Below are 128,225 nucleotides of genomic sequence, written 5' to 3'. Positions count from 1 at the left end.
CCATAGAGCTAGGAGTACAGGCGTGAGCCACCATTAAAATGAACATTAAAAGACAAAATAATTATAAGTGAACAAAAATCAAAATTTTAAATCAAAATTATTTACAGCTGAGATTGTATTCAATATCTTAAAATTTTAATACAATAATAGTAAATATTTTTATATTGAAAAACTATGTGTAGTTTTAATGTTCAATATCCACATAGTTACCAATGTAAAGAATGGGAATTGTGTTTCATATATGTTGTGTCTTGTCTGTACATATGTACACATTTAAGAATAATACATAATATGAGTTGTTATATTGCAAAATGCTCCTCGAATGCCATACATAACAGTTGTTAATAATGCTCTAATTTTTTAGTATCTTCAAAACCAATAAATTAGACACAAAATGAAATGAGAGTATGAAGGCTTGGCCTACTGGGAAATGATACTGTGTTGGGCAAGAATCTATTGGATTCATGCTATCCGAGACTAAGTATTTGACAAGTTAATGAATTGGCCTATTACCTTTTCTAAACTCATCAATTCAAATCCTTCTCATCCTCCTGAGCAGTGTCCACCTCTGATGTTAGCAGAGGTGAACAAACCCCTCACAGCATTTGGCATTCTTCAATGCCTTTAAAGAAACAATTCCTTGGGGCCTGAGAGGTGTTAATTATGAGGGCAGAGTTTAGGGTTATGGGTTTTGCTGTGCCAATACAGAACACTGGAGAGGCCTGTGTGTTCTTTAACAAGTTTATTTTCATGGTCTCTGTAACATCCCCGCTCCTTTAAAGAACAGGAATCAGGGCACGGATCTCTTTTGTCTCTGTGTAAGGGTTTATATAAGAAACAGAATTTATTAGTTATGGTCAATATTCTTTTGATCTTTAATCTGTTTACTTGGAATTATAGTTTTCTCTATTCCTATCATTGCTTTGTATTTCATCTTATCCTTGAGTTCCTATTTTATAGAGTTCACGTTTTTCTTGAGTTGCTTTATAGAGAAGCCATTATAGAGAATTTCTTTCTCTTCTTTGAGATATATTTTTTCCAACATTGGGTTCTATATCTTTTTTTCTTAATCTTTGGTTTATTTCTTTCTCCTGCTTTTAAAAAATAATATATTTGCTTAATCCAGACAGTATTTTTTCATCTTCTTAATGCTTAATAGAGGCAGCTCTATTCAGGCTTTTCATTCGCTGGGGTGTAGATGATTTCTCCTGAAATCCTTTCTCAGTTTCATGTGAGACCCATTTGTCTTGTCGTTTTGAATGGCAGCTTGAAGACATAGTTCTCAGTGCTTTGTCCACTTTTCTGTCTCCTGAGGCTATGCGTTGATCGGGAGAGGAGCTAGAATTGCCTGTAGCGTTTCTTAGAGAGAGTGGACTGTAATAACTTTTTAAGGTTTTATTAAATGTCTTGTATCAGACTTTGCTTCACAATGATGGGTTGGAGGGGGAGGGGAGGTGGTGAAGGAGTAATTAGATTCCCATTGGAAAGACATATTTCCCTGGAGTGTGTATTTCTGCTAGAAAGAGTCAAAGCTGGCTGCTCAATATCCCATTTCACCCGTCTTTCCCCCTACCAACAGCTGGAAAATGACATTTCGGAAGATTAGCCTTATGTCAATAGCCAAGATGGTTTGAAATGGAAGAAATTGGACTCAGGGAAACCAAAGAGGCAATTCTTATGCAGGTGAGAAATGCATTAGGTGAAAACATTGTGTATTAAAGGAAAAAGATAAACTCTCATCATTTAGAGAAGAAAAAACCCCATGAACTTACAGTGATGAAAGAGACATAGATAACAAAGGATTGGGAATAGATGACATTTATTTAACCTTGGGGACTGGAAGATTGATAATACTGTCTGCTGCATGCTGAAAACTATTGATTTTTCTGAATGTGTAGAAAAAGATGACCTCAGTTTGGACATTATACAACTTTTTCAAAAATGAAAAAGGAAGCAAAAATACTATATATATCATATAAGCTTAATTTGAGATTATATATTTAAATCTAGAAGCACACACAAAAATTTTTACAGCGGTTATTTCTGAAAGGTGGTTTATGGATATGTTAAATTTTTTCTTTGTACTTTTCTGTGTTTTTCAACTTTTCTACAATGAACATAACAGAAAATAGAAAAAGGAGTTGGAGAAAAGGGAGAAGAAGTTTTGTAATAGAGAAAAAGTTGCAAAACAGGGGGGGGCATCAAAGTTTATAGTACTACAGGCAAATTGTGTGAAAAATCGTTAAAACATATTTTTTTTAAAAACCCAACCTTGAAGAGGTAAGATTTAGTGTTACTGAGCATTTCAAATGTGGCTAGTTCAAATTGAGATGAGCTGTAAATGTAAATTACAAAGTGGATTTCAAAGGTTTAGTGCAAAAAAAAAAGTATAAAATATGCATTTCTAAACATTGGTCACATGTTAAAATGATAATTTTGGACATATTTGGTTAAATAAAATATAATATTGTCTAAGTCCATTTTGTGCTGCTATAACAGAAGACCTGAGACCGGGTGATTTATAAAGAACAGATTTACCTCTTACAGTTCAGGAAGCCGGAGTCCAAGGTCTAGGGGCCGCATCTGGTAAGGGCCTTCTTGCTGCATCATCACACGGTGGAAGGCAGGAGGGCAGGAGCGTGTAGGGGAGAGGAAGAGAAGGCCAAACTTGCTTTCTTAACAGACCCGCCCCCTACAATGACATTAATCCATTCAGGAGGGCAAAGCCCTCATGACCTAATCACCTTCCATTAGCTACACCTCCCAACACCATTGCACTGGGGCTTAAGCTTTCAACACACGAGCTCCGGGGGATACATTCAAACCATAGCAATTATTAAAAGTAATTTTGTGTATTTATTTTTATTTTTTAATATACCTACCAGAAAATTTAAAATGAAATGTATAGCCGACATTTGCGCCTATATTTCTATTGAAGAGTGCTTGTCTAGAATATCATGCAATTTTTAGTAAAACGGTGAAACCCAAAGGACTTCAAGTCTTTCCTCTAAAAGCTTCTTCTGTACTATACAATAAAAAAACTTTATCCTCTGTCCCAAGTCCTAAGGTTCTACTGACTTTGGTGTATTTGGGAAAAATGCAGAATTAATCAATCCATAGTGGGGGGGGGGGTTGCTGCTGAAATCTGTCCTCTCCTCCCTGGGACCTGTGTTCATTTTGCTGTTGGTCACTAGGTACAGATTTCTGAAACCACTTCCCCTTTTCACTCTTTCTCCAAAACGATGCTTATACAAGGTTATTTTGATTAACAGATGTTTCTGAAGTTTCAGAGGATAATTATAGCATAAGCAGAAAACTACTTCAGATTCACTTTCCCTGTCGGCTTTCCTGCCATGTTCTCCACTAGAGGGAACTTCTCGCCCCCTCAGGAGGCCCGGCCCCTACTGCTTACCGTGTTGCTGTACCCTCCTCCTCTCCCTTCTTCCTTCCAGAGTCCAGGTCCCTCCTCCTAGCACCAGCCCACAACTCCAAAATGTCTTGAGACATGTCATGTAGAGCATTTTGCCTAAACATTTACCATATAGCCTCTGCCTAGCCAACCTTGCATTTCAAAGCCAAAGAGGCCCCTCTTGTTGTTTTCCAAAAGTCTGCTCTGCTCAAATTCCCATGAGTTCTTTACGGTAACACTATTTCATTTGATCACCCTAGTTTTGTTTATGGACAGGTGGTGTAAGTCTCGTTATGAGCCAAGCTCTGATATATTGACAGTTCTCAGGTAACAGAAAGGCTTTAGGCATGGAATGTTGTCTGTCTTCCAGAAATTAAGATCCAACGGCTAGTGTTATTTACAGAATAATACAGTGGTTATGAGCATGAGCACCTGCTCTGACACTTACTGCCTGACGTAGGTGAGTTTCTTCTTTATCACGCTGAATTATCTCATTCTTAAAGAGAACGCAGTCATAATAATGCCGTCTTCCTCTTAGATGAGGAGTAAAATGAGACCATGAATCATCAAAACTTATTACCCTGTGCGTGGTCTATAGTATGAGCTCAATAAATAGTACCTATTATGGTTATTAATATTGTATATGAATTCAAGGAGTATAGTAAGAGTAATAAGGGATTTATGTCTCTACAGGATAATGTATCTTTTAGAAATGCTTTTGGTTGCAAATAAGAAAACTGGACCTATGGTGGCTGAAACAATTAGGGATTTATTTACTCTTATGGGACACAATTGGATGCTATTGGCAATCAGGGCTGCTTCGGTGCTCTGCAATGTCACGAAAGACTCTGAGTCCTTCTGTCATTCTGCTCTGTCCTGCTCGGTGTGCGGTTTGCATTCTCGGGTCATGCCTGTTGGCGTCATGGTCACAGGCATTTTTGGCCTCACAACCACATTCCAGGCGGGAAGAAAAGAGAAAAGTGAAGGGGCCAAATCCTCATACTAAGCCTTTGCCCTTTATTTCAGCAGGGGGGGGGCCTCCCCAGGGCCTTCTGCTCACATCTCTTTGGTCACACCTGTGTCATGGCTGGACCTGTGTCACCTAGCCAGCCTTAGCTGTGAGGAAGGTGGGAAAGCCAAGTGTTTAGCTTCTCTGCCTCAATGGAAAAGAAAAGTAAGGGAAAGGTAGGGAAGTGGATATTGATCTAACCTGTATCATTGGCCACCGGGTAGTATAATTTGGAGTGTAAAAAGAACCAGCTTCTAAGGAGGCAGCATTATTTCCTTACCGCAGAGACCCAGGGAAACTAGGTCACAGCCCATGGTAACTAAGTGTTTTACTACAGCCAGGCCCCTGGGAGGGGAAGGCCCTCTGCTCCCCTCCCCCTCTTTTTTTACTAACCCGTGTCAAGTGACTGTTACGTAACTGGGACTACACAGTTGGGTAACATTGACGTAGTCATTGTCTTCAGTGGTGGAGGGCTTGTCAACCTATATGCTATAGGGAAAACACAGAGGAGGGAGTATTTGCTCAGATTGGGAAATCAGGAAAGGCTGCCCAAAGAAGGTGACACTGGAGCTAGGTTTGGAAAGATGACAAAGATTTGGGAAGGTAAACGAGGTGGAAAGGTATTACAGGTAGAAGCAACCTGTGCAAAGGCCCAGAGGTAAGGAGACCACACAGGTGATTCAAAGAACCCTGAGGAGTTTGTTAAGACCGGAGCTTAGGGTTTACGCTGGGGCCTGATGAGAAATAGGACGGGACGGGGGCAGGGGTAGGCTCAAGGGTGCCTCGTTTGCCAAACCAAGAAAATAACATGGCGCCATTGCAGTACTTCAAGGCAGGGGATATGATTAATATTACATTCAAAATTGCTTTAGCAGGCCATGTAAAAGACAGACCAGAGGAAGGGGAGATGAAATCAGGTGCAGGATAATTAGAAGGTAATTGGAAGAATCCGGGAGAAACAGTGAGGATCTGAACCAGTGTGGTGTTGGAGGACGTCACATCTAGAGATTTCGGGAACACTGAGGAGGCCGAAACGACTGATTGGATCTACATGTTAATGCAAATTTAGGGGTGTCCTGGCTTGGGCAACTGGGTAGATGTGATGCCTCAGGATGACAGAGTGAGTGCTGACGAAAATCAAGGTAATTTTTGAGGAAAGATGATGGGTTTGACTTTGGACAAGTTGAGTCTGAGGTACCCGCAGGACACTTAGATGAATGTGTCTGGTAGGCATTTTTGAGACACAAGTCCAGAGTGCGGTCCAGGCAGAGATACTGATTTATCATCTGCAAATAGATAATGGTGAAGTCTCTGAAATGGGTATGCACATCCCACCCCCAAGGGGAATGTGTCAGCGTCACCACGGCCCCAAAGTCACCTTTTTGGGGCTATCTCTTATCAAGAAAAAAATTTAAAATTGGTGTATTAATTATGTGTCAATAAAACAATCATAAAGTTAGTCCATATAAACTGTACAAATCAAATTAAAAGAAAATTTACATTTTGAATGGGAGTAATTAGGAACTCAAAGTCATTAGATGTCTTGTGCAGTGTTTTCCTACCTTTCAAGAGGGCTGCCTGTGTGACTAATGGAATATACCAGAAGTGGTGGCATGTCGCTTGGGTCATTTCCTCGGGGGCGGGGGGAGACAGCTGCCATGTGGAGAGGACCACACAGTGAGGAACTGAGGCCTTCGGCCGACGGCCCTGTGTCACCCCACTTTGAAAGCAGACCCTCCAGCCCGGGCAAGCCTTCAGATGACAGCAGCCCCTGCCCACATCCGACTGCAGCCTGGTTAGAGACTCCGGGCCAAAGCCACCAGTTAAGGTGCTCCCCAATTCCTGACACTCCACACTGTGTGAGGTAATTAATGTTTACTTCTTTTAAGCCACCAAATTTGGGGATAATTCACTACACAACTAAAGATAATTAATAAAATGGGACATAATAATTTGTATAAAAGAATTATCTATCTTGTTTCCATAGAAACAAATTTTTTTATGACTATTTCCATGCTTACTTGCTTTAATATTTTATTTTCTATAGAAATGATTCTAGATTTTACAACTTTTTTTGACATATTAGACCTTAAGTAGATTTTAAATAAATTTTAATTTTGAGAAGCTATATTCTCCAACAAAAAGAACTAATTTAATAGCTCAACATTTTATATTAGCATTTATAGCATTTTAAAGTAATATCAATATATAGTAATAAGCTGCTGAATTTTAATAACAGTTAAAATTTTGTACTTATGACAATTTCATAACTCAAATGATTGCTATATGATAATTAGCCTATAATTACTTAGCAATTTCTAATGTATTTTTATATAATAATTACTTCTTTGGATTATTCATGGTAAATAACTATTACTTGTTACATCGTGATTATGGATTTAAAATGTGAACTCAGGGATGCCATTCTGATACAATAAAATGACAAATGAAATAAACTACAATATAAAATACCACATGTAACCAATATGCTAATATCAAAAAGAGTTTTGCCGTTAATTTTGTGATAATAACTGGTTAGCACATCACTCATGAAAGGAGCAACTCATTTATAAACTCAGGTTATTTTAGGTATTATTGGATCAGCAAGGTCTTCATCCTTAATAGGTTAAAGTGGCATTATTTATATCTGTCCCATTAGAACAAAAAACTTTACTTCCATTTGCTGGAAGAATTTTCTACTGAGTGTACACATTCCTATCTTTGGAGGAAAAAATGTTAAAAAACATTCAAAGAAGAATATTAAAGGCATGAGATGTCTCTGGTGTGAAGAGTGTGTGGTGATCTCACGAAGTATTAATACACGAGCTATAAAGCATGTGCATGGCAGCCCGGAGTGTGCAGGCTGAGAGGAGGTGACAGACTAGGACCCACTGCCTTTTGATCTGATAGAGAAATAAGAAAGACCAGCAGAGCGCTGAACAGTCCTCCTGAGTTGGGGTTTGGAGAATAACTCTGGGGGTTATTTTCCCTCCCTCCCTCCCTAAGGCAGCTACAAAGTTAGAAGGACCTGTTAGTTTTACTTTAACCACATTCTTTAAAGGGGCTTGAGTGACTCCAGTGTAGGCATCTGTGCGGCTCAGGGTGCACCCAGTGAGAAACAGTGCTTTGAGGGGCCCAGCAGAGCACTTTGCAGGGAGCAGGCTTGCATAAATACCACGTGTAGCCCACTCTACAGGGAAGGGTCCTGGTGCAAGACACTTGTGTGGGTAGGTGAGAGCATCCCATTGGGCCCTAATATAGCCCTGCCAAAGGAGTGATTTGGGAAAGTCACCTCTGGGGATTAGTTCAGAGGTTGAAAAGGGGAAGGAGATATTCTGAAGTACAAAGAACAGGCCTTCCTATCTCCTTTTTGTCTTTTTTCCTTGGGGCATTTTCTTGAAAGAAAATCTTCCGGGAAATGGAAATTTAGGTTGCAGATTTTGTGCAGTCTAAAGTGGAAACATCTAAAACAGAAGCCCCACAGAAAAAAATTGAAATTTTTTTCTCTCTCCCATGTAATAGCACAGGGTTGATACGTTGCACCATGGTGTTAGCAAACCCATTGACTCACCAGTCCCAGACTGTTGCCATTATCTACCAACATAGTTGGCATCCTACCAACATGCTGGTATCCTACCCAGTCAGAAAAAGGAGGAGGAGAGGATATGTGTCTTCCCTTTAAGAGCATGACCAAGATGTTGAACACATCACTTCCCTTTACATCCTATTGGCCAGAACATAGTTATATGGCCAAATCTAGCTGCAAAAGAGTCTGGGAAATGTAGTCTTTATTTTGGGTGGCCATAGCCCAGCTAAATGGGGATTTTATTACTATGGGAGAGAAAGAGAGAGTAAATGCTGGAGGGAAACTGTTTCCAATACAAAGTGTGTTCCATTGTTTGCAGCTGAGAACTTTTACCAATTAAAGACCATTTGAGGGTGGGTGTGGTGGCTCACGCCTGTAATCCTCGCACTCTGGGAGGCCGAGGCAGGAGGATTGCTCGAGGTCAGGAGTTCGAGACCAGCCTGAGCAAGAGTGAGACCCCCCCCCCCATCTCTACTAAAAATAGAAAGAAATTATATGGACAACTAAAAATATACAGAAAAAATTAGCCAGGCATGGTGGCTTATGCCTGTAGTCCCAGCTACTGGGGAGGCTGAGGCAGGAGGATCACTTGAACCCAGGAGTTTGAGGTTGCTGTGAGCCAAGCTGATGCCGTGGCACTCTATCTAGCCTGGGCAAGAGTGAGATTCTGTCTCAAAAAAAACATAAAATTAAAATAAAAAAATAAAGACCATTCGGGGATGTTGTTAAATCATAGAACTCATCTAAACTCTTAGACTTATTTTTTTCTCTCTTTTTATTCTTATTTTTAGTGATTTGTCATAATCAGAGAAGAAGCAGGCCAAACCAAAATAATTTATTTAGGACTTTAGTTCAGTTACTCTTGTTTTCAACCACCCTACATATTTGTCTTATTAATTGTCTTGAATTGTAACTCTGATGCCTTGCTACCTTCAATGCTCACAAATCTTCATTGGCTTTTGAATCCTTCCAGAAACAGCATATACAAAGGATCTAAGGTAGAGAAGAACATGAAAGCAGTGGGTAATGGCAAATAGTTTGGCATGACTGCATCTTATGGTGGGATGGGAGTCTCACTGGTGGAAGATGAGCTAGACAGGTAGCAGAATCTGTATGCCAAGATAAGGAGTTTGGACTTTATCATGGTGACATTTTAAGCAAGGCAAGACATGGTTAATATGCATTTTATAAAGGTCGTTGTACTTGCATTTGTCTAGGTTTTTGCAAGAAATAGAAGCTGGCTCTAGCTGATTAGGTAGAAAAAAATTTAATTAAAATAATATTGGATCACAGAATTATTAGGAAGGAACCTGATATGAAGTTCAATCTCATGAACAGTGTCCCAAACTACTTGGCAGAACTGCCTAGATAAGGAAATTGTCCTTCCACTGTCACTGTCATCATGGAGCACTAGCTGCTACAGTTTGTCCTGCTGTAAGTCAACACAATTGAAATTTCCACAGACTCTAGCATTGAAGCCATTTCTGCACCCAGGAATCCAAGCTTGCAGACACTGCCATTCCTGAAGGCTGGATACCTTTGCCACCAGCAAGGAGATTCTACATGGAGCCAGTGTCCTCCAGCTGTCTGCTGCTGAGTCAGAGTCTCACTTAGGTATGTAATTGGTGGAGTGTAGGTTGCAACATGCCTGCAAAGAAGCCCAGGAGACAAGATTTTTGAGTTAACTCTCCAAACACAGAAAGGACATTCCAAAGGTACTGGCCAGCCAGAAAGCATGATAAATGTCCCCATCAGTAACTTTTTCAGCTGGTCTGGCTTTCTGAAAATATACTACCTGGACCCAGACATTTATCTTGGACTTAGACAAGAGGGAGAAGGTAGTAATCCTTTTTGCCAGATACAAGTAGAACTTGTCTTTCCAGTTCTACATTTGAATAACAATCACGTTTTTAACTCTAATTTTCTTGCCAGGCATGATGCCAGATACTTTTATCATCCCCCTCCTTAACTCGTACATCAGCTCCCACTATTATACAGATGAGCAAACTGAGATTCAGAAAGATTGAATGACTTAAGAAGGCCAGGGGACTTGCAAGTCATGGAACCAGGATTCTAACCCAAGTTTCCTGACTCCACGTCTTTCCCAAGACTTGCGTATGAAACCTTTTTCTAATTTTAGAGAAAGGTTTTAATAAGTCGTATGAACTTATTTATTTCCTTACTGTTGATAGTGGGGCACTCATGTATTTGGCTTGTAAGAAAACAATGCCTTTCTGTTTTAAGTGAGCACATGGAGTCTTATACTCACTCATTCTATGAGTTTTTTAGTTATTCAGAGCACCTAGGAACTCTAGGTACCATCTTTTCTTAGAGCAGATGTAAACTCACCCAGCACCCCTACGGCTGACTTAGCAGTGACTCTTAGGAGTGCTGTGGGTGACAGGCATGACTCAAGAGTTGGCAGTAACTGAGCTCTTTGGGAGGCAAAATTGTGAAGGCAAAATGTGGATCTAGTGCCACGCACTCTCCCACCTCCAAATACTTACTCAGGTTTGCTTTGCATCCATATACTTATGAAAAATAAGTATGATGTAGTAAGTTTTTTAATGATAAAATCCACTTATTCATTGTTTATCTTACATTTTGTCCTTCCTAATATTTTACTCTTTTTGTATTTTTTATTTTATTTTATTTTTTTGGAGACAGTGTCTTGCTCTGTTGCCCGGGCAAGAGTGCCATGGCATCAGCCTAGCTCACAGCAACCTCAAACTCCTGGGCTCAAGCAATCCTTCTGCCTCAGCCTCCCGAGTAGCTGGGACTACAGCATGCACCACCATGCCCAGCTAATTTTTTTTTTATATGTACTTTTAGTTGTCCAGATAATTTATTTCTATTTTTAGTAGAGACAGGGTCTCACTCTTGCTCAGGCTGGTCTCGAACTCCTGACCTTGAGTGATCCTCCCGCCTTGGCCTCCCAGAGTGCTAGGATTACCGGCGTGAGCCACCACACCCGGACTTATTCTTTTTTTTTTTTTTTTTTAAAGCAAATCATAGTTATAGCACATGACATGTCCCTTTACTTTATTTTTAAAATAATTTTGCCTGATCTGTGAAATCTGAAAGACTATTTTGCCTAAAGGAAGGCCTATTCTGCTTGGAAATATTTGTAAGTTTGCATTATGAGAGAGGTTTTTATATTGCCTAACAAAGAAACACACACACACACACACACACACACACACACACTGTTCCTTAGTAAACAACGCTACAATCTGTTTCTTTTAATCCTGATAATCTCACTGAAGCCGAAATCTCGTTGCTGCCTCCAAGCGCTGATGTGTTCCATCTCCAGGCACCTGCCCATGGCTTCACCCCAGATCCGGCCCATTCCAAGCAGGAGCCCACCCAGATCCTGACTTCCCCAATGTTACTGACTTTGGGGTTTGAAGCCTGGAGAAAATGAGCATCCAACAATGCATCTTATAAATGTTAGGGTTAATGTGACAAGCTCAAAATACATGCTTTTAGCAAAGAGTGCAGATGACATCAGGCTGGAATATATTTCACGAGCAAGGCTTCTCCAGTCCCTAGCGTCCTCATGGGATGTGTGCGAGGCTGAGTCATGCAATCCTGCCAAACCAGGGCTGGGCCTTCAAGTCGTGGGAAGCTCTGGTGGGGATTTACCAAGTCCTCTAACGCCCCAACCAAGTCATCCTCAAAGTCTGGCACAGTCACCTTTTAGGATAGCAAACCACATCATTTGGTTCTAAAATTTAGGTCTTGGGTACTATTTGGTGCCATTTTGCTATGTTGTCTCAAAGATTAAATATTGTGAAAATGACTCGTCATCGCAAACCTACAACTATACTTGATTTACTTCACGATGACCTCTCTGAGCCACGTGCAATAATTACCAGGCCCAGGAGGGACCCGGCACAGCTGGCTTGCCAGGGCACATCCCAGCCACACACCCACTCCCTTTTGCAGCTTGACTCATCAGCTCCTCTGATACTGGGCCAGGATCAGAACAAGAAATCTGTTCGCTGTCTGTCTACCCCATATTGTCATTCATTTTACTGCTGCTCTCTCTGGGTAAGAACAAAGGTATCTGCCAGGGGAGAAGGTGACTGTATAGTGGAAGAGATGTGGCTCCGGGAGAATGAAATCTAGAACCCCATCAACTGTAGCATCTTGGTCTTTGGAGAGCTTCGCCGACCCTGTATACAATCTACTGAGTCTAAGGGTATGCAGGAAAGAGTTAACAAAGTAGGCTTAAACTGCTATCCTTGAAAAGGCCTTCTTGCTAGGCTGGCCCTTGGCTGGTATCTGGGCACTTAGATTTCAGGAGGGTTCCCACTATTAATGGATAAGTGTGTCCCAATGTGCCTAAGCTGTTTGTACAAACAATATGCTTTATGCCAAATACCTGCTTTCCTTCTTTGGTGTCTAGGGGAGTCTGCCTACATGACCAGGCCCCAATAAAAATCCTGAGCACTGAGTCTCTAATGAGTTTCCTAGGTATGTGACATTTCACACCTGTGGTCACAACTCATTGCTGAGGGAACTAAGCACATCCTGTGTGAGTCTAATGGGAGACGATACTTGGAGCTCGTGCCTGGCTTCCTCCAGACCCCTCTCCATGCACTTTCTTCCTTTGCTGACTGTGCTTGATAGCTTTTTCCTCTAGTAAGTCATAGCCATGAGTCACCACTATATACTGAGTCCTGTGAGACCTCTGAATGAATTACCGGAACTGAGGGTGGTCTTGGGGACTTGGAAGGTAATAAAAACTCTTCAACAGTATTATAACATCCACCCCATATGCAGTGATCTAAAATCCATCTTTCCCATTGAATGCAAGCTCCACAAGGCTGGGGCTATGTTCTGTTCATCACTGTCTTTAGCACCTGGTATAGTGTCTGTCACATAGGTGGTGATTGTCTACCTTTTCTGAAAAATTGACTGACCAAATAGGATAGAAGAGAAGGTTCTTAGCAGGTGAACGGTGGGAAACTGGATGCGATGGATTTGAGCCCAAATTTGACTTCATTTGAGATCATATAGATGAGCGACCCAGACTGTGGGACAGTATTTTAGACTGAGTACCAGATCACACGCTGTGCAGTATCGCTGGCATAGACCTACGTCAAATTCATATCTTATGAAATGCGATTCCATGCATTTTCATTCACCTGTATTTCTGCCTTATGCTGATTTGAATAGTATCTCCCCTAAATTAGTGTCCTCCTGGAACCTCAGAATGTGATCTTATTTGAAAATAGGGTCTTTACAGATACAGTTGGTTAAAATGAGGCTAAACTGGAACAGATTCTCCCTCAAGGCCTCCAGAAGGAACCAACCCTGTGGATACCTCGATTTTAGACTTCTGGCCTCCCAAGCTGTGAATCCGTTTCTGTGGTTTTAAGTCGCCCAGTTTGTGGTACTTTGTTAAGGCAGCACTGAGAAATTAATACACCCCTTAAATTCTGAGCCTTTTATACAGTGAAAATACTTTTTTTCTTCTCCATGTGTGGGAAACAGGCAAGTATTTCTGAATCACACTGGTACAACTTTTACATTTTGTCTGTCTGACTTAACATAGTATTTGTATCTGTAAACATAGGCCTTTATTCTTACACATAAGCTCTTATCTCTAAATGAACATTCTAAATGGTTTTCTTCAGCCAGCTGAAGAGTTTGGAGATAAAAAGAAATTACTCTACCAAAACCAATTATCTTGTATGAATTTATCTGTATGGCTATTTGAAACTCAACTATTCCTTTTTTTTTAAATTTCTTCTTTGGAAGAAATGGCATGATACAAATCCAATAAGTATGTGCTCACCAAAGTACATTATAAATATTTTCTCTTTTGGAAAATCTGTGAGGCCATTTGTAGAGGGTGGGAGAAGAATCCCACAAATGCCACAGCAACAAGTACATCAGAATAAATTTCAATTTGTTAAAAATACTCAGGGGCACCTGACCAGGGGCTGGGGAAGGAGAAAATAAAAGCTTACTTATTTTTATCCATTAATAAAGGTTTACTCAAGTTACATAATCAACAAAACTGGTTAAATCAACAATATTTATTAAGTGCTTATTGTGTGCTTATGACAAGATAAAGACCATCATTATCATCATGATGAGATCAAATCGTGTTTCATCAAGCCCCTACCGACTCTCCATCTTCCTCACCATTGGATTGTTTTGAAACAAATCCCAGATGTCACCATTTCATCCATAACTATTTCACTATTCTCTAAAAGAAAAGGACTCTTTCAAAAAACAAAAACAAAAACAAAAACAACAAAACAAACCCCCACACAACACTATTATCATACATTAAAATTAACAAGAATTCTTTTTACTATCATCAAATATTCAACCAGCATCACATTTCCTTAGTTGCCTCATAATATTTTTCAAAGTTTGTTTGAAACTTTGGAAACTGTGGGAGGTGATTAGGTCATGAGGGTGGAGCCTCATTTAAAAGAGGCCCCAGAGAGATCCCTCCCCCACCCCATGTGGGACACAGAAAGAAGGCGCCATCTATGAGCCACGGAGGGAGTTTTCACCAGACATCAGATCTGCTGGAGCCTTCATCTCAGACTTCTCAGCCTCCAGAATGGTGAGAAACACATTTCTGTTGGTTTATAAGCCACCCAGTTTGCAGTATTTTGTTAGAGCAGCCCGAATGGGCTAAGACAGAAGGTTTACAATTTTCATTTAAAGACGAATGAAGTGAAATTCAGAGCAGTTTATTAATAGTATTTGCTAAGCCAGTGAATTGTGGAATTGGAATCAAAATCCAGATGCTTTTCCAACCTCCACTCAGGGGCCTCTACCACGTTTTTCACAGGTGCAGGCACTTCCATTACTCTAATTCTCAAAGCTTTGGAGAAGGCCCTGTCCTCTTGGCCCAGCGAGAGCTGCAGTCAGAGGTGGGGTGGCAGCTATGAGACATGATGTGTGAGGTCCCCCGCACATTCCTATCTCCCTACGTCCTCAGGTGCCTTCCTCTACACCAAGGAATTTCTGGCTTCTCAACTTCATTTGGTGGAGACCTCCACTGGGTCCAGCTTTTTTATATCCAGTGAGCAAACAGTGAGAATCCCTCCTAGGGCACAGATTATTAGAGCCCCGTGTATCCCGAATCTCACCAAACGGATGACGCCAACCGCATCTCATTATATTCTTCCCTTTCAGGACGCATTCCCACACCCATTAGCTGGGGTTTTAGAACATCCACAAACCAAGCATTGCTTTGGATGTGAAACTAACTTTGTCCTGGAACTGTCCTTTAAGTTGGCTCCCTAGGTGCATAGTGGGACCTGACTCTACTACCTAGGTTTGGGGAATAAAGGACGGCGGGGTGGGGCATGAGGACAGTTTCCAGCTGAGTTTCTCAAAAGCCGGTCTCTAGGCAAGCCAGGGCCAGCCTCGTGAGACAGGGGAAGAAATCTGCTTCTTCTGGACGGAGAGTCAGAGTTTTTGGAGGTTCAAGTACTCAGAATCATCTAAATTTTCAACATCCACATTTATTTAAATAATTTTTCAGTAATTCTGATTTTAGGGGGCTGTTTTTTCTTGTCAGCTCTGGTTAGGTTATTGTTGTTTTTACCTTGTGTTGTGGCTCCTGAAGAGCTTGTCTGGGAAAGCCACAGCTCTGCCATTTTCTTGTTATTCCTTTGTGCTAATGTCATAAATATTATCCTTCCATCTGAAGTTTATTCATGGGTGTTTTAGTTTGTTAATGCTCTGTAACAAAGTACCACTAACTGGGCAGCTTAAACAATAGAAATTTGTTGTCTCACAGTTCCAAGGCTGGGAGTCTGAGACCAAGGTGTCTTCACATCGTTGTCCCTCTGTGTCTTTCTGTGTCCACATTTCCCCCGTCTTACATGGCCACCAATCGTATTGGATTAGGGCTCACCCTAATGGCCTTACTTTGACTCGATGACCTCAGTAAAGATCCTTTCTCCAAATAAAATCACATTATTAGGTACTGGGAATTAGGATTTCAACACATAAATTTTGAGAGATCCAATTCAGAACAATGGATATCTTCTTAAGACACTTGCGTATTTAGTGAGGGTTAGCTTAAGTAACATAAGGTAACATAACTCTTACACTGATTTAACTAACACTGGTAAACTGTAATTCACAGCAATTCTCTAGAAATGAATAATAGTGTGAGATGCTACCACGGATTCTTGCTGTGGTGGAATTCCTACTTTTCCCTCATGGCCCCTCACCTATTTACTATTTATGGCATGTACCTTGGTACTTATGGACCATGTTGGGCCAGAGTCAAGCCATATACTCAACATGAGTAAGGTTTTATTAACTATTCTTTAAGGTAAAAATAAATGTTTGTTTAAGTTCTAGTATTTTTTTTCCAACTTTGGAGATCACTACCTTACTGAAGTGGCTTTCTGTCCAAAGAGAGGTATGTTTTAGAGAGAATGAAAGAGACCGGGTTACACTTGGTCATTAAAAAAGCTGTCATAGGCCAGGCGTGGTGGCTCACGCCTGTAATCCTAGCACTCTGGGAGGCTGAGATGGGAGGATCACTCAAGGTCAGGAGTTCGAGACCAGCCTGAGCAAGAGTGAGACCTCGTCTCCACTAAAAATAGAAAGAAATTAGCCAGACAACTAAAAATATATAGAAAAAATTAGCCACGCATGGTGGCACATGCCTGTAGTCCCAGCTACTCGGGAGGCTGAAGCAGGAGGATCGCTTGAGCCCAGGATTTTAAGGTTATTGTGAGCTAGGCTGACACCAAGGCACTCTAGCCCACGCAACAGAGCAAGACTGTCTCAAAAAAAAAAAAAAATAAAATAAAATAAAAAATAAAGCTGTGTGTCCCTCTACATAGGGTGGAAGAGCCGTAATCACTGATTTGAAGGAGACATACTAAGTCAAAGGGGCGCCAAGGAAGAATTTCAGCCAGTGGCATAATTAGCAAGGTGGACCCCAAGGAACTCCCAATTCAAAAGTGATATTCTCCCACAATACCTTGCACAGCTGAATCAGCTAAGGTTGACTTATATTTGTACATTGCTTTATTGATAACCAAATAGCACTCTTTTGGATGAAATAAAACATTTAGTACATGACCAAACTTTGAAACTTCAAACCTGAAATCAACAAGAAAAAGACAATATTCTGCCAAGGCAACAATGGTTTTTGATATTATTTGGCATTAAGAAAATTTCAGTAATTTCTTCAATTTCCTTTTTCCCTCCAGCTATTTGAGGTTCTCTGTGCCATGAGGTGCTAACTCTGTTTTTTGGCTATTGTTCTATGAAATGGGTTTATGAAATAGTTTGGAGTTGTTTTTATTTAATCCAGTGCTTCTCAAACTGTAGTGTGCATTGGAATCACCGGAGAGCTTGTTAAAACACAGATTACTGGGCCCCACTCCCTTCTGATTCAACAGATTGTGGGGTGGCGTGGGGTGAGAACTTGCATTTGTGATAAGTTCCCAGGTGATGCTGCTATCTGGGGACCACATTGGAGCACCCCTGTTCTAAGGCACTTGTCTGTTTTTCTTTATTTCTAAGGGATTTTTGGTACCTTTTAATCTAAATCTGAAGCAACTGGCAAAGTCTAAATGCATGCTATTTTATACTCTTTTGTAGAATATTACTTTTGATTGACTTTACATAAACCTATGATTTTATTGGTGCAACTCTGACAAGTTATAAGATGTTTTCTTCTGTATTGCTCTAAATTTCTTACAGTGGACTTTTTACCCATTTGTGCTGAGTAAGAAATATATCTATATAAGTCAGTAGCTGTGTCTTGTGTATGGTTTAGGGAGTTATGGATAATATTAAGTTTAATATACATTTATGTATTGTCAGTTTGTCAAAGGGGAGGCTTATAATTTTTCTCTGTTTATTTGAAAACTGACATTTTAGGTTCCATTTCTGTGCAGTAGATGTTGCTTCCTTAATGGTTATGTTAAAAATAATTTCTTATTCTTAAAATTTGATTATACAACGTTTCCAGGTAGTGTGAACCTTATTAACCATCTGTTATAATTTTTCTTGGTAAAAATCATTGCTTTTGCATTAATATTCAATAAGATTTTTCCATTGGTATTGTGAATAATTTAAAAAATCAAAATTTTGAGTGTTACTGTTAATCCAAGCAGCCCAAGTACTTTTATTAACTTTCATTAATACAAAGATTTTCACAGTGCGTTTATGAGTCTGGAAAACTCAGGTTTTTATTCTTGAGACAGAGTCTTGCTCTGTTGCTGGGGTTAGAGTACAGTGGCATCATCATAGCTCACTGCAACCTCAAACTCCTGGGCTCAAGCCATGCTCCTGCCTCAGCCTCCCAAGTAGCTGGGACTATAGGCGTGCACCACGTCACCTGGCTAATTTTTCTATTAATATTTTTAGTAGAGACGGGGGGGGGGGTGTCTCACTCTTGCTCATGCTGGTCTCGAACTCCTGAGCTCAAGCAATCCTCTCGCCTCAGCCTCCCAGAGTGCTAGGATTACAGGTGTGAGCTACCATGCCCAGCCACAGATCAGTAAAATTAGTAGAGTCCCCCAAATTAATATAATTCCAGCAGTTGAACCATCCTTTATAATAAAGAAATCAAGAAATGGTTCCTTGATATCTGTTTATTTCTTTCCTCAAAAAATTGGATATTTTGCAATTGGATGTATTTGCATACTAAGCATAGTTGAACTATTTTGGAAATATTTTAAGTTACATAAGCAATGAAAGCAAAACACGAAAGTTCTTTAATGTCTCCAGTTAATTATTTTCTTAAGGTTGACTCATATATTTCATAATTTAATTTTCCAGTTTAAGACTTAAATATGTCATAAATCTAAAAGCTGCTCAGTGCCTATATCATATTCCATTAAAAGTGTTTGACATTTTATCAAAAAAGACACCTGCACTCGAATGTTTATAGCAGCACAATTCACAATTTCAAAGATGTGGAATCTACCCAAGTGCCAACAATCCATGAGTGGATTAATAAAACGTGGTACATTTATACCATGGAGTACTACTCAGCCATAAAAATGTGGTCATCTAGTATCTTTTGTAACAACCTAGATGGAATTGGAGACCATTCTTCTAAGTGAAGTATCACAAGAATGGAAAAACAAGCACAACATGTACTCAATCCTAATTAGAACTAATTGATCAACACTTATGTGCACATATGGAAGTATTAATAAAACTCAACAGAAATCAAGCAGATGGGAGGCGGGAGGAGAGGACGGGTAAATTCATACCTAATGGGTACAACTCGCACTATCTGGGTGATGCTCACGCTTATAACTTTGACTCAAACTGTTCAAAAGCAATTTATGTAACTAAAACGTTTGTACCCCAGTAATATTCTGAAATTTAAAAAAAGCTTTGTGTTCAATAAATACTTTTATACACTAAAACTTTCTAAAAGCCATATTGGATTATAAGAGTTATGAAAATAATAAATGTTTATTTCAATAAGCTAAGCAATACAGGGCTTTACAATTCAAGTTCAAGATCTCCTACTTTAATTTTACCCTTGTGAATTATGTTCTTTACGCTCAAAAACCATATTTATAGACAATAGTTATTAAAACTTTTAAAAAATGGAATCATGCTAATCCCATTATTTTGTATTTTGATTTGTTTACGTAGCATATCGTGGACAGATCTTCAGGTTGATATATATTGTTCTAATTCATCATTTTTCAATGCTGTGTATTTTATTTTACTATTATTATAGCCAGTGAACTTCTGGCCAACTTTATTTATTTATTTATTTATTTTGAGACAGAGTCTCACTCTGTTGCCCAGGCTAGAGTGCTGTGGCATCAGCCTAGCTCACAGCAACTTCAAACTCCTGGGCTCAAGCAATCCTCCTGCCTCAGCCTCCCGAGTAGCTAGGACTACAGGGATGTGCCACCATGCCTGGCTAATTTTTTGTATGTATTTTAGTTGTCCAGCTAATTTCTTTCTGTTTTTAGTAGAGACGGGGTCTCGCTCTTGCTCAGGCTGGTCTCGAATTCCTGAGCTCAAACGATCCACCCATCTGGCCAACTTTAGAATGGCTTTAACTAGTTTCTTAAAAAAATTTCTCTAAAAATTGCATTTTTGCTATGATCGCTCCACTGCACATTAGAATGGGTAACAGAGCAAGAACCTGTCTCAATAAATAAATAAATAAAAACTAGTATGAAGCTTCATTTGCTATTTTGTGTCCTTAACTGATACAACATTGTACTTTTCAAACTAAGGAAACCTCTTTGATTAGTATAGTGATTTTTTTTTTTCTGTACTGAATTGGGAAATGGTCCCCTTGAAGATAAATGAAATTTTGCTTTTTATATATATTCAAAGGCTTTTTTCCTGATTACTGTTACCATTTCTATTATGAGTAGTATAATTGTGTTCTTTTAGTGGCTTGTGATATGGTTTAACAAAGAATAGATTATAATTTGCTTGTGCTTTTTTCCTTTCGACATATGTTTATAATAGACTTCAGAGATATATAATTTAAAGGAACTATATGGAATATGAAATAATTATCGTGCTTTGAGAATATAATCCATGTGGTTGTAGAGTAGTCATATAAGTGTAATTATTTGATACTGGTGAACCTGGAAAACACATTTCTTTTCAAATCAGACTACGTTTTGTCTTGACAACATGCCATTTTTGGCAATTGTTCACCATTGGAGGTCTCTGTGAAGTAGCCACTGTAGGCATCAGACACGAAGTAGGTATTAAATGAGGCATCTCTTCTAACGAACTTCAGGAAAGTTTGGGGTCTGTGGGAAGATGAAGGAAGAAGAAAGGGTACCAGCCCCTTTCCCAGATGGAGGATGTGAGTGGCCAGAACTGCCGTCACAAAGCTGGCGGTGAGACGCGGGACCATCTGCCACGGCGGTCCAGCTCTGGCCTCTTCCCAGAAAGTGACATCAATGCCATAGTTCCCTGTGAAATTGGAGAGGATAATTACACTTCAAAACTTTTCTCTGTTCTCTCAAAGATGATGGCTTTAGTTATGTAGGTAAGAATATACATTTATAAAACTGAGGAGTTAGGTGATGAATTTTCACTTGAGTATGAGGATTAAAACTGTAAGTTCTAGAGCCATATTGGTTGAGTTTGAGGCGTAGTTCAGCCACTTACCAGTCCTATGACAGGGTTGGTTATCTTAATCTTTCTGTGCCTCAGTATCCCCATCTGCAAAATGGGAGTAGTAACAGTACCTACTGTACAATGTTGAGAACTAAATAAAATTATGTGGGTAAAGCACTTAGGGCACACAGTAGGCATTCAATAAATGCTATTATTATCATTAATATCTCTATAAGTCATTTAAATAATAGGCTCCTTTATTATGTTTGAAATATTTTACTGTGTGGTATAATGGAAAGATCACTGGACTTGAGTCAGAATCAATGGATTTTGGTCCCAATTGTGCTATTATTCCTCTGTGATGCCTTGAGCACATTGCTTAACCTCTCTGGGCCTGACCTTCCTCACTTGTAAAATGAGATGAGATAATGTCTAAGTCCTCTTTTAATATATGTATTATTTGCTTCTTTTTATGACTTCTGTTAAAACTTACAGAAGTTTTAAAAAAAACCTCTGTCCTAATACTGAACCTACACCAGTAGTATTTACACATACACTCACACACACACACATGCACACCCCTCATTGTGGGATTTACTTTGCACTTCCCCAGGCTGATGCAGAATCATTGAGCAGAGTAAAAATTATATGAACTTTGTGTTAAGGTCACAATGATACTTCAATGCAGAAAATGACTAGTGTGATTTAGCTTAAAACACGCTTACACACACAACCCAAAAAATTCTAACATCTTGCAAATAAAAACTTTCCATATGAGTCCATAACATTTTGACAAGACCATTTAGCCCAGCCATTTTTAACATAGATTAGTTTTAACTCAGCCCTTAAAGCTAACACCATTCAACAATCAAATGACTAATGGTAAATGTGTAGGTTTTGAAAAAAATTACAGTTATAAACTGGGTTCTCCTGAAAATTGAGTCTGAATCCAAGATTTGAAGAAGGGGTAATCCCAGGAAATAAAGAAGTGAGGAGTGGGCCAGGCAAAAGAGGGAAAGATGATATATGGGTGGGTTATCCAGGTGATAGGGGTACGATACCACCTGGACATCTGAGTAGGTGGCCCCTCTAGAATTGTCTCTCTGCAGGGTAAACCCTGGGACATTATCCACCAATAGCTCTGTCCATTCTCCATTGGTTGGGGGTTGTCCTAGGGGAGTTAATTGCCCTGGGGGTCCAGGCTGTGTTTTTTAATGAGCCTCGTGGGCTCCTGAGAGTTCAGGGAAGGATTTGAGGCAGGATGTGGAGGCTGAGGTGAGGGCTTGCAGTGGGCGCCAGAGGTGTGAGTCTGAACTAGCAGAAGCTGTCTACTGCACCTGTGACCAACATCCCAGGTGAGTCAAGGGGATGGGACACTGGGCACCAAAAGAGGCTGCTACAATTCTGTTAATATGGCCAACTGTTGCTTTGCCCTTTGGGACAGCCAATCTTTCCTTGAGCCCGTTGCTGTCATCGTGGTGGTGGGAGTGGCAAGGGCCCTTGGGCTCTCTCCGTAATAGAAATTAACAAGAGGCAGAACGGGAGTCACACTCAGGGCTTTATTGGGGCTTATGCTCAAGCACAAGGGACACAGCACAAAGGAAAAGTCCTCAGGCTCCCCAAAGGGAGGTTGGGGAGAGTTTTAAAGAGGCTTAGGTGGGAAAAGGGTGAAGCGTAAGCACGCAGAGGTGGAGATTTGCTTGCACCTGCGTAGTTCCATTACGTGCTTCCTCATGGGATGTATGTCTCATTAGCATGTTAAATCTCCATCCCTGGGTGTGATTTTTGGCATTAAAATTAGATTATAATAAGGAAAAAGTCAGGATAAGGTCAGTATGGGGGTCCATTCTGGCTTGAGAAGGTAAGATCCGGATAGATCTTGTTTTTCTACAGCCAGATATCTTATCAGCTTACACCAATATCTTGTTCCAATGATCCTGAGAAACATTACTCATAAGATAGATGGCTTAGCTTTCTGCTTACATGGGCTGAATTCTGGCGATTAGGAAACTATTTGTTTTAGCTTTCCTGCTGCCAATTAGGCCGGGGTATGTGGACTTCCATGGTCAGAGGCGAGGGGCCTGAGTCATGTCCCTGTGCTGTCTCAGGAGGAGTGAGTACGAGGAATGAGACGTGGTGCCGCTGGGGTGAAGGGCAGGGATATCCATTCGTCTGTGGTGAAAATTGTCTGATAATGAAAAAGAAACAGTGTTTTTACCATTTGGATGTTGTTATTTGGATGTTGGTGCAGGGGTGAGGGAATGGGAAAGGCTCAGAGACAAGGTAAGGCTCAGGGTGGGGGGGAAATGTCAGGGATATTTGTTTGAAATTTTACTAGGCAATAAAAATAGCGTTTCTTTATTTTGATGCAGTGTTTTGGCAGAATTGACAAATGGCAGGTCAAAATATCCCTTCACCCTCCATGTCAAAATGGTCTGTTCTGACCAGTGGTGGAAGCAAACACATTCCATCTTGCTGGATCTAAAAGAATTGAAATGTAAATGGCTTTTGATAAGGCAATATTTATGCTAATTTTTGTTGTATATATTTAAGGCGTACAACATGGTGTTTTGATGTACTTATCTGGATATACACATACCTGCAGTCGAGCAAATTAACACATTCATCATCTCATATAGGTACCTTTCTTTGTGTGTGTGTGTGTGTGTGTGTGTGTGTGTGGTAACAGTACCTAAAACCTACTCTCTTGGCAAATTACCCATATACAATACGGTATTGTTAACTCTAGTTGCCAACAATCTAGTTGTACATTAGATCTCTAGACTTAATTCATCCTATGTAACTGCTTTATTCAAATGTTTGTACTAAAAAGACAAAGATACTAGGAGAAACATATTTGGGTGACATATTATTCATTCCATAACTATAAAAGGGGTGATCAATATTTTGACACAATCTTTTCGACAACAATAATTCACTGCAGGCTAAAAAAGCCATTTGACCTTCAACTTTTTAAAATTACCAAATAACAAGCCTAATAGATACTGCCGCCTCTCAGGGCCCCATCCCATCCTTGACTCTCATCATTTCCTTCATTCTTTCTCTCTTTTTCTAAAAATTATTTTTTAAATTTGTATCTTCATTCATTGATTTTCCCCCAATTTTTATAATTATGATAAAACACATAAAATTTACCATTTTAGCCCTTTTTAAGCGTACAGTTTAGTGCTGTTAAGTATATTCACACTACTGGTTGTGCAAACATCACTACCATCCATCCACAGAACTATTTTCATCTGGCAAAACTGAAACTCTGTATCCATTAAAGTAACTACTCCTCCTCCATTCTCCCAGCCCTGGCACCACAATTTTACTTTTTGTCCCTATGAATTTGACCACTCTATGTACCTCATGTAAGTGGAATCATACACTATTTGTGTTTTTGTGACTGGCTTATTTCACATAGCATAATGCCCTCGAGGTTCAGGTATGTTGTGGCATGTGTCAGAATTTCCTTCCTTTTTACAGCCAGATAATATTCCTTTGCAGGTATATACCACATTTTGTTTACCCATTCATTTGTCGATGGACACTTGGGTTGCTTCCAGCTTTTGGCTGTTGTGCATAATGCTGCTATGAACAAGGATGTACGAATATCCCTTTGAGACCCTCCTTTCAATTCTTTTAGCTACATATCCACGAGGAGAATTGCTGGATAATATGGTAATTGCATGTTTAATATTTTGAGGAACCATCATATCACTGTTTTCAAACCAAAATCACTGTTTTCCATGGTGGTTACTCCATTTTACATTCCCATTCACAGTGCATAAGGGTCTAAATTTCACATCTTCCCAATCCTTATTATTTTCTGTTTTTTTTGGCAGTAGCCATTCTAATGAGCATGAGACACTCCGTCTCCTTTAACTGTGCAAGGATGTGAGAATTCCAATTACTTTGATCAGTTGCCTGGGAGAACCTCTGTGTAAAGGAAGCCACTAACTCCTGGCAGTGGTTACAGAAATAGGACACAAGATATATTGAGCTAGAAAGCACATCACTATGCAAAAGTTCCTTGGGATCACATAAAATAGGCTCATCACAGCCATTTATTGTGCTTTAATAGACTCAGTCAGGATAATGGGAAAACAAAACCTCTTTGGTTATGCTGCTGAGATAGGTATGAAGAAAAGCTGCATACTTCTGTTTTGCTCTAGAAGTTCCACAAGAAGTAAAAAGTAGCAAAGAGATACTCTGGAGGGATGACTGGAGTGTGTGCAGGGGGAAGTGGGAGGTGGGGAGCAGTTAAAGTTGCCACGAGTTATACCTGGTGAAACGCTTCCTTGGAACAACTCATCTATAATTCTCATTAATGCTATCAGGGAGTTTTAAGGCAGTCAAGGAAAACTGTCCAATATGGTGGCACCATCCAAGGTGAGGTCTTGGGGCTCAGCCACCTCCAGCAACATTGGCTCCAGCTTTCATTTTTTCTTTGCTTCTGATGGGGGTGATTCGAGGGACTTTTTAACCTTGTGCCTATTCTTGCTGCTCACTGTCTTTGCACAAGTCAAAGCAATTTCTACCATACAGGTAAAGTTCATTTCTCCACAAGCCCCCACATTTTGTTTTACTAGTGCTCAACAACTGGGAACAAGTTTATTGTCACCCAGTTGAGACAGTTAAACTGGAACTTCACACCATTGTTTGTGAGGGAGGGGGCTTAAATGTGTGTAACAGAGGGATGTGATATGTTAACTCCAGCAACAACCAAAGATTCAAACTTCCTTTCCTCCTCATCACCAGTGGTTAGGCCCCAGGGTAACTGTTAGGGGCCGAATTGTGTCTGCCTCCTGATTCATATGTTGAAGTCCCAACCCCCAGGACCTCAGAATGTAACCATATTTGGAGATGAGGTCTTGACAGAGGTGATTGGGGTTAAATATGGCCATTAGAGTGGGCCCTATTCCAACATGATTGGTGTCCTTAGAAGAAGAGACAGAGACACCAGGGGTGCTGGGGCACAGAGAAAAGACCTTGTGAGGACACAGCAAGAAGGTGGCTATCTGCAAGCAAAGCAAAGAAGTCTTAGAAGAAAGCAACCGTGCCAACACCTTGATCTTGGACTTCCAAACTCCAGAGCTGTGGAAAATATATTTGTGTTGTTTAAGCCCTCTAGTGTGTGGTAATTTTGTTACAGCGGCCCTAGCAGACAAATACAGTGGCCTTGTCCAGTATTTGTCCAGACAAGGTTGAAAACCGGTTTGCTCTCTTTTTCTAGGGTGGGTGGGCGGGAGTAGAGAGAGAGGGAGCACGAGTGAGAGTGAGGTGGAGGAGAGAGCAGGTGGATTTTCTTTTGCAGGAGAACAGAGTTAATGAGGGGACAACTATTGTTTCCTTGTGTTTTTCTGGTGAATAGGGGTTTTCACCTGTCCCTCCCATCCCATGCAAGGGGTTAATGATTCCCACCACAGAAGTCGGGAGTCCCTAGGCGGATCCCCCAGATCCCGGAGAGCCTGGCCTGAGGTCCAGCTGGCTGTTCCCCAGTCTGCCCGGTACCACGCAGCGAGATGGGGCGGGACTTGGCAAGAGGCAGAGGGACGTCGGAGGGCAGGGAGGGCCCGGATTGCTCCACTGCGGTTTCGGCGGCGAATTCCCACTCCGTGCGTGGGTCAGGGTCTCCGCCAGAGGCTCTGGGCGCCCGCTCTGCCGAGCAAGGCGGAAGCGGGTCACGTTCATGCGGAGCGAGGACGTGGGTCAAATGCCACTGCGCACACGACAAAGCTGGAGGCGCCACCGCCAGAGGTCACCAGCGGCTCCCGCAAGGAAGGGACATAAACCCAGGTGAGGCGGAGGGCGAGGGCAAGAGCGGGTGGCCCGTGCCCCACACCCCGCGCTGCTTTGGGGAGAGGCTTCTACCTGGACGGCGACAGAAGCCAATGCGACTCATCATGACAAATACTCACGGCTGGATGAGACTACAACATACTCACCTGAGCTGAAATTACTTGAGGGGACTGCCACACTAGTTACTAGCGTTCAGTTTTCTTCCCCACCTTGCTCCTACGGCACCGAGGGCGAGAGTGGGCGGAGTTGCACAAAGCAAAGTAATTAGTAATTACCAAGAAGAGGAAAACCGCTCCACATTTGTTCTGATTGAACTGAGGATCCTGAATCCTGCGAATACTGAAATAGAATTAATTGGTTCAGGGACCACCGTTGGACAACGACTATCGTGTACACGATATTTGTCACACAAATGAAAAGTCTTCCAATTTGTGTCCCCATCAGTAGAGGCTGGCTTCCAGGACTAACACAAGGATAGGTATGTTGTAGCTATGTTAACGCTAGAAATACCCGGCCTTAGGGCAGAAAGCACTACTAGACGTAAAAAGGGTCACTTCATAATGATAAAACATTGAATTTACCGGAAAGAAATAATACTTGTGTGCACTTAATAACAGAGACTTGAGATAGATCAAGGCAAATTGGACAGAACCGTTAGGAAAAATAGACAAATCCACCCTCATAGTGAAATATTTTTAACACACTTTTCTCAATTATTGAAGATTAAAAGATAGTAAATCAATAAGGACATGGAAGATTTCAACAATGCTAACAATACTATAATATGCAATATTATAAAACCTTGCATCCAAAGTTGGAGAATGTATACTTTTTACCAGTATACATGGAACATGTACAAAAAGAGACCATGAATGAGCCACAAAACCCATCTCAAAAATTTAAAATATCATATATTTGTCCATAGTGCAATTAAGGTAGAAAGCAAGATGAAAAAGGTAACAATTCCACATGTTTGGAAATTAAAAAACACATTTCTAAATACCCAGTGGATTAAAAGGAGAAAACATAATGAAAATTCAAAAATATTAAAAATAGAATGATAATTATACTACACACCAAAACTTATAGGATACAACCAAAGAAGTATTTCATGAGAAATTTTTAGTCTTAAAAGGAAAAGCTAAAAATTCAGGAAGGAAATAATAAAGAGCAAAAAAGTAAAGAAATAGAAAACAAAAAAAACAACAGTGAGCATCAGCAAAGTTAAAAGCTGGTTCGTTGGAAAGACAGATTTCTGGCAATGTTAAATAAAAGGAAATATGCAGTTAGACATATGGTAATAAAACTGCAAGGCATCAGAGACAAAGCAAAATTCTTAAAAATGTATTACTCAACAAAGAAGAAAATTATACTGTCAGTGGAGGTATTGAAGAACAAAAATAGAAATCAGAAGAGAAAGAAACAATATATTTGAAGTGCTGAAAGAAAATAATTGTCAACCTAGAATTGTATGCCCAGCAAAATGGTTTCAATAAAAGGCTGAAATATAGATAATTCTGATAAATAAAAGTTGAGAATTTATCACCAACAGATCCTCACTAAAGGAATTTCTAAAAGACATACCTCAAGCAGATGGAAAACAACTTCAGAAGGAATAGGTGAGGTGCAATGAGAAGTGGTGAATAAAAAACATTGTAAAAATGTGGAGCCATCTTAATATTGATTTTTTAAGTAAATAATAGTAATTTCTGTGATTTAAAACAAAATAGAGAGGCCGGGCATCGTGGCTCATGTCTGTAATCCCAGCACTCTGGGAGGCTGAGGCGGGAGGATTGCTTGAGGATAGAAGTTCAAGACCAATCTGAGGAAGAGTGAGACCCCATCTCTACTAAAAATAGAAAAATTTAGCCAGACGTGGTGGCACGTGCTTATAATCCCACCTACTCGGGAAGCTGAGGCAGGAAGATCATTTGAGCCCAGGAATTTGAGGTTGCTGTGAGCTGGGCTGACACCACGGCACTCTAGCCTGGGCAACAGAGTGAGACTCCGTCTAAAAAAACAAAAACAAAAAACAAATTAGAGAGAAATGGCTGAACACCAATTACATGGCATGTAGAAGGAAGGTGAGTAGAGTAAAAGCATGCTGAGGTTTGTATATTGGAGAAGAATAAAGATACTGAATTTAACTGTAAGTATGCATATTACTACCTCAAGGTTCGCCACCAAAGAAGAGAAATAGTCACATGTCACTTAATGACAGGGATAAATTCTGAGAAATGTTATCAGTAGGCAATTTCGTCATTGTGCCAACATCACAAAGTATATTTACACAAGCCTAGACGGCATAGCCTATTACACATCTATCTTTCTGGTACAGCCTATTGTTCCTAGGGTACAAACCTGTACAGCATGTGGCTGTACTGAATACTGTAGGCCATTGTAACACAATGGTAAGCATTTGTGTATCTAAACATAGAAAAGCTACAGTAAAAATACAGTATAAAAGATAAAAAATGGTATACCTGTATATGGGATTATACAATAACAGATATTTCCTTGGCCTTTTGCTTGACTATTCAAAGTAGTTACAGAAAAGCAGTGCTAAAAATGGTTTTAAGGCTCTGAGAAGTCCAGCTAGTGGAGTTGCCAGCAACACCTTAAAATTCCTCCTTCTAGCTGAATGTGTATGTGAGAGTGTGTGTGCGGGTGTGTGACTGTGTTTGAGCATGTGTGTGTGTGTGTGTGTGTATGGGTGAGTGTGTGTATGGGTGTGCACGGTGTGTGGTGCGTGTGGGCTGTGCATGTGTATGAGGGGGAGTGCCGCATGACTGCCTGTCCTCCCTGGGACCCCATGGCCCCTTAGCACTCAGGTCACCGTGGAGTTGGACCCTGACTGCCTCCCTGTCTCCCTGTAGTCTCTGCTGCCCAGTGCTGTGTGCAACATTGCTTGGGAGGCTTTCTCCTTCTGTTAACTCCATGTGACTCTGTACTGCCACCCACCACTGTCCCTTCCTTTTAACTCTACTACTCTCACTATTGCCATTGACTTCATTGTCCAGGGAGCTGCTAGCTGGAGTCACTCTGGTCCAACCTGGCTGATGCGTAGGAAGCAGCCTTGCATTTATCTACCTTAGGGCCACTTCTTCCTCATCCTCCGCCTGCCTGTCCCGTCCATGTTGGCCTCACTGGGAGATTCCCCACTCCCTCGATCCCAGTCACTTCCTCTCTGTTTTGGAGTCTGATACAATCATGTCTTTTCAAAAACACACTATTCCACAAAATAATGTATGAGTAGTCTCCTTAACACAACAGTTATGTTTCTATTTCAAAAATCATATCTTAATGGCTGATATAATTGTTTCCCTCTATTGTAACTTCACATTTTAGCTGCTTAAACAGGAAGCTTATACTTAGGAAATGAAAACACTTTTCTCCCCTAGAGATTTCTTTTTGGCATTTATAAACCTCCCTTTGGACACTTCATTTTTCTCCCCATCCTTATGGAGCAGAGTATGTTCAGCTTTTGGAAACAATACTTACCAGTTTTATAATTTTGCTAGTTCTTTTCTCCTCTTAATTGCTCTTTGGATTTTCTCCAAAATGTTAGCATTTATCTCCAATTAAAAGGTGCCAAAAACATGGCCACATTTCTTCCCCTATCTTGGAGCTCAGCTAACTTGCTTCCTAATTGAGCAAGGCCTCATCTAACTCTGAATACAGCCAGTTAAGCTATGAAGGAGACAAAGAATTGAATTTTGAACCCCCGGAAGGATATTTTATAAGAAATACAGTACGTTTTAAAACTGAGACTCACAGTCCTATCTATAACACAATGGTTCTCAAACTTTAGAATCATCTGGAAAGCTTATTTAAAAGGTACAAATCTAGGCCCACCACATGCTAAAAAGAATCTTCAAGGAGTAGGGTCCACTTTATTGTTACAGAGTGGTAATCTTGAGATTGAGTTTGTAGGCATTTGAATTATTTTATTCATTTCAATAAGAGAAAGAAAGTAAGAAGAGGACTAACAATTAGTGAGTGCAAACCTCAGGGCCTTTGCACCTGCTGTTTTCTCTACCCTTGATGACAATTTTATGTCTCCAGCTCATCAGTCAGTGTCAATTAAAATATGCCCTGGTCAGAGAAGCCTTCCATGATAATCTTATTTAAAGAAGCAACTCCTCCTGGCCGGGCGCGGTGGCTCATGCCTGTAATCCTAGCACTCTGGGAGGCCGAGGCGGGTGGATTGCTCGAGGTCAGGAGTTCGAGACCAGCCTGAGCAAGAGCGAGACCCCGTCTCTACTAAAAGAAAAAAAAATGAAATCATCTGGCCAACTAAAAAATATATATAGAAAAAATTAGCCGGGCATGGTGGCGCATGCCTATAGTCCCAGCTACTTGGGAGGCTGAGGCAGTAGGATCGCTTAAGCCCAGGAGTTTGAGGTTGCTGTGAGCTAGGCTGACGCCCTGGCACTCACTCTAGCCCGGGCAACAAAGCAAGACTCTGTCTCAAAAAAAAAAAAAAAAAGAAGAAGCAACTCCTCCTCTCACTCCCACTTTCTAGTATCTTACCCTGTGCTGTTGCCTTCGTAGTACTAATTACTGTCTTAAATCATCGTGTATACAGGTTTATGGTTTATTGTCTGTCTCCTCCTATTGGAACATACTTCCTAAATCCTAAAGCCTAGGACAGTACCTGGCACATAATAGGTGCTTAAAAGTGAATGAATAAATAAATATGTTAGGTTTATCATATATATGATTTCACATAACCCTCACAGCAACCTGGTAAGGTAGTTGTTATCCTCTCCATTTCCAAGATGAGGAAGCTGAAGCTCAGATAAATGAAATAATTTGTCCCAAAGTCACTTGGTTAGTGGGTCATGGTATTGGAATTTGAAACCAGGTCTACTTGACCCCACAATCTATGTTTCTTCTAGTAGCATATATCAAGCCATAGGAGGTGCTGTGCCCGGTGAACAGAGATGCAAATTATTTCCCTGTCCTCAAGGTGCTTATATCTCAGTGGGATGACAGATTTGCAAACACTTACCTATGATAACAAGCCAGGTCTGAATGTGATGACAGCTAATGGGGTAATGGTTACTCGGTGAGTTACCCCTTCTCTGGGAATGGCACCCCCATTCACCCAGTTTTCCAGATAACTCTTCCCTTTGTCTCACCATGGATGGTCAGCCAATCACAATGTCTTCTTAATTCCTACCTCCTAGTTAAGGCTCAGATTGCAAGGAGTGTGGAAATATATCCTCACAGCCATTTTCTTCAGAGAGGCTACCATCCTCCCTCAACTGATCTACCGCAATGGCCCATTGCCTCCTCACTTGTCCTCTCTAATCCATTCTCCGTGCAATCCACCTTCCATCTAATCCATTCTGCAGCCGGACAGTGCTCTGCAAAACAAATTTGCTTAAGACTCCTCAAATGTTCCTCATAGCTCTTAATGTAAGGTCTAAACCTCTTGGTGGCCCAGTCACTCTACTCCCTGAGCCTCTTCCCTAACCATTTTGTCACTTCTCACTTGACGTTCCAGCCTCTGCTGCTTAATATACCATCAACACTTATGTCCTCACCTTTGCACATGCTGCTCTTTATTCCTGGATTATTCCATCCCTCGCTCAGGCTAAATATCTCCTACTCATCCAGGAAGCCCTCCCTGACCACCCAAGTCTAATTAAGTGCCCCTCATCTGCACTCCACCATATACTCTCTATCCTGTGTCGTCACACTTGTCACATTATTGTAATTACTTGTCTGTAACCTTCAAAGAGGGCATGTTCATCATTGTACTGTCAGTACATAGCATTGTGCCTGACATAGAGAAGGTAATTAATATATTTTCTTTGTTTTGTTTCGGTGGATGAAGGGAGTAGGTTGCTGGTGATGTAAAGGAATTTATGATAGAATTTCAGGCAGGCGTAGGAGACCTATTTTTACAGATAGAAGCCTGGTTCTCTGTATTTGTTTGTTAGGGCTGCCATAACAAAATACTGCAGACTGGGTGGCTTAAGCAACAGAAATTAATTTTCTCACAGTTCTAGAGCCTGGAAGTCCAAGATCAAGGTGTTGGCAGAGTTGGTTTCTCCTGAGGCCTCTTTCCTTGGCTTGCAGATGAGCATCTTTTCCCTGTGTCCTCACGTGGCCTTTTCTCTGTGTACACACCTCCCCTGTGTGTTTTCATCTTTCTGTAAGGACACCAGTCATATTGGATTAAGCATATTAAGCCTCATTTTAACTTAAGTGCCTCTTCAAAGGCCCCATCCCCAAGTAGAGTCACATTCAGAGGTACTGGGGATTTGGACTTCAATGTAAGAATTTGGGGGCAGGGACACAATTCAGTCCATAACACTCTCTTTTATCCATCTGGGAATATCTGATGGGCCATGCCAGCTCCGGAGCTCCTTGAAGGATGGGCTAAGGTCTCTGGTGTGATTGTGTTACACAACAGCTTCTCCTCTGCCCAATCTTGCCTTCATTTTCTTCCAGGTGGATCTCCCGGGAGCACTTGCAAATAAATCAACTTCATGCTACTCTGTCTTTGAATCTGTTTCCAGAGAGCCTGTCTATGACCTTAAGTTACAGGGCACAGTAATTCATCTGCAAATACTGCAAATTCTCATCTCTGTTTAGGCAATACTCAAACTAAGTGTGATAAGAACTTATGCTCTGAGGAGCAGCACCGTTTATAAAGAAAGATGTGACAATATTACCAGTCTGAGGAGTAATATTTGTATAATATTTGTATAATCTTTAGTAGTTGAAAAACTGCAGAACAAATAATATCGGATGGAAGTTTCAACCACTGCAACCCATTTTATAAACCTGTTTTCTGTTTTTTTAGCTTCATTTTTGGAGTCATTATATTGCTACAAATATAGAGAGTCCATTTTAACTTTACAGCTTCCTTTCCAACAGGCTGCCTACTTTGTTAACTACTAATTAACTATAGGCCTATTCACCAAATGGAAACCCACGTGCTCACCATTGCACATGTACATTTCTGTTGGTAGGTTTTTAGGTCTTGGGTTTTGAAATCTCATGTTATTTGGCAACTCTTTCAAGACAGGAAGGATGATGTCTGACTTGTGCTTGCATTATAGATGGCAGAATGGCTCAGGGTACTTTGGAATTCAAAACTTGCATTTTTTCCCCTTCTTGAGGGTTTTCCTGAGAAGTATGGGAAGAATGTAGTGATCAAGAAGTTTGAAAAAAAAATTCTTACCATGTTTCTAGGTGGACTTTGGATAGGAGGTGGACTTTGGGCATCCAGGGAAGATTTGTTAAGGTAGTCACAGAAGGTCTAGTTTCTCTAGCATTTACCCTTCCTTGCTTTCCCTCCAGGTGATTACTTGATTCTTGGAGGACTGTCAGCACTATTCTGTGATGAGGCATTGGTTAATATTAATAGTAGTTGGTCCTGTATACATCATGCCAGAACTTTGTATAGCCCTGCAGTCATTTAAATTATGAATTAAATTTTGCATCGATAGATTGCCAAATAGGACCTTATCCAAAGTAAATTATTGAGGTAAAATCTTGTGAAAACTCAGAAATTACCAGTTAAACTACTCTGAATCATAGTCCTGGAACTAGAGCTGTCCTGAAGCACAATGTGTGTTTTCTTCATTAAACCTGTATTGGATTTATTAAGTCACTTTTTACTCATCAAACATGTACTGAGTCCTATGTCAGGCACCCATCCTGATCCTGGGACCAAAGACCAATAAGACAAAGTCTTCATCTTTTAGAATAGGAGTTGGCAAACTTTTTCTGTAAAGGACCAGAGAGAAACTATTATAGGCTCTGTGGGCCATACAGCTGGTCAATGTTGAAACCGTTCAATTCTGCCATTGTCGTGCTGGGCAGCCAAAGACCGTACTAAATGAATAAGAATAGCTACATTTCAATAAAACATTATTAAGGATGCTGAAATTTGAATTTCATATAATTTTTACATGTCATAAAAATTTATTTTTATTTTTAAAAACTATTTGAAAATGTAAAAATTGTTTTAATCTTGTAGACTGTACAAAATCACATGGTAGGCTGGATTTAGCTCATGAGCATAGTTTGCAGAGCCCAGCTCTAGGAATTAATCATTGATCTTTTTGTGGAGATGAACATGAAAATAGATAATTCCCATATGACTTGGAAATGCTCCAATCAACTAAGATTATGCTATGGACATACAAGCAGGAACCCGTAAATTCTACTCCAGGGTTATCAAAGGAGTTTCCCAAGGAGGTGATGTTAGATCTAGATTTTGGAGGAAAGTAGATTTTCGAAGGAAAGCAGGGAGAGGACCTTTCAAACAATCAAGTTATACAGTGGAATAAAGGCACTGATTTTGAGGCATATTGAGTAGCTCAGAATTGCTGGGGTGTGGAATATAGTATGATGGAGGTGGTGAGGAAGGGCGCAGGGTAGAGGAGTTTGTGTGGGATGACAGATGAAGCTAGAAAGACGATGGATCGGATTCTGTATCAAGCCATCGAGCCTGACTTTACATACAACGTGAACCAACGGGAATTTAGGCAGGGAAAAGTAAGAGGTCAAAATTTTTTTATGATAAAATTTTTAGACATGAAAAGATTAAAGAATAATATAATATCCTTATCAAGCAACTTAAGAAATAACATTACACATACAGCCGAAGGCCACTCCTACCTGTCTCTGATCCTATTTGGTAACCACCTTTCCCAAAGTTAGCTGCTGTCCTGCATTTGGATTTATCATTCTCATCACGTTTTGTTTTTTTTTTTTTTTTTTGAGACAGAGTCTCACTCTGTTGCCTGGGCTAGAGTGAGTGCCGTGGCAACAGCCTAGCTCACAGCAACCTCAAACTCCTGGGCTTAAGCGATCCTTCTGCCTCAGCCTCCTGAGTAGCTGGGACTACAGGCATGTGCCACGATGCCCAGCTAATTTTTTCTATATATTTTTAGTTGTCCAGCTAATTTCTTTCTATCTTTAGTAGAGACGGGGTCTTGCTCTTGCTCAGGGTGGTCTCGAACTCCTGGCCTCGAGCTATCCTCCCACCTCAGCCTCCCAGAGTGCTAGGATTACAGGCATGAGCCACTGCGCCCGGCCTCTCATCAAGTTTTTATTTTTACTTTTACCATATGTGTATATCTATAATACATATACATGGATATGTATGCACACAGATTTTATATGTGTAATATGTATACATATTACACATATGTAATATAGCATGCTTTTTATTGCTCTGCAACTTGCTTATTTCATCCAATATCATGATTTTGCAATTTATCCATGTTGATGTAATACTAGTTTGTTCATTTAGTTGCTGTATAAGATTCCATTGTATGAATGGACTATAATTTATTTATTCCTGTAGATAGACATTTAGTCTGTTTGATTGAATTGTTCACGTTTCACTTTGTTCTAGTGTCTTTTGGTGCACAGACATTTTGCTTTTAATGCAGTTTTTTCTTTTTCAAGAAATCTTTTCTATCTGGAGGTCATAAAAGATATCCCACTATCTTTTCTTCTGAACTTAAAGATTTGCTTTGTTCTTGCTATTGTGAGGTAGGAATCTGATTTTATTTCCCCTCCAATATGGATGGACAGTTGCTCCAGCACCATTTAATAAGTAGTCCAAGTTTCCCCATGTTACAGGCTGAACTGTGTCTCCCTAAAATTCATAGGTTGAACCTCTAACCCCCAGTACCTTAGAATGTGATTGTATTTGTAGATAGGGACTTTAAAGAGGAAATTTAGGTTAAATGAGGTCATAAGGGTGAAGCCCTAATCCAATAGGACTGGTGTTTTTATAGAAGAGCAGAGATGAGGACATGGACATGTGCACACAGAAAAAAGGCCATTTGAGGACACAGGGAGAGATGCCCATTTGCAAGCCAAGGAGAGAGGCTTTAGGAGGAACCAAACCTACTGACACCTTCATCTTGGACTTCTGGCCTCCAAAACTTAGAGAAATACATTTCTGTTGTTTAAGCTACCCAATCTGTGGCATTTTGTTATAGTAGCCAAAGCAGACTGATACCCCCCACCCACACACACCATTTGCCATGACATCTCTGATATATATCGCATGCACATGAGCACAGGGCTATTTCTATTCTGTTTCATCAGTCTTTTTGCCTATATCTGCATGCATACCACACTGTCTCAATTGCCAAAGGTATGAAACTAGTCTTGACGTCTGGTATGGCTAATCTTCCAACTTTGCTTTTCTTCTTCACAATTATCTTGGCTGCTCTTCTCCCTTTTGTCTTCTACATGCATTGGGGGATCAGGTTGTCAGGTCTCACCAAAAGTATCATGGAATTTTTATTGAAATGGTATGTACTTAGAAATTACATTGCAGAATATTATATTGACGGTAATCCCATCCATGAGCTTGGCACATCTCTCCATTTATTTAGGTCTTCTGCCAAGTCGTTCAATAAAGTTGTATAATTATCTACCTGAAGATCTTACACACATTTGTTAGATAGATTTCTTTGTGCCTTATGTTTTTTGTTGTCATTATTTATTTTTTACGAAGACAAATAAGGTGACATACAGGATGGGAATTGACTTGGAAGCAGAGCAGCTAGATGACAACTTCAGTTTAAGTTCAATGAAAACATAAGAGTTTGAACTGTAATAAGATAGTGGTAGTAAGTTTAGAAGAAAGGGGTCTTACTAGAGTGATTTCTGCCATATAGGCTTAATACTGATCGTATGTGGGAGATGGAGTTGTCCAATTGGAATCTGAGAATATTTTTGTTACAGAGCTTAGATCAATGTTCTGGCTGGAGGTGTGTTTGGGAGTCATTAGCATATTCTTTTGATTTATTTCTCATTTGAGTTAGAACTTAAGTGAAGAACTGGGATGCTCGTTATTGGATCACCTTGAAGACCCTAACAGTATGGTTCGGCGGTGATAAAGTATAGCTCCAGCATATTACACATGGGTGAAGAGTATATTTGCTTCCTGCCATGACAAACTACCACAAACTGGATGGCTTAAAATAATAGAAATTTATTCTCTCATGGTTCTGAAGGCCAGAAGTCCCAAATTAAAGTGTTCAGGGCTGTGTTCCTGGACCTGCTTTTGAGGGGCTCCCTCCTTGCCTATTCCAGCTTCTAGAATGAACTCCAGGTAGTCATTGGTTTGTGGCCACATAAAGCCAGTCTCTGTTTCCATTTTCACATGGCCATCACCTCCCAGTGTGTCTGGGTGTTCACATGACATTCTCTTCTCTGTGTCTCTCTGTTTCCTCTACTTTAAAAAAAATTTTTTTTTGAGACAGAGTGTCACTCTGTCACCCGTGGTAGAGTGCCGTGGCGTCAGCCTAGCTCACGGCAACCTCAGACTCCTGGGCTCCAGCGATCGCTGGGCTCCAGTGATCCCCCTGCCTTAGGCTCCCGAGTAGCTGGGACTACAGGCACATGCACCATGCCCGGCTAATTTTTCTATTTTTACTAAAGATAGGGTCTCACTCTTGCTCAGGCTGGTCTTGATCTCCTGAGCTCAAGCAATCCTCCCACCTCGGCCTCCCAGAGTGCTAGGATTACAGGAGTGAGCCACTGTGCCCAGCCTATTTCCTCTACTTTTAAGGACACCAGTCATATTAGGCTAAAGGCCCATTTCAGTCCAGTATGACTTCATTTTTAACTTAGCTAATTATATCTGCAATGACCCTATTTCTAAATGAGATCACATTCAGAGGCACCAGGGGTTAGAACTTCAACATATCCTTTTGGAGGACACAAGTCAACTTATAACAAAGAACAACATCTGCCTTTTAGAAACAGATGTTAAATGACTTAGTCATAGAATTTACATATGTAGACAGATCAGAGGTATAAGAATAAAGAAAAATTTCTGCTTTTTGGTACATATGATACAGCTGCACATTTGAAGATTATCATACTTAAAGTCAATATTTCTTTGAGGAAAATTATTCTTTCCATGAAAACTGATGACTTTTATGATAAGGAGCCTATTCACTGATAGAAGTATGGTTAAGGATTCTCTTCTACCTTTATAAGTCCTGGAAAATGTCTCAGATGTCTCTGAGTACTCACTGTAGTTCACTCACTAAATGAAAATGGCGGTTTTGTTATAGCAATTAGTGGATATTAATAAGGAAAAGGAAAAAATTTAAGTGCCTTACACTGAAAGGTACCACTGGATTGACTTATCTACCCCTTAGCACCCTCCCCCGCCGTCTCAGGATGCACGTGGTGGGGTGAAGGTCCTCTGTCATTGGGCTCCCATGGCCTCTCCGAAATCTCCTGTGAGAAGCAGAGCCAGGCAGCGGCTGTGGCCTGGCAGCGCCATGCAGTCTCTGGGGGGAGAAGCCACCAACCTAAGGGAGACTTAAGAAGAGGCTCCGCAGTGACGGCTGCCCTCTGTGCAGCTGCTGCCACCCACTTGCAGACGGACTTAATATTCCGGTTGACAGTGTGGGGACAGAGAGAGCAGGGCAGAGTAGGGCAGAGCAGGGCAAAAGACAGGACGTGAGTAAAGCAGGCAGCTTTGTGGCGCTCCTGCCTCGGCTTAGACCCCAGTGATTGCACCCTCCGGGAGGACAGTCCGAAAAGTGGGGACACAAGCCTGCAGCTTGAGTATTCCCCGCCTCCTTGACTATTCCCCAGGACTCCTACCTGCCATTCACCGAACACTCACTATCTGCTAGCCAATGTGCTAAGCACTCAACAGACATTATCTTGTTTAATCTTTAGGACGAAATAAGGATCGTTACTTCCGTTTCTGTGATGGGGAAACTGAGGTGCAGAGAAGTAAGTAGCTTGCCCAAAGGCACACTGCTGATAATAGCAGAAAGTGGGATTTCGACTCGTGCTTGTGCCAGTTTATTGAACAGTCCAAATGTGGGTTAGTGTGAACACGGTATGGTTTTATCTTTATCCAGTCCTTGTCTCCAGACTGTACTATGTTGATGCTCCCTTTATTGTTGGCAGGCAGATTCCTTACAGGACTTATGGGCAGATCTCAGAATTCCTGGGCAGGTTTCATATCTTAGAGTAGGAATCAGTTAGGGGTACTCTTGGCTGCAAGTAGCAGACTAACAGTGGCTTACGCAATAAAGAATTCAATGATCTCACAGGTAACTTGAAGGAAGGACGGACGGGGCATGGTTTACTGTACAGCTCTCTCTGACTTTGGAGTCCAAGAGCATGGCCTTCCTTTGGAACACCTTCTCTCCCTCCCACTTCTGGGCTCAGCTCCTTTGCAGTGAAGGGTTGGAGAGGACAACTATCTCTTACTCGATGACCCCTGGGTGCAGTCCCCCTTTTTGTTGGTTGTCTCTACTTTTCTTGCTTCCGTGGACTGCCCTTTGAGGTCAGCTGAGTGGCAGCATTGAAATGTTGCTCTCCTGGGCTGCATGTTTGGTTTTTTGTTTAGTTTTTGAGAGCTCGGGGTGCCTTTTCACAGAACAACTCTCTGATATTGGAGAGTGGGCTCAGCTTGGCTGTTTGCATTCTTCCTTAGCACCCGCCGCCACATATACACCCGGGCTTCTCGCTGCTTGGGTTCTTTTGCCTGGTGGACGGCGGTGGGAAAATGGCTCAAGGCTGACTCCCTTCCACGGAGTCCGCTGGCCTACAGGGCACTCCTGTGCTCTTGCTGTGCCACAGGGCAGAAGGCAAGCTGATCCACTGCTGTTTCCTACTCTACTTTGCCTTCTCACTCCCGTCGTTGTTGTAATTATTTTAATTTAAGGACATTCAACTGGAGCTTTCTTTAGATTATTTCAGAATTGCAAATGGATCAAATCTCAATGATAGGGAGATAGTTCAATAAAGTGTGATTCAATTTTATAGTGAAATACTTTGCAATCATTAAAAGTTATGTTTTTAAAGAATAATTAATTGTATGGGAATATGTTCACAGCAGAACAGTAACAAGAAAATGGTTAGCAGTTTAAGTATAATCCCAACTTACTTAATACTTTATTATTTTTTATTTTTATATGTGTGTGCACACACACACATGCACTAAAAAAACCTAGAAGAAATACAGCACAATGTTAATAGTGATCTTACCTGGGTGGCAGGATTATAGGTGACTTTAATTTTCTTTATTACAGTGGGGTTTTTATTTTTTGTTTTCTTTCCTCCAATTTTATGCAACCAATATATATTGCTTTTATAAGCAAGGAAAAAAAAGGTTTTAATTCTGTCTGAATTTGCAGCAATGTTACCAGGAGTCTGATAATTTTCTGCCACTTGTAATAAAGGCCAGAATCTAAGACTTTCCCCTTAGAAATAGTGTGGAGATCACTGGGAAAATGAAAAATGATGATGATAAGCAAAGAAATGCCTATCTAAGCATTTCCCCAACTGCTAAAGGGGTCTGTGGTTAAGATCAAATATTGCTTTATATTATTTATAATTGAGCTATATAATAATAATCAAATTAACTGTACAGGAAATTGAATATAGCTCTCATTCCATAGTGTCACTCCAGCTATTCCCAATGAATCCTCTTGCTGTCTTAAAAGGTTTGAGATGTTAAAAAGTCTTTTCTGCTGTCCCTATAGATTCCAATTATTTTTTAATCAGCAAGCTTCCTAAGTGGATGTGGGACCCAGGAATGAGATGCTGATGCCCTTTCTTCCAGATACCTGCAATCTCAGTGATTGATTCTCTTGGGAGCCTCTCGGTTTGCTTGGGGGTGGAGAGGAAAACTTCCTCCCCATGAAACTGCTCTCCCTACTACAACAATTCTCCCTGTCCTTTTGGGAGGGAGGCTGGAGTGGTAGCAGGGCTAGTTCTATATTTCTGAATAGATGAGAGAGACGTCTCGATTGTTGGCGGCTGTCTTTAGAAACTGGAGGTTTTAGCACCTCTTTGTACCACCTTTGGGTCTTACCTGTCAATTCAGGGTCTGCAAGAAAAGGCCTAACCATCCTGTTACGCTCTTAGTCACTATACAACATGCACTCTTGGTTGTTCTCCTCACCTCACATATTTTACCAGAGGCACTATTAAAATGTATTGCTTCCCAGAGCAAATTTCCCCTTCCTGAGATTTTGTGGCTCTCTCAATCAGGTTCCTCAATGTGGCTGTATGAGCAACCAAAGAAAATTGTAGGCTAGATAATATGAAGCATCTAGGACAGTGCTGGTTTACAGTTGGCAGTGTAAAACTGTTAATCATTTATTACTTTGTATTTCTAAGTCAAAAGGATTTAAGCCCAGTTCCTGCCTATTGAACTCTTTTTATCAATTTGCAGAGGTTCAGTATTGCTCCTCTTGATAATGATAGCTCACTTTGGGGCACATATTTTGGCTGCAAGTAATATAATACCAAGAAAGAGTAGTCAAGCTATGAACTATTTAATTATCTTACTTTTTCTTTTTTTGAGACAGAGTCTTACTCTATTGTATGGTCTGTAGTACAGTGTAGTACAGATCATAGCTCACCGCAACCTCAAACTCCTGGACGCAAGTGTTTCTCCTGGCTCAGACACCTGAGTAGCTGGGACTACAGGTACGCACCACAACGCCTGGCTGGGTCTCACTGTGTTGCCTAGCCTGTCCTTGACCTCCTAGCCTCAAGCAATCCTCCTGTCCCAAAGTGCTGGGATTACAGGCATGAGCCACCATGCCTGGCCTAATTATCTCAACAAGAAGTTTGGGGGCAGGCATTTTCAAGTTTGGTGCAGCAGCTCAACATTGTTTTCAAGGACACTTCAAGGACACTCCCTACTAGTGTTCTGCTCTGCTATTCTAAGCATGTTGTTTTTTCATGCTAAGCTGTGTTGCATCATGCCAGACAATATAACAACTCCAGGTATTGTGACTAAATATGAAGGTAGAAAACAAGTGACTTGGGAAAGGAAAGGGTGGCAAAGAACTTCTTATCAGTGGTCTATTATTAGGGAAATAAAATATGTTTCCTAGAATCCTTGCTCCCCAAGGGTATAGCTACCCTGTCTGCAAGGTAATTTGCAAGAGAAGTTTTTGAGGTTTTCTTCCTTTATAGTGTGAGGCACGTAAGGGACAAACAAGCAGGAAATGTTTTGAACTAGGAAACTAACAGCATATATTACAGTGGGGATGTTGGGCAGAATGAAATAAAAAGTAATTTTTGCCTTTCCACTTTCATGAGTATATGTTTTGATTCAATTAAGTGGTTGGAGAAATAAGGATTTCTTTTTAACTATGGTTTAGGTTTATAATTTTAGGACTGAAATGTTTATATTTATAATATTTTAGGCATATACCATAAACAAGTCATATATACTTTCCCCTAATAACAAAAAATACTGACAACAATGTCTCACTTGTTTGCTTCCTGGTGTTTAATTGTGCATATAAAAGTCAGAAAATCTAGCCATCCCATGAACTTCGCACCCCACCTCTTCTCCCCTTCTCCTAAGTGCTGTCCAGATCTGAACAACTCCTTGAGAGAAGAGGGAGTGTTGAGTTGAGGATGATCATAAACTATGAATTGAGGACTGCAAGTAACTCAAATCTGTGCGCCCTGAGTTTTAAAAAAATAGAAAAAAAGAAAAAGTCAAGTAAATATATAACTGGCCTCAAGAGATCTGGTTCTGGCCCTGACTCTGATGCAAACTTGCTGTGTCCCTTGGAAGAATCATTCAGCCCTTTGAAACCTCATGTTCCTAAACTACAAACTCTTAAGGAGAAGGAATGTTTGGTGAAGAGTCAGACTGCCTGGGACTGAATCTTAACTCAGTCACTACCTTGGTCAACTTCTGATTCTTGTAGAATATTAGTTTCTTTATACATCAAATAAAGCTTAATAGTACCCATCTAATATGTTCCTGGCATAAAATAGGTACTTCCTTATACTTCCTGTTCCCTTCACTTGAAGAAAATTCTAAGTCTAAAATCAAGATTCTAATTCAACACAGCTCTCTTACAAGTGAAGAAACTGAAAAATAGAGAAATTAAATAACTGACAAAAAGAATATTCACCAATATCTGAATCATGACAGGTATTCAATTCTTTTGACATTGAGATTGTTGATGCCCCAAAGATCTATCATTTGTTTCTCTTTTGTGAAGCTAAACTTAATCATAAGAAGAATATATCTCCTTCTGAGGAAATGTTATTTTTTGTAAATTATTCAGTTTCTCATTCAGCCTAATGAAGTAGCTGAATTTCACAGGAATTGAGTGGGATATGAGTGATTTGCTCCAGAGCACCAGAAAAGTTAGTAACCATAGGTTAGAACTCATTTTTCCTTAAAATGAAGGCAAAGGCCGAGTGGGGAAAAAATGTGAATAATTTTATGTTAGTCCAGTGATAAAGAACGTTGCTTTCTTTAATATCTCACCAACAACAGTGATTGCTTTCTGTTACCAATGTGGTAAGTGGATAATTGGACAATCTAAAAGTGTATGAAGAAGAAAAATACCCAGGAGTGACACCATCCAATCATTACTCTTAGCTTTGGTAAATTTCTTTCTATTTTCTTTTCTATTGAGATATTTTATGGAACATTTGTTTGAATATTTAATTTTATATTTTGACATTTATCCTTAACATTTTAACATACGTTAAACATATTATTTAATGGTCTTCTTAACACAATATTAAATGGTTATATAATATTTATTGAGAATGGCAGTTTATTTAACTGTACTTCTGTTAATCACTTAGATTGTTTCCAACTTTTTGATATTACATGTGCAATGTAGCAAATATCTTTATGAATAGAGATTTTTTGTATTAAAGATTACTAGGCTAAAGAATATAAACATTTATAATTCTTCTGATACACAGTAATTCTCCAAAAGGATCATATGCATTTTATACATAAACTGTCATTTTAAACTTTCAGGTTATTTACTAATTTTAAATTTAAATTTATTTATTATGTTTATTTATACTTAAAACGAAATAAAACAAGCATTTTAAAAATTACAAATGTAATAGATGATCATTGCAAACATTTTACGTGATGCAGAGATATATAAAATTAAAAGTGAAATTACTCCATAATGTTATCTCCCAAAGTAATTACTGTTTATAGTTTCTTGTATATTCTTCCAGATTTTTTGATATGCATATATTGACATTTATTGCAGTCATTGTCAGCATTAAAAACATGCATAGTGTTTTGCATCTTGTTTTTTTTCATTTATTGTGATATCTTTGACATCTTGTCACACTGGCACATGCAGACCTACCTCATTCTTTTTAATAGCTGCATGGTATGAACATAACACAATTTCTTTATCCATTTCCTTTGATGGACGTTTGGGTTAGTTCCAAGTTTTTTTTCCTGTTACAAACAATATTGCAATGAGAGTTCTTGTATATATGGTTTATGTTTAATGAGCATTTACTGCTGTGAAAATGTGACTTTGAAAATAATTTTTGGCAAGATGATTCTCTCTCAGCGTGCTGAAACATACAATATTTAAACACCATTTAAAATTTTAAATTTGAATTGAGTCATTTCCATTAAAACCAGGTTAAAATCACAATGATCTTTTCCTCTTATATAGGAATGAATCCTCTTGCTCCAGATGGGACATAAAGCTCCTTAAATTGAAATTCATTGCATGGGGGCTCTGATGGCCCTTAACAGATGGAAGAACAATCTCATTTGGTTGGTTATGTAATTCAGTGATTATCATGGAACCCTTCAGATAGCATGAGACAGAAGGTGGACAGAGTAAGGCTCCGTGGCAAAGGCAGGTGATGAGGCTGTGGATTCACTATACTTGCTTCTTTGTATTTATTTGCTGGCATCGTTAAGAGCAGAATCTGAGATCTGAGCACTGTAGCATGATCTGGTCTAATGGCTAATCTTGGACTCTTGGAAATGAAACATTGGGATGCCAGTTGGAATTCAAATAGTTTCTCGTTAAATGACCTTGAGAGGGTTGTTCCATTTCTCTGAAAGTCTCATTTTTACAAGGATAAAACAATGCCTCTAGTAGGAGGGTTATGATATTAATATTTATTCAGTAGATATTTATTGAGTGTTATGTGCTAAGAACTATTCTAAGTGCTAGACATATAGGTGTAAATAAAACAGATGAGAATCTATTTTCATTTTCCTCAAAGGTGACATTGTTACCTTTCTCAGCTGAAAGTAATCAACTGATCTGCTTAAATTTAGTCAACATACTCCACAAAATTTAGCCTTTATACATTGCATGTTCTAGGTAACAGAGCCTTTCACTACGGCAAACTCATTAGCCAAATCAAAAGATCCTTCTCTGGGCTTATCCATTCAACAAGGCACTATTTCTCCAGCCTTATATTACGGGGGCAGTGCTAAAATTAGAAGTCATCATTTCAACACACACTGAAATCCTCCCTACCTTTTTTCCTCCCTTCCTTTTACCTACAACAGTGCCCAGAATAAGCATCTAGAACAGCAACGGGCACATAGTAGGTACAAAATAAATTTTGATTGATTAAATTTCTACAAATATTTGTTGTTTAAATTTTAGGCACTAGAATAGCTTTTGGGTATACAAGGATAAATAAAATGTGATTTCTATTTTCTAAGATGTCATATCTAGTTAAGACATTGGCATATCAACCAGGAATATGACGAATGCTATGACAATTATGTGCACAGGGCGTCTACCTCCATCTCCCCAACTAATATTGCTGTTCCTCCTTTTCCATCTTCTATTCAACCTACCCCAGACTTCTAAATTTATCTAAAATTGGCGGACCAGATAAGTCAAAATGAATTTGTGCGTGTATTTGTTTTTTGGGTGAATCAGAGATTACATTTTCTATCCTTTCAAGAGTGTGTTTGGAGGCAGCATTGGTAAATGTTTTATACTTGTTTGCAAAGCCGGTATAAATATTTCAGGAGACGATTGAGCTTTTCTCATTAAAGCCCATTTTCCTGTCTCTGCATGCAGAAGTTTCTAGCTGTAGAGAAAAAGTACTATTTAAAATAATTGTGAGGATCCTAATTCCATGGCAACCGTGACAAATGGACTTTTTCTGCTCTAATAGGTTTTCATGAGCTTATTTTTAGTTAAAACAATGATAATTTTTGTTATTAAAATCCCTTATAACCCAATTTGATCTCTATTTTTAAATTTGTTCCCAGTTAAAGGCTAGAGTGGGTTAGACAAATCAGAATCAATTTATTTTTCAAACCAATAGCATAATCTGAATCACTGTTCTCAGACAGATTTGATATTTATAGCAAGGTTGCTAGATATCCTAAATCTTCCTTCTTATATTTCTGCGTATCAGGAAAAACAGTGAGTAAACAAAAAGCTTCTTTAGTACTTTCCATAGAATTACATTTAAGTGTGCCGTAATGCATGTGTGAAATTTTCATTTCCCCTTAGGTCACTTTTAATGTTCTACCCATAGATGGCAGCAAGTGACCAGGCTGCTAAACTACCAGGCCTTGTCAGTCCTTACCGGGTGATTTGTTGCAAAACCTTAGTAAAGGGAAAAATGGGAAAAAGAACAGATCACCTCATTCTGTTGTTTGAGATGTGGCTCTTCTCTTCAGATCTGGAAAACTTTGTTCTGTTTTGATTCTTTTTTCTGAAGCTTAAGAGAGGAATCCCAGTAGCATCCAAGGAATGCCCAACGCTGTCCAGGAAGGGCATGAAGATTAGTGGTTTGCCCAGTGCCGTCTGCCTTGGTTCCTTCACCTCTGAGCATCATGAACTGGAAGTTCTCCTGAAAATTCAGCCTTTTCTATTTGGTCCCTGTGGGTCTGGAATTCCTCTCTCTTTATTTTTCAACCTCCCAGCAAATTGTGTTCTTGGGCAGCCCTTATCTTGAGTCCTGCTATGCCCCTTTGGGCCTCATGAAGTTGGAGGGTCAACCTGCAGATGACTTTCAACAGAATAACTTAAGGCAGGCATCAACTGGTTAATAGGTATATAGACATTCATTCTGTGCTTATTATTTGTCTAGTGCTATGCCATACGTCATCTCATTTGTTCCTCACAAGTGCTTTACAAATTAGATTTTATGAATCTCATTTGACCAAGGAAGAAATGGAAGTAACTTAATTTGTTCACAGTCATAAACCCTGTTTAAACTGCTTTGGCTACTTTAAGGAGGCTCTTTCTTAGGATAAGGTATGACTTTGACCTTCTCAACTAGTTTGACAGATTACTGCCATGTGTATCATGAAAGATATGAATGTTCCTTACCCTTGACTTTTCAGTGGGAGGGCCTGTGCACATGAAATAGCCATCAAGGCAGCAGAATTTGAAAAAGCCCAAATTACGATAATTGGAGCCTTTGGAAGATACTGGAATAAAAGGGTTGTGATACAGTTTCTAGGTTTTCATAGGAATCAAAGAAGCCTGGGTAGAAATGGAAGCTAATCAGGGTCTTGTTTGACTTCAAGATGTAACATCCTACTCTTCCAGCTTCCCTCGATTGGTATAATATCACGAACTTGGCTAGTGTCCTCACATTGCAAAGGCCAAGATGTAGTGAACTGGATCCTCAAACTCTCCAGGAAAGCTGGGATCTGGATCTACTCTCAGCGTGTCTCTGGCTGCGTAAGGTCTCCTGAAGCACCAGCAACAGATATTTTATAAGAATCCATAGTTTACAAATTGCCTACAGACACACGCAAAGATGCTCAACAGCATTAGTCATTAGGGAAATGCAAATCAAAACCACAATGAGATACTACTTCACACCAACTAGGAGGGCTAGAATAAAAAAATCAGATAACAACAAATACTGGTAAAGATATGCAAAAACTGGAACCCTCATACACTGCTGGTGAGAATGAAAAGTGATGCAGCCACTTTGGAAAACAGGTTCCTCAAATGATTAAACATAGAGTTACCATAGATGGCTGCAATTCCACTCCTACCTTTATACTCAAGGGAAAAGAAAAAGTATGTCCACACAAAAATTTGTACTTGAATGTTTATAGCCGCATTGTTCATAATAGCCAAAATGTGGAAACAACCTGAATGCCCACTGACTGACGAATGGGTCTGTCCATACAATGGAATACTGTTCAGCAGTAAAAATGAATGAAGTAGTGACTCATGCTACACATAGATGAACCTTGAAAACGTTACGCTAAGTGAAAGAAGCCAGCCACAAGAGACCACATAGTGTATGATTCTGTTGATATGACATCTCCAGAGTAGGCAAATCTGTAGGGATAGAAGGTAGATAAGTGGTTGCCTAGAGCTGGCAGTGGGATTAGAGGGACAGGAAGGCGATAGCTTAAAGACATGGGGTTTCTTTTTGAGATGATAAAAAAGTTCTAAAATTGATTGTGGTGATGGTGGCCCAATTCTGTAAATACACTCAAAACCATTGAGTTACACTCTTAAAAGAGTGAATTATATGACATGTGAATTATATCTCAACATAGCTGTTCAATAAAAAAGAATCCATAATCTGCTACAGGTACTTATGTAGAACTTATTTGCCAGGTACTGTTCTAAGCACTTTGCATATGTTAACTCTTTAAATCTCCCCCACAATCTCACCAGGTAGGCAGTTTAATCTTGCCTGTTTTACGGACAGTGAAGCCAAGACACTGGGGCATGAAGGATCTTGCCCAGGGTTACTTAGCTTACAAGAGAGGCTGCATGAGAATCTCTCGTGTAGAACTGGGAGGCCTCTAGAATTCCTGCTCTTAATTATAGGCCATACTGCCTGTGAGAGAAGCGTTCTTTGTGTGTGATCACCTCGTTAAACCCTCCCTCATTTTATATATGGGAAAATGAGGCCCACTTAGGGGGGAGCTGGCGTAGAGCCAAGCCTACCGCTCCTGATCTGGAACTCTCTCCATGTCACCACATCACCTCGGTGCTAAAGGGTTAGCCAGGACAAACTCGGAGCCATCCATGTGCACAGGAGACAGTTTTTCCTTAGAATTAATTATTATTTTTGAATCTGAGAGATGAGTCAAGTCAAAATACGTAGATGGTAGTGGAGGGGTGTTAAAAAGAAGAAAATGAAGGAGCAGATGATAACATTGGTTGGGGATTTGGGAGTTTATAGAGGTAAAGAGAAATATGCAACCATGCCCATGAAATATTGCCTATTTCATTCTTCATTATGTACCATCAGAAGATTTCAAGGGAACTAAATCTGCAGAAAAATCTTGCTTGAAGTTAGAGTGGTTCTTTTTATATGAGCAGCTCTTAGGTATTCCATATTCCACTTCTATTTCATTGTTAAGTCTCGTGAGAAAGGGAGTGGGATGGCAGGCTATGGAGAAAGGTGGGGAAGCAGAGACAAACCTGGACATTCTATTAAAGCGACTTAAGGTCACAGAGTATCAAAGCAAGCCTTCAGAATTAAGCATACGATCAAGTTCTCCACCATTGTTCTTACTTACCTAAATCTGCCTTCTTCAGCAGACCTCGTCAACTTTTGGGCTCCTCCTGTCTCTTTACAGCATTGACAGTTAATTTGCCCTAAGGTCCGCTGAGTTTTCTTTTTCTGTTCCCTGGCATTTCAGTCATCCTTCTTGAATTGCTCAATTGCTCTGTTCATTCCCACTGCTATCTCTTAAATGGCTCAAAACGGAGCACAGCTTCAAAGAGCACTCTGATATTTGTAGTCTTACATGTGATTTGTAACCTTGAAGGTTTCCCTCAGAGGAATTCATATGTCTGTGGGCAACGTTAGATTGCAATATGTACAAAAGAACATTGCAGTGAACGTGTGAATGCAAGACGTGGGGGAAAAGCAAACCCATGCAAAAGGAAATAAAATAAATTTCAGGCGAGAAAGAACAACAACAATAAAAACTAAGGATACAAGGAGGCTTACTGTGAAGCGGTGATAAAAGATAAATGACAGCTGTAGTCGGGCTAGCAGGAAGTGATAAAGGTTGGGTGACTCAGTTTGAATGAATGAAAGCTCATGGTGATGGGTGGATTGAGAGGAATTTTCCCACAAACCAGGACGAGGCTCCAGGTCCCATAAGCATACATCAGCCCCTATTTCATTTAGCGATCAGTATGACAACAAGGAATAGGGATAGCCTTTCAGCTTAATTGAGGTGAATGTAAGACAAGTGTTTTCAGTCATCGTGTATAAAAATATCCAGGACAATAAAACAAGCTACAGCTTAAATCAGGTGGACAATCCTGATGTTTTAGATTCAGCCTTGCATCATCATCCCTTTTAATGAAAATAATAATAAAGACAATAGTGGGTTATTATTGTTATGTGACTACGTTTGGATTAATCTATGTAGAAAGTCTTTCATTTATTCCTACTGATTTACTGCCTATAAGTAACTTGTCAGTATTGAACTAGACGGAGAGTAGTAGATAGCACTGTGCAGAAAGTGGGTCGCCTGCCCAACAACCATTCCCCCTTTTCTTACTCTCAGAACTCCATTTTTTTTTCAGCCTGGCAGTGTGCCCAGCCCCAGGAGTGATGTGATTGGCTTATGCCAGTCATCAGTTCAGAACTTCCCTTTGACACGGATTGGCTCAGGGATGAGCATGTGACTTAACTCAGTGTATGGAGACTTTAGCCACTGAGGGATTCTGGGGAAAATGTTGCTCCTTGATTAAACAGAGGTCCTGCCAACTGACCGAGAAAGCAGAGCAGAGAGACAGCAAGAGCCCAGCCTTTGCTGATACCACGAGCTGCTGGACTTGCCTCCAGACGTCATTGTGTGAAATAAACACCTATTATTACAGCTGTTTTTAGTCAGTTATTTCCTTCCTCGTAGTTAAAAGTATCCTACCTGATATGAGTGCTTTAATTATTAGGTCATTAAATATGAGATATCCGATTCTGAATTAAAAGTATAGTTTATTATATCTCAAACAAGAAGCAGTAGAGTGAATCAAAGTATGTGCCTAAACTATCTATCCACACAGTTTTGCCATCTTACGGTAGCTTGTTTAGGCCAGGAGAGCGAGTGGTGGTGAAATTGAGAAAGGTGGTTTCCACAGCTTATTGAAAATTGAATATTTTTCCTTGCAAGAAGTGGTCCAAAGCCTGGAAGAAGTGGTAGTCAGTTGGTGCAAGGTCTGGTGAATACGGTGGATGACAGAGAGTTTCCAAGTCCAGCCACTGTAGTTGAGCAGCATTGTTTGTGCAACATGTGGTTGAGCGTTGTCTTGCAAGAGGATTGGCTTGTCTTTATTGAGCAATCTTGGCTACTTAATCACAAGCATCCTCATCATTTCATCCCGTTGGTTGCAGTAGACATCTGCTATAATTGACTGACCAGGTTTCGTGAAGCTGTAGTGGATAATACCAGCGCTGGACCACCAAACAGACACCATTAGCTTTTTTTTGATGAATATTCAGTTTTGGACTGTGTTTCAGCACTTCATCTTTATCCAACCATTGTGCCAAATGCTTGCAATTGTCAAAAAGAATCCATTTTTCATGACACATAACAATACGGTGTAGAAATGGTTCGCCTTTATGTCACGACAGCAAAGAAAGGCAAACTTCGAGACGATTTCTCTTCTGACGCTCTTTGAATTCATTCAGAACCCATCTATCCAGCTTCTTTACCTTGCCCATTTGTTTCAAATGGTCTAATATTGTTGGAATAATAATGTCAAACCTTGCTGTTAAGCCACGCATAGGTCAAGATGGATTCACTTCTACTACAGCTTTTAGCTCATCATTATCCACCTTGGTCTCAGGTTGCCCACATGGCTCATTTTCAAGATTAAAATCATCAGAATGGAACTTCTCAAACCATCAGTGTACTGTGCGTTCATTAGCCACACCCTTCCTGAACACTTCGTTGATATTTTGAGCTATCTGAATTGTATTGGTTCCATGACAGAGCTCATATTTGAAGATAACACCAATTTTTGACTTACCCATGGTTTCACAAAAATTGCTCTTAAAAAATTTGAATGATAATCACAAGCCAAACCATGCATTTGAGAGACTGAAGATGTACCTTCACAATAAAAATAAAACAAGAAATGTCAAAGTGAAATGTCAGAGGTATCAACTGTCAAACTACTTAGTGCTTAAGGAAATCAGACATTTCATACTTAACAACCTAATACTTTAACATTTGCTGCCACGAATGTGAAAACAGCCAATACGTCCATCTGGGGTGTATGCAGTGAGTTTGTCCCAACGTCCCCTGAGGCTGAGCTGGCTGGCTTTCTGCTCCTTGGCATTTCAATCATTTTAATCATCTGATTTTGTGCACATGCATTACAGTTTTACAAATAAAGTCCCTGAAGAGAAAAACAAAACCAAATTAAAAGTTTGCTTAAACAAATTGATCCTGTAAAATCCTTTTGGAGTAAAAGCTGATGAAACAAATGTTTCTCTAGTGCTAGGGTGTTCAGGACTGTTAAACAGGGCAAAAGTCCAAGAAAGGAAAAAAACTTCCAACAAAAGCAGCACACATGAGGGATTAGAGACTCGGGAAAGGAAGCTCAGAGTGCAACTCCAAAGCTGTGCTTTTGTGCCAATAACAGTGCCTTCAGAGCAAAGAGGCAAGTTAATTTCCAGGCCACATTTTACAAATTGGCACCTCTTCAGTTTGCCTTCACCCAAAACCCCAAACAACCAACCACCACCTCCTACACAAAATAGAAAGACAAAACAAACCTTTGATACACACTCTCACTTAGCTAAACATAACGCCACAGCAGTGACCCTGATGGAAGCTACATTGGGATGGGAGTTCTCTGTGGGACGAAATACTTGACGAATTAATTCACCAAACTAACTGCCAAGGGAGGCAAGGTACCAAGCTAGGGACTGCATGGGATTCAAATATAAGGCACCAAACTTTGTGGTGTAGAAATTTTTATTCTTGAGCTATGCAAATTCCACTCGGGCACAAATTGTAAGGTTATCAGCGCTACAAGAGAGATACAAGATTATGTGCTGTGGGAAATACCAGATGAGAGACATTCTGTCTCACCAAAAGAATGAGAAATTGTTTCGTGAAAATGTGGGCTTTTGAAGTGAGCTTTGAAGAGTGGGTAGTACTTGAACCTGAGCAAGTCAGAGAAAAAGGATGCTCCAAGCAGAATAAACATGTTGCTACTGAAGAATACTGTATTTTTAATTTAGCCAGGGCATGAAGACAATGTAGTGGATGTTACCATGGGAAAAACATAAAGAGCAAAAGAGTTGGGTAAGGTTGTCATTCTATAGGCAGTGGGGAGTCATGGAGTGTTTAAGAGCAGGGCATGACATGTTCAAAGCTGTGCTTTAGGAAGATCAAACAGCAACAGTGAGAGGTATGTCCAAAAGTGGGGAGAGACTGAAAACCACATGACCAGTTGAGAAACTGTTATGATAGTTCAGATAAAATAAAGTGCTTACTAGGATTATGGAAATGAAAGCAAGTAGGAGAGTGGATCTGAAACCTAAAAATAGAGTTAATAGGATACAGCAAATGGCCAGAACAGGGAGAAAAAAATTCACCCAGCCTTTTGTCTCTAATGTGAGTTTCTGAAAGGATAGAGTACCCTCCCAGTCTAAAGGTTTTGTTTTCGTTAAAATCAAACTGTTCTAGTGAATATCTTTCCCATTAAATAAAGTTAACTGAAGCCCCTTTGTGAGTCTAAGATCTTCGTCAGCCAACTCAACAGGCAGCTTTGGGGGATTCCTGGCCCACTGCCTCTCCCTAGCAAGCTGTCATTGATGAGGCTAACAGTGGAGCTGGTCTTGGCGACACTGTATATCCGTCCGTGGGAACCAGGCCTGGGACCAGCAGTCCTCTTAACTTCCAATACACTTCATTATTAATCACATTTAGCTTTAATATTTGCTAAGCTTCTTCGAAGGCAGTCTCATAAAGAATGTCAAAGAGCATTTGAGAAAAGGAGGGTGCATGTGTGTGGTCACCTAGGGAATAAAGTCCCAGCTCCTCAGCTCAGAGGACAAGAGGTCCCTGAGGCCAGCTCAGGAATGGCAGCTTAAGCATTGAGAACTTCCAAGGGAAGTAAAATCTAGGAGGAAGCAGAGTCATGTTCTGGTTGCCAGTGAAGTATTTTTCCAGGGCTAGATTTTTCTATCCTGGGTTTTAATCCTACTGAGGGAAATGACCTTTCCTCACACAGGTCCATACAATCTGGGTCCTTGCTACCGGCCTGATATCATTTCCTTCCATCAGCCCCTGGGCTCCCTGGACTCTGGCCCTGCGGAATTGAGCCTCTGAACCTGATATGCTGGCTTGGCATCTCCACGCTTAGCATCTGTTGAGTCCTTTACCTGGAATGACCTTCTCCCTCCCTTTGTTGCCTCAAAAGCCAGTTTGAACATTACCTCCTCAATGCCCTGTAGGGCCCCAAGAGTGATCTGCCACTGCCTCAGAGCACTTACCACCTGCCATTAACTGTTACCCTTACCTTCTCTGCAGACTGTCTTCCCTCGGGACCGGGGCTGCTCCTTATTCATCTCTGGATCTCTGGCCCAGCCCAGAGATTATATACAGAAGGGAGGCAACACTGACAGCATGAAGGAATACAATCTTTGAATTGGCTAATGATTATCAACAGGTAGTAGGCCAGTAACTTATATGGTGGATTTTCCTTCTCCTGACATATCTGTTCTAACATTTACAAACCTGTGGCTCTTCTTATTAGAGGCTGACCTAGTTGATATATTCCCTGGCCTTCGTCCAGCCCTTCTGCTGACTTAGATTCCTACGTGTGTTCTGGTTCAGCCCTTTTGTTGGTAAGGAAAAGAAACCACTCAAAAAAGATCAAGGAAAATAAAAAATTATTTTAGGACATGGCTATTTTATAGCATCCAAGGGCAGGAACAATAGATAGCTGCCTCTCTATGAACTAGAACTAGAAACTGGGAAGCCATCCGTGTACCCCCTCACCAGGTGTTTACTGAGTGCCCATTGCACCTGGTGCTGCTCTAGAGGCTGAGGAGTCAGCACAAAAACGCCATGCAAGTCCCCAAATCTGGGAGCTCATGTTTTAGATGGTGTGGTTGTGGACAAGGACAACATACATGTAAGTGAATGACAATGTCAGAAGATGCTAAGTATTGTGAAAACCACAAAAGAGGGTAATGTGATCATGAGAAACTGTGTGCTGTTACAGACTGGGTGGTCAGAAAAGTTCTCTTTGAGTTGGTGACATTTGAGTGCTGAGCTGAGAGGCCCAAGAGAGACAGTCTTGTGAAGATCTTCGGGGAAGACCATATTAGGTTAGGGAGTGGAAGGGCAGGAGACTCAGAAGGGAATGTATCTGATGTGTTCCAAGAACAGAAAGCCCGTGAGGCCACCCTTGCAGACTCTGAGCGGCCATAGAGCTCGGGTGTCTGTTTCTCTCTTTGTAGTTGCTTATCTTCCCCCAGCCCAGGCATCAGCGGGCAGTCAGCCTTCGCTGCATATCGTGACATCTCAGCCATATCCACTTCTACCAACCGACAGTCTCGCCTTCTAGGAACGATCATTGATCATCAAATCTGCTCAGCTTTTTCCCTTCACACGCAGTCCTTCGGCAGGCCAGAAACCCGAGAGGGATTCTTGCTACTTTCCTTGCCGTATGTCCTGGAGGAAGCCCCTTATCACGACCTCTCCATTCTTCCTCCAAAATGCTGCTTCTGTCTTCCTATTTCTCTCCACCTTCACTGTCCCCCACCCCCACCCCCAGCCAACCCATTATTATCTCTCGCCTGATCTATTGAATTTGTCTGTTCATGGGTCTCCCTGTTTTCATCTTGCTCCCCATGAATACCCTCTCCATAAAATAAAATGGTCAAATTGCTAATTGAAAGGATGGCCGTGGTGGTGGTGCATATTTGGGGTGGATTTTTAGATTCTACCTCCTTTTTGGGAAATTTGATACACCTCTGGGGACATATAAAGTGTTATGTTACTGATTGGAGAGTTTGCATCTGTGAATAGCGTGGAGGCAGAAACCTCCCCTCTAGCCCATTGCTTTGGGACTCATTGTCCATTTGCTCCTGCTAGCATGGCCTTGATCTTGTGCCAGTTCTAGAGCGGGAGACAAAGAGTACAGTTACTAGACCTTTGCTGACCACTTATCTGCCCTACTATTATTAGCCACCGACTATTGTGTTGATCTTGTTCTGCTCACTAGGACAGGTACTTCCTGGGATCTGCATCTACATCTGTTGAAATCCGCACCAAGCTCCATGTCAAGCGTTGCTCGATTTAGCAAATAACACAGGATGCCCCAGTTAAATTTGAATTTCAGATAACCACAAAAAATAAGTGTTTTAGTATTCATATGTCCCAAATATTGCATGTTCTGTATTTTATCTGGCAACTCTACCCTACCCCTGGCTAGAGTCCCCCCACCCCACTGAGCAGAGCTTATTCTGGATCTTCACTCTGGCCTAGTTTGCCATGTCTGGCTGCAGTTCACGAGCCCATGTCTGGGTATTTCCTGTGATCTACGCCTATCTAGCAAAGCAAGGTACACTCTCAACCGTAAGGGAGGTGTCAGTGGAAAATGCTGCCGCACATCTTTCCCTTGACACATTGAGTGCCTCATCCCCGAAGAGACTCTCTGGTCCCAACACCCTTGGCTTGCCTTTGATGGTGTAGAATTCTTCATTTATAATGTTCAAAAGATCTAGTCACAAAGGGGCCTTTAAAATAGCTTTACTATTATAATGATGTGTACAGTATACAGTTTCCCTTTGATAGCCCTTCTAGTCTCACACTCCAGTAGTTTACAGCATTAGAGTCTCATAGAGCCTTTGATCAATGAGCTTTACTGAACGATCTCATTCAAATTTATGAAATCTTTACTGGAGATAAGGACAAGCCTCAACACTCTCATTTTATAGATGAGGAAACTAGAAACAAATCCTTTCCATTCTGCTAAAAGCTAATTTGCAGCTGTGTCAGGGATCAGTAAGTAAATACACAGATAATGAAATTTAAAACAGATAATATTGAAACTAGTTCATATTCCGACACGTTTCTGCCACTGAGATGAGAGAAGCTATGAGTGTGAGGAAGGTCAGCTGCAGAGGGGCTGGGAAAGGAGATGTGAGCCTCTACTTAATGACCCAAGGAAAGGAAACAATATCTTTACACTAACTTTCTGAATACAACATTTTTCAAGACTGCCAAAGTTAATTTCTTTTTTTTCTTTTTCTTTCTTTTTTTTTTTTTTTTGAGACAGAGTCTCACTCTGTTGCCCGGGCTACAGTGCCATGACGTTAGCCTAGCTCACAGTAACCTCAAACTCTTGGGCTTAAGCAATCCTCCTGCCTCAGCCTCCTGAGTAGCTGGAACTACAGCCATATGCCACCATGCCCGGCTAATTTTTTCAATATATATTTTTAGTTGTCTGGTTAATTTCTTTCTATTTTTAGTAGAGATAGGGGTCTCGTTCTTGCTCAGGCTGGTCTCGAACTTCTGACCTTGAGAGATCCTCCCACCTCAGCTTCCCAGAGTGCTAGGATTACAGGTGTGAGCCACTGTGCCCTGCCCTAAAGTTAATTTCTTTAAAACAAAATTTTTCTTAAGCCAGATTAAAGTATGTCAAAAGTTTACTTGACTGCAATCTGATCAATATCAAATTATACTTTCAGCTCAGATGTTATGTTGGATGTCTCCATAGGTAGCTCTTGGTGGAGAACTGTAATGTATTAGTTTCTTTAACTCTGTTTCCACGCCATTTTCCCCAATGGCAAATAATATATATTTTTAAATGGGCTGCACAATAAACACAAGAGAACAATAAATGATGAATAAGACAGTGCTTCTCAATTCCATTTACTTTTGGCTATATTTTCCAGGATTCTTAGGGGATACATTGTGGCAGCTTTTCTTACACTCAGATTGATGTGCCAGATAGCTTAGTAGTTCAATGTATCTCCACTACCAATTATTGACAATATTTTTCACAACTGGTTTAGTAGCAAGGATATTTCAAAATCATCTTATCTTTGTGGAATGGATTGCAGAGAGAATGTAGTCTCCTTCAGTTCTGTACACAATTATGGGGTTGTGTAGCATTGTTAAGAAAGCCAGATGTCCTTTAATTTCTTTATTGCTAAAGCCATTAAGGTAGACCGTAGTCTTTTATAAACTAACACATCATACATAGAACTCATTTCAAATTAGGTAAAATTCTTGTGAGTTGGATGAATCTTTTATTTCTCTAAGAAATTCACTATGATGAAGGAATTGAGAATGTCAATTGGGTATCTCTTGGAGCCTTTGAAACAAATATGATTTAAACTCCCCTCTATGGTCACAGGTTCAAGGGTCCAACATGCCTCCTTCGAACAAGGATGCCCAAACCCCTTAGGAACAGTATGTGAAGAACTGCATTTTTCTCTACTTGCAGAGATATGATAGTCAATATTTGCCTTTCAGAGCAGATTTGCCCATGCCCTAGGGGGGCTATTGAGAAGAGAGGAAATTGCGAGTTCTGAATTTCCAGCTTCTATAGACTCAGCTGAGAACGTGATTTTCATTTTCAACCCTTCCGAATGGCTGAGGATGGGTTTTTTCCAGTCAAATTCAAAAACTATTCATGAAGAAAACTAATTTTAAGACATAAACAAGTAATTTAAGATAAAATCTAAGACACAAACAAGTATTTTTTAATGTGTTTTTTGCGTGTGTTGCTATCACCTCATTAAACAATGTCAGAACGTGGCCAGAAGGCAAGGGTTGAAGGAGTCGCTGCTTAATGAGATTGTAATGAGGGAACATTGAAGCTTGCTTTTTCCCTCTGCCTATTCCAAAATTGATGACTTAATGGGATAAAGCATATTGGAGTTCAGGCTCTCAAATAATTTAAAGATATTTCTTAGGACATTTGCTTTTCCTGTTAATGTTTGATTGCGTCAAGACGTAAAAGTTAATAAATGTTCTTCTCCCTTTTAGTGAAGCTGTAGTGTGTAGTGGTTAAGAGTCTAGTAATTCTGCTGCTAAATAACTGTGCGACCTTGGACACAGTGTGCAATAAATATAAGCTATAATTATTTAGCTGTTTTATAAGCTGTTTAAAGCTATTATAAGCTGAGAAAAATACAAGGATTTGGATAGACAAATTCCAAAGTATAGAACAGGAAAATTTTTATACAAACGCTTCAGTAGGGATGTCTTATTTACTTTACATATTAGGGATTTGACTGTAATAAACTGATTGTAAACCACTTGAGGCTATTTGCTGCATTTTGTTAAACCTGGAAAATTTAATATTTATCAGGATGAAATTACTGTGAGTGTTGATCTGATAATTTAATTTTTTGATTAGTGTGTGTGTGTATACGTATATGTATATATACACATACACTAAGCTGAATTGAAGGTTAATAAAATGAGAGATCCAACACAGTATCATAATAAAAATAATAGTTTAAATTTATTCAGCATTGTATATGATGAGACATCCCTCTTAGAGCTTTACGTGCATTCATCTACATTTTTACAACTCAGTGAAGTAAGTACTATTACAATCCCTATTTTACAGATAAGGAAACTGAGGAACAGATGTGCTAAATTGTTTGCTGAGGTCATGTAGTTGATAAACAGTAGAACTAGGATTCAGGCCCAGGGAAGGGTATGTGATAGGTATTGCCAAATTGTTTAATGGCCTGTCAGAAAGACCTTGTCTTTTGATATCATTCCGAAGTACCAATATTCTCATTACTGGAAAGTGACCAATCTTTCTGAGGAACAAGCTGTTTTCATTTTTCTCCATAAAATAGATCTTATATTTTTATTAGTTACTACATGTGGCTTCAATTGGTGACAACATCGTTCTGCTTTGTGGCTTCTCAGATAGGTTTCAGAAAACATCAGGTACCCAGAATTTTATTATAAGTTATTGACATTCCTTTGGTGATACACAAATGCCAGAAAACAAATGCCATGAGCCCCAGGGTTTAAAGAAAGACACTATCCATTCTGGATTCAGTAGCTGATGTTACAAGAAAACTTAGCATGGAGTGATGACACTCACCCTATGGTCCCTGCCCTCTAGCTCTGTCCTTCAGAGGAAGCACGACCAAGGGTCTGCTAGTACTTTTCCCTCCCTCTCTAAGAATTTCCTCAGGAGAGGATGCTATAACAGCACGTGCCAAGGTTAGCCTCCCTTTCTCCTCTCCTGGGTGCTATGGCCTGCAGTACAGGGCCGGCCCTTGGCACACTCAGCGCTCTTGGTAGGTGCCAGGAGCTGCGCAGTGTGGCAGCAGCTGAGATTCACACTGCAGCCTGAAAGTTGTGTTTTCAGCCTGTGAGGTTACAAGTGTACCCTGTGTTTATAATCAGAAATAAAGCCCCCTTTCCCCTCTCACCTACAGGATCCCTCAACAAGGCAGAAAAAGGATTTCGGTGGACTGAGACCAGATCCCGGAGAGGGAGGAGAAGAGGGAGGAGGAGGAGGAGGGACGTGTCCCTTGGCAGCTCCGTGCATGCTGCGGCAGAGGCAACAGGAGCACCGAGTGAGTACCAGTTGCTCAACACTTTATCACTTTGCATTGCTGTTTCTTCTCCCGTAAGTGAATTTCCCTTCTGAGAGTGCAGCTCCACAGAAGACAGGTGCGGTGGTGGTGCGTGCGGGGAAGTGGGGAGGTTTGGAAGGTCCAGTGTGGGAAAGCAAAGGAGTGCCTACTAGGATGGAAATAAAAACCTGCCCTGGGCTGGCTTCTCTCTTTTAGCCTTCCCCTCTTGCTGAGGAGAGATTTGTGAGGGAGACTGAGAGGGGTGTATGTTTGTGCTGGTGGCGGCACAGGGGGTCCTTGTCCCTTTGGAACACCCAGACTGCTGAGGAGAAGCGCGAGGGGCCCGGGCGGCGGCGGCCCAGCCAGGTCCCGGACCCTTGCCGGGGATGGGGGGGGGGTCCCCCTCGGCCCCGGGCCCCGGCGGTTGCCATGGTGACGCAGGGTCGGCGGCTCCGCGCGGCGGAGACAAAGCCGCCCGCCCGCCAGCCCGCTCTCTCCTCGCCCGAGCTCCTCCTCCGCGGGCGCCTCCCTCCCCTCCCAGGCGCCGCCGCCGCCGCCGCCGGAGCGGCTCCCGGGCCCTCGGCCGCCGCCGGCCAGGTAAGGCGAGCGCGCCCGCGGCCGGGCAGGGGTCGGCGGGACGCCGGGGAGGCGGGGGTTCGTCCGGCGCGGGGAGGGAGGGGCGCCCGCGCCAGGCTGCGCCCGAGTCCGCGGGGCGCGCGTCCCCACCGGGAGACGGCCAGTGTCTGCCCCCGACGCCGCCGCGGCCTCCCCCGCACCCGGGAGCCGCCCGCCCCGCAGCGCTGGACGGCGCCGGGCCGCCCGGGCGCGCGAGCAGAGGGGCAGCAAAGTTCGGGCCGCGCGGCGCCGGGGTGGGCGCGCGGAACCTTCCCCCGGGCGCCGCGGGCCGCCGTCCTGGCTCCAACTTGAGGGGCTGCGCGGCGGGGGCTGCCCCCGAGCGGCGGCTCTGGGGGCGCCTCCTTCCGAGAGCCGCTGTCCTCCCTCTCTCCCTTCTTCTCTTTTTTGGCATCGAGGCTTTTAGGGGAAAAAAAAAGGTATGAAAATATTTACCTCTGGACTTTCATATTCTATGGTTTATTCTCTTTGTGGAGGGAATGGAGGGTAGTAGGGGGAACAAACGAGAGATTTTTACAAATCTCTGAAAAGTGAGCCTGTTCTTATTCCTGTGGCCGAAGCATTTTGAGGAGGCTTCTGAAGTTCGTTTGGATTTTGACTCTAACGACCTTTATCTTTGGGTGGTGGTGTTGCACCTGTAACTAGATGGGAAAGGTAGCCCGGGTTTCCCAACATCCAGCAATACCAGAGTTTATTGCAGGACCAAGACTTTGCCGATGAGATGGTTGGCACCAATGCCATTGCTTTTGTTTCTGGGAGGTCTTGTGTTCATGCTTTAAAGAACTGGAAAATGCCTCGTGTTTTTTTTTGTGTAAGGAAGCAATCCAGAGCACCTCCGAGGGCAGGCAGCTGGGCGTTATTTGCATCAGTGTTTGTGAGTGTGATGACGGGGTCACGATGCAGTTGCCAAGGGCATTCGAGTACTGGATAGGGAATTGCTCAAGTTATGGGTACCCTTGTGTTTCCTCAGTGGCTCCAAGCCAAGCAATCATTTTGTGATATTTAGTGTGTTGCAGACACAAATAGTAAATTAAAATTGTGATTGTGAAGACTTGTTTTTGGATACTTAGATATTATCTTATGGGCAATAATATGAAAGAAAACATTCATTTTCAGAAATAAAGCTGATCAGTTCAGAAGGAAATTGTATATATGTTAATATGATTTGTTTTAAATCGTATTTAAACAATATGAAGTGGCGTATTGATAACTGGAACATGGCCAACTAATTGAATTGTATAACCAACTTAGTAAAGTAATGTATAAGTCAGAATAGGTCATTTAGAGAACATTATATGGAATGAAAAGTATATTTTTGCTAGAAAGTAATTAATGAAAAGAAACTGGCACTGATTGTTTTGAAATGCAGTTAGGTTGATTGGAATTCTGGATATTACAGCTACTTGAGGTGTCAGGTATAGACTGATTATCTAATATTCCTCTTCCCTCTTTTGGGATTTCAACACCTGTTAGCCTGATTACTAGATTTCTCAGGCTGTTCATATTCACTAGCAATTTAAATAAAGTCACTTCATTAGAAGACTGTATTGGAAACTAAAGGGTTTAAGTTGCAATAACGATTTGCAGATTATTTCACAATTGGGTTTGTTTTTAAACTGAAATTTACCTGCTGAGGATTCACAGATGCTCTGCTAAATACTCTTTGATGATAGTAATGAAATGGTACATTGATTAAAGTGAAGTAGATCAGTTTTGAGAAGATAACCAGGAGAGAAAATAAATATTTCTCATTTAAGCATGAAAGGCAAACAGGATATTGAAGCCGAGGCACGTAATATAGATACCGAATATAGTTTCATGTTTTATACTAAAAATAAGTTATTTTTGTGTTCTCTGAGGTACCAAGAGTGCAGCTTTCTTCAGATCTTTATTAGCAAATCTAACATTCAAGTGCAAGGACTCTGTATGTGCTTTCAGCCGGATGAAACCCACACTCTGAGTTCTAGCATACACATTTGTGTTGTGGCCCACAGGCTGAGAGTTGAAGCACGGAGATGTCCTTTGTTAATTTAGCACAGTAAAGCCTGGTGTTTTGCCTTTGCTGCTAGCTCACGCCGGCACAAGATTCAGTATAGCTTGGCATCTTCAAAACTATCATTTTCTGCCAGAAAATAAAGTCATTAAACAGAAACCAACAGCCATGTATTGCATGCACTGCTTTGTTGTAGTGGTTTATTTGTAAAAGCTCTGAAGCATGCAATGAAACTTGTGTCAGTGGAGTGAAAAATAAGAATCTGGCATGTTATTTGTGTTACTAGTGTTTTGAGGTATGTGCATAACCAGATAATGAAGGAAAAAATACTATGATATCCATAGTATCTCTTTAGGAAATGTAAGTGGAAAGTGTGCTTTATGTCCATGGTTTAGATTAGCCACCTGGTGGAAGCAGGCAATAGCACTACACATCCTCAGGTATAAAATACCAGTCACCACTCACTGATTCACAGAAGCCTGAGTCTTTTCCTGAATTTTTAGGCTTAAGGGTCTTAATTTGCTGAAGTAAAACTGATTCTGATTTTTGGTATAAGTTGTAAAATATGGTCTGGTACAATAATTGGCACCATAGTCGTGTTCTACCTGAAGAGTTCTGTAATTTAATTTATGAAGCATATCTAAAGATATAAAATGAGCCAAAAATGTCAGTTATGTTAGGATTAACCTTAAATTGTGCCATTGTAAATCTGCTGTTTGTAACTATATAAGCCTGCTTGGGCAGCCTAAAGCCACGGAAGCCTTTATTGGCGGTTTCTGGGTCAACATTCTCTTGCAATTTCTAGTTGTACTGTGATAACATGATTACTGGTTGGTAATTTAGCATCTAGTACAATGTGTTGTAGGGTTTTTAAAGCACATTTGTGAAGGATGATAGTTTTTTTTAATGATTTCTTCATTACCAGAACACTGAGGTTTAGATTTGTGGCTGGGGAAAATAATGTGGCCCTGAGACCTCAAGGAAAAATGCTATAAAGATAAGGTATTGTTAACTGACCTGCTGTGCATGGTAGGTATTGATCATAACTACTGTGCTGAGAAAAACATGGGAGACACATGGCCATGGTGACAGGAAGTGGTATTTAGTGACATGTATTATTAATGGCGATTGATAGAGGTTGAAAAACTTTTGAGGGCATGTGTTTTGTTTTTATGCTCTCAATTAAAATGAACATAAGATGAAGCTATTTTGCAGACCACAAGTACTTGGGGAAGATGTATATATTTATACTGTCTGGTACATAATCTGAGTGATATAGCATAGCTGAAGGTAAATTATTGATTTCCTATGTGCCAATTATTTGTAACAGTTATATAATATAGTTTTGGACATCAGTCAACAAATGTTTTTCAAGTGTTTCCTTCTATATATTTCATATTGCTCCATGAAAGTTATCTCACAACCATAAGGGTCAACCTCTTAAAGTTGAAGAATTACTTGATTTCAAACTGTTATGCTTATTTCTTTTATTTTATGTATAACTCTTTACATACTGTACCCAAATATTCTCCTTCGGCCTAGTTTTCAGCCTGCCTTTTTTTCAGGGGAAAAGTTACTAATTAGTTTTGTAATGATTTAAAAAAAATTTTTGTATACCCAGAGCTTGTTTTAAAAATATGATTTGGTTAATTTGTAATTCAGCCAGAAAAATATTACAAATTTAGATACTTTATAATAGTGTACATTAAAAAAACACAATAATCCTTATATTTTATATTTTGGACATTTATAGAGGTGGTATGTTGGATAGGAAAATTTGGGATCATGTTAGGTGATTCCTAATTTCCCTAAGTGTCTTGAACTCCATCCCTTCTTCTTTACCTTATAACTAGTTGAAGTGAAAACCAAAGGACTAGGAGATAGAGGTGGCAGAGAATTAAAAGGTGTTTAAAAGGGAGATCGGTACATACTGAGAGGCTGCAGGCTCAGTAGCTTGGGGGAGAGACCATGATGGCTCTAATAATCTCTTTGACACTTTATGGTCCAGATCCTAAAGCAAAGTACCTGAGGTCTGTTTACCTAGTAACAGTTTCCAGAGGCTGGCCAGTCATACCACGTGATGCTGGTCCTGCTCACTCATCCCCACTTTTCCTCCCAATTAACTAAAAAGTGACTCCCATGAACTGTGGCTTAAGTGCACTTTGAACTTTGTAAACCACAAATTAAGGCCCAAGAATAAAGGTTTTCCGCGTTGGTAATCTAATTGGTCATATACATGATTTAGATAATTAAGACAGTAATGGAACTATAAAATAAAGCTGTATGTCTGATATATTTGATATATTTGAATGAGAAGTTATGTTTCTGAGTATGTCTATTGTGAAACAATTTCCCTCTCTTGTAACTATGGTCATTCAAAGCAGTTATGATGTTCTACACAATTTGATCACTATGTAATGTGTCAGGCACAGTTATATTGAAGAATTGTTGTTTATTCAGACTCTTGAATTGTGAATCCGTAATAGGTTTCTCTGTGGTCTTATTTGGCATTTTCTATTGTTATATATTGATTTTCTGAGACCCTTTTTAGTATGATTGCAGTAATTTTGATTTCCATTTCTTTTTTATCAATCAGACTCTTACTAGTGCTTCCTGTGAGCTAGGTGCTGTTCTAAGCACTTCACAAATATTAACTCATTTAATCCTCATAAGAACCCTATGGGGTAGGTACTATTATCACTATTGTATATGAGGACACTGATAAGATCTCTCTCTGTTATATTAACCTAAAGGTACAAAAAATATGTCAGAATCCTAGCTTTATGTCAAGGAATGCAGCAAACTTTATTTTCTATTCACGGATACGTACTAAGTGTAGAAATAATGGCACTAATTATTAGGCTTTTTTCTTTTATCTTATTTTCTCTGTCTTTTTAAATAAAAAGAAACAAAACCTAAAGTGATAAAACAAGAAGCATTTCTTCATAGCATATTGTGACATGTACCAGTATTCTTTTCTGTACATAGAATCTGGAATAGATTAATTTACAAAAAAGATACTTTCTGAAGGTAGTTCTTTGATTGATTATTTGTATTCATATATTAAAAGAATACAGTCAGCCCTGCATATCTGTGGGTTTCACATCTGCAGATTCAACTGATCATGGATTGGAAATATTTGGGAAAAAAACAATACAGCAATAAAAAATAATGCAAATTAAAAAACACAGTCTAATAACTATATAGCATTTACATTGCATCAGGTATTGTTAGTAATCTAGACATGATTTAAAGTATATGGGAGGACATGAATTGGTTATATGCAAATACTGTACCATTTTATATGAGGGACTCGAGCATCCTGGGATTTTGGTATCTGAGGGGGTTCTGGAACCAATCTGCCATGGGTACTGGGAGATGACTACATATTTTCTATGGTGTTGGCCTTGCTATATACATGTAAATCTATCTTGGAAATGTTTATCCATTTGCATTGCCTCATGGGGTTATCCTCAATCTGGGCTCACCTGTTCTTTCCTTGGCTACCTCTTACCTGTGCTAAGGACTAAATGATACTACTTTCTCACTCTCTTTCTCCCAATAGAATTCTGTGCATCGCACCTCCCCACACAGTGTAACACATGTTCTCACTATCTCTGTAAAAGAATGATTAAACATTTTAATTCCAAGGTCCTTTCTTATTTAAGCTATGTGAAAAGTAGGATTAAATAAGAGACAGGTGTCCATAAAAACAAGTAATTAAACACGATTCTACAGATTCTCTTAATAATAAATATTGTGATAGCTATCATTTATTAAGCATTTACTTGGTGCCAGGCACTTTATTAGGTATGCTATACAAGCTATCTCTTTTGATCATCATAACTTGTCTCTTCATCTATAAAAGGCTATTTATTAAAATAGCTTATCCAAAATTGCAGAGTTGGTAAATTTAAAAACATGATTTGTATGGATACACTACAATCTGAATTTGACTATGATTGCTTTGTTAATTACTAGCAGACAATGCCTTCGTGAGGCAGTGGAGATGTTTTTGAGGTAATGTCTGCTTTGGAAACAGTGGCAGCGGAGGACTGCCTGGTGGGGCAGATTCAGAACAGCAGGTATGATCAGCTTAGAAGGGGAGGAAGTTCTCGGGAGGTAGCCAAGAAAAAGACATCCTTGTTTATGCTTATTGCTGCAGACTTCAGGTGGGGTTTTGGAGTAGAAGGAGGGAGAGAACCTTTATCCTCAAATCTATTTTTAGAATTAAAATCAAAATTAAATGGAATTATCTTCTATCTCTTGAATTTATTTTGTTTTATTAATATTTTAAACTGTCTCCTGGATTGATTGGGAATGAGCATGGAAAAGGGTTACATGAGGTGGTATAGGATGAAATGAAATGGAAAGTAACTCAGTAAATGTCATATACCCTAGGCTGGAATTCTGTGAGGGTCAGAGCAACATGTTCTTTGTTACAGTGGGAGAGTTCCTTGTCTTAGGATGCTGGAGGTCTGGGGTGTGGGGTCAAGGATGAAGTTAGAAATATGGAAAGCTGTTTTTGTTTGGGTCATTCCCCTGTACAACATGGGGTTTTCCTGGAATTTCTGGCACAAACCTTTCTTGATAACTACTAGGAAAAAAAGGAACAAGAGACTTAGTTAAAATCTTAACAGCATGTAAAAACTTGCTTTTATGCATACCTAATTTCTGTCAAGTGTGCTTTTCTTCATGTTCAAGGGCAATATGGGAAGTCAGACAGCCTGGATTTGAATTTTGGCTCGGCCACTTTTAGCTGTTTGACCCTGGGGAAGCTACTTCATCTCTCTGTGCTGTCACTTTGTTATCACAATGGACTGAATGTTTAAGGCCCACCCACCCCCAATTCATGTGTTGAAACCCTAACCCTCAAGATATTAGGAAGTGGGGCCTTTGGGAGGTGATTATTATAGATCATGAGGGTGGAGCCCTTATGAATGGGATTAGTGACCTTATGAAAGAGGCCACTCCCACCCCCCAGACTCACTGGCCCCTCCTGCTTTGTGAAGACAGTGAGAAGACACCAGCTACAAACCAGGAAGTGATCTCTTACCAGATACCTAATCTTACTGGTGTCTTGACCTTAGACTTTGCAGCCCCCAGAACTGTGAGAAATAAGTTTCTATTGTTTATGAGCCACTCAGTTTGTGGTATTTTGCTATAGCAATCTGAATAGACTAAGACAATTACCTGTAAAAGGGGGAGAATAATATTACTGTCAATGGAAAAGAACCCAAACTCTGTAAAATAATTTAAACAAGTTTATTCTGAGCTGACTATATGCAATCATGTCCCGGAGAGCCACGCCCAAGAAGCCTTGAGCGAGTGGTCTTGCAGTGGTTGGGTTATAGTTTGGTTTTATACATTTCAGGGAGACAGGAATTACACATAAAGTCATAAATCAATACATGGAAGTGTACACTGGTTTGGCCTGAAAAAGCGGGACATCTTGAAGTGGGGCATTGTAAGTTATATACGTGGGTTTAAAGATTCTTTGATTTGTGATTGGCTAAAGAAATGAAGATTTGTTTAAAGGCTTGGAATGTTTTAAGTGAAGATAAGGAAGTCTGTTAATCAGAGACAAGCCACTGGACATATACTGGACATAGACTCAAGTGATCTGTTAAGTAAGTTGATGACCTGCAGGTGTGATTTAAGCTTTGTCTTGTGTAGCTTTAGACTTGTTAATGAGTTACAAAGGATGTCTCCACGAAGGGAGGGAGGCATGTCTGACCTCCCTTCTCATGGCCAGCAACTCAGCTTTAGGGTATTTCTTGGGTCCCCTTTGCCAAGAGGGGGAGGGGATCCAATTAAAAGTCAGCTGGGAGGCTTAAGATTTTATTTTAGTTCACATTATTTACTTCACTTGGTAGTTGTGAGGGTTAAATGAATTAATATTTGTAAAGGACTTAATTATTAAGGGTAAGTTTTATGTGGGAAAAGGAAAATTAGTATTTAATTTATTTCAGGTAAAAATAAAAATCCAATTTTCTTCAGCCCTTTAAGTTCAACTTACCTATCTTATTATTCTGTTTATATATCTGGTGAATGTGAGCAATCACCTTCACTTTTTCTGTGACTAAATTTTAATTCAAATGGAACAGATTGAATTCTTTAAATTACCAGTGTCATTTATAAACTTAGTTAAATTTAAACCCTTAAATTTTCTAAATTGCATATATAACTTTAATTTATTTGATTTTCTATTTAAACAAATCAGATGCTTATTGGTCAAATTTATGACCCAAATAAGTAAAACTTTCCCAAATAATTAGCAGAAGTTCCTTTGAATATTCTCTCACTTACAAAATTAATATTATATAGACATAATCAAATACTCTTAAACATTTCAATCTAAATAAATCACATGTCTAAAATCTATCACACATTTTAAACTAGAATCACAGGTTAATGTGTCAGTTTGATGTCAGATTCTTTTAAAAATTAAAAACATGACAATCCTGCACAGACTATTCCATTAATATAAAACATATTTCTAAACTTTTCTAAAAAGTATTAATCTGAGTCTGGTATTCTTCTTCATCTCTATGTTTAATTCTAAACCTTCTCTAGATTGGAGGTCATTAACCACTAGAAGGAAGTTTTTCACCTCAGGTGAACCGGAGGTACCATTCCAGGTGAACTTTCATTATCATACTATCCCAGATTGATTTGAAGTTGCTGCTTGACCATTTTTTAAATTAAAAAATTTTTGCTTATTGATCACAGATTTAAGGCATGCATACTGCACCTGGGCTGCACACATCTTGGATAATTCTTCCTGTGATATTGATGGACAGGCTTGCCCTGTCAACGTAACAACAGGAGGCTCCAAGCCCTGCTTTTCAGATAGGATTGGTTTTTTAATCCTCAGGCCAGTGCTGTCCAATAGGTAGTTTTAAATTTTGGGTAGTGATGTTAAAAAAGTAAAAAGTAATTAATTTTAACAATAGATTTTATTTAACCTAATATATCTAAACTGTCATCATAATTTCAACATGTAATAAATATAAAAATTCTTAATAAAATATTCAACATTTTCATTTTGCACAAAGTCTTCAATATCTGGTATGCATTTTACACTTAAAAAAAAAAATCTCAATTTGGAGCTAAATTTTCAGCCATTAAAATGAAATGTAGGCCGGGCACAGTGGCTCACACCTGTAATCCCAGCACTCTGAGAGGCCGAGGCAGGAGGCTCGCTTGAGGTCAGGAGTTTGAGACCAGCCTGAGCAAGACCAAGACCCCGTCTCTACTAAAAATAGAAAGAAATTATATGGACAGCTAAAAAAAAAAAAAAAAAAGTATATATATATATATATAGAAAAATTAGCTGGGCATGGTGGCGCATGCCTGTAGTCCCAGCTACTCAGGAGGCTGAGGCAGGAGGACTGCTTAAGCCCAGGAGTTTGAGGTTGCTGTGAGCTAGGCTGATGCCATGGCACTCTAGCCCAGGCAACAGAGCGAGACTCTGTCTCAAAAAAAAAAAAAAAATGAAATGTAGTCCTACCAAAGAGTAAAGTTGTATTTGAAGGAAAAATATTTTACATTGTTTCAGTTTCTAAATTTAAATTAATTGAAATCAAATAAAATTAAAACTTTAGTTCATTAGTTGCACCCGCCACATTTCAAGTGCCCAGTAGCCAAATGTGGCTGGTGGCTGCAGTATTGAGTAGTGTGGCCCTGTGCTCTGCATTCGGATCCACTCCTCATTCACTTCCTCCTTCGGCCTTGGGCTGTGCCCCAGTGATGCTTCAGATTTCTTCTTTCACTCAGGTGGATCCTGCATTTCTTTAGCTCACAGTTCTGTGGAAGTTTTAATGACATCCGATTGGTCTGAAAGGCATTTTAATGTAATTTCACTAGATCCAAATATTCCATACTCTTGCCTATTTTTCTGAGTGACTTTCGCAGCAATTTTTTTGTCTGTTTACAGCAGTTGTAGTAGTTCCAAAGGAGGTACAGTGGAGTAAGCTTATGCCATCTCTGTTTCATCCTAAGTAGTTTGCCATTTAGATGGGATTGTGAAGACTTAAATGTGACCCACATGTGAGGTGACTGTGCTGCCTGGCTGTCCTGCTCCTTTTTTCCTGGTCTGTTTATCCTGCCATCCTGGAGATCGATTTCTGTCCTCTTTTCTCCCTTCAAACCTGTACCACCTCATCCCCCTTCCCCCTCTGCAGGTGACCTTGCTTCTAGAGATCTGCCACCAGCTTCCACCACTGCATCTGCCACCCCACCTGCTCTGAACCCACACACACCACCATCTCTCAGGGACCCTAAGTGGCCGCCTTCCTCTCTGATGCTACCTCATCCACTTGGACATTGTGTACCTTCCCTTCTTGCCCACTCACAAATAATGGTCTTTCTGTATCATTAATTTTTCCCCCACTATTAGATCATTTCCGTGAGTTTCATAACTGTAACATTACAAGCTGTAATATTGTTCTTCTTAAAAAAAAAAAAAAACCTTCATTGAACCTTTAATTGTTCTTCAGCTCTTGCACCATTTCTCTGCTCTCCTTTATAGCAAAACTTCCTAAAAGGGTTGTCTTCACTGCTCTTTCCTATTTCTCTCTTCCCATTCTTGAACCTGTTCCAGTTAGGCATTCATACCCACTACTCTGTTGAAAAGTGCTGCAGAGTGACCTCTTCCTTGCCATATCCAGGGTTAGTTCTCAATCTTCATCTTTTCCAACCTATCAGTAGCACAGTGACATTTGACAAATGTTACTTCTTGAAAGATTTTCTTCATTTGGTGTGTATATGAGCTATTGCCTTAGTAACGCTACATTGGAAATCACCCTAACACTTGGTAGCTCACATGTAATCCTTTGCTTGTGGGTATGGTAGGCCAGCTGCATTTCAGCTGATCTAGGGTGAGCTTAGCTGGGTGGTTCTGCTCCAAGCTGTGGCTTGGCTGGGATTGATTCCAGGCTGCAGACTAGGTTTAGACCTGTTTCTTCCGTATTTGTTCTGGGATTCAGGCTGGAGGGACTGTAGTCACCCAGGGTATGCTCTGGTTGTGGCAGGTTATTGGAGTAAAAGAGTAAAGTCAAACCACCTAAACATGCTGGAGATCTCTTCTTTCATCTCATCCACTAACATTTCCATCGGCCAAAGAAATTTGCTTAGCTGGGCCTGACATCAGTGGGGCAGAGAAGCATTCCCCATCTACAATTGGGAAAGGAAAGGGAGTGAATATTTGTTGAACAATAATCCAACGCATCACACTTGGCCTCTGGGACACTTGTCTTTCTTGATTCTCTCCCCACCTTGCTGCAAACTTCCCTGCGTAGTGTCCTTTGCTGGTTTCTACATTTTTCTTCACACATGGCAGAGTCCGGTCTTTGGATGCTTTCCTTTCTTTGACTGCCCCCAATTCATAGGTAGTTTCATCTTGTCTCATAACTTTAATACCATCTTACCTGCTGATGAATCTCAAATTCATATCTCCAATTGAAAACTCTTCCCTTAATCCCACACTCATTTGGTCTACTGGGATGTCTAAATAAGCACTTCATACTCAACATTTCGACAAATGAACTCCTGATACCGTGTACTGACACGTTCCCAACCTGTCCTCCCAGTTTTTCCCAATTCAATAAATGGCAACCTCATTCTTTCAGTTGATTAGGCCATACCTTTGGAGTCATCCTGGACTTTTCCCCATTGCACCTTGCCCTCCTCTGAACATACTCAGCCTGCTCTGGCCTCTGGACCTTAGCACCGCTGTTCCCTTTGCTTGGACTGCTCTTCTTCCAAATATTTGTATGACTCACTCCCTCATTTTTTTCATGGCCAAAACTCAGATGTTATCAGAGTGGCCTTCCCTAAGCACTCTATAAAAATGCCAATGCTAATCTTTTTGTCTCCTGTGCTCTCTATCCTCCTTACCTTGTTTTGTCCGTAATACTATTACTACCTGGCACATCATGTAAACAAAGAAAAAGTACATATACATGTATGTTTGCCTTCCTCTTTCCTCTATCATGTAAAATCCACAAAGAGACTGGCTCTATTTTTTCACTCCTGTATTCTCAGCCTCTAGAACAATGCCTGGAACATAGTAACTGTTTAATAAATATTTCTTGAATGACTAAAAGAATTTTATATGATGCCTGTTTCTAGCATAGGGGATTGGTCTCAGGAAAACTCCAGAGTGTTATAGTAGAGCTTTTGATTTCCATTGTCAAGCCTCTGTCTATTTGCTCTTGTCAAGTGTTTATCTCTTTAGCTTATTAAATGATCCCAGAGAAGAGCTCAGAAAATGCTATCCTCTCTTCTGGCAAGCAGGTAAGAATTATTTATTTGGTAACACTGAAGACATCTATAATCACTGAGACACGACCATTTCCATGGCAGAGACTTCCAAATAGGTAAGGGTTTTTAATAAAAAATATACTATGTGGTTCCCATCTTTTCTCAAGGCTTTGTAAAAATGGATATGAGCCACTTGAAGACAATTTTTGAGGCCTTGCTAATGTTAACATGAATTAGAATTTTTTATATGTAATTTTAGGGCTAAAAAATAAAAGGAAAACACCTAAAACCTGCTTCTCTATCAGCTTGAATTAGCAGTTTTTCTTGCAGATACTCCAGTACTAATGATAATAACAAATACTTCTAAAAATATGGTGTTCTAAGAGCCAGAGGCTGCAAAATCAGATATGTTCAATAGTTCTTTGATTATCTGTGTTTTTAACTAAAGCAAATGTATTCTGGGGGAAGAGGTTGGAAAGCCGTACTTTGTCAAAGCTTTTTGTTATCTCTTAATCACCAAAATATGAATGAGACTGTAGAAAATATAAAATACATCTCCCTATTTAGCCTATTAATTAAAAAATATTCTGCTATTTATTGTATCCTGTGGATATGTATCATTTATAACCTTTTTCTTTTTGACTCAGTTCCTTTTCCTCCTGGGAAAGTGAACGGACTTACTGAAATCAGTAGGTACTAAAAGATGTAAATGAAATCAAGAGTTATTCACTGGCAACTGCCCCAACTGGCTGGTTTGCCAGGGCTGTATTGCCTGCATGTGAAGAGCTTGGGCTTCCTAGTAGTCGGGTCTGGGTCCCAGTCCTGGCTTTGCCCCTTATTAAACTGCGGGACCTTCGGCAAGTTAACCTAACTACCCTAACAAGCTGCACTTTTTTCATCACAAAGTGAGATACTAATGTACCTATCATAGTGAGTTGTCTGAAGGGTTAAAGGATTGAATGAGGTATCATATGTATTTATTATCAGCTTATTTATTATGTTTGTTATTAGCTACGTAATATTAGCTTGAGAAGGTTATAATAGAAGTGGATAGCAGTGATTGTATTTTTATATGGAAAGAAGACATGACCTTGGACATAAACTTTTCTAGTATTGGGAATTGAGTTGTGTTGATTAAAAGTGTTTTTGTCATTTAGCTCCCACATAAGTGATGGCAATTTTATTGGGGTTAGGGTGTATGAGAACTAGAGTGCACGTTCTTGCTACTGATACCAGTCTGTATGTGGGAAGAAATCAGATTTAGCTCTGCTTCTGAAGACAGAGGCTGATATTGAATAAGTTGGAGGATATTGAGAACAAATAAATCCGTTAGGATAATGTAGGAAGTTCTTCCTCCTACAAATGATGATGATGTGAAGTTTTAAAGACCAGATTAATAACTCTTTCTGTTAAAGCTGTTATATGTATAGTTGAAGGTGTCAATCCTGTACTTAGGCTGTGAATTTTTTGGTTTTAAAAGATAATACATTTATTTATATAGCATATCACACAGGTACAATAAATGGCACACTTATAAGGAAGAGACTAGGTGTTGATGGGCACCAAACTGTATGGTGGTATAATACTATGATCTTATGGGGTTATTGTTAGGATAAATGATGGTTGGATAGATGGATATAAAGTTTACAGGATATATGATGAATAAAAAACACTTAGTAAATGGTAATTCTCTGCCATTTGGCTTCTTTTTCCTCTATTGCATGATGTCTTGTTTCATCCTTTCCCCCCTAAGAAACAAAGACTTATACTGAAGATTATTTTTAATCATTCCTTTTTAAAAAATAATTCTGACATTTTACCTTTTTCTTCAAGTTCTCTGTTTTTTATTCAAAAAGTTCTTTACACCTCTCATCAGATGTGTAGAGTCTTATCAAATATAATTAAAAACTGCTTATGAGTCTACTTTTTAAAAAACATTTAGTAGTGTATGTGTTAGTCTGTTTTGTGTTGCTGTAAAGGAATACCTGAGTCTGGGTAATTTATAAAGAAAAGAGGTATACTTGGCTAATGGTTCTGCAGGCTGTACAAGAAGCATGGCCAGCATCTCCTCCTGGTGAGGGCTTCAGAGAGCTTCCAATCAAGACAAAAGGTGAAGGGGAGCAGGCGTGTCACATGGTGAGGGAGGAAGCAAGAGAGAGAGGAGGTGCCAGGCTCTTTTAAACAACCAGCTCTGTCCTGAAGTAATAGAGCAAGAACTCACTCATTACCACGGGGAGGGCACCAAGCCATTCACAAGGATCTGCCTACATGACCTAAACACCTCCCACGAAGGCCCACCCTCCAACACTGGGGATCAGATTTCAACATGAGCTTTGGAGGGATAAATATCAAACCATATCAGTGTAACATTAAAATGTCAGACATACTACAGCATCAATAGTATCTTGATGAGTAGAATCAGGGTTTCCTATTAAACTAAACCTACAAATAAACTTTCATCATTAATATGTTTTATAAAACACTTTTCACAGAGCAGTTTTTTTAAGATGGGGTGATCTTTGTTAGAAATGGGACAGGAAAAATAAGAAAAATATTAAATTGTGGGATTTATGTTATATTAGCTCTTCTGAAAGTATTACTAATTAAGTTTTTATCATTTTTTTCTGCCTGATTTGTTTTTAATTATGAAATAATTCCGTAGTGGTTTTTTTTTTTTTTTTTAACATTTATCTCTTATTTTCACTCAAACCTGACAAGGGTATTAATTTCTTTGTGTAATATTTGCCTTTATAGCCATACAGCTAACCGAATCTTTCCTATCATCATCACAGCAATACTTCTTTTTTGCACTCTGAGCTCTTTCTTCCTCAGAAAGTCAGTTTAAAAAGGAGAAAAGGCAGCCCATGTAAAAATCTCATATTGTAGAGTAGGAAATTTCTTAAGTAAATGTATATAGGGATTCTGCTGACTTTATCATTGCATTTACGCAGTTAGTACTTACTGAGCATCCGTTACACGCAAGGCGCTATGCTAGACCAGGGGTGGGGAACCTTTTCATGCTGGAAGGCCACATTAATTTAGCTATTAATATAATCAAATAAGGCTGCATTCAAGAAACTTCAATTAGATGTACTTAAAAAATGTACATTATTTTGTAAAAATCTAACATTTACTGAATAATTTCAAAAAATGAAAACTATTTGTTAATTTTCAAGTTAATTAACCTTTTATGACTTTGTTGTGTCTGCTTTTTGTTGGAAACCATTTGAATATTTGGTTCCAGCATAGAGGTCCATGGTTTCAGTTGATTGTCTAGATGGGTATCAGTCATTTGTGACCTTAAGTGTGTCTTGACTTGTGTTGGGTAGGACAATGTGGATTCACAGCAACAAGTGGTTGAAAAGCATGAAAGCATTTTTTGGGCATGTTGCCGAAGGCCTGGGTATCTTACTGCCTTTTTCCATATTTCAATTGGATCTTTCTTATAATCAAACAATGATTTTAAAATGTCATCTCCTGAAAGCTCAGTCAATTCCATCTGTAGTTCTTTAGGTAACTTGATGATATCAACTAGGTGAGGCTCAAATGCTAATTTGAGTGTGAAGTTATGATTCTCAAAGTCAGTGAACCTCTCATTGTGTTCTCCAATTAATAGGTCTGTAACAGTTGTGTATTCTTCAGATGATTTGCATATATCATCCCGCTCATCAGTGACCTTTGCTACCTGGGGAAAATCTTCATCCGAAATTTCCTTTTGAAGAAGTGTTTTGAAAAAAAAGATAGCTTTTTTTCTGAAATGCTTGGATTTTTTTGCCACATAACATATATAGACTTAGTTTTACCTTGCAAAGAAATATTGAAGTCATTTTGATTTGACATGGTATCACACAGAAACGCAGCATTCCTATCGAAATCTTTTTTCCATGATTCACATTGCTGATTCTGTTCTTCATAAAATGTAACTATCTGTTCTTACAGAGATAAAACTTTGGCTAACACCTGTCCCTGTGATAGCCAACACACTTTATTATTATTTTTTTAAATTTTGAAGCCATTTATTTTTTTGTGAAGTACTTATTAACAAGTCTATATTAGGTTAGGATTCCAATTAAAAGAAGTGTTTTCACTTGAAGTCTTCAGAGCTCAGTTGTGTGTTATGGAGAGAGGAGTAGCACTGAATTTGGCACTTTAGAATGATCCCACAAGTCCACACTAAATGCCTCATCCTTCAATTTTGACATGCTTTGAAACTGATGATGCCATGTTGTATTTGCGTGAATATAGTTAACAATATTTACAGCTTGTTGCAAAGTGTCACTTAAAATAGTAGCTTTAGACAGAGATTTTGCTGATGCAAGAAATAATGACAAGAAATGAGAGCACTTGGATCTGTTAATACTTTTTTAATCTATGCAATAAACCCTCCATGTTTTCCTATCATGCAAGGTGTACCATCTGTACATACACTCACTAAATTTACCAAATTCAGTCCAACTTCATGACATTTATCTTGAAAGTCATTGAAGATACCTATTCCCTGTGTTCTGTTCGCATGAGTGCCCAAAGCAGGTAACCCTTCGTAGCAAAGAACGTTTTTTGTTATGACCTGAATTAAGTATTAATATAAAATCTGTGCCGAGTCAGTAGTATCAGTTGATTCATCCAAAGTGATTAAATAAAACATATTTTCCTTTTGAAGTAGTTCATGAAGTTGTTCTGTTAAGTTGAAGGCTAAGTCATGCAGTTGATCAGTTATGGTTCTCTCTTTCAAAGAGGTGGTTATTTATGCTTTGAAGCGTTTTTGGGGTCTAAGCATTCTACAACTTCGACAATGCATTCTTTCACAATTTCTACATCACCTAATGGCTTCCCCTTTTTCATGATTATATAAGTTACTTTATAAGTTGCTTCAGTGGTATTATTTCCAGGTCTTATTGCTGCTTGAAAGAATTGTCTTACTTTTGCTTTTTATCTTTTAATTTCTCCAATACAAGCTTTCATGCCTCTCCCTCTAATTTAAAATATTTGTGATCTTTATGAGTGTTGTAATGCTGATGAGCATTGAGGTTTTTTTTTTTTTTTTTGAGACAGAGTCTTGCCTTGTATCCCTGGGTAGAGTGCAGTGACATCATCATAGCTTACTGCAACCTCAAACTCCCAGGCTCAAGCAATCCTCTTGCCTCAGGTTCCCAAGTAGCTGGGACTACTGATACACACCACGATGCCCAGCTAATTTTTCTATTTTTAGTAGAGACTAATTTTTCTATTTTTAGTAGAGATGGGGGTCTCGCTCTTATTCAGGCTGGTCTCAAACTCCTGAGCTCAAGGAATCCTCCTGCCTCTGCCTCCCAGAGTGCTAGGATTACAGGTTGTGAGCCACCACTCCTGGCCCCTGAGCATTGAATTTTTTAATGTTGATATTGCAGTATCACAAAGCATGCAAATCATCTTATCTTTAGCAGAAATAAGATAACATTGCAATTCCCAATCCTCAATAAAAAATCTGTTTTCTTCCTTCAGTGTTCTCTTGGTCTTCTTTGAAATGACAGGCTGTTAAGCAGACAGAATTAAAAAATACTGTTCAGCTGTGCAACTATTCACAAATTCCACTTCAAACAGAAGCACAGTGCACCCTTGTCAAAAGCTGGTAACAGACTGGTGTACTTGACCCCCATAAACTCTCACCAACCAGCCTCCCCCGCAGTAGTGGTGCCAGTCAGGGGAAGTTAGAACTAAATCATGAGCGTAGCAGCTGTCAATTTAGCCCGTATGGCTTACTAATGTTCTAATTGTGCTGGTCAATCTGGGAGGATTATTTCATTGAAACTTATTTTATTCTTTGGTATTTTAAATATATTCATTTTAAAAATAAAAATATAAAAGATGAACAACAATGTATTAATAAAATAAAAGGATTTGTTCTGTAAAATTTGTATTCAATCAAAAGGCTGCACTTAAGGATCTGGAAGGCCACACGTGGCCTTAAGGCTGCAGGTTCCTCACCCCTGATTTAAGATATTTCTTCTTTTCTTAGGCATCATGGCTATACAATTTTGTCTGAGCTTTGCTTTCACTACATCCCTTACATTTTGATATGTTATGCTTTCATTTTTCACTCAGTTAAAAATATTTTTTAAAGTTCCTTTTTTATTTCTTATTTGATTCTTGAGCTTTAAAAAAATGTGTTTAATTTTGAAATATTTGATATTTTCCCGACTTCTTTTGGTTGTGGATCTCCAATGTAATTCCATTGTGATCAGAAAATATACTTTGTATGATTCCAAATTTTAATTTCTTGAGACTGTTTTGTGGCCCAGTATACATTTCAATCCCAACTGTGATAATTATTGCTTTATATAATCTTACTTGTCTTAAAGAAGATAAGAAAAGAAATGAGAAAAATATATTTATTTATAGACTATTTTGTATTTATTTTCATATTTAGCATTTGGGGTACTCTTCATTTCTTCTCATGGATTCAAATTAATGTTTACTGTCATTCTTTTTCAGCCTAAAGGATTTCCTTTAGCATTTCTTATAAGGCAGGTCTGCTAGCAACAAATTCTCTGTCTTTGTTTATCCGGGGAATGTCTTTTTTTTTTTTTTTTTTTTTTCCTACCTTCATTTTTGGAGGATAGTTTGCCTTATTTGGTTGACAGTTATTTTTCCAAAATTTTGACTGTGACATTCCACTGGCTTCTGGCCTCCATATTCTCTGTTGAGAAGCCAGTTGTTAATCTTATTGTTCCTTTGTGATTTTCTCTTGCTGCTTTTTAGATTTTTTTCTCTTCATCTTTCAACAGTTTGTGTTGTATCTTTGTGTAGATCTCTGTGTTTATCTTATTTTGGGGTCATTTAGCTTTTAGATCTATAGATGAATTTTTACATCAAATTTGGGATTTTTTTTGTCAGTATAATTTCAGACTTTTTCCCTGCCCCTTTCTTTCCATTCCATATGAGACTCCTGTTACATGCATGTTGGTATACTTGATGTTGTCCCAAACGTCTTGTGGGCTTTGTTCATTTTTCTTTGATGTTTTTTCCCTCCATTCTTCATACTTGACAATATCTGCTTATCTATCTTAATATTTTCAGATATGTGATTTTTATTTTGCCAGCTGAAATGTACTATTGAGCCCCTCTGCTGAATTTTTCATTTCAATTGTAATTTTCAACTCCTGAATTTCTATTTTTAAGATAATTTTTACAGAGATTCTCTATTTGTGGACTTATTGTTGTCATACTTTCATTTAATTCTTTGAACTTTTTTTTAAAGTTCTGTAAATGTATTTTAATTTTATTTTTATTTATTTATTTTTTTGAGACAGAGTCTCACTCTCTTGCCTGGGCTAGAGTGCCGTGGCATCGGCCTAGCTCACAGCAACCTCAAACTCCTGGGTTCAAGCAATCCTCCTGCCTCAGCCTCTTGGGTAGCTGGGACCATAGGCATGTGCCACCATGCCCGGCTAATTTTTTCTATTTTTAGTTGTTTGGCTAATTTCTTTCTCTTTTTACTAGAGACGGGGTCTCGCTCTTGCTCAGGCTGGTCTCGAACTCCTGAGCTCAAGTAATCCTCCCGCCTTGGCCTCCCAGAGTAGTAGGATTACAGGCATGAGCCACTGTGCCTGGCCTGTAAATGTATTTTAATAGCTACATGAGGTTATTGTTAAATCCAACATCTGGGGAGACTCAGAGACAGTTTTTATTGATGGTTTTTTCCCCTGAGTATGGGTCATACTTTCTTGTTTCTTTCATGTCTTACTTTTTGTTGTTGTTGAATACTGGACATTTTGAGTAATATGTCTTAGTAACTATGGATTGTGATTTATTTCCCCTTGAGCTTGGTGTAGTTTTCAGTTGTTTTGTTTGTGTTTAGTAACTTAATTAGCCTAAATTTTTGAAGTCTGTCTCCTCCATAATATGCAGCTGCTGGTGTCTCTGCTCAGTTCTTTTCCTCATTTAAAAAATTTCTAAGCCTAACTTCCTAGGGCTCTTTACTATGTCTGCATAGCTTATGGATTAGCTGAAGATTGGTTAAAGGTTATGTTCAAATATCTCGAGTAAGTAAGGTTTCCACTTTGTGGATGTGTTCTGCATGTGTGCTATGGAGTCCATTCAAAGTTCAGGCTACTTTCAGGTCTGCCCCAGTTTTTACTCCATTGGGTACCCTTATATCTTCTCTATGCATGTGTTCAGGCTCTGCTGGCCATGCATGTGTAAATGGCTTAGACTCACTCTTGTCTTTGCTGTATATATGCTCAGCCTCTGGTCAACCCTCCCTGTATGGAAAGCTTTTCAAGCCTCCTTTCACAGTCTTAACATCTGGAGCACACGGTTTCATATCCGGCTAGTCTGTGACTTGCCTTAAACAAGATTGTAATCTTAGGATAGCGGAGCTTGTGAGTGACATCACCAACAGAGCTTCATACCAAGTGAGCCTCCTTGACAGTGGCAGTGAAGCTGCTGGTGTTCAGTCTGCTATGCCCTGATTGAATCACAACACTGAAGGTGGCTGGGTGAGGGGTATGGAGTGATGGGAGCAGCCCCAGGCAAGAGCACTGCAACCTTGTGTTAGTCTTACCCAAATTCAGTAGTTTTCATGAGTAAATGCTTCTTAGTTTATTGTCTACTGAAATTTCCAGAGTGCTGAAATAATTGTTTTTGACAGTTTAGCTTTATAGTTGCTGTGTGTGGAGTGGCTTTGTGACTTCCTCACTCCGTCATGCCAAAGTAAATCTGTGCTAGTTTTTGTATTTTTGGGTTCTACAAGTTTTATTTGATTCTTTCTTTTTTCTTTCAAAAGTAAGTTCTAATTCTCTGGTGAAATTTGTAACTTGTCATCTACTTTCTTGAACATATGAATCATATTTCCTTTGGTGTCCATGTCTGATAACTTCAGTAACTGGATCACCAGTGGGTCATTTTCTTTTGTTTTGTCACCTTCCCCCCAGTTTTTAGTCATTTGACCTCGTCCCTTAGCTTGTGTGGTATATGTTTGATAGAATGCCAGACCGAGCATTTGAAAAAATTGCAGAGCCTGTGGATGATGCTGTCTTTCTTCAGAGCGCACTTGATGTTCTTCTGAAAGGCACACAAGGGGTGGCTCATTTTGATTCAGTCAAGGACTGAAAAGATTTGATTCTGGGTTTCATTCTTTGGGGGAATATTTACTTTTGGTTTTTCTTTATTTCTAGGGCAGACCCTTTTAGCCATCACAGCTGAAAACCTGAAAACCTGTTTATAGGTTCAGTTTCCTCCTTGGTGAACCTGAACTCCACTTTCTATGTCCTCTGCCCTGTAAACCTACCAGAAGCTCTGCTTAGTGTTTTAACGTCACATATGCCACCTTGTCTTTAGTTTTCAAGCTTCTCGTGTTGTGCCACTTAGGAATCTTGATGGGAAATGTTATGTAGAATGTTGATCTTTTCCACAGTTAGCTTTTCTTTGGGATCTTGGCTCCTGCAGGTCTAGCTGCTTTGGCAAATCTGAATTCAAAATTTTGAGTGTATAGCACAGTCAGCCAAAATATTCACACTGCTGCTGTCTTCTTGGCCTCTCAGTCCCCAGGCATGCGTAGAAATTGGCAAATTCTTTGCGAACAAAGTGGCAGAGAGTGTGAAGCTCATTTCGATGCATTCCCCTTCTTTTCAGGGTCTTAGCCTCCAGTCATAGTTGCTTTGGTTGCTGTCCAATGTCTTGAACAGTTTTTGCTTTTGCAAATTTTATCCAACTTTGCTTTGTGGAAAGGTTGCTCTGATACAAGCTACTTCAGTGTAGTTGGATGTAGAACTCCAAAAACATTCTTTAGTGTCATTATTTTATTTGACCTAGGTTTGACAAAGAGATGGTTAGTCATGCTATTTTTTTTTCTCTATATTAGTCACCTATCTTGGAATAAACAAGGAGTCTCTTCAGGATACAATGACTAGACAGGAAAGGTTAAAAAATTATTTTGCAAAATTTGAACTAGGGAAATTCTACTCAATATATATTAATAGCTAAGAGACCAAACTGTTCTGTATAAAAGGACTTACTAGCAGTGTTATTATAATATTAGTCTTTGAAATGTTTTTTTCTTGAACCAGTTAGTGCTTTATTATTTCTTATAGTAAACAAATATATAAGGTAATTTCATGAAAATATAATAATAACTCTTAGTGTAGGTCTTTCTTTTTAATTTTGAAATATTGAGACTAATTTTATTTGAGTTTATTGTTAGGAAAACAAAATATTTAACTTAATTCAATAATGTCAAGTTATTCTTAAGTTTTTAGGGAAATAGCACAGAATGTTTAATTTTTCATGCTAATTTCTTTAGAGTTTAATACTTTTTAATATAATATGAAAAGCACAAAGCAGATTTGAAAATAATTCTTAAGAATTATTAGATCCATGGAAATCATGCTGGTGCATTCTGATATACCAGTGTTACTCTGATATTCTGCTAGATAAATAAAGACCTTTAATTATGAACCTTAAGCTATTATATGTTAGGTGATTTTTTCTATATGCCACCATAGTGAGTGACCAATATTATGATGAACTATAATGACCTTGAGTGTTTTTGATAGACACGGATTTTGAATTAATATAAGCTTACAAATTGAGCTTAGAACATTTTGAAATAAGTGGTTTTTTAAAGATATTTAGTTTATGCATACATATTTAGTACACTGAAGAATTAAAAAGGGAAAATCAGTTGTTTTCTAGGAACATAAGAGAGAAAACCCTGCCCTATTCTTTGTCTTTTTCTGAAATTTTTGTTTGGTAGATTAGTAGATATAAACAGCTTTATAGAGCTATTATTATTTAGTTACACATAGGGAATACTAAGAGCTATCTTATAGGTATCTAAATAGTGAAAGTAATTTCTAAAGTGTTATATACTTTTATTCATTCAAATAAGATAGTATATCTAATAACATGATACATATCAAAACCCTTGATAAAAATGTTTGGAATGTAAGGCATTATTGCCAGGTACATAGATCTTGTTCCTGCTTTGAAGTCCATGATTTTTTTGATGGAGATATAGAAATAGATCTTTTTACAGCAAATCAATTATGCTACTGGGCAAATGAATATTGAAATGCCAGTAGAACTTTGTACTATTGGCACTTATCTCACTGCATTATAACAGCTGTATTTTGCATACACACCTGCCCCCTTATTCGATTGTGAACTCTTTGAGGCAGGTGACAATGTCTTGGTCATTGTTATGCATGGTACCTAGAACATGGGCAGTATTCAATAAATGTTTGCTAAGTGATTAATGCGGAAGAAAAATTTTGCACCACACGCTTGTTAAAAATGGCAAGGCACATTTTATTCAGTACTACTGCAGCAGGGAGAGAGACCTCAGTATAACCAGAGCTTAACTGTGTAAAACAAAAGGCAGGAGCCCTTTTAAATGCTGGGGTGTGCTAAACAAAAGTTACTAAAGGGTGTTAAGTGGGATTGGTCTATGTGGTTAGGTAATCTGGTTCTGTTAATTGCTATTTATCCAGGAAAAAAACAAACTTCTCTTTAGGACAGGAGGTAGTTTTGCAAATTGGAGCAAGATGCCCACCAAAGTTAGGCTCTTTTTCTTTTAAAAATTTATTTTTAAATTTCAGAATGTTACAGGGGTACATACACTTTGATTACATATATTGCCTTTTCACCGTCCAAGTCAGAGCTACAAGTATGCACATCCTCCCATGGTGTGCTCTGCAGCCATTAGGTGTGAATTTACCCATCCCCTCTGCCCCACTCCCACCTGCCTGACACCCAATGAATATTACTTCCATGTGTACACAAAAGTGTTGATCAGTTAGTACCAATTTGATGGTGAGTACATGTGGTGCTTGTTTTTCCATTTTGTGATACTTCCAAAGTTAGGCTTTTACCCTCTCACAAGAACTGGGCTACTGGAGAGGTAGCTCTCTGCATGTTTGGATTTCAAAGAGGTCCCAAGTCCTTGGGGGGGACATTTCTGGGTGGTACAAGATTTACATCTCAAGGCACCGGGAAAGGATTTATAATTGCAAGCTTTTAAAAGTAAATGCTCTAGAAAAGGGTGGGCAGGGGGCCTGTTATCAGGTGTTGGCTGCAACAAACAGTAAATTATTTTAGTTTGAGCTTTCTTAGGCAGGCATTTTAAGGGGGCTGGGGTAGATGGCAGGGTCTTGAGCTGACAGAATCTATGCTAGTGTTTGTTCAAGTCCTAGTGTCGAGGGTAGACAAATGGTTTGTGCTGAAAGTTGCAGTTCTTACAGGCCAAAGCTGAGGCCTGGTTGAGAAGAGGGCTCAGAGAAGCCTGACTAGAGTTTGGCCAAGAAGAGAGTCTTTGTCATTAATACAGAGCAAGCAAGGGTATTTTATGAATGGAAATCCAGGATGAAACCAGAAATGGGGTGGAAAACAGGCATATCTGTCGGAATTTAATGTCCAGAACTGGCTAGGGGACAGGAGACTAGTGTGTAGTTAATCAGGCATGCTGTATCTGTTGGTTTTGATTAATCCTTCCAATAGACCTGTGAGGTCAGTACTATCTCCATGTTATAATCAAGAGATACAGGCTCAAATGTTTTAAATCACATGTTCGAGCTTATATAGTCAGTGATTGGTGGAGTTAGGATTCAAATCCAGATTTTTTTTGAGTTCAAATTGCCATTCTCTGATCATCAGCATGTATTTTAATATATAGGAATTTGCTTTTCTTTGAAGTAATTTACATTAGTCTCAGTTGACATTGATAAGCTGCTTACTATGTGCCACATCCCAAGAAGAACATTTAGCCAGATTTAGTAAACATTGAATAGTGAGAATGTAAGAGTGTTACCAGAGTTTGCTTGGTCAGGGTGGAAATGCTCTCAATTGTCACTTTAATTACTGCTAACACTCTAATACATATGGAAAGGCTGCTCTTAATTACAGAACCCTGTAATGTTGGAGCTGAAAGGTCTTTAGCCATCAAGCCCCAAATCTTAATTTCTGAGATGAAAAAGCCATGACCTAGAAAGGTTAAATGATTTACTCGAGAGCCCAGAGCCTATTCATTAGAGAGAGCTGGGATTGGTTAACCAAACATGACTGTGGCCCAATGTGAGTACTTACCTTCAGATGTCATCACAAAATGTATTTATCAAATGTCAAATGTTAAACTGCCACAGTGTTGCCAGTGCATTCTTTTAGAAAATAACCTTAAAAGTTGCCCTTAGAGAGAGATGATGGTAACTCACCAGTGCTGCCCCTTGGAGCCCAATCGGGTGATTTAGCAGAGCTCTGTCTGAATCCACCAAATCTTTTCTGGGTGACCTCATAATGTAGCTTAGGCAAAAATAAAATAACAGCAACACAACAACAACAAAACAACTAATATGGATAAAACAAATAAACCTTTTAAAATTTTTTGTCTAAAATTTTCCACTACAGTATTTTAAAAATTCAAAGATTGATGTATACCACTTCTCTTACTTATGTTAAAACCTATGAGTTTATGCTGTTTGGGGTGTTGAAAAATAAGCTCTATTTTCTCCTTGTTGTTGTATTCCCTCTGTTACTGCTGTGCCTGAATTTCATCTTGACAGTTTTCCTCTGCCTTTTTGGCATCCCATTTATTCGATTACACTGGTAGATCCCTCGGTGTGGAAATAGTGTGTGGCTCTTCACTCCATTCAGTCACACGGTGGACAGGTGAGTCACTAGTGAAGATGTAGAACAAAGGTGTTAGTACTGCGCTGGATATGTGCTGGTGTGTGTGTGTATGTGGGGCAGGGGGCTATTAACAACTAGAGAGCAGGAAGTCAGCAGGAGCGCACTGAGTGAGGATAGGCGTTTGGGGGCTGTCAGAGTAGTTACCATAGAAGTCAGAGGTGTGTGGGAAATAGGCTGGATGCAGAATCCAGTGTTTCACTGTCATGAAGTTCTGCAATAGGCAATGGGAAGCCTCTGGTTTATAAGATGGGGTCAGTCAGGGCCACTTAGAGAAAGGAATTCTCTTCCTTACGAGAGAAAGTAGAAAATCAGGAAAGATTAGCTATCCTACAAAAGAATATTAAGGAGTGGGAATGAGGAACACGGGAAGGTATAGCTGCCCCGTCTCCACATTGCCTGAGCACCCTTTGGAGCCTGTTCTTGCAACACTGACCATCGAGTGCTGTAATAGCTGAGTTACTTATTGGACTCCCCCACTAGACTACACATTTCTTGAAGGTAAGGCCATCGCCAGCACCTAGCTCAGGGCTCATGAACTAGTAAGTGTTCAATAAATATTTGGTTAATGTACAAATACATGTGGTGGGTGGGCAGGGGGAAAAACAAAGCATCCATGAACACAGATGTTGGAGAGTGGAGATAGAAAACTTTGCTAATGGTTTTTATTTTTATCTTTTTATTATGGAAAAATTTGAAACATATTCAAAAGTAGAGGAAATAGTATAATGAATCCCTTTTTGCTAATCACTCATCCTCAACAGTGATCAACATATGGCTAATCTTGCTTCATTTATCTGCCCCCTCCCCATTGGATTATTTTGAAACAAAGCCCAGATGTCATATTATTTCATCTGTGCAAACCCCATTATGCATCTTTAAAACAATGAAGAGACTTGCCTTTTTAAAAATATACAACCACAACACCATTATCACACTAGAAAACAATGCAGTAATTCCTTATTGTAATGGAATATATGATTGGTATTCAGATTTCCCTTATTGTCTTGGAAATTTTTTCCCCTGGTTGGTGAGTTAGAATTAGAATCCAATCAAGGACTACAGTGCATTTAGGTGATAAATCTCCTAGGCCTCTTTTAGTCTATAGGTTCACTCTTTTTTTTTCCTTGCAACTTATTTATTGAAGAAACCAGGTCTTTTGTTCTGTGGAATTTCCCATAGCCTGAATTTTAATTAATTATGTCCCCATGGTGTAGTTTAATTTGTTTTTCTGTCTCCTATATTTACTACAGACAGGTAATTATAACCTGAGATTTGATAAGTTTTCAGTTTTTTGGCAGGACGTCCTATGAAGGTGAATAGAAGGTCTGTACTTCCCATTGCATGGTCTCAGGAGGTACATGGTACCTTGTCCCTTTCTTTGTCATATGATGCTCCATCAGTGAGCACATGTGTTGTGAGCCTGACCATATATTATCCACCTCCCCATCTGCTTTTTGCCAAGAGTTTTTAGCAACCATTGGTATTTATTGTCTAGATCAGGGGTTGGTAAACTTTTTCTGTAAAGGGCCAGATAAATATTTTTGACTTTGAGGGCCATATGGTCTCTGTCATTGTAATAGGAAAGCAGCTTTAGGCAATATGTAAGTGAATGCGCATGACTCTGAATGCCTATAAAACTTTATTTACCAGCCCAGATTTGGCCCACTGGGAATTATTTGCCAACTCCTGATTTAGGTCAATTATTTTACTAAGGGTTACAAATTAATAGTATAATTCTGTTATTTATTTATTTATTGAAATGCTTCTATTAATATAAAGAAGAAATTTACCTTATCAATTATTTGGTTACCCTAAAGGTATAATAGAAAGGAAGCTATTTATAAAGGAAAGGCAGAATAAATGCTGTCTTTCCCTTGATTTAACCTTTTTCAGAATGAGTTGGTTTCCCAGCATTTGCCAAAGGTGATCAGTTTTTTTTAAGCACTATCATGAACTTACTTTTTGACATATTTGATGTTTCAGTCTCCCTAGACTTAGGCCGCTAGGTACATGGGAGGAGACCTGTGACTGGTGCCTGTACAGTCACACTGCAGCCACGTGGCACTTCTGAGGCATGCTGTGTTCCAAGGAAGAGTGGTTTCCATGTTTCAGTTGTACTATTATTGTAAAATATTATCTATTATATTATATATTAACTATTATTATAAAATATATCAGTGGTCTCTGCAGCTTTAAAATCCACACTACAGTTTTCAAAGTTTTATTAGGTGAGAAAAATACATGTTTTTCAAGTTCAGAAATTTGATTCTTTCCTACAGTTTTTTATACAATTTTTAAAATCTGTGTTATTAATAACATACTTGTTTTTATCATGCCTAGATCACTGTTGTTAAGCAAAATTGACATTTAACATTTTATAATGCAATATTATTTAGTTAGCCTACAGTCTGAAATTTGATTAATACCCTTTGGTTTTTCATTAGTGCCAAGTGGGAAAAAAATGGACATATTTAAAGAGTCCAAGTTTAACATTATTGGATGGGTCAAATTGCTCTCTTCTGACTTATCATCCATAAATCACTTAAGTCAACTGACTCTCCTAACACTCCTCCTTATTTCTTTTCTCTGTTATTTTAGCTGTTCACATTCATCATCTGCGTTTTCTCCCTGCCCCTGCCAAACTCTCACCCTAAATCCATTGCTTGCAGTCTGACTTCCTCTCTGATGTTTGAGGTTATGTGTGGCCTCTTTCAAGTGTTTATATTATTGACCTGCTTGCTGCTTTTGACGCCTCTTGGTCACCCTTTCTTTCTGGATTCAGGGATGACCTTTTTATTTCTCATCTTCTTCTAGATTCCTTTTCTCTTTCCTTTTTTCCCCAACACATTAACTGTGTTCCCTGAGTATTATTTTATGTTCTCAGCATTTCTTACTGTCTTTCTCTCTAAGCTTCTCTAGCCTTCCTGGGAAGCTCATCATTTGGCAGTTTTATTTGCATGATTTCAGTTGTCACCCACATGCAGATGCCTTTTAGAGTTCTACCTCTAATTCTGAGCTCTGATGTTTCTGTTTCCATATTTATTGTCAAATATAAGATGTGTAGACTTTGACTTGTTTTTACAACTGGAAATAAAATCCAAGAGAAGAGAGTGTGTCATTTTCTTGAGGTACCTTTTAAATGTATTCATGTTATGCATGGAGTCCTGGTTTTGATCAATGAAAAAATTTTGAAGATGAATTTAAAGCCTTCTAAAAGTTATCTCCCAGTAGCTATCTATTTTTTAAAATTCTATCTTATGTATGTAACTTATTACTTGTTTTTCTTCGATTTTTAGTTGACATGTAATAATTATACATATTTATGGGATATAGAGTGATATTTCCATATGTGTGTTTAATGTATAATGATCAAATCAGGGTGATCAGCATATCTATCACCTCAAACATTTATCATTTCTTAGTGTTGTGAACATTCAAAATCCTCTCTTCTAGCTTTTTCAGAATGTACAATAAATTATAGCTAATCATACTCACTCTCTAGTGCTGCAGAACACCAGAACCCATGCCTCCTATCAAGCTATAATTTTGTATCCATTAACCAGCCTCTCCCCAGTCTTCCCTCTCTCCTACCTATCTCAGCCTCTAGTACCTACAAGTATACTCCATATTTTCATAGGCTCAATTCTTTTTTTTTAGCTCCTACATATGAGTGAGAACATGTGGTATTTATCTTTATGTGCCTGGCTCATTTTGCTTTACATAACATCCTGCAGGCTCATCCATGTTGCTGTGAATGACAGGATTTCATTCTTTTATGTGGCTGAAAAGTATTTAAGTGTGTATATACACCACATTTTAAAAAATCCATTTATCTGTTGATGGACATTTAAGTTGATTCTATGTCTTAGCTATTTTTATCTTCTGCTCTGCACCCTGTCTCTGCTTTGGCCTAATATTTCCTGGCTGTCCTTTGCTATAGACTACTCTATGACATTCTTTCTCTACTTAATGTATCTTGGCTCACTACAAAAGTTTCCTAAGTTTCGCTTCTTTCCATGATGATTTTCCAGACTAATTATGACCATCTTCAAGGATATCAACAGCTGAGCTCTTTTCCTCTCAAATACAAGAAGAATTTTTATCATAATTTAAAAGCTTCCCCCAAACCCATCGTTTCCTGAGCTGAGAAGAAAGGAAGCAATGTTCTTCTGAGTTTGCCTATTGGGAATAGAGTGTTAGTATGTCTGTCACACAATAAAATCACTTACCCTTAATATGTAATTAATACAAAAATATCTTTCCTATCTTCTTGTTTTATACAAATATTTTTATCTCATTAAAAAAATTGCAGCTTTTTAGTTTTTCGTAATCATCACAGTTGAATATACGTCAATCAATAATGCCACATTATGTAGCTGTGTTGGAGAGTAACACATTCATTAAGATTGACTCTAAAAAGGCTGTTGAGAGAAGCCATTCAGGGCAAATAAATTCAATAAAATTTAATCTATATTTCTTTTTCTTCTTGTCAAGCTTGGATTAAGGCAGAAAGTGATTTATTTCCTTTAAAAACCTTTTTGTCCTTTATTAATTGAACATTTCATTAATTGGATTGGTCACATTTTGCTGAGTCAGAGTACAGTTGGACCTTGGTAAATAGAAATATATTCCATTTCATGAGACATTGTAGCCATTTTCATTAATGCTGTAGAAGAGATGATATATTCTTTAGAATTTGAGAAGTGAGCAAAACATTTTCAGGAATGATAAAATGGAAAAACATTTTGGTTTGTGACTTTGTTTTCATTTTAGGATAATATTATAAAAATAATATCTTTCTAGCTTTTAGTATATTTATAATTTTGAGAATGCTGTGAATATTGAGATATTGTAGTGATAACTATTTTGCTTAGCATAATACATAAGGAAATACTTAGAGAAAATGTAAAAGCCTTAAGGACAAAGTATATTTCTTCAGATCGATGTCTGGACATTTACAGAGAAACAATCCTATGGGAATTTTATCCTGTAAAATTTATGAATAGATACCTTTGATAAGGCTAAACCTAAAGCTGATTGTGGAAAATATTTATCAAATTGGGGATTTTAAATGATGAAGATAAAGAGTGGAATTTAATCATTTGGTCAACATGTATTGAGGGCTTCCTAGATGCTATGACTTATGAATCTTTTTTACATATTTTATATTAATGATTTCTTGGGAAGTTTAGCTGATTCAATATTTCTTTATAGAAATTTTGAAGTATTAAATTAAAAATCCAGATTATAAAATATATAGCTTCCAAGAATATTTATCAAGACAAAGAGCTGTTTCATCACACTTAGAAGGGTGTGGTGAACCATCCCAGGCTGGTGGGTGTGGGAGGAGTCTTGGAGACATTTCAGTATATTTATTTACATGGCAAATATTTACTGAGTATCTACTCTGAGCTGGCTTATGACAGGTGCTTGATCTGCAGTGGTAACCAACATGTCAGTAGTTCTTGTATTCTTCAAATTTACAGTAGTGGAAATTGACAACAAAAAGTGATTTCAGTTGGGTTTGTGGAAGTTTGTTGAAGGAGGTAAACAGGGTGCTATAAGAGAAAATAAAGGGTAAGGGATTTTGAAAATGAGTTAATTAGGGAAGTCTTCCTTGAGGACTTTATATTTGAGATCTGCTATGGTTTGAATGTTTGTCCCCTCCAACCTCATGTTGAAATTTGATCCCTAATGTTGGAGGTGAGGCCTAGTCAGAGGTGTTTGGGTCATGGGGGCGGATCCCTCATAAGTATATTAATGCCCTCCCTTGGAGATGAGTGAGTTCTCACTCTGTTAGTTCCCTCCAGAGCTGGTTGTTAAAAAGAGGCTAGCACCTTCTCCCCACCCTTTTCCTCCTCTATTGCCATGAGATCTCTGCACAGGCCAGCTGCCCTTCACCTTCCGCCATGAGTGGAGGCAGCCGCAGCCTGAGGCCCTCACCAGATGCAGATGCCCAGTCTTGAACTTTCTAGCCACCCAGAATGGTGAGCCAGATAAACCATTTTTCTTTATAAATTCCCCAGCCCTCAGGTATTCCTTTATAGCAACACAAATGGACTGAGACAAGATCTATAAGAAGGAATGAACTTGGTATGACATTTTATATTGAGGAAACAGCTCGAAGCATGAGAATTTGAATTGTTCATGGAACTTAACAAGGCCAATGTGGCTGGAAGGCAATGTGGACAGTTGTTCAAGATGGGGTTGGAGGGAAGGCGGAGGCTAGTTCATATAATACCTTGCTGTATAGGGTTTGGATTTTAATCTCTATGTAATAGAAAACTATTGAAGAGTAATAAGCAGATGATAGATAAAATCCAATTTATATTTTTAGAAACTCAATTTTGGCTATTACAAAGAAAATAGTTTATAGTGGGATAAGATTAGAAGCAGGAAGATAAAATTAGGCAGTTTTGTAATGAGCAAGTTTGGATTAGGATGTTGTTAATGGAGATGGAGTGAAATTGGAAGAATGGGGACATACGTTGGAGGTAGAATTGGCTGACTTGCCAATGGATTGGATGTGAGGAATGTAGTATAATATAGAATCAAAGATGACTCCTAGTTTTTGGCCTGAAAAACTGAGAGTGGTGGTACCATTTATTAAAATGGGGAAAACTGTGCAAGAAACAAGTTGGGTGGAGGTGAGCGGTGAGGATCAAAACTTAAGTCTGAGACATGTTAAATTGGAAATGTTTGTGGTAATACTAGTGGAGGTGCCCAGTAGGCACTCTGGAACTCAGGGGAAAGGATGGGCTGCAGGTACAACTTGGGGTAGTCATCATTTGATGGTATTCAACGCTATTGGAGTGCATGAAACAATTCAAGGGAACGAGTGCAAACAGAGAAGGAACAGTTGCTGGAGATCAAGGGCTTAGGGTGCTCCAACATTGAGAAATCTGATAGAATTGGAGCTAGCAGAGAAGATTAAGAGTGGTCACTGAGATAGGAGGAAAACTGGGAGAGTGTGACATTGTGGAAGCTGTGAGAATAGACAATTTCAGGAGGATGGCGTAGTTACTGGGAAGGCAATGGATAAGTGCAACAACGTGAGGGCAGAAAAGGATCCATTTGCCTTTGCAATCAACCTCTGCCTTCAGGAACCTTGTCTGGATTGCCTTGGCATTCCCAGCTCCTTGCACGTAGATCAATACATAATAGGCAGTAAGTAAATATTGTTAAGTAATTAAATGAGAGAGGTAGTATCAAAAGAGGGCTACATTGTGAGTCCATCAAGAATTAAACCCCAACTATTCTATGTTTAAGTAAAGATGACTTTTGTATCAATCACTAATGTATTGATGAAGGACAGCCTGTGATTTTCAGCCATGGCTTCAGGAGTATAATCGTGTACTTTTTTGACCAATAAATCAGTTACCTCTGTCTTCCAAAAGAAAGACAGTAACAGTAGTTATGGTGGTTTGGAAGAAGAGAAAACGTGTGTGTGTGTGTAGTGTGGATGTTCATGTGGTATACAGTATTAGTTTCATTTAGTGAAGCAGGCATCAAAATAATTAACATACTTCTACTGAAGTTTGAAATTGTAGAAATGGCACAAAGAACCTATGTTAATTTCTAGTTTAGACATTTTGTTTTTTCTTGATAAGGTTAGACAGTTTTGTTAAACTTTGGCCAAGGGAAATTATGACAGAAGGAATTAATAGGAAAGAGATACTAGTCTAATGGGAGAGGACTCAGTCATTTTTAATAATGTAATTCTCAGGGCGTATTCCTATTAAACTATGATCTTCTTAAAATATATCTTTGTTTGCCTCCTCTTAATACCTCTCCCTAAAGGGTAAGGTATTAAGCAAATAATCTAAACTTAAAAGACACATTATTTATTAGTGTCCCATAGATAGTATAAGCAAAAGAAAAATAACATTTCTCTCTCATCAGGTGGTAGAAATTATTACAGTATTGCAAAATTGGTAGATATATGCTCTACTTTCTTTATTTACTGTCTGCTCTTCTGATACTGTGTTCAATGCATGTTCCGTCTACTACCACTGTAGAATGCTGAAATACATTAAAGGTATTGATGAATACATAATTTCTCAATTTGTAGTAGCATGCATATAGTGTTTATTTATGCACAATATTTACACCTAAATGATTTCATTGAATCCTCACAATTTTGTGAGGCAGGTGTTATCTCTTAGTGCAAGATCATGCAACCAGTCAAAGTCAGAGCCAAGTGCCAAATCTAGGTCTCCTCACTTCGGATCCTATGTGCTTCCATTTCAAGACTACCTGCAGGGGGTGGTCACACTCCTGGCTCCACACCCAGCGTCCTGTGGAATGCAGACGAGGACACCTAAGCATAGAGTGGAGAGTACTTATTTTTGCTTCCTCATTTCTGAACATTTATTGGTTTAAAATTGCTGGCAAACGGCGCATCATAAATCACTACTCCATACATATAAATAGTGGCCTCTCTTCCAAAATTAATAACCTACATTTCTAGATCATTAACTTGGCTGTATCCTAATAAATAGATTGTGATTCCCCATCAAATTAAATTGTGTGGTCTTGGAGGAGTGTGAAGTAAGAGTTTTAATCTTTGAGGGAGGCTTTCTGGAATTGCTCCTTATGCTGCCTAGCAACATTAGGAGTCATTGGTATTGCAGGTTAAATTCTTTTAGGGTCAGCTGTTGGTTCTTCAAGAATGAGTGCTTGGCATCTGTTGAGCCTATTCTTTTAGGGTTTTCTGAGTTGGAATCTTCTATTATAGCAAAGATTGTTTTTAATGAAAAGGCATAGCAAAACCCTCAATTCTGAGATCATCACCTATACAAAGTTCAAATATTGTTAATGTTCCTTAAGGGAGAACTGTGATATTTGGTACTGAGACTAGCATATTATTAGTAGTAACAGTAACGCGGTCTTTCAGGCTATAATTGGAAGTCAATTTCTGAATCTCTAGGTGAAAAAACTGGGCTTTCTTGGAGGTAGATGCCACATATGTGGTTTGAGCTTAATTTGAGACTCAGGTGCCATAAATAATAAGATTAGGAGCATAGAGTTTTGTGAATGAGCATTTTGGCATCAGAGAAATGACAAGTGTATAATTTATCAACAGCTAAGCTTAGAAACCAATGTTCTGCTTTGATAGTCACAAAGAAGAGTGATGCTACAAGTGCCAGAATCTCTCATATGTTTTGGGGGATAAAGCTATTGGTCAAAGAATTTAGGACATCATAAAAACTGATGATAAAGAGATCAAAATGTCTGAAGAGTGATGCTCCATTTTGCACAAAAAGAAATTGAACACAGAAGCAAGTATTTAGCACCATCTTTAAAAACAGAAACCATAGATAATGAATATGATAATACCTTAACTTGTATCAGTTTTCTTGTTAGATAATCCTTTAAAGTATATTGTCTTATCATCTAGAGAACAATGTTTATAATATTTATTTTCCAGGATGGGAGGAGTATCCAGGAAATGAGAGTTGAAACTTGGAAATTATCTTTTTAAAAGGGGAAGAATATAACCTGTCCTGTTAATGCCAAATTAAAATGGTTGATGGATTCTGTGAACATGATTCAGGCTAAATGAAACCTATATATGAAATATTTTGAAGAAATTAAACTCATCCTAAAACCTATAAAATTAATTCATATGGACAGTGGAATATAACACAGGATAGAGAATAAAGCCCTAGGTAAGCAAACAATAGGATCATGGTGACAGCTCTATTTTTTTGAGCTCTATTACATTCTAATTGTTTTGTCCTGTCTTATTATGTAATCTTGGGAAAGATGCTTAACTTTCATGGATGTTCACATAGCTGTTAAGTGGGAATTGTAATTGTCCCTTACTATGATAGAGGTTGTGCAATATTTCTAAAATTCATGAACTTTTTAAGGAGACTCTCTTAATTAACAGAAGTTATTATAAAAATTAAAATTCTATGCATGGAAGAATATACAGAAATTTTGACCAATACTTTCTAAAACAGGCAAAAATTGTAAGTGCTATAGGGCCAAGTAGCTTCAAAGCTCATAACAAAATCTTCTAGGTAGGAATGATACTTATTGATAAATGAAGGAAATAATATCTTTAGACAGAGATTAGCTTTGGGTTAGTTTGGAAAGAGATGGTTTAGCAAGATATTTTGGTTATCTATTGTTTCAAAGCTTAGTAACTTTAAACAACAGCCATTTTATTTGCTTGTAAGTCTGGATCAGCATTTTCTGGGCTCAGTGCAACTGACTGTTCTGCTGGTCTGTCTTGGAGTCATTCATTCAAATGGGTGCTGTCCTAGGTGGTTCAGTTGAATCTGGATGGTCTATGATGGTCTCACTCACTTGACGGGTGTTGCTGCTGGATTTTCTCTGGGCTTCTCTCTCTCTTTCTGGCTTTTCATCTTCAGGGAGACTAGCCTGGGCTACTTCACACGGTGATCTCAGGGGTCCAAGAGAGCGAGAGCAGGAGAGCAGAAGCTGCAAGGCACCTTGAGGGCATGAAGTTGAAGCAACTTCTTTCTGTTGGTCAAAGCAAGTCACAAAGCCAGAGTTTAAGGGGTAGGGAAACAGATTCCTCCACCTGTTGGAGGGATAAAAAGAAAGTCACAATGCAAACACTGTTTGTACAGGACTGTGGAGAATCATTATAGCCATATTTGCAAACAACTTACCACACAGGATAGGGGCTAGGGCAAAAGATATTTAGGTAATACAGTCTGCTAGTAAATTTTAAAATTTAAAATAGAAGAGTTATATCATGAAAAATTACAGAAGACCCCAAACAGTTCAAGATCCAAATAGGAAAAACTCAAGAAAATCTAAGTTAAAAAAAAATATATATGCATGTTTTTGAAATAGAAAAATATGAAGAATTCTTATCTAATGGCTTTTTGATATAACTGGTATGTAGCAATGCACTATGAATTAAAAGGTAGAACTTAGGAAAGATAGCCAAGGGAAAAATAAAATGATTCTTACACCCTGGGGTGTCCGGTTTATGGATTCTTGGGGTCAGATGGTTTGCTGTAGAGCAGGGAAAACAAAAGAACATACAAAAGGGAGAATTCTAATATGTGAATTTTAAAAATAGTTATGAACTTAGAGATGAATATCAGTTTGATATGCATCTTTATGTAATAGTCACTGAACATTAGTATTGCCAATGTTTTCCACAATTTAAACTTTTATCACAAATTCCCATGTTTCCCATCTGGATAAATATTTGGTAAAAAAAAAAAAAACCCACAGAATTATAGTTGGTGAGGATTCTGGGAAGATAGCAAGCTAAAGTAGCTTGCACTCCTGTTCCTCTCAAGTCTACTCTCTCTTCCTCTCTCCTGACCCAAACCACTGCTGGAATCCTGAGTGCAGGTGAAGCCCCAAGCTTTGTGGGAGTTGAGGATGGAGAGTGGGGAGCAGATGGGAGCTTTCTTCCTGGGCTGGGCTGGGCTGGCACTGAGGGCTGGCACTGAGGGCTGGCATCAGATGAGTCCTATGGGAGGATCAGAATGCATTGGATACTCTGATGAGCTTCACCTCCAGAAGTTGGGGAACTCCTGGGAGGAAAACTGAAAATTGACATCACCCCATTGTGTGTGTGTTCCACAAGAGACCAAGGAGAAAATCAGCAGTTGGATTGAGTCCTTCCTGTCTCTGAGGCTGTGGAGCAGAAAGTCTTCTGTTGCCCTGGCAGGGCCCTAGCAGCCTGCTTGCTGTTGCACTGCCGGGTCACAGAAGCAGAGAGCAAGGTGCTCTCCACTCACAGAACTGCAGTTGCATGGGTGCTCAGCAGTGAGACCTGAACCCCCATGATGTAACAAAGAAAGATGATGGCACCACAGCCGGAGAAGACAGTACATAAGAACAGATAGAACCCAGGCTTAATGCGATCGAGCAGCAGCCAGAGGCAGATGACAACCTGACCGTAAATAGAAAGACCACATGAATGCAGTACAAGAAGACTTTCTAGGGATGAAATACATAATTTTCCAATCAAACATTTTAGTAAATGAATTGAAGGAAATGATGATCATTCTTGAGACTTGAATTGGTAGCCTAGTTGGTCAAGTGGAAGACTCTGAAAGCACAGAACGAAAATATGAAGGGTTAGAAATCATGAGAGAAAATATATCCAGGAAAAAATGTAACATGTGAGTAATGGGAGAGCCAGAAGGGGAAAAAGGAACAGATGGAGGAAAGACAATAATTAAATAAATATAAGAAACAAATTTTCTGAGCTTGGAAATCAGGACTTGAATCTGTAAATTCAAATAGCCTATCAAGTTCCAGGCAAGATTTGTGAAAAAAAGATACCTGTGCAAATATTGGAAAAGTTCTTGAACTCTGAAGTATAAGAGGTAAAAATCTTAGAAGCTTCTAGACAGGGAGAGCAAATTACATACCATGAAGAAGTATCAGACTGGCAGCAAATTTCTCATCTGTGACATCAGAAACTGAAGATAGTGGAGTAACTTCTGTAGACCATGCAGAGAAAAAAACAGCAGCCTGGAAACCCCATGCTTAGCCAAACTACCATTTGCCTGTCAAGGTGAAAGACATTTATTACTGTGTAATTCAGAGATATCATCACCCATTTTCTTATAAAAATACTCAAGAAAATGGTATCAAACCAAAAGTAACTGAACAAAAAGTTAACTAGAAACACAGATCTTGAGATGAGGGAAGATAATAGGAGGGAAATGATTGATTGATTGATTGACAGAGTCTTGATCTATAACCCTGGGTAGAGTGCAGTGCCATCATCATAGCTCTCTGCAACCTCAAACTCCTGGGCTCCAGTGATCCTCCTGCCTCAGCATCCCAAATAGCTGGGACTATGGGTGTGTGCCATGACACTCGGCTAATTTTTCTATTTTTGGTAGAGATTGGGTCTTGCTCTTGCTTAGACTGGTCTCAAACTTCTGATCTCAAGCGATCCTCCTGCATTGGTCTCCCAGAGTGCTAGGATTACAGGTGTGAGCCACTGTGCCTGGCTGCTGGAATTTTTAAAATTTAATCAGTTAGCTCAAGTGAGAAGGAAAGAGTGATTTCCAATATAATAGTCTTTATATTAAATGTGAACAAACTGAAAAAATTCACAAATTTAAAAAAATTCAATAAATGTTTTAATGGGATAATTGTCAGACTGAGTTAAAAAGCAAAACCCAGTAATATGTTGTTTACAAGAAGCACTTGAAGCAAAGGGATTGAAGATGAAACAAAAGGATAGACAGTCATCCCAGGCAAATTCAGAGAGTTAGTAGAACTAGCAATGTTAGGTTTAGACAAGGTGGTATTTAAGTTAAAGGCATAAATAGGATAAGAAAGACAGTATATAATGATAAAAAAAGAGACGGAATTTTTGAAGATAAAGCTGTATATGTAAAATAACATAGTGACTAGATCTATAAAACAAAACTGTTAGAAATGAAAATATAGTTATAGTGAGATACTTTAATAAACCTCTCTCACTTGTTTCAACCTGTTATAACCTTGCACATACCTTGAAGATAGAGAAATGGAATAAATAAAAAAGTCAATTTAATAAGTATGCTAGAACATTACATCCTTGAATACAGAATATTCTTTTTTGGGCTACTTAGAAAACTTGATCATATAAAGAACACCTTAGTAAATTCAAAGGAAAAGAGATATTTATAGATTTTGGTTCTCTAATCATAATCCATTAATATTAGAAATAAATAACAGAAGGTAATAAAAAAGAAATTTTATTTAGAAATCAAAAGTCAAGTTGCAGACTATCTAGAAATCAATCATAGGAGCACAATCTATTCTACAAGCTATGGGACAGAGTGAAAGCTGTAGCCAGGGGAAAGTTTACAGCCTTTAGATATTTTCATTATTTAAGAATAATGACAAAGTGTACTCTTAATATGAAATGGGGAAAAACAAAACAAAATGAACTAAAATAAATTAGAAAGAAGGAATAATAAAGATAAAAGTTTAACTTAATGTAATAAATGATAGAAAGGATAAATATATATAATAGCTAGTTCTTTGAAAAATGCAATAAAATAGATATAAGGATTTGTGTGTCCGATTAGGAAATTATTATAATGAAGAGTAAAAAACATGGAAGACTAGGATTGAGAAAAGGGTCATAATCAGAGATACAGGGATGATGCAAAGATTATAACAAAGATAGAATTCATTCAGCTCTATGGCAATGAATTTGAAAAACCAAAAGAAATGGACTTTTTTCTTTGCTAAATGTAAATGTCCAAATTTGACTAAGGGAGAAATGGAAAATTTGAGTAGGATAGTGACCACTAAAGAGATGGAAAAGTGATTAAAGACCTACCACTGAAAATGGCAATGGGATCATATGGAATTATAGATGAGTATCATGTAGCTTTTAAAGAACAAATAATTTTATCATTATTTAAACTGTTCTAGAAGAAGATGAAAAGCTCCTGATTCATTTACAGAATAAACATACATTTAATACCAAAACCTGACAGAGCACAAAAAAGTCTAGAAACCAGTTTAATTTTGAATATGGATGTAAAAATTCTAAAGAAAATGTTAGCAGATAGAACCCATCAGTGTATTTGAGGATCCAACTATGACCAGGTAAGGTTTGTTTCAAGAATACAAAAGTGGAGATCTATTAGTGCAGTCTATTATGTGATCAGATTAAAGGTAGAAAACCATATGATCACATCAGTAGATGCTGAAATTAATAAAAGGTATAAATACTGCTAATGAAAACTGTAAGAGGAGAAAGAATGGAAAGACACCTCTTAGACTAGCAGACTGGCAAAAACTTAAAAGTTCAACTATTGATGTTAGGGGGAGGAAAAATACTCATTACCAGTTGAAGTATGTATTATAGCCATTTTGGAAAGCAATCTGGCAACATAGGTTAGAAGCAATATCTATTTAATCCAGGAATTCTACTCTTTGTTCTCTTAAAGAAATAAAAACAACCATGTGTAAGGATATGTATTATGAGGTTGTGTTTCACAATATTGTTTGTGTCGGGAAATATAGAGACAAATGAATGCCCACCAAGAGAGGAATGGTTGGATATGTTACAATATATCCAAATGGTGAAATCTGTAGCCATTGTAAAAGGAATTTAGGGCTACATCAGTTGAATTGAGAGACTTTAATGAGCCATTATTGAGTAGGAAAAGCAAGATGCAGAAAACTTGGTATGATAAACTACTTAATAAAAAAAATAGAAAAGGATTGTTTATTTGTGTCTTGACAACTAAAGGAACATGAAAAAATACAGATGTTCTTTGATTTATGGTGGGGATTATGTCCGAAAACCTATTGGAAGTTGAAAATACTGTAAGTTGAAAATACATTTAATACATCTAACCTGCTGAACATCATAGCTTAGCCTACTCTACTTTAACTGTGCTTGGGACACTTACATTAGCTTATGGTTGGGCAAAATCATCTAACAATCTAAAGCATTGAATATCTCATTAACTTACAGAATACTGAAAGTGAAAAACAGAATGGTTTTATAGGTACTTGAAATACAGATTCTACTGGATTCGTACCATTGTAAAGTGGAAAAATCATAAACTGAAACATTGTAAGTTGGGGACTATCTGTACATAGAAGAAAACATACCAGGTAGTTAATATGGGTTCTTGGGGCAGGGGGCAGGTGGGAGGGGTGGCATTCAGGCTGGTATACTGATGGCAGAGAAAAGAATCAAATGAAAAAGAATGCACACACAGATCACTAATAAATAATATGTATGATGACTTCTGTATATTTATGTACATGAATGTGTATGTGTGTGTTCATGCATGTGCGTGCATATATGTGCAAATGAAATCTTAAAGGTAGGGAATGCCTGTTGTCTTTTGTTCAATTATTTATTTATAATTTCTGTAGTGCTAAGTGAAAACAATAAATTCTCAAAGCCTACGGCGTGGTAACTATATTAGGGCTCTTTGGGTTGTAAGTAACAGAAATCCAATCAAAAACTAGCAGAAGCAAAAAAGGGGATTTATTGGCTCTCAGAAACCTTCACAAACCACTGGATTCGGAAATTGATTAAGGTTTCATCAGCATGTCTCTGTTTTTTGCCTCTGCCTGGATTTTTGCCTCCTGCTTTCCTTTCCTTCTCTTTATATTTTTGGCTTTATTCTCTCTTATTCTCTCTCTTGATGACATGGCAGTTCCTTGATACACCTTTTTCTGGTTCCCTGCCCTCTGCCCTGGTCCATGACCTGTCCTCTCTTCCCCTAGCTCCAGATGAAAAAAATTCTAGGCAGGAGCTTTGAGAGGACTGGTTTGGCTCACGTGCCCATCACACTAATCCTTGTGAGCAGGGGAGTAGTGCAGTGCTGTCATCAGCTGGGCCTGGGTCCCAAGTCCACAGTTTGGGACAGAGGGGAGGTACTGCATTAGCACAGCCCAACTGCAGTTGCGTAACTTGAGTGAGGGTGAGCAGGGCCCAGGAAGCGGGGGCAGTTGGGAGGGGGAGCAGTGTGATCTAAAGGAGATAAAAAGATCCTAGGTAGACAGAAATAACAGATGTCCACTGGAGGGACTTTGCTTCAAAATACGGGCCAAGTTTGCATCTTCACTGTCAAGGCAATTATTAAGTAGCGGAGTGAGGGGATTAGAGTCAAATAGTAAGTGGTGTACATTTAGGGCCGTGAACATAATCATTTGATAGTCCAGGAGCTTAAGCTGATTTACGAGAATTGCTGTGGGTAATTATCCATTTGTGTAGTCTTATCCCCAGATGATTTATAAAAGAATTAAAGACTATGAAGTGATTAGTAAGGAATACCAGCTTCATATATGTACTTTTCTAGGAAAAGAAACCCATTTGTATTTATTTTTAAGGCAATTTTAGTGTACCGGATTCTTTCTCCAGTGCCTGGCGAGACATACTTTTAACACCTTTTGTTCTTACCAATGTATCCTCCAGGCTTGATCATCCCAGAGATTCCATCCATCTTTTCCCTTTTATTGATATATAATAATTTACATATTTATGAGGTACACATGAGTCTTTGTTATATGCAAAAGAATGAGTAATAATCAAGCCAGGGTGATTGGGTTATCCATCACCTTGAGTGTTTATCATTTTTATGTGTTGATATCATTTCAAGTCCTCTCGTCTAGTTACTGTGAAACATATATATTGATAATATTTTTCCTAAGTATAGGCACCCTAGTCTGCTATCAAACATTAGAACTTATTTCTTCTGTCAAAATGTGTTTGTACCCATAACCAACCTTTCTTCACCACCCGTTTCCCCCCCACACCCTTCCCGGACTCTGGTATTTATCATTCTGTTCTCTATGTCCATGAGATCAAGTTTTTTAGCTCTCACATGTGAGTGAGAACATGCCGTATTTGTCTTTCTGTGCCTGACTTATTTCACCTAATACAATGGCCTCTGTTTCTATCCATGTTGTTGGAAATGACATTATTTAATTCTTTTTTATGGCCAAATAGTATTCCATTGTGTATATACACCACATTTTCTTTATCCATTTGTTCGCTGATGGGCATTTAGGTTGATTCTGTATCTTGGCTATTGTGAATAGTGCTGCTATAAACATGCAAGTGCAGGTATCCGTTTAACATACTGATTTCTTTTCCTTTGGATAGATACCCAGTAGTGGGATTTCTGGATCATATTATATTTCCATTTTTAGTTTTTTAAGAAATCTCCATATTGTTTTCCATAGTGGTTGTACTAATTTACATACCTACCAAAAGTATTGATTTATAGTAATACCTTGATATTAAGATACTAGATAAGTGACTGATATTTTGACTCTGTGAAAAAAAATTAATGGACTTACCTAGAGATTGTATAGAAAAAGTAAGTTGATTTAAAATACCCATGGGTAGAAAAATCTGTAAATTTTGTATGTAGAAAAATCTGTATCTGTAAAAATAGCCAAGGCCGGGCTCGGTGGCTCACTCCTGTAATCCTAGCACTCTGGGAGGCCAAGGCGGGAGGATTGCTCGAGGTCAGGAGTTCGAGACCAGCCTGAGCAAGAGCAAGACCCTGTCTCTACTGAAAAATAGAAAGAAATTAACCAGACAACTAAAAATATATAGAAAAAATTAGTTGGGCATGGTGGTACATGCCTGTAGTCCCAGCTACTCAGGAGGCTGAGGCAGGAGGATCGCTTGAGCCCAGGAGTTTGAGGTTGCTGTGAGCTAGGCTGACGCCACAGCACTCTAGCTGTGAATGAGACTCCGTCTCAAAAAAAAAAAAGAAAAAAAAAGCCAAAATATTTAGTCATAGATTTCTTTTTTTCTTTTGTAACTTTTTTACTGTGAAAGATAACACTAGAGTAGAAAACGGTACTGTGCGATGGTAGACCACAAAGTGAACACTCATAAGGACCCCTCAGCTCAAGAAAAGGAACATTGTCGGCTCCTCTGCAGGCTGCGTGGAGCTGTGCCAGCACTGCCCCTCCGTCCCCTCAAAGGCATCTGCTGTCCTGACTTGTAAGCTAATTACTTCCAGGCTTTTCTTCACAGCTTCACCACCTACGCTTGCATCCCTAAACAGTGTCGCTTAGCTTTGCCTGCTTTTTGAATTTCATATAAATGGGCTCATATTGTGTGTGCTCTTTTGGGTCTGGCCTCTTTCACTCAGCGTCACGATGGCTGTCCACAGCTTTTGACAGTAGTGAAGGCAGGGTGGGAATGGGCCAGAATGAATATCTCTTAGAGGACCAAATAAAACTCCAACTACTTGTAGCCCTGTAAAGTTATAAATTTTAAGTTATTATTCAAGTTCTTTGAGCAACCTTAGAGTCATAATGAGAGAGAGAAAAACAAATTTTTTTGTAAGAACTCTAGTAGTTGGTAGCTTGGCTTCTCAAAAGGAACAATCGCTATGCTGTTTTGTGCTGTTCCAGAAAGAAATACTTGTGCTGGCTGCATTTCCAGGGATGTTTCCAGAGCTCAAGGCTGTTCACTGGTTCTGCCTGGAAGTGCCACTCTTAGAGGCAGGACCGGATGAAGGCTTTCCGGCTGATGGAGTGGGTTTTCGAGAGTCGGCCTTGGAATTAGCGTAGGTACCTTTTTTACTGGATATTTCAACATTTAGTATTTTCTTTGCGTGTCATCAAGAAGTTCCCTGTATGAATTTTTATAAATATAAACATTATGATTACATTACACTGTATCTTAACACATTCAAAGGTCTCAGAATATTTCTGTGACAAAAGCTTTGCTTGAAATAATAGCTCAATATTATCAAGCAAATAATTTAGGTTCACAGAATTATCAGCTAGAAATTGTGGCTGGCCCAACATAGAATGTTCCTGCTACTCTTCTGATGGTTGGAAGCTTGGTGCAGAGAGTGTGAATGTGACCAGCTGACTGTCAGATGCCGACAATATAATGTATTCTCACACATAAACTTTTTATTGGTGTTTATATGTGTCTATTCTAGCTTTCTGTGCATTTAGATGTAATTTTGCTTGGTTATCCTCACTGGATGTTTTACTTTCTCTTTTCTTGATGTCTTTATGTATGTGTTTACAGACTGTCTTTTCCTCTTTCACATGACTCCACATACCTCAGTCCTTTCTATGGCAAATAGGGGGCAATTGCTTCTGCCAATCTGACTATTCTTATCAGCTTCGGTACACCTGGCTTTGGGAAGGCATGAACGCTGGATGGGAAGGTGACTGCAAACAGAACATGACGTGTTCTGTTTGGATGGGCCAGTGGCCTGCATTGGCTCTCAGGGGGGCTGTTGTAAGAGCACTGTGTTCAGCAGGGAATGAATGGGAGCTGCCCAGGGATGGGGACCATTCTGTGAACCAGCTAGGACTGGGAGTGGTGGCCAGGATAGAACACCTTCTTGTTCTGTGGCTATGTTCATGCCATAGAAGAGAAGAAATACCAGCTTTGTGGAACTATGGGCAAGATGCAGTCACGTTTTGCAGGGACGTGGGTGTGTATATCGTGAACAGGATCAGTCAGGGTCAGGATGAAGAAAAGTATTAGGGCTCATGGAAGGAAAGCAGTAGAAGAGTTGATGTTTGTGTCTGTAAATCTTTTTGTGTATGTGAAACTGGATACAGAGAGATTGGTTCATGGGAGCAGTTTTGAAATACAGGCGTTCATGTACAGTAAACTCTATTTTTAAAACTCCTACCTACGCTTCTTGGCTTGTCACCGAAGATTCTATTGATTGACTTCCTTTTGCCACCGAGTATACATCTTGCCACCAATACCATTATGCATATTGTAGAATAGAAAGTAAATTAAAAAGTTAGTTAAAGTCATAAATAAAAAGGAAGATAGTATGTATTGACAGGTCAACTATTCATGATTTTTAAAATTATCCAAGTTTGGCTACCCATTGTCTTTTCCCTGTTAATGCAGTAAGATCCACAGCAAATTGTAATTGCTAACATAGTTCCACTCTGCTTCTCAGAACTGCTGTGACAGCTTTCTGCTATTATTGCTTGGGGGTGTGCTTGGAAATTCAAATACATATTGATATTTATTCTAAGCAAAACACAACTGAAGATGAATCTACTACCAAAAATACCACATATATTAAAGCTAAATAAAAATGATTTGTAGATTTACTGTATTACTGCTCCCTTCCAATAGTATTGATAATTGAGAACTGTGTGTATAAAATCAACCTTCAGCCATTCGTCTGAAGCTGGTAGTAGCCAATAATAGTAATATTAAGAACTGTAGATTCTATTATACTTTCTGTTTACTACAGAAAGAGAGTTTACATGACATAAAGTAAGTAAGTAGCTGAACATTGAGTATTTCTTGATAGCCGTGCATGAGTGATTGATTTTTCACGTCTGGATATATAACTGTGCATGTGGTATCTGTGTTTAACTTCTCTTTCTTGGGAATTAGACTTGACTTGTTGATAATGCCTGTATATTGGGTGTCATATGCTTCGTTTGTCCTTGAGTGAATATATATGCACAACAATGGTTTTCAGGATGAGTATTGAAACAAAAAATTTGAAATTGAATAGTCAAACAATAAAGGCATTTATATAACAAATTTCTTTACACTGAGAAGGTGAGAACAGTCTACATAATTAAATATGCTCTCATCTCTGTCAGAGCTCTCTGAAAACACATTTTTAACATTTATCCTTAAGATTCCCTTCTTTTGTGTATTCCTAAGCACTATTGATGGTATTTAGACACCTGATATTTATACCAGCAGTACTCTGAATTAGTCTACTATTTCTGATACATGTCCCATTCTATTTCGAAAGAGGCCAGAATTTGTTGCAAGTTTCAGAGTGAAAACCCCTTGTATATAGACTAAAGCATGCTCTAGAGCACATAGCTAGCTCTGTAGTGTGCTTTATACCCATTAGGATTCTTAATTCCTTCCTCACTGTCATATCTGTGGACCGAAACGGCTAAGGATGAAGGTAACACTATGCTGTCCTGGGAACAGAAATGCATGAAAAGATGAAGGATATTTAACCTTTTAAGTCCATTGCTTCTAATTCTTGAAGCTCAGAAAATTCCATAAAGCACTTTTCAGAAACACCTTTTCCATGAACTGTTCATTATATTAGAATCTCTTTTTTTCTTTACAGACCCTTCCTATGGCCTTTATAAACATGCGTTTGAGACAAGCGTTATATGCAGAAGCCAAAAATGCCTGGAAGATTTCTTGTTTCTCTCACTACTTTTCCAGCCTTTTTGCATCTCTGCCTGATTTGGATGATATGATATTCAGAGGGGCACTTTAATCGAAGCCGTTCCTCAACGAGACACATCTGGCAGAAGCTAGTACATGTAATTCAAGATGGCCAGCCAGCCGCCCGAAGATGCTGCGGAGTCTCAGGTCTCTGATGAGCTCGAGTGCAAGATCTGTTACAACCGATACAATCTGAAACAGAGGAAACCCAAGGTGCTGGAGTGTTGTCATAGGGTTTGTGCCAAATGTCTCTACAAGATCATAGATTTTGGGGACTCCCCACAAGGTGTCATCGTCTGTCCTTTCTGCAGGTTTGAGACATGCCTGCCGGATGACGAAGTTAGCAGCCTGCCCGATGACAACAACATCCTCGTAAACTTGACTTGCGGAGGCAAGGGGAGGAAGTGCCTGCCAGAGAACCCCACTGAGCTGCTGCTGACCCCCAAGAGGCTGGCCTCCTTGGTCAGTCCTTCCCACACGTCCTCCAACTGCCTGGTCATCACCATCATGGAGGTGCAGAGAGAGAGCTCCCCATCCCTGAGCTCCACTCCCGTGGTAGAATTCTATAGGCCTGCAAGTTTCGACTCTGTCACCACTGTGTCACACAACTGGACTGTGTGGAACTGCACGTCCCTGCTCTTCCAGACATCTATCCGGGTGTTAGTGTGGTTGCTAGGTCTGCTGTACTTCAGCTCCTTACCCTTGGGGATCTACTTATTGGTATCTAAGAAAGTCACCCTGGGGGTCGTTTTTGTCAGCCTGGTCCCCTCGAGCCTTGTTATTCTTATGGTGTACGGTTTCTGCCAATGTGTTTGTCATGAATTTCTAGACTGTATGGCCCCTCCTTCTTAATCAATATGAAAAATAACAACTTTGACACACATTGCCATGTTTGAAGTTAGGTAATTTATAATTTCTTTTATGTTCTTTATGATTAGTGTCCATGACATGAACAAAGCCTTTGGCCATATGTTCGTGGTCCATTTTCCATCAGAATGTTGACTGGATTAGTTTTCCTGTATGCTGGAAATAAAAATGTTCATTTCTACTTAGGGCTTAGCAAAGAAGCAAAACTGTGTAAACTCAGCCTTCATGGAGCACCGACAGCTGTGAGTCTTCTCAGAGAAAGGGCAAGAGTCACTTGGCACTGGCAGCCAGACAGCAGGAGTGTGGTGTGTGCTGTAGTAGATCTTTGTGGAAAGTTAGGAATGAACTGATTCCTTTTTTCAGAATCATGGGTGTTCTACGATGGCAGGTGGACATGAGAGGTCGGGTGCCCTGAGACACAGCCATGTGCAAAGTGTGCACTCTTGCACCGCCCCCCCCATTAGTCCTAGCATTGGATCCCCCTGGAATCATCTTTTGGTGTTTTCTCTCTTGAATTAGTGTGTCTCTCTGTGGTCTGCTGTGCCCATCGAAATGCCTGTTCCCTCTGCACATTCTTTCTTGCCAAGGGGAGGCTATTCCCTTGAGTGGTTTCAGCTGAATATCTGTTTTGCCACGTTACTAGAGATAATGAAAACATTGAGGAGCTTTCATGGCAGAATATGGCCATTTGTCTTTGAGACATATCCTTCCTCATGTTTATTTTCTTCTCTCCTCAGGCTTCTCTGAGAACAACTGAGGAGAATGAACTTCTGGTAGAGCAGTTATCATTCACGGAAACTTTCATTTGAATCTTTCCTTAAAACGTTTTAGTTTTTTTTCTTTTTAGCCACATTACTTAATCAGCCCCACCTTTTATCCTGAGCGAGGTTCCATTTAAATTGGTTGCTAGAAATTTATAAGGACTTTCTTTTTTTCCCATTGCATTTTTAATTCTGTTAGGGTTTATTTAATTTAATCTTAAAACAGTATGGAGCAAATTGTGGCAATGGAAACCCAGAAATAATTAACGAGACACTCTAGCTCACAGTTTGAAGTGCTGAGAACCTAAGTATGTTGCTGTACTGTACTGCATTGTACCAAAATATAATGGTTTGGGTTTACGTGCAAGGCTGTGTTTTGTAGTAGTCCAGGCAGAGGGGTGGGCAAGAGACACTCAAGCTGATGCCCTGTGTGAAAAGACCCTTCAAGAAAGTAAAATGAGAGGGCTGAGTGCAGCTTAACATGCTGCTGTCCCTGTTGTCCTTAAGTTAGTTTTGGAATGGATTCAAGTTCTTACATAATTGTTTTCAAATAAAAGCATAAGCCAGGTGACTGGAGTTAATGAACTTCTTTTCATAATGTAGAGGAAGTTGAATGTATATATTTATGAGAAAAATGGTTTAGCAGATTATAGGTTGAAGGAATAGAATGTTCACAGAAACTAAGCAAAAAAAAAAAAGCATTTTAGTCTCTAAGACCCATTACTGATGATTAACATGAAAATATTTGTAACTTGTAGAAAGGAGCATTACTATGACTACTTTAACTTGTTTGTGATGAAATATTTATTGTGCAATATAGTTTCACTGGGCCAATTCCAATATCCTTATTCAGGGAAAATTGACACTTAACTAGAATAGCAGTTTGATTTTAATTGTGTGACTATTAACTTGGAGAATATGTATGCCCAAGCTAAGTATGATGAGAAAGTATACGTGGGATGTGGTCCAATGAATTTAAACCCCAGGATACAGCTAAATACATTTATGGTTTCATAAGATCTAGTTTAGATAGCATCGTGAATGCAATTTCCAGAAATTCGTTTGTACTTAGAGTAAATATAATGTTTAGGAGATGTTTTGTGGTTTGGATTTATATATTTATAAGGTTTTTAAAAAATGCTCATTTTGTCTGAAATGTAACATTGAATAAATTGCTGAGTTATATGAGATTTCTAGAAGGCTCTGGACATGGGTACTATATATTTTGCTTATTTGTATGATGTCTGCAGTGCTGAATCTGTGTCTTTGTGTATTGTGGCAGTCTTTTTTTTTTTAAGTTGTGGGTAAGTTAATTTGGTTTTCAAGAGTTATAAATGTATGACAACAAAAAACTCTTAGTGTTGTTGAATGAAAAAGGGACAATGTTTTAATATTTTCTTCACTGTGATAATGTTTTATTTGTTTATTAAATTGTTATTATTTCCAAACTAGAAGTTTGATTTCTCTGACTCATGGTTGAAATTCAGTTAGTACTTTGGACCTCTGTTAACTTTAGATAACTGCAAAACGTTAACTTTTAAAAACGTTGAATAAGCTAATGCCTTTATCATGTGCACAGAGATTTCAGAACTTTTCAGCAAAGGGCACCTGACCTATCACACTTCTAAAAGGCCCTCATACCTTTTTTTTTTTTTTTTTTTAAAGCAAGGGAGAAAAATTAGAGGAGATAAAATAAAAATATTGTCTTTATAAATAAATTTTTTGTTTTAATTTGTTTGATTTTATTTCTAGGTTTTTCCTAGCTGCTCAATGAAATGGAATCCAGTTTAGCTGGGGAATCATGGTATTGGCAAATTAAAAAAATTACCTGGTATCTAAATATGACCATTGTTAGGCAAAGTAGAAGTAATTTGGGAATATGTGGTAGTTCTATGCTTATGATAATTAGGGAATTGGCACCATATGTTAAAAGTAATTGTTTCATTCACTTCTGAAATCTTCACATAGATAAGCAAAGAATCAGATAAAAGAAAGCAGTTACATGTGTTAGTCATAACCTACAGTGTGAAGTCATGCTTATCTACTGAGAGACTTGAAAGCCATGAGCATTTGCTCAGTTGTAAACAGATACTGGGCTTCAAAGACACCTTGACGAAAATTCTTAGCATGTCAACCAGGTAGACCCAAAGCCAAAGAGATCCTGGTATTGATAGGTTGACATAAGTTATAAATATGAGCTCTGTGAGTGCTGGGGTACAGATGAGAGGTGCAAACGAGTTAACTTGGGAGTATAATGGAGGGAAGCTATGATTTTATGTTTCTGCATTTTTTGAGATTTGCTCTTTTTACATACTCTTTTTGGTAAAAAACTAATACTATTACCTGCCTTGATTTTTTTGAAACACCACATATTATTCCAGAGCTTCACTCAAAACCAATGAGAGTCTTGGTTAAAGGTAAGCTCCCTGAAAGAGTTTAACCATTTGCTCTTGAAGTTTGAGTTTTGTGTGCTTTCCACATCTCTGCCCCTTTGTTACAGGTTTAATGCTCTTCACTTCAATACCATTTATGAAGTTTTACTCCTCTGTGAGGTATAGGCTTAGTATTGGGTCTTTCCTTACAAGTTTACCTTTGTGTAAAAGAGATTTTAAAAATGTGGGTAACTATAATTAGTGTTGAAATTTGAGTAAATTCCAAGTGAATCCTAGAGGCAGTACAGTTCAGCCCAATTCCTTATATTATTTAAATCTGTGATATAATCCAAATACTCAGTGTACAGATATTTATGGTTCTGACATGAAGGTGCTTGAAGCTTTTGAATAAAAAACCCCCAAATTAAATTATGTCCTGAATACTGTGTATACTAAGCAGAGATGTGTGCTACTGTATTTTTAAAAGGTTGAACCTTGATGTAATTAAAACATTCAATTAACTAAAACAATTACTCTGCAAGCGTTTTACTTAGGAGTTTATTAGATTTGCAGCATATTAACCCTTTAAATAGAGAGGGTTGGAATGTTGTAAGAGAAAAGAATGTGCTGAGACAGTAGGTCATTTTAAATCATGCTTTTCCCGTGAAGTGTAAAGAAAGAAAGTTTCTTTTTATGTTCACCTCATTGACCTCAGATAAGAGGCCTGGCCTGGAGACATAGCTCTGGGAGTCTCTGGCATTTTAGTAGCAACTAAAAGTGGGGGAGAAAAAAAAAAGAAAATGAAATAGGGTGATATGAAAAAATAAATAAATAAAAATAAAAATGTAAAAAAAAAAAAAAAGAAATGAGGAACTGAGACTATTCCTTGTTTTGGTATTCCTTTATGGATTGAGTCAGATCAAGGGATTAATTTTACAGCAGAAATAAACCACTTGCTTGCAAAAAAAAAAAAAGTGAGGGAGTAGAGAAATGTTGAACCCAGAGAGAAAAGAGCCAAAGGCTGGGCTGTCCGAGGCTGCAGCTTTGACTGCTCAGGGGAGGAGCTGGCAAAGGGACTGCCTTGGAGTGCCCAGAAGGGAAGGAACGGAAGCTGGTGACAGTGTGGTCACTGGAGCCAGGGAAAGGAGGTGGGTGAGGATTATTAGGTGGATGGAAACAGATTCAGATTGTTTTATGAATAAAAGGTTCTTCAAGCGTTTTTCATGAAGATTTGCAAAGACACAGGAAAGTGGAAAGAATAGAATAATTATCACTTGTGCACTTTCCATGTAGAGTCAACAGTTAACCTTTTGCTCTATTTGTTTTTCTCTATTTCTCTCCCCCCCTTAAAATAAAGGACTTCTTCTAATGTGACTAAAGCATCATTATATTATCTCAGACATTTGCAAATACTTTTCTAATATTTAATATGTAGCTTTCTCAAATTTTTCTATTTGTTACCAAAATATCTTTTATAGCTTAAAAAAAAAAACAACAACAACAATCAGAAAAACAAAAACCAAGCTTCACACATTGCATTTGGGTTGTTACACATCTTTATTCTGTTATTCTGGAAAAGTCATCCCACCCTGCTTTGCCCACAACATTGAGCTCTTGAAGAAAGTAGGCCAGTTACCTCATACAATGTCCCACATTCTGGGTTCGTCTGTTTCCTTGTGGTGGTGTGTCACCTGTATTTTCTGTACACGGAAAGGTCTAGAAGCTGGATTGGATTCAGATTTTGGGCAATAAGTTGTCTTAGTCACCTTTGTTTCATCTGAGGAGACATAAAAGGAAAGGTTGCCCCACAATTCAAAATCTGCAGTCTGATTGCTCAGTTAAGGCGGCATCTCCATTTCACCTGTACAATTAGCAAGTGATCTGTGAGGCGCCATTTTGGATCCATGCAAATCCTCTTCCTTAGCAATTTTCACCTGATGGTTTTAACAGCCAACAATGATCCTTGCCTGAACCAGTTGGAGGTTTCTATTTTTCCAAAGATTTGGAGTATGTGATTCCTTTTTTATTATTATTTGACAATATTATGGGGGTACAAACGTTTTGGTTATGTAAATTGCTTTTGTACCATTTGAGTCAAAGTTATAAGTGTGCCCATCCCCCAGATAGTGTGCATTGTACCTGTTAGGTGTGAATTTACCTGTCCTCCTCTCCCCCCTAGAGTGTGTGTTTCTGAGAGAATTAACTTCCCCCTTGCTGGAGGTTTTCAAGCGAGGGTGGTCTCATTACCTCCTGGCAGGTATGTAGAGGAGGAGATGGACTCATAGGGGCCAACACCTGTCATAAAGCCTCAGTAAATCTTAAGGTTGGAATGCATCGTAACAGCCATCCCATTATTGAAGGAATAAACTGAAATGGAAATAACCTTTTATCTCTTGAGGTACTTTCTATAAACTCAGAGAAGAAAGAAATCTAAATCACCTGTGAAATAACTCTTTTTTTAACCTGTAACTAATTCACTGGACTCTAGCCTCGAACTTTCCACTTGTGTTTCTTAACCACCCGTCTCAACCAGGCTCTTGCTTAAGTTGTGCAAGTAGTTTTCTAGTTTTCTTCCAAATCATGCTTGGACTACTCGTCATTTCCTTTCAGACTCCATACTCCTTTTCCTCAGTCTTTATCTGACCTTCTTGAATTCTTCACTTCAGACAGCTCCATTTTCTTGCCATGCTAGTAATTATTAATAGTTGACTCCTCAGTCTGTTTTTCAGCGTGATCCTGCTTGGGCAGAATGACCTCTTGCTTATTGCCTGGCTATGTCATCCCTTCTTAAAATCCTCCGTAACATTCACTATGTTCCCAGTCTTGAACTTTTGGAACTTCTCTCTATGTGCGGTCCCTGGTTTTAGATTTTTTTCATTCTTCATAGTAGTGGCAAATGGAATGTATGCAGAGCTTTCTATCAGCTTGCATAATAAATTCTGTAGTCTTCAGATGTTTTAGAACTCTTACTAAGCATTATACTTAAGTAAACGTATGCTGTATAATTCTAAACATTTCCCCCTAATTCTTGCCATACTATCCCAATTTGGTTGAGCCAATCATGAATTCTCTCTTTGTTAACAGATGTATTCTGGACTAAGGTCAGATAATTCTGAGAGCTGGCTTAATGTTAAATCCTTCTCAGTAGTTTAGAATAAGTTAAGCTTTGTATTGTTCTATTTCTACAGATAAGAAAGCTTATCTTCCAACATAGAATTTTAAATAAACATAACACTTTAGTATGAAATGTTATTTTTAATGCTAAATAACGTCATTAGTCAAGAAATGAACATCTGTTTTTGTTACGTGCTGAGCCAAAACCTCCCGCACTCTTCCTTTTTTCCTGTTTTCTCTAATTTCTTTAATTAGAAGAACCTAGTGCACTCACTGCCACCCTCCTCCACACCTGCACACACACACACACACACACACACATTAGGAAACAGATCTGTAAAAGAGAACCACATTCATCTTCCTCTGGTTGGTAATTATGCATTTAAGTACTATTTAAAGGTATTTTTGTGACCGCTAACAACTACATTTATGACTTCTCATAGAATAACGAATTCAGCTGCTTGTCTCAGAGGTAATTATTTCCTCTTCCATGGTATTCACCATTACCAAACAAGGGAGATTATCCTTAGCTAAGTGATGGACTGGGTGCTGGCATTGCTTCTGTTTGATGTGATTTTCTTTTCAAGATATTCCAGCCAGAACTATGTACTTCTATGATTAAATTTATTAGCATCACAAATTTTATTTTTGGTTAGAGTTTTTAAAATTACAGAATTATTTCCAGTCTATAATTTGACCAACTTTTAATCACCAGTTAAAAGACAGCAGAGAATGCACCCTAATTTGGTGGGAGTTTTCTGACGCTAGAGTGGAGAGTGGAGTGGAGAAGTGGTATTGGGAGACCAGAGAATACTAAATTCTGTTCCTGGAAATGCTGATTACTTAACCCTTGCTATGGTTTGGATAGTTGTCCCTGTAAACCTCATGTTAAAGTTTGATCCCAGTGTTGGATGTGGGGCCTCACGGGAAGTGTTTGGGTCATAGGGATGGATCTCATGAATAGGTTAATGGCCTCTCTCAGAAGTGAGTTCTCACTCTGTTAGTTCCTTTGAGAGCTGCTTGTTTAAAAAAAGCATGGCACCTTCCTCTCTCTCTTTCTTGCTTCCTCTCTCGCCATGTGATCTCTGTGTACTCCGGCCCCCCCTTCACCCTCCCCATGAGTGGAAGCAGCTCAAGGGCCTCACCAGAAGCTGAGCACATGCCAGCACCAGGCCTCTCGTACAGCCTGCAGAACTGTGAGCCAAATAAACCTCTTTTCTTGGTGAATTATCCAGCCTTAGGTATTCCTTTACAGCAACACTAAAATGGACTAAGACAACCCTCTTCCCTACTAACAGCTTTATATCCAAAATGGGAACCCTGCCAGATTTTTTGGTACAAAACCTAAAGATTCATTGTTTTAACTCATTATTGACTATTATGCACAATATACAAATATTCCTTGACTTGTTGACATGATATCCATGCATGTCACACCTCATTGGAAAAATACAAAGGTAATCACAGTGCTTGAAAGAAACAGCTCATTAAAATAGTTGTTTCAAAATATATGATATGGAACATGTCCAAGTAGCTAGTCCAAGAAGGAAGGACGTCCTGGCTGTGTACGTTTAAGACACTGTGAATCTGTATCCTCCTTTGAGAGATTCTCATTGAGCATCAGCACAGTAGAGTGTCTGAGAAGTCATGCAGTTAAAGAAACCTGTTTTGCAATGTAATCCAATGTTTTCCCAAACTTATGTGGCTCCAATGCTTTCCCAAACTTACGTGACCGTGGAACTCTTTCTCAAAACATCTATTAATATTTTGTGGAATTAGTGTTCTATGGAGCACATTTTTGTGAAATCTGCACTAGAGAATTGATAAATAGTCATAATATAGAATCTGACTACACATGTAAGTCACTGACCCAGTGCATGAATTAAAAAGATAGTCAAGAAAGTCACAGTTCGGCAGTGGGGCCGAGAGGAATGACAAAGTGCAAAGAGGGAAAGGAACAGGCTGCTGGTAGCGTGGACAGTGAGAGGTTGTGGATAGTTTCACTCGTTCCCAACTTAATTTACATCCTTGTCTGAGTTTTATGGAATGACACATCCAAGTTTTGTCACTAACCCCTATGAAATATCTAAATAGATGAAGAAGAAGGTCTCAGGCGAAATAATTAAGTACTAGTTATTTTTCAAGCCTATGAAACTCCACTGTTAATTCTCAAACAGTGGACCCCAATATTCCAACTTTTGGAAAACATATATCACATTTAAAGTTTTGATCCTTGAATGGCAGTGCCGGAAAGATTTTATATATCAGAGTCCAGCTGCCTTATTTTATAGATGATAAAGGCAACACTTAAAGAAATAATTGAAGCAGTCACAGCACAGGGGCTGTGATGGTTTCCAGCAAGGGTCACTGAGGTCTTGGTCAATGTCTGTCAACTTATTTTTTCCACATGGGTTACTGAATTATGAGCAACAAAAATATGCAGTTGGACAGAGATTATTTTATCCCTAGAAGCTGTATCTAGCTACAAAAATATGTAATGAAGACATAAAACAATCATCTGAATTGTTCAACATCCCATTTTGTTCTGGAGAAGTAAGGTCAAGGCATTTGAGCACTGAAAACTTATTCATAAACCAGATACTAAGAGCTTTATCATCCACGAGCAGACAGATGTAGCCATTGGGAAAAGGAAGAGAGCTGAGGGGACAGGTCAGTACGTGTGTGATAAATGAGTAATTCCTTACCATATGCACCACTCTACTTTAGACGCTCACCTGGATAGTTGCAAGCGTCTTTGAGGCAATCTCCTGCTTTGGGTGTAGGGACACACTGTGCCATTCTGCCCTCAGGATCTGGAGTCATGATCACATCCGGGAAGATGCTGTTCTCAGCCTGCTCCCTCGGTTCCCAGACCTCAGGTGACCTGTCCTTCCCTTTGCACCCTTGTTCTCACCACCCACTCATTCTCTTGAGCAGCTCACATGTTGGCTCTTACTACTACAACTGTACTGAAACTGCATCCTCAAAGAGACTGATAAATTTTTTTAAAGTAATTTCTATTTTTATCAAAATTATACATGTTTGTGGGGTTAAAAGTTAAACGGTACTAAGGCATTTAATGAAAAACAGGTGCCTCTGACCCGTCATTCTCTGTCCTCTAAGGGCAACAACTTTCCACTCAAAATCTTTTTTGTTCCCTCTGTATTTCCATATTTCTGAAAATTGTACTTAAATGACAAATTCTCATTCCTTTTCAATTTTAGCCATTATCTATTGATATTCTATTGCAGAAAATGAGGATTTAATTTTCTTACTACCTTCCCTCCACACATACCTCCACTCCTTACATCTTCCCAATGTAGCACAGTCTTGGGTAAAATCAACGGAAGGTGCTAAAGCTGTTATGACTATATAATGTTGCTCATAGCTGAGGTTGTAGTGTGTTGTGACACATTTTCCTTCTTATACAAGTCTTTGTTTTCCCTGGAATTAATTGCTTCATTTTAGAATTTACTTAGATTTCTTTGTACCTATAACGGAAACATCTCCAGAGTCTCTGACTACTGAAAAAATCTTTCGTTCCTGTTCAACTTGATGGAGGAGCTGCCAGTTTACCCGTGTAGGGATGGCCCCCCGGGAGCCCTTCAGTCTCTTGATTTAATCCAGATAAGTTGTTCTCTGCACAGCTGCCATCCAGGGGATTCCCATCATCCTGGGAGTTCTTTGATCTCCTTTTCTTGGCTCCCTTGCCATCTTTTCTTGGTTTGTTCATTCTTCGACAAAGCACATTCTCTATCAGCTTTCTGGGAAAAAAAGATGCATGGAAGTAAAAATTTTAAGACCTTGCATGCCTGAAAATATCTTTCTTCTAGCTTTAGGCTCGATGGATGATTTGGGTAGAAATCAGTCTTCCTGGGGCCAGGCACAGTGGCTCACGCCTGTAATCCTAGCACTCTGGGAGGCCGAGGCGGGAGGATCATTTGAGCTCAGGAGTTCGAGACCAGCCTGAGCAAGAGCGAGACTCCGTCTCTACTAAAAAAATAGGAAGAAATTATCTGGACAACTAAAAATATATAGAAAAAAATGAGCCGGGCATGGTGTCACCTGCCTGTAGTCCCAGCTACTCGGGAGGCTGAGGCAGGAGGATCGCTTGAGCCCAGGAGTTTGAGGTTGCTGTGAGCTAGGCTGATGCCATGGCACTCTAGCTCAGGCAAGAGAGTGAGACTCTGTCTCGGAAAAATAAAAAGAAATCAATCTCCTTGGCTGCATTGCTGCCTCTCATCCTCTGGAGAAGTTCTATAGCATTCTAATCTCTGACTCTTGGATGCCGTCCTTTTTCCACTTTGAAACCCATCAAGATCTTCTTTTTTCCTACAGTGTTCTAAAGTTTCACAATGAAAAATTGTTACGTGGCTTTCCACCCCATTTATTGTACGGGACACTCAGTAGGTCCTTTCCGTGGAAGTTCATATCCCTCAATTCTAGAAATGTTCTTGTGTTATTTTTTACAAAATAGCTTTCCCTCCATTTTCTCTCGTCTAGTTTCTGGAATACTTGGTTGGCTTTTGAACCTTCTGGATTTTTTTCTCTGATTTTCTTATCGTTTCCCTCCTATTCCTCATCTCTTTCATATTTGATCTAATTTTTGAGAATTTTCTTCAAATTTATCATCATTTCTCTCTAATTTTATCATGCTTGCCATCATTTTTAATCTCTTAGAGTGCTTTCTTTTCCTCTGAATGTTTCTGTTCTTGTTTTGGATGACATGTTCTTCTTGTTTTCATGAAGAAGGCAGTACCTTCTCCCTTTGTGAGAATGTTAATTCTAGGGTTTTTACGTGTTCTTTTGCTCCCTGCGTTGTCTATTTGCTCTGAGTTCATTCTGTTTATTTTGGTCTCTATCTTTCGTAGGGCCCTATCCCTCAAGCATCTAATCTTTAGCTGTCTTTTCAGTTTAGCGAGGAGCTAAACAAGCCGGTTGGAAACTGTCTGCGTGGCTGGGGCTTGTCAAATGACGGGCCTCTGGGGAGGCTCCTCGGGTTTCATTGCCAGATGCTCAGGTCTCACTCCGTGTGGGTCTTTCTTTTAAGTTGATGACTTTCCCCATGGAGGATAATCCTGGCTGCCAGGGAAGGAGGGTGTCAGACTTCCTTCTCAATATGCACCCTGTCATTTAACACCGGGAGAGCGCCTCGTTGTGCCCTCAGGTGTGCCTGGTGTCTCTGAGGACAGACCTCCCATCTTCAGCAGGGCAGGCAGGAGCAGTTGCCTGGCTGCATGGAGCTGAGAGGATCTGGGAGGCTAATTTCCTCTGTGCCAACTCTCAACCACCTCGTCCTCCTCAGATTCAGAGATAGTTGGTACCTTTAATTCCCCGAGCTTTGCCAGGGTTCTTCTGCATGAATTAGCTTGCCTCTTTTTGGTACCCTTCCTTTTTTTTTTTTTTTGAGACAGAGTCTCACTCTATTGCCCAGGCTAGAGTGCCGTGGTGTCAGCCTAGCTCACAGCAACCTCAAACTCCTGGGCTCAAGTGATCCTTCTGCCTCAGCCTCCTGAGTAGCTGGGACTACAGGCATGGGCCACCATGCCCGGCTAATTTTTTCTATATATATTTTTAGTTGGCCAGATAATTTCTTTCTATTTTTAGTAGAGACGGGGTCTTGCTCTTGCTCAGGCTGGTCTCGAACTCCTGAGCTCAAACGATCCTCCCGCCTTGGCCTAGAGTGTAATCCTAGAGTGCTAGGATTATAGGCGTGAGCCACCGCGCCCGGCCTGGTGCCCTTCCTTTCTTCCCTGCCTCCACCTGCTCCTACTGCAGGCTTAGGGGCAGCATCAGCAAAATGTATGCTCACTATATTCATTAGCTGTCATGATTCAAAATGAGCTCCCATGAGTTCCAGACATTTTAGAACTATTTCTTATAATGTACATGAACAATGCAACAGGGGTTAATAATGTTCCCAAAGCATACGCAATGCCACGTACTGATTCCACCTGAAGCACGGATGGGTTCATTTGGAGTTCAGAATGACACATTCCAAGTGGCAATCTCACCAAAGAGAAAGATTCTTTATCAATGAGTCTTAATATCAGTTCACTACATTAGGGTGTGAAAAATGTGCAGGGCAGCCTGGTAGATTATTTTTCTTTTTTAAACTCACTGTAACATTTTCTACATTTAATGGGGAGATGGAAAAATAGTTGCTGGCTTAGAAATTATTTTTAATAGAATTTGAATAGCCATGAGCAGAAATCATTTTCTTTTTTAACTTAAGTCTAATAAACATGCCATGGCCCTGAGGGTATATAATAACTCTCTAGCAGAAATGAGACGTAAGAGTTGGAATGATTAATGATCTCATAATCTGAAAATCTCAGATCATCAAAGCCAGTATTTTTCTTTTAAAGGGCTTATTGTGGCCAAGTTATTCATCAAAGTCTATTTTGCAACATGCTGACATTGTTCTAATATAAAATCCAGAAATAATTAAACATTTGTCAGGCATCATTTGTTTTCAATTATGCAGGTAAATGTGAGACTGGAGTCTGTTGTCTGTACCAGCATCTGACATTGTACATCAGCCAACTACTGCAGAACCCTGGGTTGCAAAATGGTAACATGCCACACATCAAGGAGTAACAAACCTAAAGTGATGTGCTCCGCTGAGCAGCTAAGTATTTTCCTGAACTTTTAAAGTTACATGTGCTTGTGAATGACAAGACCCCTAAGGAATCTTGAGACCGAAATGATAATACTGTCAAAAATTTACTGAGAACTTAGAACATTCCAGATTCTGGGCCAATTGCCTTAAATGCATTGCCTCAGTCAATCACCACGGCAAACCTGTTATCCTCATCTAGCAGCTAAATTCAGGACGCTGCCAGGTGGAAAAGAAGTTTTCTTTTCTCAAACCCAGCTCTACTCGCAAGAGGTATTTCCTTTAAACTGTTTATTATTATTATTGTTAATGTATCTACATAGAACCTCTGGATTCCCCTCTCTGAGAGAGGAGGTATTTAACTCACATTACCTCACATTTCCTCTTCTCTTCAGTTTTGTTGGTTATGTTCTTTGTAGTCCTCTATTGATTATGTTTATAACTTTAATAATACGCTTCAACCCCAGTCTCATTTCTCCACGTCGGATGCCTCTCCCTGTTGCCAAAACTCCAGTTCTGAGACCCCAGCCTTCTTTGATTTGGGATGCAGACTCTGAGAAAGGCCTAATGCAAGCAGCATTAAGTAAATATTTTTTAAATAAACTTTTTAGTTTAGAAAAGCTTTAGAGGTAAAGAAAAATTCAGAAGACAGTAGAGAGAATTCTCATATACCCCCACAGCCAGTTTCTCCTCTTATTAGCATCTAACATTAATAGGGTTTGTTACAATTAATGAACCAATATTAATTTATTATTGTTTACTAAGGTCCGTACTCTATTTATGTTTCCTTAGTTTTGTTCTAATGTCCTTTGCATGTTCTAATGTCCTTGTAGTGTCCATCCAGGATACTATATTACATTTAGTTGTCCTATCTCCTTAGGTGCCTGTTGGCTGTGACAGTTTCTCAGATTTTCCTGTTTTTGATGACCTTGACAGTTTGAGGAGACTGGCCAGGTATTTTGTAAAATGTCCTTCGACTGGGATTTGTCTGATGTTTTTCTGCTGATTAGACTGGGGCTACTGGTTTTGGGAGCAAGACCACAGAGGTGAAGTGCCATTTTCATTGCATAATGTGGCACATACTGTCAACATGACTTTGGTTGATGTTGGCCTCGACCATTTGGCTGATGTAGTGTTTGTTAGCTCTCTCCTCTCCAGAGTTACTCCTTCCCCCTTTCCATACTGCACTCTTTGGAAGGAAGCTGCAGAACAGCCCATACCTAAGGAGTGGGGACTCATGCTCGACTTCCATGAGGGTGGAGTATCTCCATCAATTATTTGTAATATTTCTGTATGGAAGATTTGTCTCTTCAATGATTGATTGATTGAGATAGGATCTTGCTCTGTCACCCAGGCTGGAGTGCAGTCGTATGATCATAACTCACTGCAGCCTAACTCCTAGGCTCAAGCAATCCTACTGCCTCAGCCTCCTGAGCAGCTAGGACTACAGGTGTGCACCACCATGCCAAGCTAATTTTTCTATTTTTTGTAGAGACAGGGTCTTGCTATGTTGTCCAGGCTGGTCTCAAACTCCTGGCCTCAAGCAATCCTCCCGTCTTAGCTTCCCAAATTGCTGGGATTATAGGCATGAGCCACCATGCTTGGCTCATTTATTTATTTATTCAATCTTTAATTATTTCAGTATGAACTCACGGATATATATTTTATACATTGGGATGTAATCCAATACTATTTTATTTTGATGCTCAAGTTGTTCCAGCTTTGGCCATTGAGAATTCTTTAAGTTGGCTTGCATTTCCTTTTGACACACCCCAACTGGGGTGGATTTTTGTTTTGTGTTTTTGAGCACTTTCTGACTTCCAGGCACTACAAGAAGTTCTAGGCTCATCTTGTGTATTTCCTGTCTCAGCCCTAAAATCAGCCATTTCTCCAGAGAGCCTGGCTCCTTTTTATTAGCGACTGGTATCAGAAACCAAGCTACAGGTGCTAGGTGTGCTGCTGCTACTTGGGTGGTGGTGTTTCTAGGCCCATTCAGCTGACAGAGCAAAGAAATATATGTATACTAACCCTTGCATACCCACAAATCTATAAATATTTCTATAGGCAACCATCCGTATTTATATTAAGTTAAACATGAGTTTATACTATTGTGTACAGTTCTAATGCGTGACCACCTGGGTCATTCTAGCCTCCTCCCTTTGCTTGTCTGGAAAATCCCACTCTAACAGTGAGAACCCTGGCTGCCACCATCCACCATCCAGTTGCTTAGTTGTTCAATTCCAATATACATGGATAGTGGTGTTAGAATTGTTAACCCATATCCCCGTGGGATACCACTTTATCAATCAGGGTACACTGCTTTTGTACAGTTCCTTTCGCCTTTGGTCTTACAGATGCCATTCATTTTCTAAGTCACTTATGTTACCACCTTTCCTCCCCACCTTCTTCAGTAAGGTTGTTCCAGAAATTTATAATATAATTAGATTATTTTGTCACATTCTGCATTTTATCCTGGAATCCCACAATGCCCTAAATGATTGTTTAAATTTTCATACATTAAAGTTCACTCTGCTGTAAAGTTCTATGAATTTTGACAGAGGCCTAATATCATGTATCCTCATTACCGGATCACACAGAATAGCTTTACTACCCAAAAAGCCCTCTTTGCTTCACCTTTTCAACTTCCCCTGCCCCTGAACTTATGGCAGCCACTGACTTTTTACCATCTCTATTGTTTTGCCTTTTCCAGATCGTCATATAATTACAATCATACAGTATATAGTAGTCTTTCATTCAGTAATACGCATGCATGTCTTTGCCTGGCTTGGTAGCTCATTTGTTTTACTTGCTGAATAATATACCATTATGTGGATATATCACAATTTGTTTATCCATTTGCCTATTGAAGGACATTTGGTTGCCTGTAATTGTTGGTGATTATGAATAAAGTTGTCATAAAGACAACATGCAAGTTTTTGTGCGGCCATAGTTTTCAAATTGGTTGGGTAAATATCTAGGAGCACAATTGCCAGATCATATGCTAAGACTATGTTTAGTTTTATGAGAAATTGCCAAACTGTCTTCTGAAGTGGCTATAACATTTTGCATTCCCACCAGCAATGAATAAATGTTTCCATTTCTCTGCATCCTCACCAGCAATTGGTATTGTTAACTTTTTGGATTTTGGCCATTCTAATAGGTATGCAGTATCTCATTTAAATTTGCAATTCTCTAATGACAATGATGTTGTGCATCTTTTCATATGTTTATTTGCATTTATGTCTCCTTTGGTGAGGTGTCTGTTAAGATCTTCTGCTCATTTTAAAATTAGGTTGTATGTTTTCTTACTGAGTTTTAAGAGTTCCACATATATTTTGATACAAACTCTGTATCAGACACGTGTTTTACAAATATTGTCTCCCAGATTGTAGTTTGTCATTTTATTAACAGTGTCTTTTTCAGAGAAGTTTTTAAAGCCCAACTTATCAATTTTTAATAAAATCCAATTTATCAATTTTTTCTTTCATAGATTGTAGTTTTGGTGTTGTATCAAAAAATTCATCACCAAACCTAAGATCACCTAAATATTCTGCTTTGTTTTCTTCTAGAGGTTTTATAGTTTTGTGTTTTACAGTTAAGTTTATGATTTTTGTGAATAGTTTAGGGTCTATATATAGGTTTTTTTTTGTTTTGTTTTGTTTTGTTTTGTTTGGTATATGGACATCTAATTGTTCCTATTTCATTTGTAGAAAAGGCTATCCTTTCTCCATTGAATTACCTTTGCTTCTTTGTTAAAGATTGGTTTGACTATATTTGCATACGTCCATTTCTAGGAGAAAGCTTTTAGTCTTCCGACATTAGGTAAGGCTTTGTAGATACTCTAAGGTAATTTCCCTCTTTCCTTGTTTGCTGAGAGTTTTTATTCTGAATGGGTGTTGAATTTTGTCAAATGCTTTTTCTGAATCAATTGGTATGGTCATATGATTTTTCTTCTTTAGCCTGTTGAAATGGTGAGTTACATTGATTGATTTTCAAATGTTGAACCAGTTTTATACACATGGAATAAATCCCGCTTGATTGTGGTATATAATAATTTTTATACATTGTTAGATTTTATCTGCTAATATTTTGTTGAGGGTTTTCTTATCTGTGTTCATGAGAGATATTATTGGTCTGTAGTTTTTGTTTCTTGTAATATCTTTATCTGGTTTTTGATATTAAGTAATGCTGGCCTCATAAAATGGCTTAGAAAGTGTTCCCTCTGCTTCTGTTATCTGAAAGGGATTGTAGATAATTGGCATAATTTCTTCTTTAAATATCTGGTAGAATTAACAAGAAACCATCTGAACCTGGTGTTTTCTTTTTTCGAAGGTTATTTATTATTGACTCAATTTCTTTAATAGATATAGGGTTATTCAAGTTATCTATGTCTCCTTATGTGAATTTTGATAGTTTTGTTGAAAGCTGGACATTTTGTATTATATACTATGAACTGGGGTAAAGAGGCCTTTAGTCAGAGATTATGTGATAATCTGGCTAACAATAATTAAAACAATAAATATATGTAACATTAAAAGCTGCAAAATGCAAACCCTCAAGAACTTCCTATTATCAATAAAATTGAGTTTGAACTCTTTGGCCTGGTAGTCAAAGGCCTTCACATGTTGGCTTCAACCTAACTTCTCAGTTTTTTTTTTCAAATAGTGATGTTAGACCCCATCTCTACAAAAAATGGAAAAAAAAAAATTAGCTGGGCATGGTGGTATATGCCTGTAGTCCCAGCTACTTGGGAGGCTGAGGAAGGAGGATTGCTTGAGCCTAGGAGTTTGAGGTCACAGTGAGCTATGATGACACCACTATACTCTAGCTTGGACGACAGAGCGACGAGACTCTGTGTCTTAAAAAATATATATATATCATTTATTGAGCACCTACTGTTTACAAGTGTATAACAGCAACACTGCAAGGTGGTTGTATAAGTGTCTCCATTTTACAGATGTGAACAGTAGGTACAGACAAGTGGATAACTTGCCCATGGTCATATAGACAGTATATGACTAAGCCAGGATTGGAACCCAGTTGTATCTGGTTCTGAATCCATCCCATTCTTTTTCCACTAGATCAATGTGTATTCCCT

The 128,225-nt window shown here is 39.1% G+C and overlaps 1 protein-coding gene across 2 annotated transcripts; it reads left to right on the top strand.

The window, feature by feature from the left end:
• The first annotated feature begins 61,753 nt into the window (after window positions 1–61,753).
• Window positions 61,754–112,048, top strand: RNF182 (ring finger protein 182). Of its 2 annotated transcripts, XM_069493140.1 has the most exons (3): window positions 61,772–61,785; window positions 106,604–106,758; window positions 109,291–112,048. In XM_069493140.1, the coding sequence occupies exon 3, from the start codon at window positions 109,503–109,505 to the stop codon at window positions 110,244–110,246; it is 744 nt and encodes a 247-aa protein (XP_069349241.1). In that variant the 5' UTR covers window positions 61,772–61,785; window positions 106,604–106,758; window positions 109,291–109,502; the 3' UTR covers window positions 110,247–112,048. The 2 variants fall into 2 exon arrangements, with proteins under 2 accessions (XP_069349242.1, XP_069349241.1); XM_069493141.1 differs by lacking the exon at window positions 106,604–106,758 and having other exon boundaries at window positions 61,754–61,785.
• Window positions 112,049–128,225: the final 16,177 nt, after the last annotated feature.

This window comes from Eulemur rufifrons, chromosome 18 (assembly GCF_041146395.1).
Source record: "Eulemur rufifrons isolate Redbay chromosome 18, OSU_ERuf_1, whole genome shotgun sequence".
Taxonomy (NCBI): Eukaryota; Metazoa; Chordata; class Mammalia; order Primates; family Lemuridae; genus Eulemur; species Eulemur rufifrons.
The sequence above is the reverse complement of the archived record's forward strand: the minus strand, read 5'-3'. Positions and strand labels throughout refer to the sequence as shown.

What these genes read in the sequence shown, in the direction of transcription:
- RNF182 (XM_069493141.1), top strand. Translation starts at nt 109,503, where the DNA reads ATGGCCAGCCAGCCGCCCGAAGATGCTGCGGAGTCTCAGGTCTCTGAT.